At 46.3% G+C, this 144,179-nt stretch overlaps 1 protein-coding gene across 3 annotated transcripts; it reads right to left on the minus strand.

Annotated features, from left to right (window-relative positions):
- Positions 1-2,363: 2,363 nt before the first annotated feature.
- On the minus strand, positions 2,364-117,878 carry LOC119978655 (receptor-type tyrosine-protein phosphatase R-like). 3 transcript variants are annotated; one of them, XM_038820443.1, is made up of 11 exons: positions 117,661-117,878; positions 117,324-117,419; positions 105,541-105,789; positions 45,260-45,437; positions 20,344-20,428; positions 14,006-14,085; positions 13,262-13,399; positions 9,270-9,380; positions 7,824-7,981; positions 6,380-6,488; positions 2,364-2,659 (listed from the first exon to the last, which is right to left on the minus strand). In XM_038820443.1, exons 3-11 carry the CDS (start codon positions 105,684-105,686, stop codon positions 2,636-2,638), a joined length of 1,029 nt encoding a protein of 342 aa, XP_038676371.1. In that variant the 5' UTR covers positions 105,687-105,789; positions 117,324-117,419; positions 117,661-117,878; the 3' UTR covers positions 2,364-2,635. The 3 variants fall into 3 exon arrangements, with proteins under 3 accessions (XP_038676371.1, XP_038676369.1, XP_038676370.1); XM_038820441.1 differs by having other exon boundaries at positions 6,380-6,493; positions 117,661-117,877; XM_038820442.1 differs by lacking the exon at positions 117,661-117,878 and having other exon boundaries at positions 6,380-6,493; positions 117,324-117,528.
- Positions 117,879-144,179: the final 26,301 nt, after the last annotated feature.

Raw genomic sequence — 144,179 nt, forward strand, 5'->3', positions numbered from 1 at the left:
TTCAACCCATCAGGAAATGCATGTCAACAATAGGAGGAAGAATTCTGCCACAGCTAATATTCAGCCAAACTGTTGGCAGAGTTTGGCACTTTTATCCACTAGTGGAATAAGAATGCGAATGACGAATGGTGGCATGACAACTTGGTCCTCTTTATTTATTTTATTTATTATTTCATGGGATATGGCCGTCGCTGCCAAGGTCAACATTTGCTACTCATCCCTAATTGCCCATGAACTGAGTTGCTTGCTCGTCCACTTCAGAGGGCATCTAAGAGTCAACCACATTGCTGTGGGTCTGGAGTCACTTGTGGGCCAGATTGGTAAGGGCCGAGACTTCCTTCCCTAAAGGGCATTCGTAAACTAGATGGGTTTTTACAACAATTGCCAAGGTTGTCATGGTCACCATTACTGAGACTAGTTTTTTTAAATTCCAGATATATTAATTGAACTTAAACACCCCGCACTGCTGTGGTGGACATTGAACCTATGTCCCCAGAGTTTTAACCTCAGCCTCTGGATTACTAGTCCAATAACATTACTCTGCTACTGTCACCAGTTATGCTTTAATTGATGCTCCACAATGCCTTTTGGAATTGAAATGCTCCAGAAAATATAGAATGTCTAAGATCCTCACGATCCTTGAATTTCCCAAATTGTTCAACCTTCCAACATGCCCAGTTCTATCCTTTACAAAGTAACAACACACTACAAATACACTGAAATACATTTCTGGATACTTTGATATTTTTGTCTGGGGAATATTTAAATTCTATTCAAATAAGCATGACTATGAGAGCATGTGCATGAATCATTGAAATATGCATAAAATGTGGGATGTTAATGTGCTCTAAATCACTGAAATTGCAAATGAATGTCGTTCAGGCAGTTTTATCTGGCGTAGTCTCGTCCCAATGTACAAAATTTTTTTTAAAACACAGTTCTACAACACAAGTTTTTGCACTGCTGTAAAGGGTATTATTTGAAGCTGGGCTGAGGCACTTGGCTGTTGCAGTGATGTGGCTTGTCCAAAGAAGACTTATCTTTGTAAATTTACAATAGATGAATACTTCAGTCTCCACCACAATAATCTTTCGAGATCAGTAAACTTTTTGCAATCCAAGAAAATCAAATCATTTGAAAATTTGATGGAACTTTAACAGGCTTAGCCTTTGGGCCAGAATTCTCTGGGCCATCCTGCCAGAGGGAGTGGAAAACCCCAATGAATGTGAACCCCAATAGCGGCGTGGCTACCGAAGATCACAAATGGCCATTAACCTCTGCTTGACTGGAAGATCCCGCCGATGACCAATAGTAAGATAGCAAGCCACCTCTGCCCCCAGAAAACCCGCTGAGGAGGTGGGGCTGGGGCGGGGAGGAAGGGGGGGGGTGGGATCCCCGCTTTAAACTTTAAGAGCAGAATCCTGGATAAAATACACCTCCATCAATTTTGTGTTTACGTTGAAATCTCTGGAATGTTAAATAGCAAATACGCTGTAAAACAATTTGGATATGGTAAAGAAATATTGGCCGGGACTGTCCGAGCCCGCGGCGAATCAGAGAATCGTCGGGGGGGGGGGGGGGGGCGAGAATCCCGCCACGCCGCTCCTTCGCCGGGCCGCTGATTATCCGACGACCGGAGAATTGGCAGCAATCGCCTCCGCGCGGTCGCCGCGGCACTGGTTGGGGGCCATTTAAAGCAGCCCCCGCGGCGATTCTCCACACTTGACGGGCCAAGCGCCCACCGAGTTCTGTCGGTGTGGTTTACATATTGTCCCACCCGGCGGGACCTCAGCGTTCTGGCTGCGGGGGCCGTCCTGGTGGGGGGCAGGGGTATCCAACTCTGGGGGGCGGCCTCCACAGTGGCCAGGCCCGCGATCAGCGGCTACCGATCGACGGGCGCATTCATTCCGGGGGAGGGCCAATGTTCCTCTGCGCTGGGCCCCTGTAGGGCTCCACCATGTTGCATGGGGGCTGTCACAGAGACGGCAGACATGCGCATGCACCAGCGCAGAGACAGCAATCACGCGCATGCGCCAGCACGGAGACGCCCGTGGCGCACATGTGCGGACCCGTGCCGGCCATTTAGAGCTGGCTTTCGGCGCCGGAGCAGCACACAGCACACCGACGCCGTTCTAGCCCCAGAAGAAGAGGAGAATTACTGGGCCTGTAGACCCATTGACGCCGGCGTATCTCGCGCCTGTTTTGACGCCGGCGTCAACGCTTGACCGCGATATCGGTGAATCCCGGCCATTACCCTTATATGAAGGTTTCGGAAGACGTGATCATTTTAACCACAAAGAGTGGAGAAATTGGCAGAATCATAATCCAAAAAGTTGCTAAATTTGCCACTGAGCCATCAGATGTGCACCAACACATGTTCAAGGACTTTACTTTCCAGATAAATGGAAGTCTAACATAAACATTACATAATGCAATTATGGAAGCATTTTTTTTCTACAGTCTCATTCATGATATTACACTCTTTAGTTACCGAGAAAAAAACTATTTTAAACATTCAACATTGCTTTGTTAAATACAGAGAGGTACTCTTCATTTTAAAGTTGAAGACGAATCAGAGTTCTTGGACTGGTTGCTTTGATAAAGACATAGCGTTTGATGCAAGAATTGATATTGCTCACTCGTCTGGATCATTCCACCCCTGAAAGATAGAAGTCAGGTAGGCCATATAATATTTATAAGACACATTGATAATTGCTTCACACAGGAAATACATTTTGATCAGAGTAGAGGAATTGAAAGTGATTAACAAATTAATTAAGTTGCCAATTTCCGAGGGCTGGATTTCAGCACATCAAACCAATGATTGAACAGACCAATTTTCTTCTGGTGTTGCTATTTCTCTTCTTGCACCTGGTGGTATACAGCGGAGACTTTCATCTGTTCCCTGTAGTTTTTACCTGGAACAGGTCGCCAGCCATCATCAGAGGTTTATAGCTTGAGGGGCAGCATTCTATATCAAGTATTACTGACCAGTTGTGTCATACGCTCTTGTTGTCTGTCATTGCTGCGCGTTGGAAGGATTTTTCAATCTGATACTCAACATGTTTGGCCATGTTACAAAAACATCTTTCTTTGCTATTAAGTCCTGGCATGTCACTCAAACCCGAAGCTTCTAGCTCAGAGGTAGGGACATGTGGTGATATGATTTGCATAGCTGTCTGCCATTGGTGCAGAACACCGGCTTACCATTGGCCCTGGTCGGTCATGTGCCTCTCGACCGATTGGTTGAGACCAGTCATGTGACAGCTCTCCGATTGGTCGAGAGGCTGAGTTAACCAAGCCTCCGTACCGAGGTATAAATAGTCGGAACGCCCGGTGGTCGTCCATTTTATTGTAGTCAACCGCAGTTCTAGCTTATTAAAGCCTAACTTTTGTGTAGCAACTCATCTCTCGTGCAATTGATGGCTCATCAGGACACTAACATCAACTCCGCTCATCTGGTCCTCTGGGAACTGTTTTAATGCAGTAGTGTAACCCAAAGTAACACTCAATAAAAGATTTGCAAATGTTCAAGTAAAATATTAGGCTGAATTTCTGTGGAGTGGCAATCAGAGTTGGATTGCCACGCTGCTCCTGCTTTCCTACCCCGAAATGCATTCGAACCTTTCGAGTCAGTTCCAGTGAGAACTGTGTAAGGCAGCTTGAGAATCATCTGAAAATACGATTTAAATCCCAAACTTCAGATGGTTTCAACTGTCTAACATGAATAATTACCCAATGCAAGGCAATTGCCCCTCAGAAGTTTGGAGCTGCCAGGTAATTGGCACACTCCTCCCAGTAGATATTGGGAGAGACATCGTCATGGGGTCTCGCCCACTTGGCCGTGCTGCCGCCAGATCTAATGGCCACCTGGCAACTATCGCCGAGGAGACCCCAGCTCGACATTGTTCAGCACTGGTCACCACAAACAGTAGAATGGTAGATGGGAGTGGGGTTTGCCAGGCAATCGGAGGCCCCCGGGTGGTCGGCCTCCAGACAGGGTGACACCCTGGCACTGCTGATGCCAACCTGGCACCAAGGCACTGCCACCCTAGCACCTTGACAGCCACCATGGTACCAGTCAGGGTGCCCAGGTGGCACTGCCAGGGTGCCCAGGTGGCATTAATCTCGGGTTGAAATTTCTGGTCTTGGGGCGGGAGCGACTGAAAGATCCTGCGCCCATCAGTGAAACTAAGCAATGTAACAGAATGTGATTGCTTAAGCGTTGTCCGTCTGCTAAGTATTTTTGTTATCTTTAAGAGCTATAGCGTGGTGCAATTTTATTAATACAGCTGAGAGTCAATATATTACCAAAATTAGGCTTTTCTAATTGTGTTCTCCAGCTGTGAACAACCTGATATAAAATATTTGAAAATGCCTTAAATATACTCAACCATATAACATTGTAATTGGTATAGTTGTTCAGTTTGTAGTTAATTAAGTTTTGATACAAAAAAGTTTCTGAATTGTACCTATGAGGACCAGTGTGCTGAAGAAAATGAGCATAATTTAAAGAGTCTTCTTGAACAGCATAATTGGCAGAACTTTGTAATTTTAACTTGGGTTCAGGATCAATTTTGAGGATGGGACCTGATCCAGCAAACAGAATCTTAAACCAGAGAAAATATGCTGGAAAATAGGAACATTATTTTTTTTTGGTACAACATTGAAGTTTCCCTACCTTGATTAGGAATGGGACAGGATGTGGATCTCATGGTCAAGAATAGCTCAGAGAGAGGGTGATGGAATATACAATGGACACCAGAAATAATCTGGTACTGGGTCATGGTCGGGAATTGGCATGGCAAGCAAGTGGAAGAAGGATAGTCTCAGTCATGGTAACAGTAAGTTCCATGGGTTCTTGCTCTTGTTTGAAATTAGGAAACAGGAGCCGGGAGAGGAATTTAAGGCAACACCGGCTCTGGGTAATGGATTCTGGGACAGTGTCTTATTTTGAAACAGAAGTGTAAGGCCCAATCATGCTTGATGTGCTCCAATTAGAATGACTGATGAATAACTAACCACTCATGTGTCAAAAACGCTTTAGCCTGTATCCTTTGGGGTTGAGAGAATGAAGATGAAGACAGCCGTGAAAATGGCGAGGGCAGGAGAAAGTAAACATCTTTCTGAGTGGATCAATGACTGCAAGATGTGAGGAAGGGAAAAGCTGGAAGGTTAGGAGATTGAAAGAGCTTTAGGTTGAGAGTAAGGCATCTTATTGCATGTTTGTAGCCTGTGGGCATGATCTACCAGCCGGGTCTCGTTGGAATCGGAGTGGGATGCAGCTGGTAGATCCCACGAGGCACCTCTCCAGGGATTCCCGACACCCATTATGTGTCGCGAGATCCAACAATGGGCAGGACCCAGTCTCACACGGCTAAGTGAGTTAAAGAACCCACTTAGCCATGCTCGCGCAGGATCTAATGGCCACCCGGCATCTACTGGCCTTGCCGAGGAGACCCCAGCCGGTGCCGTTCAGTACAGATCACCACAAATGTGGACCCCTTGGGGACGGTCACTCAGGTGATCGGAGGCCCCCGGTGGTTGGCTTACGGGCAGTGAGGCACCCTATCACTTCTGATGACACATAGGTACCTTGACATTGCCATCCTGGCACCCTGATGCCACCCAGGTACCAGCCTGGAACTTCCAGGGTGCCTCGGTGACATTACGAGAGTGCCAGGCTGGCAGTGCCTAGGTGTCAGGCTGACATTTGGCCTGCACCTGGATCGGGCCAGGTGGTGCCCTGCTTATGTGAGGTGGGGTGCAGAGGGCTCAATGACCCCCCTTATAAGTGAGTTGGGGAATTGTGGGGGTCCGAGGCTTGCATGTGGGGATTGACAGATCGGGACGCCACCTAAAAATGATCTCTTCTTGTACAGAGAAGCGGAGCGCAGTGCCGGAAATGATGCTGAGTGCGGCCCTCGGTGGAATCTTTCCCCGCCATGGCACTAAAGAAATCAGAGTGCCATTAGACGCAGGGTCCTTCCCAGAAGGTACAAGCGTCGGGAACCGACCCCATTAACCCTGCCCAGAATGGACTCTATATTTTTTAGCTAGATCAAACCCAATATATAACGGGATCAGGGTTTATGGGAAGAGGGCAGAAGACTGGGGATGAGAAATCTAACAGCCATGATTGAATGGCAGAGCAGACGCGATGGGCCTAACAGCCTAATTCTGCTTCTATATCTTATGGCCTTATGGTCTTATAATATATAAATGTGCTTTGGCGTACCTAAAAGTACATGACATTTACATCCGATGTTAAAAATTGAAATGCTGTAGTCTAAAATGTTTCTATCCCTCTTGTAAAGCACAAAAACAAATTAAATATGGATGCTAGAAATCTTACAAACTTAGAAGTATCAACACTGACCTGTCTGTCCGCATTTGACATACAATTCCAAGAATATCCACTTCGCTGGTCTCTTTTATCTGTTGGCAGCCGATGCTTGTAGCAATGAAACAGCCTGTTCTCCCGATCCCTGCACTAAATGTAATGAATGCTTTCATTATCAAAGGCTTCACAAGACGGCAATTAAGGCGGAATTGTATCCCATTATTGGGGGCAAGAACGGAAGCAGGCAGGTGTGTACATTTTCACTTTCCATTGATACAGAGACATTATTGGGCAGGGAAAAGGCTATGGAAGGCTTAGGGAAGGCAAACAGTGGATAGCCACTTAAGATGGGTTAAAGGCCAATTAAGGTCAGTTATCAGAGACCAACTGGAATTTGCAATCTGGCTGCAGGCCACCTTTGGCATAGGGTATAGGTCAGCTGCATGAAGATAGTTCCCTGTTGACATACAGGGAATATCCACTCCAGGGTGGCCTAGGACCCTCCTTACCAGCCTGGCCACAGCTACAGTCACAGGCACTGCCACCCCTCCCCCCCCAGCAGACCCCAGCCCCACCTCCGCAATGGTGGTCTGACAAATATGGCCATTTTCTTTCAATTCCTTTAAATTTGCTGAGATTGCTTCAAGGTGGGAGATGCCCAATTAATCCTGGTGTTGGGTTCCTGAACCAAAAACTAAAACTCAAGCCATTAATTACAGTGAGTAACAGAATGATGAGTAAGTGCAAACAAAATTCAGTCACTGCTGCCATTATGATGAAGATGCAGTGACCTTAACAAGCAACATTTGTCAAGGCATTTTAGGTTGAAATTTTACTTCACTGGCAGTATGAGCGTCTGGTGATATCATGGAAATATATACTGAGCTATTTTCCTTTTGATTCTTCACACCTCTGGGCAATATTGCATTGCCAGGAAATGCGTCAGTATTTCTGTAATCAACTGTAAGCTTGGGCAAAAATAACACATTATAGTCAAATCCACATCTTCAGCAACCCACCAAGTACTAGAAACAGTTTATTATCCTCTCTGTAATAACCTTCATGAAAGCTACGGGGTCGACCCAATTGATCCCCCCTTGGGGTTCGTGGGCTACGAGCTCTGCGACCGATGGGTGAAGGCCCAACAGCTGGGGCTCGTGAAATCAATCCTTCAGAGCCGGCCCAGATTGAGACTGTCCCGATCCTGGTTGAGACCTATGCGATGAACTCCGCGTTGTGGCCGTTCCTTTTGACTAGAAAATAAACCTATGTTTAGGCCACCTACACGGGTCTCCTGAATATTTTATAACATCAATGAAACAGCCTGTTCTCCCGATCCCTGCACTAAATGTAATGGACACTTTCATTAGCAAAGGCTTCACAAGATGGCAATTAGCACCCCCCCCCCACCCCACCAACCCCACCCTGCATTTTGAAAAGAATGACTACAGTTAGAAATTACTTCAAATGTTTTTCTCACCTGCAATGAACTATAATGGGCCCCCTGTTCCCTGCTGCCTCTCTGCTTTCTTCGACCTCATGAATGAGGTCCAAGAGTGATTGTGCTGTATCTGGAGTCTTGTGATCTGGCCAGGATGAGTACCAGTAGTGCTTTACGCTTCGAGACTGTTTTCCATCCTAGAAAGAAATAGGTCATATTACTTTTTGTCTTCAAGACTCCCTGCTGAAATCTAAGGAGATAATTACTGGTTGAAACAACTGCCTTTCTCAATTCTCCCCCTCCCACCAATTTTCTCTTTCTGCCATATACTGGTCCTCACTTTCCAATCTCAACTTTTAGCCAACGATTCGGCTGATCCTGTTATTTGACAGTACTTGAGACTGGCCTGGAGATCTCTCTCTGCTTGTTTCTCTCTCCCTGTTTGTGGATAGCTGCTGCATGGCATCTCCCATATATGTTCAGGACAACACCAAAACAAATAACATCCTTGACTGTGAGAACGATAAACCATCCCCCCTTGTACTTCGTGACCTGTCTGTAGCCTTTGGCACAGTTGAACCCAGACTTCTTTTCAAACAACTCTCCACTGTCATCCAGCTGGGAATCAAAGTTGTTCAATATTCTGTTGCCTGTATCCTAACTCACAACAAGTCTTATCCGCCCATTGTCCCTGTGCTCACTTACTTATATTGGCTCACGGTGAAATGCCTCAATTTTAAAATTCTCATTCTGGTTTTCAAGTCTCTCTATGACCTTATCTCTGTAATCTCCTCCAGCCCTACAACCCTCCAAATTATCTGTGCTCTTCTGCCCTCTAGAGCATCCCCGATTCCTCCACCATAGGTGGCCATGCCTTCAGCTGCTAAAGCTCGAGGCTCTGGAATTCCCTCCCTAAACCTCTCTGCCTTTGCTTCTTCCCTTTCCTCTTTTAAGATGCTCCTTATAACCTACCTTTTCGGCCATGCAATTGGTTATTTGGCCTAACATCTGTTTATGTAGCTGGGCTTTCAGCTGTTTCTTGGAATTCCTTCTTTGAACTTACCGCCTCTCCCCCTCCTTTAGAATACACCTTTAAATCTGCCTCCGTGTCTTGGCTTTTGGCCTCTGCCCTAATAATTCCTTCTGTGATTCGGTGTCACATTTTGTTTTATGATGCCCCCGTGAAAGCCTTGGGATGTTTTATTACTTTAAAGCTATTTTTATAAATACACGTCATTGCTGTTGTGTTCAAAGAAGAGCACATTTTCCTCTGTTGACCCACTCAACAATCCCACATTCCTTCCTGCAATTCCGCCCCTAAAAGGCAGACTCATTGGTCATTAATCTTGTGTCAGTTTGTGCAATATTGCGCGTAACTGTTATTTTGACAGCAAACTCTGTCCCATCTCAAAATTACTGGCATTGAATTCCACTTTCTAGATTTTGGTTCTGTTAACTGTGCTAATCTGATTATTGTTCCAGTACCTTAATACTCAGATCCAGAATAGTGTATCCATCACATTCCTTTCGACTGTTTACAACAATTTGAAACCTGCCAAAGGTGTCCTGATTTTCTGGCCAATAGACAACACATTTCTGAAAATACAAGAAGCCTAGTTTAAGTGGAAAGGAAAGGTCTTGTATTTTGATAATATCATGCGCACATGAGATTCGGTGTTCTCAGCAGTTTCCATAAGATTTATTAAATTATAATTGTGCACTTAAATTAGATAAACAGGCCACTTTAAAATCACATCTGTGTTTTAGTTAATATCTCACTACTTCTTTATGACTATGGCCTTATTCCAACTTGTTTAATGAATATACTGAGACAGAAAAATCCCCCAATGAGGCATGATGGTAAAATAAGCTAACAGACTTGTGTTTGTGGAAACTGCAACTCAGCAAAATATGTTTTGTGGGAATTTGGAGAACAGCAACTTGTACAACTGCACTCTTCACTGATAATACTTTTTAAAAATAATCTTTATTGTCACAAATCGGCTTTCATTAACAATGCAATGAAGTTACTGGAAAAGCTCCTAGTCCCCACATTCCGGCATCTATTTGGGTCCACGGAGGCAGAATTCAGAATGTCCAAATTACCAAACAGCATGGGCGCGATTCTCCGCAACCACGATGGGTGATATTCTCCCCCCCCCCCCACCCCCCCCAAAATGGCGTGTCCGGTTTTGTGACACGCCACTTGGAGAAACGTGGGCTGCCGTTTTTCACGGCGGCCCGCGATTCTCCGGCCCGGATGGGCCAAGCGGCCTGCCGTACCCGAACTGTTCACGACGGCGGCAACCACACCTGATCGCTGCCGTCATGAACATGGCGCGCCAGGTAAGTGTGGGCCTGTGGGGGGCGGATCGGGGATCGAGCACCACGACCGTGCTCAGGAGGGGACGGGCCCGTGATCGGTGCCCACCGATCGTTGGGCCGGCGTCTCAAGGGGATGCACTCTTTCCCCTCCGCCGCCCCGCAAGATCAAGCCGCCACGTCTTGCGGGGCGGCTGAGGGGAAAGACGGCAACCGTGCATGCGTGGGTTTGAGCTGCCTGCGCGGCTGACGTCATTAGGTGCCGCCACGGCGTCATTCTTGGCGCGCCGGGCCTTGAAGCCAGGGAGAAGGCCCGGCGGCCGAGTTTCCCGGTACGGCCCTCCTATCCCCCCGGGGAGGGGAGAATAGGGGGCCAGGAGAGGCTTACGATGCCGTCGTGAACCTCTCCGGGTTTCATGACGATGTCGGGCCTTGCGGAGAATTCCGCCCCATGTCTTTCGGGACTTGTGGGAGGAAACCGAAACACCCAGAGGAAATCCACGCAGACGTGGTGAAAATGTGCCGATACTGCACAGACAGTGACCCAAGCTGGGAATCGAAACTGGGACCCTGGTGCTGTGAAGCAACAGTGCTAACCACTGTGCTACTATGCTGCCCAACACTTTATATTGAAACAACGAAAACAAGACTCTCAAAGGGCAACTGATACCCACGTTGTAAAGGATTGTTTATAACTATGAACAGAACCTTAGAAAAAGAAGTAGCTTCTAAGATTTCAACAGCGATAACCCTGTGACCAACATCCGCAAGAAGAGACTCTGAGTTTGAAAACTCAGAAGAGCGCATCCCCCAGAGCAGGCTTAGCCAGTTCTCTCTATTGGGTCGTATTTTGAGTTCATGTTGTGTATCTTGAAACTTATGTGACTGTTGAAACACATGCATAATTAAAGCCTCAGTGAGTTAATCGAAGTTGTATTAAATAAAGTTTGCATTGAGTATAATCCACATTATGGGCGAAATTGCACTTGGTGTGGGGGCGGAAAATTACCCAAAGTAGGCTCCCACGCCGGCACGCGATTCTCTGGTGACCGGAGAATCACCGCCAATCATGCGCACGCGATCGACGTGGTGCCGGTCGGGGGCTGTTGAAAGCGGCACCCGCGGCGCTCGACGGGCTGAGTGCCCACTGGGTTCCGCCGAGTCCCTCTGGCATGGTTCACATGTGGTCCCATCCGGCGGGATCTCGCCATTCTGGCCGTGGGGGCCACCTGGCGGGGGCAGGGGTATCCGACTCCGCGGGTGAGATGGGGGGCCTCCATAGTGGAGTGGCCCGCAATCCGGGGAGGGGGCCGATGTTCCTCCGTGCTGGGTCACTGTAGGGCTCCGCCATGTTGCGCGAGGGCCGGCGCGAAGATGGCCACCGCGGCCGGCCCCCGTGCGCATGCGCGGCTGCACGGGTGTAAATGCAGGGTCCCGCTGGCAGCCGGAGTTGTGGGACACATGCCGGGACCCTGCTAGACCCCTAGAAAATGGAGAATCACCCCGGACATCCTAGGAAAATGTTCGGGGTTATTCTCTCCCGTTTCCCGGTGGGCGTGGGGGCTTAGTCCCCAGAAGGGAGAATCCCGCATGTGCCCAATGTGTCTGTGTGTGTCTGTTTCATCAGTTGAAACCAGTAGAGGGCAACAACAAACGTCTCCTGCACAAAGATGGAGATTACCTTCTTCAAGGCAGGCTCTAACCCTTCATATCCACTCCAATTGAGCCATTTCCATTGTCAGGTCTCATTAAATACGCATAATGCACAGATGCAGCAGGCGGGATTCTGCTGGAACCGTACAAGATCCAGGAAAAGGTCTCTGCAGTGGAAACACCCGAGGTCTCAAACCAGGACACTAAATCCTCAACAAAGATGAGGGACTGAACGGAGGGAGGAAGAGACTGCCAAAAAAAACCCTTCTTTCATAGCCACTCTGCTCCTTGAAAATGCTGGTAACAAAAAGGTTAGAAATCCACCAGATCCATGATCTCATTCCACCCACATCATCATCATTTGAAGATGATGGTTTGGCTGAGAGAAAGCCCAATAGGAATGGTAAGCAGGTGGTAGATCTTGCCAACCTGGGCGGGATTCTCTCAGCCCGGGGCCGGGCCGGAGAATCCCTGCGACCGGCGCGAATCGCGCCACACCACCCTGACGCCAGCACGCAATTCTCCACAGAATGGAGAATCGGTGCCATTAGCGCCAGTATGGTTGGCGCGGCGCCAGTCAGGGACCGCTCTATGCGGCTGGCCTGCCGATTCTCGGCTCGGGATGATCAAAGCAGCCGTTGTAAAAATGCCAAGTCCTACCCGCGCCGTCCACACTTGATCTCAGCAGGCGGGAGCTCGGCGTGGAAGGGTCGGGGAGAGGCCTGTGGGGGGGGAGGGGGGTCCGACCCGGGGGGGAGAGCCTCCAATGTGGCCTGGCCCGCGATCAGGGCCCATCAATTGGCGGGCTGGATTCTCTGGCTGGGGGCCTCGTTTCTCCTGCGCCGGCCCCTGTAGTCCTGCGCCATGTTGCGTCAGGGCTGCCGCGTTGAAGGGAGGCACTGTGCATGCAGCATGGACACTCTGCTGCGGGATTAGAGAATCCCGCCCCCTATTTTCCCACTATTTCTGACACAACCCCATGTGATTTTGAGTTTAATTAATGGGATGGAGCATTTCCCCCACTCGAGTTGGTTGGACTTTTCGTTAGCACAAAAAAGATGGTTGTGCTTATTGGAGGCCATTAATCTCAACTCCATGCCATCATTGCAAATGTTCCTCAGTCTAGGGCCCAAACATCTTCAGCTGCTTCATTAATGCCTACCCCTCCAACACATCGTCACAAGTGAGGATACTCACTGATAATTGCACAATGTTCAGTACCATTCACAACTCCTCAGACACTGAGGTATTTGCACAACTTGGACTGCAGTGGTACAAGTCGGCAATTCATCACCACCTTTGAAGGGCAATTAGGGATGGGCAACATATGCTGGCCTAGTCAGTGATGCTTAAATCCAAGAGTGAATAAAAAGTGTAATGCTTCTCCACAACATTAAAATCAGTGTTCCACACGGAAACAATTTTACCACAGACATAAATCTCCTAACTTTTTTATTGCTTTAAATGTGGAAAGGAGTAAAGGGGCTTTAATATTCATATACCTCATTCTTCTCTTTTAACTTTGTAATCATCACAATTATTGGACAATCCTCTTGCCAAACCATCTCCCAGAAGTCATTTACTGTATTAATCATGGGGCCCTGGGTAGCAATGTATTCTTTCTCCTTTCCTCCATACCCCTGCATGGAACAGATAAACAAAGGTGATCATATCCAGATGCTATATAACATTCGGTTTACATGTATGAAACACTACCCAGTTTGCTGAGGAGGTTAAAACCCTACTGGAAAAGACAGGACTTCAACCCTCACAATTACACAATAAACCAGTCAAACAAACAACAGGCCTGTACTGGAATGCATTGAAATGCTAGTACAAATCATTATGCGTAAAAACAATTTCTCATACATCCAGGTTAGAAAGCAAATCGATTGAAAGATAACTTTCAAGTCAAATTAAAACAGTGACTATTTGCCTTTATATTGAGGAAGGTATCTGGGATATTGGAAATAGGAAGTTATACTGTAGCCTTAGAACGGTCCGAGACAGATCGTAGAATGGACAGGAGAAAAGATCAAGGCCATGAATAAATGGTAACATTGAATTGGTTGAGGTAATTAAAAATAGATAACAAAGTCTAACAAGATTGCGAAGAATTTAGAATTTGCTGATTATGTGTTTAAAGGCAAAACTAATGCTCAGTGCAGTGAAAGTGAGCCAAAATCTGAGCACAGACAGAAGCAATTTTCTATATTGCTGTTACCATGAAAAGTAAGTAATCTTACCCTAATGTAGTTTGCATTAATATAGGAGCTCAGACGATTAGTAGGCTTCCCTGATGTGAGGCAGACTCGGGTCTGTGTGTCTAAACAGAGGCAAAACAATTTTTAAAACATCCTAAGAATTGCCCAACTTTGCAGTAGCCGTTCGGCCAAAACCTAAACAAATTGTCCAAAGTGAAACCATACTGAAATCTGAATGGGCGCAGTGGGGAAGAACACCATTAACCTCTGCGACCAGTGATGCCGTGGATCTGCATTGGATCCCTGGTTGAGTGAGCATATTGTGTGGTTTTGTTGATGCAAATCTGGAGAGCAAATATGGACAGTAACAAATAACCCACACACTGAGGGTATAGTTAACAAAACAGCCTAACTGAATCCTGCCTGGAATATATTTCACCAGTTCTGAATGGATAGAAAAACCTTTGAAAATTATCTAATTTGGAAGCCATTGGGTAAACTGGTGGAAATATACTTTTTGCTTTCTGATCCTCCTCGGAGTAACATGGGAAGGGGAGGGGGTGGGGGTGATGTTGAGGGGTGTCTAGTACCTTATGATAAACCTGGAAGTGATGGTTTCCTCCCCATTCTGTGGAGTCACTGATAGCTTCCCTGCCTGGATGTCAACCACTTGGCATCCGGTGGACAGGGTTCGCTGGAGAAGAGTTTGCAGGATGAGGTCGGACTGAGTCCCAAATTGGGGTGAAAGGACAAACCTTTGGCCCTGGGTGGGGTTGGATTCAAACCTGGTGCTTGTGGGAAGATAAACGGTCTGTGGAATCGGAGGCCGGTGTTGTGGGGAGTGGTCGGATTTTGGAGGCCTGTGAGATTGGAAGCTGGGCGAAGTCAGAGATTTGAGGCCTATGGAATTGGAGGTCAGGTGGTGATCAGAAGGGTCAGAGGTGTGTTCGATCATAGGCGAGGCAGGTATGTTGAATCCAGCAAGTGAGTGGAAAAGCACTTGCGTCCTGGTCCAATAGTTCTCACCTCCTTTTAGCCAGTGAATTTCTGCAAAATCCAGTTAGCCAGAATTAAATTTGAAATAGTGGAGAAAGGTGAACTATGCAGTCTTGATAACATTCAAATAGCCAAACTGCCTCAAGGGTATGGGCTGATGGCCAACCCCAATTCTCCCTCTGGAGGCAGGCCAGGTGTCAGGATACAAAATTTCAAAACTTTAAACACCCACCTGACCCAAGCCCACCCATTTTTAGTGGTTAAAACATCCCCGCTGGTGTGGGTGGTGTGATCTGTGTATGGTTCTCTAACTTTGCAGTTTAATCATAATGACAGAATATCTCAACACCCTGCACTGATACAAATGAGTGGAAACTCTGCCCAATCGAGCAGGAACCCTGAACTGAGTTGTGTTGGGCGTGCTTGATGACTGCAATGGCAATGACAAATAAACAAATACAAATTATTAGTGAGTAGTGGCGAAAAGGAAATCTTTAAATACGTATCTGTGGCTGTGTCAAAAAGACACATAAATAATATGCAAAATGACAAGAATAACAGGACAAATGCTGGAAGATGATTCTTTCAGGATGACTCTCTATATTTTTGTTAACAATGGTGCCGTTCACTGTGGTTAGAAATACACAGGGGATTGCTTATTGACCCATTACCATGCACCATCTTTCATCATCCATCCAACAACTTCACCTGATAAAATACAAGTGTTCAACAAAAAAACTATCCACAACACTTTCATTGTAAAACAGTGCTTTGTGTGAGTGGTGCAATCTGTAACTGAAGTTCTAATCATAGAGAATAAATACAATGCCAAAACATGGAATCTTCTTAGGTTTCACATGAAGCATAATGTTGAAACTCAGCCCTTAAACATGAAAGTCAGAAACATTTTAGACATGGTTTTAGATGTTAAACTGTGTTGTCCCACATGTGGAATCTGGCTATGGATCAAAAACTTTTAATTAGGCATTCCTCAAGCCTAACGGGAACCCGCGTTTTACTTCAATAAGAATTTGCATTTGAATAGTTGTAATTGCATTAAAAATTGCATGATTACATGATTTGTTATATTAGAACAGACTTACTCCTAGATGGCACATCTTTATCTGAAATTTTAATTCTGAATCATTTTATCAAGTTATATATAGTTGTCTTTTTTTTTATTGCTGGACCTGCTGTTTTTAGTTAATGTGTTTGGATATGCATGACGAGGATATATTTATTTTTCTTCATGTGTTCCCTGGTCTGATAATTTGTGAATTTGATTTGTAGGAACAATGCTGGTTTTGAGTGTGTGATTATGATCAGCCTTCATGCATTTACTGTAACTACTGTACTCAGGACTGATTTTGTATGTGTATGATCATGTATATAATTATGCTGCAGGTATTAATTTGGCTTATGCAAATAGTTTCCAGATTCCATTTTACCTATGTACTTGCTGACCTAAATCTACTATATTTAATTTGTTTGCTTTGTGTAGTTACTTCTTTGCATGGCTCAGTGTTGAAGAAAATGAACATAAGTTTTTGTGAAAGCAGTCACTCTTTAGAATGAAAATTTCAGTATGCAGAAGCAAAATCAAGAAAAGGTTGAATACACAGTTAATAAAAGTGACATACAAAGCAAAGTGAATACGAAAATCTGGAAAGCAGTGTATGTGCGACTTTAACTACGACAAAGCAGAAACTATTCAATTCTCTGCACCTATAAGAAATAGTACATCACCTGAAGATTATGTTTGTGGGTGACATAAATTTCAGTTCAATTATATAATGGGCACGATCCACCGGCCATGTTGCGCAGGAACAGCGGTGCGGTCGGTAGACGTCAGGAGATTCTCTTCCGGGATTTACCCGGCTCGCCCATTGAGGGCTGATTAATATTTGGCAAATCTGCATATTAGAATTAGACCATCTGCCTCACTCTAAAATGCAGTTCGCCTGATCTACCGAGATGTTAGGATCTAACTCCTGCCTCGGAGACCTCAGGCGAGCGCCATTCAGTGTTGGTCCCCACAAATGGAGACTAGACTGATTGGCACTTGGGGGGTCTCCCAGGGCATCGGTGGCCCCTAGGTGGTTGCACACTGGGTTGGGTGTCATCCTGGCACAGCTGGTGCTTCCTTGGCACTGTCATCCTGGCACTGTCAAGGTGCCCAGGTGGAACTGCCAGTTGGCAGAGACAGACTGGCATTTTTCTCAGGCTTGGATGTGTCCTGCCCATGTGGGGTACGGGGGAGCCCCGAAGGACCCCTTATAGATGAGTTAGGGCTTTGGGGAGGTTGTGTTGAGGTGGGGGGGGGGGAGTTCAATCTCGTCCTGCACTGAGGAGTTCTGGCAAGCAGAAAGTTTCTTGCTGAAGCCTCGGGTTGCAACAAAGTCCCGTTTGATAGCGTGGTGCTTCTTAGTGCTGCAAGGTTTACAAGAATGTTGCCAAGGCTAGAAAAGTGTGGCTGTGAAGTGAGATTAGTTAGGTTGGAGTTATTTTCCTTGAAACAAATAAGACGGAGGGGTGACTTAATGAGGTGTACAAAGTTATGAGGGGAAGGATAGGGTGAAAAGAAGAAAATTGTTTCCCCTGGTGGTGAATTCTAGAACCAGGAGACATAGATTCAAGATAGGTGGCAGAAGGTGTAGAGGAGACATGAGGAAGAATTTTTCAATGCAGAGGCTAGTTGAAGTCTAGAATTTGTTGCCTGAGTTGGTGGTGGAGGCACCACCACCTAAACTCTTTCTAAAAGGTACCTGGATTTTCACCATAAGTGCTCTAAGCTGCAGGGTTATAGGCCAGGTGCAGAAATAATAATAATCTTTCTTAGTGTCACAAGTAGGCTTACATTAACACTGCAATGAAGTTACCGTGAAAAGCCTCTAGTTGCCACACTCCGGTGCCTGTTCGGGTACACAGAGGGAGAATTCAGAATGTCCAATTCATCTAACAAGCACATATTTCGGGACTTGTGGGAGGAAACCGGACCACCCGCAGGAAACCCACGCAGACATAGGGTGAATGTGCAGACTCCACACAAATAGTGACCCAAGCCGGGAATCGAACCTTGGTCCCTGGCGCTGTGAAGCAACAGTGCTAACCACAATGGTACCATGGCAGAAAGTGGGATTAGAAAGGGCATCTGGGTGTCCTCGGGCTGTCGTGGACAGGATGGTCTGAATGGACCCCTTCTGTGCTGCACCCTTTCTATTTTTCCATGATTCTATGATAAACACACTCGACATGCGACTCTGTGCACTTGGGTAAATTGTGCTTTTTTAATTGACTGTTCTATAACCTTTTAGCTTTTAGTTTAAATTTAATATAGATATGTGTTATTCTGGATAATGTTTGAGTTTTGGGATAATTGAACAGTAAATTAAGTTTTATTTTTCAATTAATTCTTGGGACTTGAGCAAAAATGGCAAGGTGGGCACGTATTGCCCACCTCCAGTTACTCATGAGAAGGGGTTGGTGAGCCGACTGAGCTGCTGCAGCCCAAGAGGTGGAAGTATCTCCACAATGTTGTTAAGGAAGGAGTTCCATGGTCCAAGCAACAAGGAAGGATGACAATATGTTCAAATCAAGGATGGTCTGTGACTTTGGAGTGGAGCTCAGGAGTGACTGTGTTTCCATCCACTTGTTGCCCCTTAAAATTCTCCATGCTAGACATCCTGGGTTTGGCAGGTTCTGTCATAAAAGCTTTGGAAGCTTGCTGCAGTCCATCCTGTAGATCGTAATAATGTCGCCACAGTATGCTGGTGTTGAGGGAGTTGATGTGTGCAAAGATATTGCAGCTAAGTGAGTAATATTAATCAAATTGTTTTGCCCGTCTAATACTCACTGCATAAAACAAGAAATGGGTCTGAAACATTTGAATGAAATATTCCAACCAGTGAGAATGAATAGTAAAATTAGGGATGTTGATTATCATATTTATTTCATGGAAAAGTCATACATTGGCTGTAAAGCACATTGGGACTCCCAAGGTTATATACATATTAATCCTTTGTCCTTTCCTACCTTTCTTCCTTTCCTTTATTTTGGCCTTCCTCTTTATTCCTCACTCTCTCAATTTGACTCTCCCTTTCTTTTTTTGTCTCTCTATTTTGCTCTTCCCTTTTTTCCCTTTTTCTCTATTTCTCTGGCCCTTCCTTTCGTTCTCTATTTCTTTGTCTCTTCCTATCTTTCTTATTTAACACAGTTATTAACTACTAATCAATATTAGTTTTTAATAAAGAAATTCTATCTCTTCAATAGGAAACATAGCAGTCAATGTGCTAAATCCAACTTAAATTGTTCAGTTCAATAGCAGCAAGGTAACCTGGTAGCTTTGGTGTAACTATTTTCCGAAAGACATGGGGCGAAATTCTCCCAAAGGGAGACAAACAGCCGATGCCGGAGTGAAACCCGGAGTGTTTCACTCCGGTGTCGGAGTCTGCTCCTCGCCCCCTATTCTCCTCCCCCCCCCCCCCCCAGGGGGCTAGGAGTGGCGGCACGTGAATTCCGTGCACCGGGCCTTGACGCTTGCATCAAAGCAGCGCGGCCGGAATGAAGCGGCCGGCGGCGCCTAAGTGATGCCACCCGCACATGCGCAGGTTGGCCGGCGCCAGCCCGCGCATGCACGGTTGCCGTCTTGCCCTCTGCTGCCCCGCAAAACATGGCGGCATGATCTTGCGGGGCGGAGGAGGGAAAAGAGTGCATCTTTTAGAGACGCCGGCCCGATGATTGGTGGCCACCGATTGGGGGCCAGACACCTCCTGAGCACGCCCCTGGTGCTTGATCCTCCCTCCGCCCCCCACAGGCCCCACATGCAGCGGTCGCGCGATGTTCACACCGGCAACAACCAGGTGTGGTTGGCGCCGGCGTGAACCGGTTGGGTTTGGCAGGCCGCTCGGCCCATCCGGGCCGGAGAATCGCCGGTCGCCGTTAGAAACGGCAAGCGGCGATTCTCCGAGCGGCCTGTCGCAAAATGCGACACGCCATTTTGGGGGGGGGGGGGAGAATCGCGTGGGGGTGCCAGGGCGGCGTGGCCGATTCACCCTGCACTCCCGCGATTCTCCCAACCGGTGTGGGGGTCGGAGAATCGCGCCCATGGTTCTGAGTTCAATAGTTCTGACTGCCACGGCCTGGTATATACACAGTTAATACAAGGAACAAAGTACAGAATTATGTCACATTAATGCATATATTATATTTTCCTTACAGTGTTAGTATTAAAATAAACGTGGTAAGTGCCCTTCACAGTCAGTCAATAAAGGTTCTCATTCTAATTCACTTTTTCATAATTTTACAAAAAAGAGACTTTGATAATTTGACGAATTTTCTATTAAGATTGTTAATGTTACATATTTAACCATCAGACTTAGACTTACTTGGTAAAATTGTTTTATATCTGTTTTTAGAGGCATGCCCTGGGATATTCAATTCATCAGAGTCAATAAAATTGGGTGGAATTTTCTAAAGGGAGAGAAAAATACATGTCAGGATGAGGTCTGGATTATCGTACAGGTTAGAGGCTGAGTGAAGTGCAAACATTTTAGTACAGTACAGAATTCTTGGAAATGTTATTTTTAAAACTGAGCTGATTAAAGAAGTGTGAAAGTATAGTAAATATACATCTGTGACCAACACAAACATTATTACCTGGTATTAATTGGGAATTGGAGTTCTTTTACCCAGGCCCCAGCAACCTCAGACCACAAGCTACACGGTGTCTATTATGTCTAGATATTGTTACAATGCCCTGTGATAGTGCAGGGTCAATTCCAGCCGCACCTGATCCGGAATCACAGCACAATTGAATAAACCAATAATTCTTAGAAAAATACCTGAAGTCTTTGGCCTTTGCTGCCCAATAATTATAGTCACTAGGTTTTTAAATTTAAACACAATTACTTTTTATTTATAATAGAATTCTAATGGAATATGCAGCAGATACAACTGGTTAATAATTATCTAATTCTTAATCCCCTACTTTAACTTCCCACCACCCGCTACACACACAGACACACACACACACACACAAGACAGACAAACATAGAGGGGAGGAGAAGGGTGAAAATAATAAGTAAAAGGCTGAAGAGTCTTTGTTTCAGGTGGTTGTCTTTCATCAGACCTCCCTTCAAAGTAAGCTTTCAGATCCAGGTCTCTGTTTACAGCCTGTAATGGTTTTCACTGCAGACTCATTCAGGTCTCTGCAGCTTCAGAAATACAGCAACTCACAGCTTTCTCGTGAGAGACGGAGAAGAAGGGCAGGTCCTTCCCTCCTTGAGTGTCCAGGATTTAAACTGAGCTCCTTGGATCTCTGAAAATCATTCCACTTGAGTAAAACCCATCACCACCTGTTTCCAGGCAGAACATGGCATTTTGGCCAATTCATTGGCCACCAGTCAATCAATTCGACCAAGTGCCACCCCATCTCTCAGGTGCCAAGAAGTCTGGATCTGGCTGTCCAGTGCAACTTCTTGAATTTCTCCTTCTCTCTGATGCTTGACTTAAGCACATTAAGCATCTATGGGTTTTGCCCCTACAACCCAGAGATCTGCAGGGTAGGTGGATTGGTCATGCTAAAATCGCCCGTTAATTGGAAAAAAACGAATTGGGTACTTTAAATTTATTTTAAAAAACATTGTTTATTAATACAATTCAAAACAGGTTATGGAGTAGCTTTGACAAAGAGTTATCCAGACTTGAAAGGTTAGCTCCCTTCTCTCTCCAGAGATACTGTCAGACCTCTTGAGATTGTCAAGTATTTTCTGTTTTTATTATGAAGTAGCATGTTGCTCCTGGGCCTGGTATTCCAACATCTCTCAGAGAGAGAGAGAGAGTCAAACGAATAACTGACTGATGTGAGTGATACATCATCATCTACGTTGTGCCTTAGCGTATCCTATTTTTTAACCCTTTATACTTCTCCTGAGATTTATTCTCTTAATTATGCTATCATAAAAAGTTCAGGAAAGCACCATGTGATGTGGTACAGAGCTGTAGATGTTCGGAAGGTCCAATGTTTTATCCCTGGCTCAGCAAGACCAGCACTGGGCATGCCACCCTGGTGATATACCCCAACAGGATTTAGCATCTTTGCAATAGGAGGCTATAAAATTATGTGTGGAGGGAGAATAATAAAACATTCTTTCTGGCACCTTCTTTTCTGTGCTGTATGACTCTATGATGAGATTTTATTATTTCAGGGTACATTTACTGACATAAAGGCAGACAATCAACACTTTAACATCAGTAGTGATGTACGCCACATACAAAATTGAATTAAAAGTTGTTTCTGGTAATGAGCAGTCACTCCACAGTGCCCGTTCAGTGACAATATTTTCCCTCAGATAATGGTGTAAATAAATAGGTAACTAATAACATTCTGATTTATGATGCTCCAATCATTTGCTTGTGACTTTGGAACATATTCATCTCCATTGAAATGCAATTTTCCCTTTTAATGCTGCAATTACACAATATTTATATGCTTCTGTGTGCATGTCGTTTGTTATCCTATTTTAATTCATATAACTTGTGATTCTTCAAGGTACTAGTCAACAGCAAATGACTAATGGGCCACATTGCATACCAAAATCCTGGTCGGGTGTGCAGAGATGGGAGAATCCCTGCTCTGCAAAGCTGATCATTAAAAATGGCCGCCTGCAGTTCTGATTTTCATTCTTGGGGTGCGGGCTGCATTGAAAGTCAGATCCCACCATCCCAGCAGTGAGTGCAGAGGTTGCCAGGTGCAAAGGCTTCTGGGCGGAAGGCCGAACTCTGCACTCTGGCATTGGTGAATTTAATTGAAAAAATATTTAAAACAAAAATTTCAAATAATTCCAACACATGTCAATGGAAGGCTGGAGGAGCAGGAGTCATTCCTAGTCAACAAGATGATGGGGAGAATGTTGGTGCCTTCATCATGATCCATAGCCCCAGAATATAACATGCATGCCAAGGTTTATGTTGCCACAGTGACTTTCCTGACTGAACTGTAACACAGCACCCACCACACATGCACTGTTATGCAATAGTGACAAGTCACAATGCTGGGTGTGACTCGATATAAGGAATGAATGATTAGTTATCTGAAAACAGAGTGTGGCAGTGGAGAAATTGTCAGGCTAATAATCACCCACCGCACCTCCCACACACTCCCCATACTCCAGCCTTGCCAACCTATGCCTTCTCATGCCCCCATACACCACCCCATGGTCACTAATATGCCCATGCCACTTTGCCCACATGTCCCTTAAACCTTATATGCCAACTCATGCCCCTCTGTGCATCCCCATGAGCCCCATGTACCCATGCCACCCTTGACCTGACTCATCCCATGGCCCTTTATAGTAGCTATGCCAACTTGTGCCACCCCATTGCCCTTACCCACAAACCTTTGCTCTTATCCCCTTCAGGTCAACTCAATGAGTATCCACCATAGGCAAACCTCAGAAGCCATGCTGACATGAAAAAAAGTTATGTGTTCATTGATAATGTCACTATTTAAAACAAAACACTCTTATTGATTTAAAAAAAACATTTAATACAGTGAAAAGCCTTCAACTAATTTCTTATGAAAGCAAATCATTCTATTCTATGACCATAGGAAGCTGCGAATCAAACTAATTATGTAGCAGGCACCCCACTGTGATAACATTAGGTTGTAAAATCAGAAATGTAGCTCAAATCCTATAATGAAACCCACAGGCTTACCTCAGAAGTGAAATATCAAGCACTGATTTTTTTTTAAAATTCCGCTTTAAAAAAGAATTGAAGTCCACCAGAGTTAAATCTCTTAGTAGTTTTGTCAGTTCCAATGGGTTTTGACAGTTTCAATTGGTTTTCAAAGTTCCAATTAGTTTTGACAGTTCCTTGTGACCGTTGACAGCTGTTTAACAGATTTTACAATTCCTTGACAGCTCTTTGGCAGCTTTGACAGTTCCAATGTGTTTATGTGCTTTTTATGCACAATCATGTCTGTTTTAACAATCCCAAAGGGTGCCTTACCTCTTCCTAAGGGTACCTTATCTATCCCAAAGGATGGTATACCTCCCCTAAAGCGTGCCTTGCCTCTCTGAGAAGTGTTCCAGGGCCATAAGTGAATGGGTATTTTACTATTCCATAGCTATATCCTGGCTACCTAAATGAATTCCCCAAGTTTGGAACAGTTCTTATTTGGTCTAATCTGCACACATAGGGTTTCACAATCTTGGTCTACCAAATCCCACTTCAGCGAAGGCAGCTGCTGATTTAAATGGTTGACTACCTCCAGAAACTGTGCAAGTGTGCACCCTGGCCTAGCCCCTGTCCCACCCCAACAGAAATAATAACTTTGTGGGCATAATTTAGAATTTCTGGGCTCATCTGCCATTTTTGGCACAGTGGTCTTAATCTACCATTACACTTAGTTTCTCCACTGCCACACTCTGTTTTCATTTAACTAATTATCCATTCCTTATACTGAGTCACACCCAACATTGTGACTTGTCCCTATTGCATAACAGGGCATGTGTGGTGGGTGCTGTGTTAAAGTTCACTCAGGGAAGTCACTGTGGCAACATAAACCTTTACATGCATGTTATATTCTGGGGCTATGGATTATGATGAAGGCACCAACACTCTTCCCATCACCCTGCTGACCAGCAATCACTCCTGCTCCTCCGGCCTTCCATTGACATGTGTTGGAATGATTTGCAGGGTAATAATCAGCCTGTTTGATTGAGTTATAAATTAACTTTCCTTGGCCATCAAGTGCTGGCGTGGGACTTGAACCCAGAGCTTCAAGCTTAGAAGCAGGAATGTTAGCCACTGCACCACAAGACCGTCCCCAGTGCATTTGTGCATTCTAGCACACCTCAGTTTCTTTCAATTTCTATTATGAAATGGTGGTCAAGATTCATTGGAAGTAAACAGAAGAACCAAGTTTAGCCAATAGATGGAGCTAATGTTTGGTCAAAGAATGATTCAGCACTCCAGGCAAATGTGCATGTATAACAGTGCTGTAAAAGGGATCATCCAGGCTTATTTTCAAAGAGGGTCATTCCTATGGGTTGCTATATTAAATATATTTTGTTCTATTTGACTATTAAAACTCAACAAAATCCTTCTGTTTAAATGAGTTGTAATCTGTCACTTTCCTTCGGATCATAAATCTTGCTGCTGGTGCTGACAGTTCTGATCATACTTGTCAAATACATGACAAATTATTAACTGTTAGACTTGAATTCATCAGTTCCAGATACTCATATGTTTCTGCTTTTTGTTCAAATTCCCTTTCTCGTGAGTGTCTCTACACTGATCAGACTCTATGGCCGGGTGTGGCGTCGGAGAATCCCCGAGAATTACGCCACGCCGCCCCGACGCCAGCTCGCCGATTCTCTGGCACCGATTTTCGGGTGGCCGTGGGATCGCCGTATTGCCAGTCAGGGGCTGTTGAAAGTCCCCCCCCCCCCCCCCCCCCCCCACCCATGGCGATTCTCCGGGCCTCGATGGGCCGAGTGCCCGCCGAGTTCGGCCGAGTCCCGCCGGTGTAGTTTACATATGGTCCCACACGGCGGGACCTCGGAGTTCTGTCTGTGGGGGCCGTCCTGGTAGGGGGGCGGGCGTATCCAACCCCAGGGGGCCACTACGGTGGCCTGGCCCATGATCAGGGCCTATCGATCGGCGGGTGGGCTATTTATGTGGGGGCCTATATTCCTCTGCGCCGGGCCCTTGTAGAGTTCCGTCATATTGCCCGGGGGCCGACATGGAGACGGGAACCCACGCGCATGCGCAAACTCACGCCGACTGCATCGCGCATGCGTGAACTTGTGCCGGCCATAGCGAGCATGCGTGGACTCATGTCGGCCGTGCCGCACCAGATGGAGCAGCAGAGTCTACTTCAGCGCCGACCTAGCCTCCTAGGAAGGGGTGAATACCTGACAATCGAGGACCGTTGACGCTGGAGTGGTTCTCGCTGCTGTTCACGCCGGCGTCAGAAAATGGCCGCGCGATTGGAGAATCTCGGCCTATGGCTATGTTGCTGGAAACGAGGGAATACCTTAGTCTAAGAACAGTATTACGGTGGCAGAAAGGACATTGGATGAGGACTCGTCTTCTGAGGTAGTATGGGCTGAGGTTAGAAACAGGAAAGGAGAGGTCACCCTGTTGGGAGTTTTCTATAGGCCTCCAAAAAGTTCCAGAGATGTAGGGGAAAGGATTGCAAAGATGATTCTGGATAGGAGCGAAAGTAACAGGGTAGTTGTTATGGGGGACTTTAACTTTCCGAATATTGACTGTAAACGCTATAGTTCGAGTACTTTAGATGGGTCAGTTTTTGTCCAATGTGTGCAGGAGGGTTTCCTGACACAGTATGTAGATAGGCCAACAAGAGGCGAGGCCGCATTGGATTTGGTATTGGGTAATGAACCAGGCCAGGTTTTAGATTTGGAGGTAGGTGAGCACTTTGGTGATAGTGACCATAAATCGGTTATGTTTACTGCAGCGATGGAAAAGGATAGGTATACACCGCAGGGCAAGAGTAATAGCTGGGGGAAAGGCAATTATGATGCGATTAGGCAAAATTTAGGATGCATAGGATGGGGAAGGAAACTGCAGGGGATAAGCATAATTAAATGTGGAGCTTGTTCAAGGAACAGCTACTGCGTGTCCTAGATAAGTATGTACCTGCCAGGCAGGGAGGAAGTGGTCGAGCGAGGAAACCGTGGTTTACTAAAGTAGTTGAATCACTTGTCAAGAGGAAGAAGGAGGCTTATGTAAAGATGAGACATGAAGCTTCAGTTAGGGCGCTTGAGAGTTACAAGTTAGCCAGGAAGGACCTAAAGAGAGCTAAGAAGAGCCAGGAGGGGACATGAGAAGTCTTTGGCAGGTAGGATCAAGGAAAACCCTAAAGCTTTCTATAGGTATGTCAGGAATAAAAGAATGACTAGGATAGGACCAGTCAAGGACAGTAGTGGGAAGTTGTGCGTGGAGTCCGAGGAGATAGGAGAGGCGCTAAATTAATATTTTTTTGTCATTATTCACATGGGAAAAAGACGATGTTGTTGAGGAGAATACTGCGGTACAGGCTACTAGACTAGATAGGATTGAGGTTCATGAGGAGGAGGTGTTAGCAATTCTGGAAAGTGTGAAAATGGAGAAGTCCCCTGGGCCGGATGAGATTTATCCTAGGCTTCTTTGGGAAGCTAGGGAGGAGATTGCAGAGCCTTTGGCTTTGATCTTTATGTCATCATTGTCTACAGGAATAGTGCCAGGAGACTGGAGGATAGCAAATGTTGTCCCCTTGTACAAAAAGGGTAGTAGAGACAACCCTGGTAACTATAGACCAGTGAGCCTTACTTCTGTTGTGGGCAAAGTCTTGGAAAGGATTATAAGAGATAGGATTTATAATCATCTAGAAAGGAATAATTTGATTAAGGATAGTCAACACGGTTTTGTGAAGGGTAGGTCGTGCCTCACAAACATTATTGAGTTCTTTGAGAAGGTGACCAAACAGGTGGATGAGGGTAAAGCAGTTGATGTGGTGTATATGGATTTCAGTAAAGCGTTTGATAAGGTTCCCCATGGTAGGCTATTGCAGAAAATACGAAGGCATGGAATTGAGGGTGATTTAGCGGTTTGGATCAGAAATTGGCTAGCTGTAAGAAGACAGAGGGTGGTGGTTGATGGGAAATGTTCAGCCTGGAGTTCAATTACTACTGGTGTACCTCAAGGATCTGTTTTGGGGCCACTGCCATTTTTATAAATGACCTGGAGGAGGGCATAGAAGAATGGGTGAGAAAATTTGCGGTGGAGTTGGGACAGTCGGTGGAGTTGGGACAGTGCGGAAGGATGTTGCAAGTTACAGAGGGACATTGATAAGCTGCAGAGATGGGCTGAGAGGTGGCAAATGGAGTTTAATGCAGAAAAGTGTGAGGTGGTTTATTTTGGAAGGAGTAACAGGAATACAGAGTACTGGGCTAATGGTAAGATTCTTGGTAGTGTGGATGAACAGAGAGATTCCGGTGTCCATGTACATAGGTCCCTGAAAGTTGCCACCCAGGTTGAGAGGGTTGTTAAGAAGGCGTACGGTGTGTTAGCTTTTATTGGTAGAGGGATTGAGTTTCGGAGCCATGAGGTCATGTTGTAGTTGTACAAATTCTGGTGTGGCCGCATTTGGAGTATTGCATGCAATTCTGGTCGCCGCATTATAGGAAGGATGTGGAAGCATTGGAAAGGGTGCAGAGGAAATTTACAAGAATGTTGCCTGGTATGGAGGGAAGATCTTATGAGGAAAGGCTGAGAGACTTGAGGCTGTTTTCGTTAGAGAGAAGGTTAAGAGGTGACTTAATTGAGGCATACAAGATGATCAGAGGATTAGATAGGGTGGACAGTGAGAGCCTTTTTCCTTGGATGATGATGGCTAGCATGAGGGGACATAGCTTTAAATTGAGGAGAGATAGATATAGGACAGATGTCAGAGTTAGGTTCTTTACTCAGAGAGTAGTACGGGCGTGGAATGCCCTGCCTGCAACAGTAGTGGACTCGCCAACATTAAGGGCATTTAAATGGTCATTGGATAAACATATGGATGATTATGGAATAGTGTAGTGTAGATAGTGTAATAGCTTTAGATTGGTTTCACACGTCGGCTCAACATCGAGGGCCAAAGGGCCTGTACTGCGCTGTAATGTTCTATAATGTACTGACCTGTGATTCCCCATATAGATTTAATTAGTTTGAGGACTTAAATTGTTATTATAAAATAGTCCCTACGATTTTTTGTCTTCATTTCTTTATTTTACGCATATTTCTTTTGGTGAATTCATGAACAAGGTGGGAGATTATAGCGTTCAGGAATCGAAACATTTCTCCCCCACTTTTTTAATAACATGAAGCACCATACAGATTTACAGGGCAAAGTGCAAGGCTGCTCCACCGTAGTAGGATATAACCTCGAGCCATGCACCTTGCCGGAACTGGTGGTTCAGGTTTAGGTTTAAGAAATGGAGCACAGCAAGAAACCAAAACGAGGAGAGATAATCACAGCAATGAGACCATGACAACCATATAATCAGAACACGCAGCAGGATCCCCTTTAACAATATAATGAGAACACTATAATGACTGATGTTCTAACACATCTATGACATTGCTCATTTGTTTTGTCAAGACCATTTGTATGTTGTAGGGTCCCAGTGTGTGTATTTTAATTATATCCATGTGCTGAAAAGGAGAATATGAAATAGCATTGGAACAGGGTAGCATCCACTTGGTTTAACTTGCTCGAGGAAGCTCATTTAAAAAGTTTATAAGAATATGAATTTGTGTTGTTAGTCACTGCAACTGCTTTGTATGTCTTTCATGTTTGTGATTTAGTTTTAAAGAGTTTACATGATGGATATCCTAATTAACAGGTTTTGGCCACAAACCACAGTAATTATCCATTTTGTGAGAATGATGCACTTGGATGATGTGGGACAAAAAGCATGTTAATTTGGATATGTTGAATCTGTGCTGTACTTAAGGGCTATTTACAAATGGGTTTTCAGTGCTTTTGTTTTTCCTTAATACCTGCTCATTATGTTAGCCCTTTGCTCACGTTCAAGATTAACTAAAATTGTTCTATTACTAATTAATGTTTGGCAAAACGCAGATGTAGCCATGGTTAACAAACCTCACCTTGAAAATGAAATGAAATGAAAATTGCTTATTGTCACGAGTAGGCTTCAAATGCAGTTACTGTGAAAAGCCCCTAGTCGCCACATTCCGGGGAGGCTGTTACGGGAATCGAACCGTGCTGCTGGCCTGCTTGGTCTGCTTTCAAAGCCAGTGATTTAGCCCTGTGCTAAACAGCCCCTTAATGTGACAGTTCAATGAGGGTGGGTTTGTAGAGCTCTGAACATCTGGGTCTTCTTGTGCAGAAATGTACAATTACTTCCCTATTCCCAAAGATCCAAATTGCAACAATTTTACCCGAGAGAAATGTTCGGCTGCAAATTTTAGATTGAATCCCGATTGGAATTATTTCATGCCATTTCTTCAGGATTTTAACTGACCTCCAAGGTTATTGTAGAAGTTTGAAAATGCCTTGAAAAACAAATTCAGGTCTTTGTACGTGAAATGGTTACAGCTCCTCAAGACAATGGGTGTAATTTAACCACCACATTGCGCCCGCCGTAGATCTGGGCATGCCGGTTAAATAGCGGGTAAAGCCAAAATCGAGATTTGCGCCGTACGCAAATCAGTTTGCCATCCAACTCCAGATGGCAAGTTCCGGATCACGCCCAAATATGGTGAACGTATCATTAACTCTAATTTTCATTAATTTCCATTTCATTAGCGAGATTGAAGCTGAATACAACAGCCTCATGGAAATTAACCGGCTTCCCAGAGAAACATCAGGTGGGCGTCATGTATTACTCCTTTTTAAAAACCGTGTAGCTGGGGCAATGGTTACTGAGGGGAACTGAGGAGGTGAGTAGCCATTTCCATTTTCCAGCATACAGCTCAATGACATAAGAGCTGCCGCTCCAGTGTTCAGTTGAGGACATCTCAGGGGTTGGGCTTGGTTAGGGGGGGTTGAAACATTCCAGGACAGGGGTCACCACTGGACAGAGGAGATAAGAGTGGTCTTCATCTGTGAGGCCTTCAAGCCCCCCATCTTAAAATATTTTGGATACGCATAACAGGGGCAACTACAACTGCTGTCTGTCCTACAAAACACTTCCAGGACAGAGCCTTACTCTTGTTCCTATGCTGAAGGTCACTTTAACTCTCATTGACTGTGAGCGGCCTTTAGTTTCACAGCTGAAGGCTATTGCTAATGAGGAAATGGCCTTGTTAGTTTTGAGAGCACTTCACAGCTGGAGGTTGCATTGCTGCTTGCTGAGCTGAAAATGCCTGGAGGCTGCAGATGAGAGTTTGTTTGCTGCTTGCTGCGGCATTTCCTGCTTGTCTTTTGGACTCTTTTACCTGGAGTGTGGCAAGGGGAGGACTTTGGCGGGCCTACTATCAGACTGAGGATGCAGGAGGAGTTGCTCGAGCTGTCTGTGGATGTTTTGTGCGTTGACTGTGTATTCTGTTCTGGACCTGTGGATCACTTGTTAATGCCCCCTGTGTTCCTGTGGCCTGGTCCTTGGACAGGGTGGTGATGGAAGATCGGATGCTGATACTGCAGGAGAGGAGGGGCGGTGGTCCGGCTCAACTGCACAGTTGGTGGTTGCATCAGGACACTTTAATCTGCTGTTCCCATTATGGGATCCATGCAGGTCACTGGTGTTCTTCGTTTTCTTTTTGTTCTGCGTTTGGTCTATGTTTGTTGGGGTGGGATTGTATGATGGATACCATGTAACTGCGGCTTATTTTTTTTGCCGGTTGCAGCCCCCCGGGCCTGTGGCCTGGGAGTCAGGGGGGTGGGGGGGAGGGGGTGGTACTTTAGTTTTTGTCCTTGGTTTACGCTGATGTCTTTGTTGTCTTCCTGCCTGTTTTGTGTTCTCCTTCGGTGGTTGCTCTGTGTTTGGTTTTGTTTATAATGTGCTGGACCTGCTCTGGGCTGAACTTAATGGGTGTTTCTCTGGTTGGCAATCAGTAGCTAGTGGTGTCCCTCAGGGATCAGTGTTGGACCCACAATTGTTCACAATTTCCACAGATGATTTGGAGTTGGGGACCAAGTGCAATGTGTCCAAGTTTGCATTCGACACTAAGATGAGTGGTAAAGCGAAAAGTGCAGAGGATACCGGAAATCCGCAGATGGATTTGGATAGGTTAAGTGAATGGGCTAGGGTCTGGCAGATGGAATAAAATGTTGACAAATGTGAGGTTATCCATTTTGATAGGAATAACAGCAAAAGGGATTATTATTTAAATGCTAAAATATTAAAACATGCCGCTGTGCAGAGAGACCTCGGTGTGCTTGTGCATGAGTCGCCAAAAAATTGGTTTACAGGTGCAACAGGTGATTAAGAAGGCAAATGGAATTTTGTCCTTCATTGCTAGAGGGATGCAGTTTTCGTCTCCTTACCTGAGAAAGGACATACTGGCACTGGAGAGTGTGCAAAGGAGATTCACTAGGTTAATCCCAGAGTTGAAGGGGTTGGATTACGACAAGAGGTTGAATAGACTAGGACTGTACTCGTTGGAATTTAGAAGGATGTGGAGGGATCTTATAGAAACGTATAAAATGATGAAGGGAATAGATAGGATAGATGCGGGCAAGTTGTTTCCACTGTCGGGTGAAAGCAGAACTAGGGGGCATAGCCTCAAAATAAGGGGAAGTAGATTTAGGACTGAGTTTAGGAGGAACTTCTTCATTCAAAGGGTTGTGAATCTACGGAATTCCTTGCCCAGTGAAGCAGTTGAGGCTCCTTCATTAAATGTTTTTAAGATGAAGATGAACAGTTTTTTGAAGAATAAAGGGATTAAGGGTTATGGTGATCAGACCGGAAAGTAGAGCTGAGTCCACAAAAGATCAGCATGATCTCATTGAATGGCGGAGCAGGCCCAAGGGGCCAGATGGCCTACACCTGCTCCTAGTTCTTATGTTCTTATGAACTGCACCCCTCGTGGTTGGGTTTGAATGTTTTTTTCTCTCTCTCCTCCACTGTTGGAGTGGCCTTTTCCAGTGGGCTGGGCTGGGCTGGTGTGCCTTTACACTGGTGTAGATTGGGGGAGTGTGCCCTGGGTGCCAAGTGATTGGTGTCCTCATTATATTGACTTCTGTATTTTTCATACAGTTAAAACACTAAACAATTTGCAGGTTGTGTTTGCTGCTTGCTCCTTGTGGTAGTATGACTAGGGAGATTACAGTACCTTAGAACCATGCTGCCACTGATGCAGAAGACTCGCTGCCCATTGGCTCAAGCAAGTCATGTGCCTCTCTGCCAATTGGCTGAGGCTAGTCATGTGACTACCCACCGATTGGCTGAGGTTGGTAGCTCCACCTACGAGGCGGGGTATAAGAACCCGTACCGGCTGGCAGTCGGCCTTTGTCTGTACATCTACTGCCGGGCACACATCTAGTGTATTAAAGCCTGTTGTTTGGAACTACTTCACGACTCGAGTCCAACTGATGGTGCATCAATTTAATACACTAGAATTTTGAAATGGAGCTATGGATCAAGCCAGACTGCCTCCGCATCAGCCCACATGCTGCAAACGCGTCAGCAACGTTTAAACACTGGCTGGCGTGTTTTAACAGCTACCTCGCCACAGCGGATAACCGCCCGACAAGGGAACAGAAACTCCACATTCTCCACTCATGCGTGGGCACCGCCGTCTACTCCCTGATAGAGGATGAACTGGACTATGACGCCGCTATGGATCTGCTGAAGGGACATTTCATCAGGCCAGTGAATCAGGTCTACGCGCGGCACCTCCTGGCTACGAGGCAACAATTCCCTGGTGAGTCCCTCGACGAATTCTATCGGGCCCTCATTGTCCTGGGGGAAAATTGCGCCTGCCGGCAAGTCACTATGGTGGAGCACACCGAACTCTTGATCAGGGACGCCTTCGTCGCGGGCATGCAATCATCCAAGATACGCCAGAGGCTTCTGGAAAAGGACACCTTAAGCCTCACTGAGGAATGGACCCTCGCATCCTCCTTGGAGGTCACTGACCGCAATGCCCGCGCGTATGCCCACGGCCGCGTGGCACGCGACTCCCCCCATCCCGCCAAATCTGACCCCCCCCCAGACCTGCGCTGCAGGGCGCCCCAATAAGCCTACGGGCCCCCGCTGCTACTTTTGTAATCAGGCCAAGCACCCCCGCCCGCGCTGCCCGGCCCGCACCGCAGCATTTCAAGAAGGGCCACTATGCGGCTGTCTGCCAATCTAAATTGGTCGCTGCCATCCCGAACAGCGACCGCAGGTCCCCCCCCTGCGCTCCTCTAGGGCCCCGTGTGGCCCGCGGACCCTGCTGCCTCCACCCCCCACCACCACGAGTGATCCACGGCCGCTGCCATTTTGGGCCCCCGACACTACGTATGAGTCCCGGGCGCTGCCATTTTGGGCCCCCGACTCCACGTGCGAGCCCCGGGCACCGCCATCTTGGACCGGCCTGGAGGACCCCGCAAATGAATACTCCATGATGGATGAAGACTCTGAGTTCCTGCTGGATCAATCACGGCCCCGCACGCTTTCCACGGCGACCACACAGATCCTCCTCAATGGTCATGAGACAAGCTGCCTACTGGACTCCGGGAGCATAGAGAGTTTTGTCCACCCCGACACGGTAAGACGCTGCGCACTCCCCGTTCACCCAGTAAAACACAAAATCGCTCTGGCCTCTGGTTCGCGCTCAGTTCAAATCACCGGGTGCTGCGTAGCGGACCTCATGGTTCAGGGGAGGGTTTTTTAAAACTATAAACTCCTCGTCCTTCCCCGCCTCTGCGCACTGGCACTCCTAGGACTGGATTTTCAGTGCAACCTGCAGAGCTTAACCTTCAAATTCGGCGGCCCTATTCCCCCCCTTACTGTCTGCAGCCTCGCGTCCCTCAAGGTCAACCCCCGTTCCTTGTTTGCAAACCTCACCCCGGATTGCAAACCTGTCGCCACCAGGAGCAGACGGTACAGTGCCCAGGACCGGACCTTCATCAGGTCCGAGGTCCAAAGGCTTCTGAAGGAAGGGGTCATCGAGGCCAGCAACAGTCCCTGGTGAGCACAAGTGCTGGTGGTTAGGACTGGGGAGAAAAACCGGATGGTCATTGACTACAGTCAGACCATCAACAGGTTTACGCAGCTGGACGCATATCCTCTCCCCCGTATCTCCGACCTGGTTAACAGGATCGCGCAGTACAAAGTCTTTTCCACGGTGGACCTTAAGTCCGCCTATCACCAGCTACCCATCCGCGCGAGTGACCGAAAGTACACTGCGTTCGAAGCGGACGGGCGCCTCTACCACTTTCTAAGGATTCCATTTGGTGTCACAAATAGGGTCTCGGTCTTCCAAAGGGAGATGGACCGAATGGTTGACCAATACGGTTTACGGGCAACCTTCCCGTATCTCGACAATGTCACCATCTGCGGCCATGACCAACAGGACCACGACATCAACCTCCACAAATTCCTTCGTACCGCAAAACTCCTTAACCTCACTTATAATAATGATAAGTGCGTGTTCAGCACCGACCGTCTAGCCATCCTTGGCTACATAGTGCGTAACGGAGTGATAGGCCCCGACGCTGAACGCATGCGCCCCCTAATGGAACTTCCCCTCCCCAACTCCCTCAAAGCCCTCAAACGCTGCTTGGCCTTCTTTTCCTATAATGCCGAGTGGATCCCTAACTACGCCGACAAAGCCTGCCCTCACATCCAGTCCAACACGTTCCCCCTGTCGATGGAGGCCCGCCAGGCCTTTAGCCGCATCAAAGCAGATATCGCAAAGGCCACGATGTGTGCTATCGATGAGTCCCTCCCATTCCAGGTCGAGAGCAACGCGTCTGACGTAGTTCTGGCGGCCACCCTCAACCAAGTGGGCAGACCCGTGGCCTTCTTCTCCTGGACCCTCCACGCTTCCGAAATCCGCCATTCCTCGGTGGAAAAGGAGGCACAGGCCATAGTAGAAGCTGTGTGACATTGGAGGCACTATCTGGCCGGCAGGCGGTTCACCCTCCTCACCGACCAACAGTCAGTGGCCTTTATGTTTGATAATGCAAGGGGCAGCACGGTGATGCAGTGGGTTAGCCCTGCTGCCTCACGGCACCGAGGTCCCAGGTTTGATCCCGGCTCTGGGTCACTGTCCGTGTGGAGTTTGCACATTCTCCCCGTGTCTGCATGGATTTCACCCCCACAACCCAAAGATGTGCAGGGTAGGTGGATTGGCCATGCTAAATTGCCCCTTAATTGGAAAAAAAATGAATTGGGTACTCTAAAATTTTAAAAAAAGAAAAAAAGAAAAAAAATGTTTGATAATGCACAGAGGTGCAAGATTAAGAACGACAAGATCTTGCCGTGGCGGATCAAGTTGTCCATGTATAACTACGATATCTTGTATCGTCCTGGGAAGCTCAACGAGCCTCCCGATGCCCTGTCCCGCGGTACCTGCGCCAACGCACAGGTGGACTGCCTCTGCACCCTCCACGCGGATCTCTGCCATCCAGGGGTAACCCGCTTCTTTCATTTCATTAAGACCCGCAACCTACCCTACTCCATCGAGGAGGTCAGGACTGTGACTAGGGAATGCCACATTTGCGCAGAGTGCAAGCCGCACTTTAACCGCCCCGAGCAGGCGCATCTGATAAAGGCTTCCCGCCCTTTTGAACGTCTCAGCATGGACTTCAAAGGTCCCCTCCCCTCCAACAACCACAACACGTATTTTTAAAATGTGATTGACGAGTACTCCCGCTTCCCATTCGCCATCCCCTGCCCCGAAATGACCACGACAACCATCATCAAAGCCCTCCACTCCATTTTCTCCCTGTTTGGTTACCCCGCGTACATCCACAGCGACCGGGGGTCCTCCTTTATGAGCGACGAGCTGCGTCAATTCCTGTTTAGCAGGGGCATCGTCTCTAGCAGGACGACCAGTTATAACCCCCGGGGTAACGGTCAGGTCGAGAGGAAGAATGGTACGGTCTGGAAGACCGGCCTGCTGGCCCTGCGGTCCAGGTGTCTCTCGGTCTCCCACTGGCAAGAGGTCCTCCCAGACGCCTTCCACTCTATTCGGTCTCTCCTCTGTACTGCCACGAATCAAACACCTCACTAACGTCTTCTTGTTTTCCCCAGGAAGTCGTCCTCAGGAACCCCTCTCCCAACCTGGCTGGCCAACCCCGGGCCCATCCTGTGGGTGCACAAGTCCGACCCGTTGGTTGAACGAGCCCAGTTACTCCACACGAACCCGCAGTACGTGTACGTGGAGTATCCCGACGGACGGCAGGACACGTTCTCCCTTCGGGACCTGGCACCCACCGGAGTGCGGCCACAACCCCCAGCACCAGCACCCACCCTCCAGTCCCAACCGCCCCCAGCGCCCCCACAACCCAGCGCACAGGAACCCCCTCCCCTGGCCCAGCCACCACTAGCACTAACCAGGGATACGGACACAGGACCATGACAGCCGCTCCCAGAGTCACGGACGACCACCGCTCCAACATCACCGGCACCACTGCGCAGGTCCAGCAGGACATCGAAGGCACCCATCCGGCTGATCGAGTCAATTTGATGTTCTGATGGACTTTATGGACTCCTTGTGTTCGTGCACATGTCCCTTGCATGTTTTCTTTCGTTTTTTTTACTTGTTGTTCGCTTGTACACTGTGTGCGGTGATATTGTTTTCTTGCACGATCGTTGCGGGCCAGTGGGCAGCCACAGATACCTCGGTACATCTTGAAATATCTCTAGTCATACTACCAGTCTTACAGGGCACACCCCCCCTCCTCTCTCTCTTCCGCCTCTCCCCCCCACCCCCCAGCTTCTTTCTCCACAAGGGGTGAATGTGGTAGTATGACTAGGGAGATTACGGTACCTTAGAACCATGCTGCCATTGGTGCAGAAGACTCACTACCCATTGGCTCAGGCAAGTCATGTGCCTCTCTGCCAATTGGCTGAGGCTAGTCATGTGATTACCTGCCGATTGGCTGAGAGGTTGTTAGCTCCGCCTACGAGGTGGGGTATAAGACACCGTACCGGCTGGCAGTCGGCCTTTCTCTGTACGTCTACTGCCGGGCACACATCTAGTGTATTAAAGCCTGTTGTTTGGAACTACTTCACGACTCTAGTCCAATTGATGGTGCATCACTCCTGCTGGTGACTGCAAAGGCTGGAGGCTGTTGCTGCTGCTGTTTCCTTCCTTTCCTGTAGCCAGAAAGGAGGGCAATTTTTTTAAGAAACATGTGTCCCAGAATGGCGGTCTCAGGGGGACGTATGAGTCTAGAAGGCAATCTGGTTTCAAGCAGGTAGACGCTGCGGGACCTGATGCGTGACATTGATCCAAATGGGCCACCTGATGATGCCACTGAAGAATTGCTTTTGTTTTTTTTGCTGGTGTGGTGAGTGCTGCATGTAACTAGCAAGTCACCATGGTTTAAACATGCTGGAAGTCACGGATGTTCAACTTGAGCGCCAGTGGAATATGTGGATACAAGGATTTGGTTCCGGTGAGATTCGGCCTTAATAGCTGCGACTCCTGGATGGAGAATGGCACTGATACGTGGAACACATAACCCATTGGTGGACAGATCATTTCTTCAACAATGTTCTGGACATGATGACATATTCTGAGGCATATCCTCCGTTTCTATTGAGGAACCTGTGAGGAGTGATACTGTGTGTTTGGTTTTTTGTGAAAGTGAGCTGGCTGTGTACTTAGCCCTACTATACTCCCTGTACACACACGACTGGTTCCAACTCCATCTACAAGTTTGCTGATGATATGACCGTAGTGTGCTGGATCTCGAATTTAGACGAGTCAGAATACAGGAGGGAGATTGAGAACCTAGTGGCGTGGTGCAGCAACAACAATCTATCCCTCAATGCCAGCAAAACTAAAGAGCTGGTCATTGACTTCAGGAAGCAAAGTACTGTTCACACCCCTGTCAGCATCAACGGGGCCGAAGTGGAAATAGTTAGCAGCTTTAAATTCCGAGGGTACACATCACCAAAAATCTGTCCTGGTCCACCCACGTTGACGCTACCACCAAGAAAGCACAACAGCGCCTATACTTCCTCAGGAAACTAAGGAAATTCAGAATGTCCACATTAACTCTTAGCAACTTTTACAGATGCACCATAGAAAGCATCCTATCTGGCTGAATCACAGCCTGGTCTGGCAACTGCTCAGCCCAAGATCGCAAGAAACTTCAGAGAGTCGTGAACACCGCCCAATCCATCACACAAACCTGCCTCCCATCCATTGACTCCGTCTGCACCTCTCGCTGCCTGGGGAAAGCGGGCAGCATAATCAAGGACCCCTCCCACCCGGCTTACTCACTCTTCCAACTTCTTCCATCGGGCAGGAGATACAAAAGTCTGAGAACACGCACGAACAGACTCAAAAACAGCTTTTTCCCCGCTGTTACCAGACTCCTAAACAACCCTCTTACGGACTGACCCGATTAACACTACACCGCTGTATGCTTCACCCGATGCCGGTGTTTATGTAGTTACATTGTGCACCTTGTGTTGCCCTATTATGTATTTTCTTTTCATTTTATTTTCATGTACTTAATGATCTGTTGAGCTGCTCGCTGAAAAATACTTTTCACTGTATCTCAGTACGTATGACAATAAACAAAATCCAATCCAATATAGCTTTGTATTGGTACCAATGTGGAACGGTGACTTTCCTTGTTGTTTAATGATTGGGGGGGGGGGGGAGGTGTTGAATGTCATGTTGTTGATTTTAAAATCTTTGTTACTGTTGTATCTGAGGAAGGATGTTCTTGCTAGGGAGGGAGTGCAGCGAAGGTTTACTAGGCTGATTCCTCGGATGGCGGGACTGTCATATGAGGAGCGACTAAATTGGTTAGGAATATATTCATTGGAGTTAAGAAGAGTGAGACGGGATCTCATAGAAACTTACAAAATTCTAACAGGATTAGACAGGGTAGATTCAGAAAGAATGTTTCCAATGGTGGGGAAGTCCAGAACGAAGGCTCATAGTTTGAGAATAAAAGGTAAACATTTTAGGACTAAGGTGAGAAGAAATTTCTTCACCTAGAGAGTGGTGAATCTGTGGAATTCACTACCACAGAACGTAGCTGAGGCCAAAAAATTGATCATTTCAAGAAGGAATTAGATATAGCTCTTGGGGCTAAAGGGATATCGGGGGAAGGCGGGATCAGGGTATTGAACTTGATGATCAGCCTTGATCATAATGAATGGCGGAGCAGGCTTGAAGGGCCGAATGGCCTTCTCCTGCTTCTATTTTCTATTTTTCTATGAGCGTTTAATAAACAAAATGTTCTCAAGTGGCTTCTCAGGGTACACATGCCATGCCTCAGATGATGGTTATTGCATCGCATTTCAATCAAACGTTGAAGCGTGAACAATTTACCTGAACTCGAGAAACATCAGCAGCATAGAGGCAGCAGTCAACAATCAGACACGGGGCTTCGGCATGGGGATAATCTCACTTAAGGTGACTGTGTGGATCAGGGGAGGGCATCTGAGCATGGTCTCCCTAATGTACCCTGCAGAGGTCCAAGGTCTGGGGTCTAGTGCAAGGTCTCCTGCTGTGGCCATGGTTGAGTGTGCAGAGCGAGGTTTTCCAGCAAAATTGGCTTGGTGGACGGCACTTTCAGAGAAGGTGGGATACTTAAGGGTCGGGGAGTCTGGGGATTTGAGGATCCTGGGGTGGAATCCCTAACTGATTGTTGGTCTCTCTCCTTCGCCAATTCCTACAGATATAACAATATGGCTGTTTATGGTGATCCCGCAAAGGCTGCCCTCGCGGTGCTGGTGGCAGTCCAGGCAGCCAGTTGCCAGAGAAGGTGGTAGTAGCATTGATGCAGGCTGGAGGCGGCATCCCATGTGCAGGGAGCCGCAGCCACCTTGAAGATCCGGACACCCATCAGGTCGAGCAGGAAGCCAGAGGGAGACGCCAGCGATGGCCTAATGTGTACAGGTGTCGGTGATCTGTCGAGATGATGGACAGCATGTCCCGCAGGAGACTTCATCTCAACAAAGAGACAGTGGCTCACCTGTACCATGTCCTTGTAGACTTGGCACCCCGTAGTTGAGGACTCCCCCCCACTCGGGTTGCAGTGTGGTGCAGTGGTTAGCACTGCTGCCTCACAGAGCCAGGGATCAAGATTCGATTGCAACCTCGGGTGACTGTCTATGAGGAGTTTGTACATTCTTCCTGTGTCTGTGGGTTTTCTTGGGTGCTCAACTTTCCTCCCACAGTCCAACAATGTGCAGATTAGGTGGATTGTTCATCCTAAAAAGGCCCAAAGTGTCCAAATGTTGGGTGGGGTAACAGGGATAGGGTGAGAGATTGAGCCAAGGTAAGGTGGACTTTTAAAGTGTCAATGCAGACTGGAGGGGATGAATGGCCTCTTTCTGCACTGTAGGGATACTATGATATACTAATATTCACTCACGGTGGCTGTGAAGGTCACCGTAGTCCTACACTCTTATGCAACGGTTTATTGCAGGGCTCCGGTGGGGACTTGTGTGGCATTATCCAAGCTACAGCCCATAAGTGCATCCGTGAGGTCAGGTCATGCCCTGTATGCCCAGGCATTAGCCTTTGCCAACTTTTGAACTGGATCAGGCCCACCAAGATGCTCGGGCTGCAGGGTTCTCTGCCACCACCGGGTCCAGGGTGTAATTGATGGGACGTATGTCATCTTGCTCGCACCGGATCATCTGGAAGTGACATTCATTAACACAAAGGGGTTCCATTCACTGGATGTTCAACTCGTATGCGACCACAATGTCTGGATCATGCATGTGTGTGTGTGCACGCTTCCCAGGGTGCGTAAATGACAACTGCACCCTGGACACTCAAAGATCCCCGGTATTTGCGAGGACCACCCCAGGATGACGGGTTGGCTCTTCAGGTATACGGGGTACCCGCTGAGGTCCTGGCTGGTGATGCGAGTGCTGAGGCTGGAGACTGAGGCGGAGACCCGAGATAATGAGGTCCAGGTTGCCACTTGTGCTGTCATTAAGCAGTGCATCCGACTGCTCAAAATGTGGTTCTGATGCCTGGACTGCTCTGATGCACTGCATAAATCCACCCCCAATAGGGCTTCCTGCTTTATGGTGGTCTGCTGTGCCCTCCACAACCTGGCAGAGCAGGTTGACATACTGGAGGAGTAGGAGGCGGACCAGGAGGGGATGGAGGGTAAGCCTGGGCAGGACCTGCAGGAAAAACCAAAGGATGGAGGACAGCTGGCGGCAAGAGTCTGGCATGATAGAGGACCATGGAGGCCCTCAATGTCACCCGATTCTCATAGGACGAGGCTTTGTATGCCAGTTCACCCCCTTCCCCGCAATCCCTCCTTCCCACCAATCCCCTTCGCCCCAGTCCCCCAATTCCTCCTCTCCCCCCCAATCTCTCCTCCCCCGCCCCTACCCACAACTACCGTGTTCCACCCTTCAAGGTTTCGTGTCGCCTTATGGTGATAGGCCTGTGCCGGCACTGTCAGCGGGTCAATATTCAAGGCAGGAGAGTTATATTAACTCGCTGTGAGGTTTTCTCCGGTGCTCCTCAGTTTATGCCAAAGTCTGACTTCTGTCTTTCTGCTGACCATGTGCTTACAGCATCCTCTGAATGGGGTCTGCATCAAGTTTGATCTTGGACAACTGTGCCCGGTGGTGTGGGGGTTGCAGGCAGGCCTGCTGTGAAGATTAATGTAACAGAGGCTTCACATATAGCAAGTGTAACATGTTTTAATTGTGAACATTTGATGGTTCCATACCCCCTCACGTCGGCCCCCTCAGCGATGCTCCTCAGTGACTGGGCCATGCTCTGCCGTGCCTTGGCAATGTCCACAAGAATCTGGCACATATCCCTCAGCGACTGGGATATGATTTTGACTCCCTCAGCCATTGTTGTCATGGACTGAGACATACCTTGGGCACCACCACTCAAGACGCTGACCCTAGCATTGTGTCCTGTCGTACACCTCTAATTGGCTATGCAGTTGCTGAAATGTCACTGGTATCCCCTCATGAATCTCACGGCTGTGTCCTATCATCTGCATGAGCTCTGGGAAAACCTTGTCCAGAGACTTGGCATCTGACTGGGACTCAACTGAGTACTGGGATCCAGCAGACCACCAACTGCTAGCTACCTTTGATGTTCCTGCTTCCACTTGATGCACATCAGCAACTGTGTGGTGCTCACCAGATTGTGCCTTAGAATCCTGTCCATTAATGTCGCCCACCAAGGTGTATGGTAATACGTTGTTGGAAGGTGGGGTGACAGCCGTTACGTGATGATGCAGGTCTCTTTGGAGTTCTCTTCCAAGATAGTCCCTTAGGTGGTAGGGGGGTACAACGACCCCATCAGATGGAGATCCTGCCTGACTGAAATAAACAACTAATTTGAGACAGGTCATCTGGCTGAAGGGGCAGTGGATCCTCGCTTCTGAGATCCTGCAACAGCAGGCCAACCTTGCTGTTGGTGATTGCTCTCTCCTCGGTCAACCCTCTGATATCCAGCGGCCATTCCTCATAGGAGGTGAGGACACGAATCTCTGGTACTCTTCCAGCTCCCCCCATCTTGGCCCTTTCTCGCTCATTATGGGCTATCTTCTCCTGTGGATACAAAGAGAGGGCCTTGTGAGCCGCATGCTTGAGGGGTCAGTAGGGGCCTAATAGCAGATGGCTTGTGTGGGAACTGCGCCTGGATATGAAGGGGTTGTGCTCATGGGTGTCAGTGGCTTCTGAGGAGCAGGCATGAAGATCGAATGTGGGGAGGGTGCAAGGTGTCAGCCAGTGATTTGTAGGGCGGGGGACTTAGGCATTTGATGCTGGGAGAGAGGTGGTAACTTACCCTTGCAGCTCAGTGGAGGTTGTCGGTCTTCTTCCAACATTGTACACCAGTCCTTCTTGCCATGTTGCACACACTGACAGCCGCTGCCACTCCCTCACTGGCAGTATTGATGACCCTGCTGCTGGTCCTCAAACCCCCTTGGGGGAACAGGATGTTTTGTGTCACATTAAGAGCATCGAGAAGGCTGGTCAGGTCGGCAACTCCAAAGCTAGGAGCAAGTCTGTGTGTTGCCATGTTTGTGTTTTGTCTGGGAGTCAGTGTTGATGGAGTGTTTAAAAGCAGCTCCCCATTGTTAGCGGTGAGATGCTGAGGCACGAGTCAAGAGAATCAGATGGCGAGACAGCCAATAATGGCGAGAAGCTCGTGGGAGCTCGTTTCCAGAACTAAGTGCTGTTAAATAATGGCCGCGATCACGCCAACGTGGCTGTCGAGAAACAGCCCACCAGTCATGCCCAAAGTGACACTTAAACCTCGATGTTTGTAATGTATAGGCGATAGGCACTGATTGCGACAAAAACTGTCAAAGCCAGTGATTGGATTAAAGAAGTTTAGTAATAAAGTTTGATACATGTTATAACTTTGGCCACGAAAATGAAAAATGAAGGACGCGATTCTCCGCAAATCCGGCGTGCCGTGAAGGCTGGCGTGAAACTGGCCGTGTTTCACGCCAGCCTCGGAGCTCCGTCCCGGGACCCGATTCTCCCCCCCAGGCGGAGCTAGTATCGGGGCCCGGGGAATCACGGTGATGCGGAGTTAGCGAACGTCGCTAACTCCGCCCGCCAAGAGTCACGGCGGCTGACGCGCACGATGATGTCAGCCGTGCATGCGCGGTTTGGACGGCTCCAACCCGCGCATGCGCGGATGACGTCATCACGCAGACGTGTCAAACCCGCGCATGCGCAGGCCGTCATGCCCCTCAGCCGCCCCGCGGACTGATCCTGCGGGGCGGCGGAAGAACAAATAGTGCGCGGGTATCGGACCCGATGCCCATGCCACCCTTGGCCGTGGTGCGGCCGTGCCAATCGGTGCCATGGTTGTCCGGGACGGGCACTTTGCGGCCGTTTTCACGAACGCTGAAAGCAGGTGTGATCGCGGCCGTGAAAACGGCCGTAAACTCCGCAGTATTCGGCCCATCGGCCTGCGGAGAATCGCTGTTCGCTGTAATAAACGGCGAGCAGCGATTCGTGTCGGGGGGCGGCCAGAGGCTGGGGAGAATAGTGGGAGGCCGTGAAAATTGTCGGGAAGGCCGTCCCGCTATTCTCCGACGCGTCGTGGGCAGCGGAGAATCGCGCCTGACGTGTTGCATTTGGCCCATTTTTTATAATAATCTTTATTGTCACAAGAAGGCTCACATTAACACTGTAATGAAGTTACTGTGAAAAGCCCCAAGTTGCCACATCCCGGCGCCTGTTCGGGTACATTGAGGGAGAATTTAAAATGTCCAAATTACCTAACAGCATGTCTTTCAGGACTTGTGGGAGGAAACCAGAGCACCCGGAGGAAACCCACGCAAGCGGGAATTGAACCTGGGACCCTGGAGCTGTGAAGCAACAGTGCTACCCACTGAGCTACCGTGCTGCCAATTGATGAAGGTTACATTCAAAATGTTATTCCTTTTTGCTTGAGTTATTTCTTGGCGTCTCATTTTTTTACAATCCAATTATCATTTAAGTTTTCATTTCCATGGAAACAAAATTATGCTCCATACAAAGCAGTAATGAGAAATAATAGATGTTATTAACAGAGTATATTGCTGAGCTCTCAAATGCCTGACAAGGCATCCAATCAGATGAGTACTCCAACAACAATTATTGTACAAAAAATGAAATAATGTGGGGTGCGATCTGCTTAACAAAGAAAAACGTGAAAATATGTTACCGAAAATTCAGCTTCCAGTGCTTGTATGCTTTTTGTTGCTTCTTTTAGTTGCTCCTTATTTAACAGACTACTGGTGGTTTTGAGATACAGTAGAGTTATTTCTCGAGGGGTAGATTTGATGGGTTCGATATTTCCTAAAGCACTCACATCCAGTGTAAGGGATACATTCGAGCCTCTCCTAAATATCATCAAAAAGAAGAGAAAAGTGTTAAGTTTCCTTGAAGATCACATCAGGAAATTGTTTGTTGGTTTCTCCTGTTCCACTACCGTAACTTTGGCAGACTCATTGTTTATGTGCATATTTCTGCTGACTCTTCGCCGAAGGTAAGTTGACACAGCAGGAAAAATTCCAAGGGAGTTCTGCTGTGCTATGTTGGACTGCAACGTATATTTAAAAAATGTCGGAAATACAAAGCAGGGCAAGCAGCATTTGTGGACCGAGTAAAAGAGGGCGGGATTTACCGTCTGTCACACCAGCGGGCTATTCCGGTCCCACAACGGCACACAGGTTTCCCGGTGATGTGGGGTGCAATCAACGGGAAATCCCGTTGACAACGGTGGAGCCACTTCCACCGCTGAAAAACACATGGCGGGTTGGTGATAAATCGTGCCCAGAATGAACATTTTAGGTTCATGACAGTTCACCTGAGAGGTGGAAATAAGCGGTCTTAGTGATGGTGTTAATATTCAGGCTTGGGCTGATAAGTGGCAAGTTTCATTCATATCACGCAAAGTGCCAGTCAACAACCGTCACCAACAAGGGAGAACCTACCCATCTCTCCTTAACATTTAATGGCATTGTCATTGTCAAATCCCTGACTATCAACATCCTGGGAGTTGCTGTTGACCAGAAACTGAACTGATCTAGCCATATAAATATTGTGGTTACAAGAGCAGGTCAGAGGCTGGGAATTTTGCAGTGAGTAACTTACCTCCTGACTCCCCAAAGCTTGTCTATCATTTACAAGGCACAAGTCAGGAGTGTGATTGAATACGCTCCACTTGCCAGGATGAGTGCAGCTTCAACAATACTCAAGAAGTTCAACAACATCAAGGAAAAAGCAGCCTGCTTGATTGGCACCACTTCCACAAATTTTCATCCCCTCCACTACCAATGCACAGTAGCAGCTGTGTGTCCCATCTCAAAAATGCACTGCAAGAACACACCAAGTCTCCTTTGATAGCACCTTTCTAACCCGCAAACCTCTACTACCTAGAAGGAAAAGGGTAGCTGATGCATGAGAGCACCGCCGGCTGCAAGCTCCTCTTCAAGTCACACACCATCCTGACATGGAACTGAGCCACCTTGGCTTCAGTGTCACTGGGTCAAAATCATGGAATTCTTGCTAACACCACTGTGGATGTACCTACATGGGCTGCAATGGTTGAAGAATGCAGCACCTCACCACCTTCTCAAAGACAATTGGAGATGGGCAATAAATGCTGCGAGCGATGCCCACAGCCCATGAAAGAATATTTTAAAAAAGTTGGAAGCTCATCTTACAGTCAAATAGGATCACAATGGGGATAGCTAGTAACCCGGGGTAAGACATGGGTTCGAAAGCCACCATGGCAGATGGTGAAATTTGAATTCAATAAAAAATCTGGAATTAAAGTCTAATGATGACCACAAAGCCATTGGTGCAAGAATAATCCATCTGGTTTAGTAATGCCCCTTGGGGAAGGAAATCTTCCGCCCCTACCTGGTCTGGTCTACATCTGACTCTCAATCCACAGAAATGTAGTTGACTTTAAATGTCCTTGGGGATGGGCAATAAATGCTGACCCAGCCAACATGTGGAGATGCCGGCGTTGGACTGGGGTGAGCACAGTAAGAAGTCTTACAACACTAGGTTAAAGCCCAACAGGTTTGTTTCAAACACGAGCTTTCGGAGCCTGAGGAAGGAGCTGCGCTCCGAAAGCTCGTGTTTGAAACAAACCTGTTGGACTTTAACCTGGCGTTGTAAGACTTCTTACTGTACCCAGCCAACGATACCCATATCCCATGAATGAATCAAAAAAATATATTTTGGTTAAATATCGGACCATTTCAGAGAGAGGAAGGGAGTACATGGACAGGGATTGGATTCTGTGCCCGGACTGAAGACATTGACTTTGATCTTCCCAATAACAAGTTTATTCCTTTTGTATTGCGCAATCCGGATGAAGGATGTAATTCTTCTTTCTACCAGGTTACACTCTGGTCATTTTATTAGATGAAGATTACATAGATGATTTGGAGTTGGGGACCAAGGGCAATGTGTCTAAGCTTGCAGACAACACTAAGATGAGTGGTAAAGCAAAAAGTGCAAAGGATACCGAAAGTCTGCAGAGGGATTTGGATAGGTTAAGTGAATGGGCCAGGGTCTGGCAGATGGAATGCAATGTTGACAAATGTGAGGTCATCCATTTTGGTGGGAATAACAGCAAAATGGATTATTATTTAAATGGTAAAATATTAAAACATGCTGCTGTGCAGAGAGACCTGGGTGTGCTAGAGCATGAGTCGCAAAAAGTTGATTTACAGGTGCAACAGGTGATTTAAGAAGGCAAATGGAGTTTTGTCCTTCATTGCTAGAGGGATGGAGTTTCAGACTAGGGAGGTTATGCTGCAATTGTATAAGGTGTTAGTGAGGCCACACCTGGGGTATTGTGTTCAGTTTTGGTCTCCTTACCTGAGAAAGGATGTACTGGCACTGGAGGGTGTGCAGAGGAGATTCACTAGGTTAATCCCAGAAATAAAGGGGTTGGATTACGAGGAGCGGTTGAGTAGACTGGGACTGTACTGGTTCAAATTTAAAAGGATGCGGGGGAATCTTATACAAACATATAAAATTATGAAGGGAATAGATAGGATAGTTGCAGGCAGGTTGTTTCCACTGGTGGGTGATAGCCGAACTAGGGGGCATAGCCTCAAAATAAGGGGAAGTAGATTTAGGACTGAGTTTAGGAAGAGCGTCTTCACCCAAAGGGTTGTGAATCTATGGAATTCCTTGCCCAATGAAGCAGTTGAGGCTAATTAATTGTTTTTAAGATAAAGATGATAGTTTTTTGAAGAATAAAGGGATTAAGGGTTATAGTGTTCGTGCCGGAAAGTGGAGCTGAGTCCACAAAAGATCAGCCATGATCTCATTGAATGGTGGAGTAGGCTCGAGGGGCCAGATGGCCTACTCCTGCTCCTCGTTCTTATGTTCTTAAATAAACCTCTGTTCTTCTGTTCTGAAGGATAGTCCATATTCAAACTATATACTTGTTAATTCCTTCTACCATTAGTGATTTATCAACAATGGATTCAGCACTTTGTTTTTCCTCCTGATTTCCAGATCTGCAATATTTTGCTTTTTACCCTATCTTTATTCAACCAAGACAATTACTTCCGCACTGTGCTGGTAGTAATTTTAAATCCTCAATGCAGTCTTTCTCCCTACTTTTTTAAAGTTTACTTTGTCACGGAGCGCTGTGAAGATCCCGGGAACATGTTTATAAACAATGTCCGAACATGTGAACCTCATTCTGTCTGTTGATCAAAACTCTTAATAGAAAGAACATGACATTTTAAAAGTGATAGATAGAACTATAGGCAAGTAGGAACAGTTTACCACCAAAAAAGAAACCAGCTAGTGGCAGATTCAATAACATGAATCATTTCTCATCAGCTGTGCCATTCTTTAAAGTTGAATAATCATTATAACTGGATGAGCTCAGAACGCATGCAATAGAACTTCAGTTCCTTTTTTGGGTGGAAAAGGTGCTCTGCAAATGGAGGATATGGGAGCTGGACCAGAATCAGTTTCTGCCAGGGATTCATCCCTCAATTGCCGTCATATTAAATTCCAGCAGGAGGAGTATGGACTCGTCCTCCATCCAGCATCCAAACACAACTTAGACAAATCACTCCTGTGAGGAAAATGGTGAGGGCATACCAGGGTGTTGGGGGGCAGTGCCAGGGTGCTCTCTGGGCAGGCTGCACACCACTCCCCATCCGGAGGCTATACTTTCCTGTGCTCCCCTGTTGTGGTCGTCAGGGCTGTTTTTCATTGTTTTTTTTAAAATTTAGATTACCCAATTATTTTTTCCAATTAAGGGGCAATTTAGCGTTGCCAATCCACCTACTCTGCACATTTTTGGGTTGTGGGGGCGAAACCCACGCAGACACGGGGAGAATGTGCAAACTCCACACGGACAGTGACCCAGAGCCGGGATTCGAACCTGGGACCTCAGCGCCGTGAGGCAGCTGTGCTAACCACTAGGCCACCGTGCTGCCCTGTGTTTTTCATTGTTTATGACCAGTAGTGATTCGTGTCAACGTGACGTCACGCCAGCTGGATGGGACAATAAGCTGAAGGCAGAAGGCGCAGCATTAAGTCCGACAATTAGAATGCATGCAAATCAGACTCATGCCTGTCCTTGGTGTGAACGTGATCACATCATCGGAAGGGATGGGTGGGAAAGATCACAGACCAAAACCTTGCCAGCGCAAATCCCGTTTTTGGCTGCTCGCGAGATTTGACTTGACGGCCGTTATGGGATTTGCACGGCTATCATGAGTGCTACATCATGCCTGGTGTGTTAGTTCCCAAGATTGGCCCAAAGTTCCTGGCAAACATCTTTATCTACACCTGCTAAGACACCATGCACATGCCACATTGGACTGCATGCGCGTCATTCAGAAAAGAAATTGCATGGCAATAGAACCAAGAGGGGTTGCCTATATTTTTAGTATGGATGCTGTTGTCAGATCTTGCTGAATGGATTTCCTTGCAGCACGGCAAATAGCCCCTGTGATACAGCAAGATTCTGGGTTCAAGTCCCACTCAGAGCTTGAGCACAAAAATCATGTTTGCACTCCAGTGCGGTACTGAGGATGTGCTGCTCTGTTGGAGGTGCGGCCTTAAGGGGAGGACGCTAAACTAAAGCCTCATCTACCTCTTCGAGTGATGTAAAAGCTCCCATGACACTATATCAAAGAAGAGGAATGAAGTTATCTTCAGTGTCCTGACCAATATTTATCCCTCAATTAATATTGCAAAAAAAGAGATTGCCTGCTCATGATCACATTACTGATTGCGGGATCTTGCTGTGCATATATTGACTGGAGCATTTCCTACAAGAGTGGCTACACTTCAAACAGTACTTTAGTAAAAGCCACTGGATTTGTGCGACCAGGTTGAGCTATTTACCCCGAATTGTGGAAAATTATTTACTGCAGATTGTATGGTATACCCACCATTATCTCCCATTATTTTTGAAAGTAGAAAATATCCCACCATCTGATCATTGCAGGCAGGCTACATTTATTTGTTCAATTTTATTTATGGGAAAACAATATATTGAAGCAAAAAATCGACCGCAAATTATCAAAACGGTGAAGTGGGTAAAATCAACAGCCTTAAATCTTGGGGTTGATAGCCCACCAAAGAAGCTCTGCTACTGACCACACCAAAATTCCCAGGGTTAGGAGAAGGGAATGCTTCACAGGATAAGGGTACATCTGAGGCAAACTCCAACTTCCTTGCACAAAAAGTGGAGACTTTGACAGATGGGTCAAAGCCCAAGTTTAGATACCAGGTGGTGCCTCAAAAAGCAGGGGCTGGTTTAGCACACTGGGCTAAATCGCTGGCTTTTAAAGCAGACCAAGGCAGGCCAGCAGCACGGTTCAATTCCCGTACCAGCCTCCCCGAACAGGCGCCGGAATGTGGCAACTAGGGGCTTTTCACAGTAACTTCATTGAAGCCTACTCGTGACAATAAGCGATTTTCATTTTCATTTTCATTTCATTTCATGTGCAGAGTGAGGTGCTTTTAAACATGGAGGCTGCACAAGTCTTTGGCGTACTGGGTTATGATTCCAGGCTCTTCCACCAGATGAGTCTGACATAAACCCTTTGTTTAGTATGTACATCTGATTGTATTAGGACTGAGAGGTAGTCCAGGATATGGGCACTCAAGCATTTAAGTTCCCTCGTCACCCTTCCATCGATAGTCTTGGAAGATACAGATTAAGTGTAAGCTTCCTTCCCAAAACTTCAGTGCTGGATTGTAACCCAACATGATCAGGCCCTGGCTTAGTCACCAGATATGCTGGAAACATTTTATTTTTGGCTCTCCCTCGCTAGTGGGGCTGATTGTTTTCCATGAGTCCAAAGATGGCTGATGCAACACTTTTGGGATACTCAGAATTTCCAATGAGTTGCCAATGTATTTACTGAGACATAGAAGGAGATGGGACTTAAACGCAATATTCAGAAGACCAAAATCCTCCATCAGCAAGCTCACACATTCCTGACAACCATTTGTGCTGATCAGAAAGGTTTAATATCCTGTTCTCTACTGACAGCCAACAAGTTCAAGATGAGATGTATAATGGTGATGCAGGTTCCAGTTTGCTATGAAATCCACTCCTCTTACACTTGAACACAAACAGTAATTAAAGCTGCAGTTTTGTGCTGTGGGGCTTCTTGCATGTTGGAACCATTGTGTTCTGAAGTAAGTGTATATCTGTTTGTTTTATATCTTTACAGCTTGGGAGATGAGGTGTTAACAGCTGGAAATAGTAGCCTCTGTCCTGTAGCCCCTCCTCATGCCATTGGACTGAGCTCACTCTTCTGAATAGATTTGTCTAATAGCTCAGTAACCAGTGAGAACAGGACTGTGCATCCTTGTCTGGCAAACTGTACACATTAACACCTGCGACCTGTTCCCCTGTCATCATATTTACGTGCAGACTGAACATCTGCTCACAATTTGGAAGAACTTTCATTTTAGAAGATGTTTCTGTGACAGTGCAATCCCCACACAAAGAGAAGGGAACAGTCACAAGGGACATTTGCCTCTGTTATTGATGTACAGTAAAGCAGACTGCTAAAATGGCTCCGTCACGACCACAGTCAGGGGATGTGGTCAGCACATGTTTGCCTCCCTGTAGGCTGCCTGTGGTTGACTTTTATTACTCTGGATGTTTATTGGAGGGAAGGCAGATTATAAGAGCCTGAGCACGGTTTGGCATTTTTTGCTTGTACTCAAGGCCTGGTTTATTATGCTACCACTTTACATTCTATATGCTGTACTATAATTGGAGTACTGAAATTAATTGAGTTGCTGGAAAAATTGCTCTCAAAAGTTTGCAAAAACTTCAAATCTTCAGCTGAGGAAACTGCAAAACCCCTGTTGTTCCCATTTGAGACAGTCAGCGATATATTAAAAGAATATTGCAATTGGCACAAAAGACTTGAGAATTTACCAAATGTATCGTGATTGTTATAAACCTGCATGGGACCCATCCAGCTGGGGATGATTGTTCCCAAGTGCTGATTGGGCTGTGAGTTAACCAGCACTGGTATAACAGGTCAGCTGAGAGAAAGGAGTGGGGACCCTGAGATGTGTAACTGAGTCCTGTGTAAATATTGCTGTTACGCTGAATAAACGTCTGTCTTATGAACTCTTCGGACACCCCCTTTGCCGATTACTTCATTGATATTTAAATTTGTTTTTAAATCACACCAATGTGCTATTTGTTATGATTCTCACTGCAACTATTCAACTTTATTCTAGCGAAATGCATGCATAAAGATTAACTTAGCCGCCTGGCGGGGCAGCACAGTGGCGCAGTGGTAGCACTGCAGCCTCACGGCGCTGAGGTCCCAGGTTTGATCCCGGCTCTGGGTTGATGCACTATCAATTACGATGAGACGAGAATAGAGAGTAATCAAGGCTTTATTACGCAGAGAAGTGTAGCCTCCCACAGCTGCTCTGAAATGGCTGCAGCTCGTAGAGGCCACACATTTATACTCCGGAGGCAGGGATCTACCCCCGTACCTGTAGTACAGGGGCCTTACCGTAATACACCTCATATGCGGTACATACAATACAACAGTGGTGACTACCACATGGGTCACTGTCCGTGTGGAGTTTGCACATTACGGCAGGCTTTTGCTCATGGACCGGGATATCACCGGGTGCTGTGCCTGACACACATCCCATGAAATGATCTGGGATCAAGGAGATAGGGAAGTGCCAGCCTGACCCTCTAGGGTGGGCGACGGAAAGTCCAGAGCATTTCATCTGCAAGTATAGTGAATTATAAATGAAGGAAAAAAGAAAATCCAGTTGGCACATATACGTAGAGGGAGAAATCTAAACACTAAATGTGGGTTGAAGCTGGGTGGTTGGTGTCATAATATCCACTCATGTATATAATGAGATGCAGACAGGGAGTGATTGACACACAGGATGACCAGTGAACACACAACACAGAACAACCAATCACCAGACAGGACACCACCACTATAAAGTCCACAGGGCATTAAGACTCCCGCTCTTTTTCGGGACCCAGATACTGAGACAGTCAGAGTGCACAAGTTAGTGGGCACTATTGCCATGTGGTAGCTAGTAAGTCTAGTCAATCCAGTAAGAGGTCATCAGTAGGATTAGTAGAGTGTCAACGCACAGCTGAGTATGTACAGCAGTTCATAGTTAAATAAAACAGTGTTGGATTAACTCCGGTGTCAGAAGTTTGTTTCTAGCTTCCCTGCATCCCGTTGCAGTCAACGTCGAACCAACCTGCCTCACACATCATGGTACCAGAGTGCTATTAATCCTGCCAAACCAACCTCGCATGAATCTGCAACGACCAGCAAGCGGCCATCCAACGACATGGAAAACATCCAGCCTCCTCTGCAGCTCCGCATCTCCGGCAAACTCGCCGCCAATTGGAATATCTTCAAGCAAAAGTTCCCCCTGTATATTGAGGCCTCCAAACTTGAGGCAGCATTGGATACAAGGAAGATCGCGTTATTTCTTTCGACCGCGGGGATCACGCCATCCATATCTACAACTCGCTTACGTTTGCCGATGGCGAAGACAAGACAAAGTTCAAAACAGTTCTGCTAAAATTCGACACCCACTGCGACATTGAAGTGAATGAGAGATTTGAATGGTACATCTTCCAACAGAGGCTTCAGGGTAGGTGTGAACCTTTTCAGTCCTTCCTGACCCATCTCCGCATCCTGGTGCAGTCATGTAATTATGGCTCGACGGCTGATTCCATGATCCGGGTTCAGATCGTTTTCGGGGTCCACACTGCCCCCTGCGGCAGCAGCTCCTCAAAATCAAACAGCTAACCCTCTCCGTCGCTATCGAGACGTGCGTAGTCCATGAGCATGCCAAGAATCGTTACTTCCACATCAGGGCGGCAGAAACTGCAAAACTGGCTTCCCACGAGGCAGAACGGGTGCAGGCCATTGCAAAAATGCAAGGCCTGAATATCGAGGAGAGTGGCCGTTTTGCGAGCTTTTCACGGGTCCCTTCGCATGCGCGCCATGGCCGGGTGGACGACGAGGCCGAAAACCCTAATGCACAGGTGCGTACGTCGGCTGACCGCACTGCGCATGCGTGCTGGCGCACGGAATGCGCTGGCGTCAGCGTTATGACGTGTCCGAATTGTGGCTCCGCCCATTTAAAGCGGCAATGTCAAGCCAAAGGACGGCGTGCCTACAGTGTGGGAAGCCTGGTCATTATGCGGCCTGCTGCAGGTCTGCTCCACCGATTATCAGCCAGCAATCCCAGACACGGCGCAGAAGTATCCACTCGGTACAACAAGACATGCAGGATGCTGATCCCGACAGCCCAACAGACCCTGGTGCTGACTGCCTCGAATCTCCATATCGGTGGGCATCATAACCATACGCGACCTGGTCTCCACCGCACCTGCAACCCGCCTTTCGATCCTCAGTGTGGATCCTGACGACGAGTGGTGTGTTATCCTAACAGTCAACCAGGCTCGTATCCGATTTAAACTGGACACCGTCGCATCTGCGAACCTCATATTGCAGTCAGATCTTGTCAGCATCCCTGACCAACCAAGCATTCTTCCACCAGCATGCCAACTCCTTGACAATACCATAGCTGCCAGTGGATCGTGTCGGCTAGGGGTATCTCACAAGGCAATCAAGGCAAATTTACGATTCAAGGTCGTTATGCCTGACAGGGCGTCCCTGCTCGGTGCTCGCGCCTGCAAGCTCCTGAATCTGGTCCAGCGAGTCCACATTATATCCTCGACACCGGCGACTGCCTCGCCCGATGTGAATCTCCAGGCCGAGATAGACGACATTCTCACACAATGCCACAACGTGTTTGATAGAATGGGCACGCTCTCATATCGCTACAAAATTCACCACCCCGGTGATCCATGCACCACGCCGGGTGCCGACTCCTCTCAAGGATCATCTGAAAAAGCAGCTGCAAGACCTCCAAGACCAGGGCATAATCTCAAAGGTCACGGAACCAACAGACTGGGTCAGCTCTATGGTCTGCGTAAAAAAACCCTCTGATGAACTCTGCATTTGCATTAACCCCAAAGACCTGAACCGCACCATCATGCGAGAGCACTACCCGATCCCAAAGCGCAAAGAGTTAACCAGTGAGATGGCTCATGCCAAATTCTTCACCAAGCTGGATACCTCCCGTGGCATCTGGCAAATACAGTTGGATGCGTCCAGTCGGAAGCTGTGCACGTTTAACACTCCATTCGGCTGCTATTGCTACAACTGCATGCCCTTCGGTATCATATCAGCTTCCGAAGTATTTCATCGCATCATGAAGCAAATGATGGAGGGCATCGAGGGGGTGCAAGTCTATGTGGATGACGTGATCATCTGGTCCACAACGCCCGAGGATCACATTGCCAGCCTCAGACAGTTCTTCCAGCGGATTCATGAAAATGGCCTCCAGCTCAACAGGGCCAAATGCTGATTTGGTCAATCCGCTATCAAGTTTCTGGGTGACCACATTTCACAGCAGAGTGTGCAACCTGACGCCGACAAGGTGCTGGCGATCAACGGCATGAAGACCCTGGAGGACAAGAAGGCGGTCCTCCACTTCCTCGGGATGGCAAATTTTGTCGGGAAATTCCGCCGATATGACTTCGAACTCGTCTACACACCGGGTAAGGAGCTGATCATCACGGATGCCCTATCCCGGTCCATCACCATGCCGTGTGAACAGGGCATCTTCATCTGCCACATAGAGGCACAGGTGCAGTTGTGTGCCAGCAACCTACCAGCCACTGATGAACGTGTGGTCCAAATACGTGAAGCAACTGCCAAGGATCCTCTACTGCAGCACGTGATGCAACACCTCGCACATGGCTGGCAAAAGGGGCAATGTCCACAGTTCTTTAACGTAAAGGATGAGTTAACGGTCATTGAGGGAATCTTACTTAAACTGGATAGGATTGTCATTCCTCAAAGCATGCGAGCTATGGTGCTCGGACGGATCCATGAGGGTCACCTGGGGTCGGAAAATGTCGACGCAGAGCTCGGGAGGTGGTTTATTGGCCGGGCATCAACCAGGACATTGCTGACACTGTCCTCAACTGCCCAACCTGCCAGAAGTTTCAACCGCCTCAGCCCAAAGAAACACTGTAACAGCACGAGATTGTGACCTCTCCGTGGTCTAAAGTGGGGGTAAACCTCTGTCACGCCAATTGGCGTGATTACGTGCTCTTGGTCGACTACTTCTCCAGTTACCCGGAAGTGGTGAAATTGTCAGATCTCACGTCTAGTTCCATCATCAAAGCCTGCAAAGAGACGTTTGCCAGGCACGGGATACCACTCACAGTAATGAGTGACAACGGTCCATGTTTTTACAGCCAGGAGTGGTCCGACTTTGCACGATCCTACAACTTCAGACACATCACCTCCAGTCCCCATTACCCGCAATCAAACGGGAAGGCCGCAAAAGGGGTCCATATTGTCAAGCGGTTGTTGTGCAAGGCTGCAGACTCAGCCTCCGATTTCAACTTGGCGCTGCTGGCCTGCAGTGCAGCCCCTCTGTCGACTGGTTTGTCTCCGGCACAGATGCTCATGTACCGCAACCTGAGGACGACTGTTCCAGCCATCCATATTCCAGACCTTGACCACCTCACGGTGCTGCAAAAGGTGCAGCGATCCAGGGACCAGCAGAAGATCACGTATGATGCTCATGCCACGGATCTGCCTGCGCTGGCTCCAGCAGATGTGGTTCACGTCCAGTTGCCTGAGGGGGGTTGGTCAACCCCAGCTGTTGTTGTCAGGAAGGCCACCCCAAGGTCTTTCATTGTTCAAATGGCTGACGGCTCCATTCTCCGGCGCAACAGGAGGACGCTGCGGAGAGTTCCACGCCCACCGCCTAACCGCATTGCTCCGCCGGCTATCATGCCTCCTCCGGATGTCTCCTGCCATGAGGCCACCGATCTGCCAGCGATTCCGCTTGTCAACGACACTGCCGCAATGCCAGCAATCCCGTCTGTCAAAGTGCCGGCGCCTCCTGCTCCACCTCTGCGGCAATCAACCAGAATTCGTCGCCCGCCTCAAAAACTGAATCTATAGGCTTTACCTTTGTAAATTATGTTCAGTTTGCTCTGTATCTGCACGATAGACACCTTCCCATGTATATATGTTCGTTAACTCACCACTTGTACATAGTCAGGCATGTATATACCTTCACGTTCCATAACTTATTTTTAAAAAAGGGGAGATGTCATAATATCCACTCATGTATATAATGAGATGCAGACAGACAGTGATTGACACACAGGATGACCAATGAACACACAGCACAGAACAACCAATCACCAGACAACACCACCACTATAAAGCCCACAGGGCATGAAGACTCCCGCTCTTTTTCGGGACCCAGACACTGAGACAGTCAGAGTGCACAGGTTAGTGGGCACTATTGCCATGTGGTAGCTAGTAAGTCTGGTCGAAGCAGTAAGAGGTCATCAGTAGGATTAGTAGAGTGTCAACGCACAGCTGAACATGTACAGCAGTTCATAGTTAAATAAAACAGTGTTGGATCATCTCCAGTGTCCGACGTTTGTTTCTAGCTTCCCTGCATCCAGTTGCAGTCAATGTCAAACCAACCTGCCTAACACATCAGTTGGTGAACGGTTACTCATTGGAAAGGAACATATATCCCACCGACATTCATTTTTAGACCAGATTCTGCATCTCTAAGTCCCTTCCCCAAAGCCAGTAGGGTTCTTCTTTTAATGTAGTGAACGGGGGAAGGAGTGGTAAATTTTCCAGTCCCACCCACCACAGGAATCATCGCGGACCGGATGGAAAATTTGATGGACCGTTGAAAGGTTCGTTGACTTTGGATGGGAATTTCTGGTCTTGGAACGGGTGCAAACTGAAATTCCCACCCAGAGTCTGACAATTTCATAAAATAGGACCTCAACTGCGATTTTAAATTAAGAGTGATCATCACATCAGTGCTCTTCTGTTTATCACAAATTGGCAATGATTCAACAAGGAGCATTGATGGTTAGACTATATATAAAGTGTCAACTGGGAGGCGAAGTATACATATCTGACCTCTCGGAGTGCTGCTATATTCCGTCTGCAGAGCCCTGCAGTTGTACATCACATTCTGTCTTTGTGATGACAACAGTTTAAGATATTCATCCTTAAAGGAACATCACGTCACAAAAGCTGCAGTTCCACTTATTTGAATAGTCAAATTCTCCTGGGAGGATGAAATGGACCGAATAGGCAGGTTTCTTACTTCACTTCATGGGAGGACAAGGAGCAGAAATGTCCTTCCAGGCCCCACAAGGAATGCCGCAGGATCCCTTCCCTAGAATTCCTCCCCCCACACATTCTGTCCATCAAAATTCTCCTGGAACCGCCTTATCAATTTACCTATGCCGAAGGCTATCTGATTTTCTGAAAGCCGGTCGCCACCAAGTGTGAAATGGATCAAAGCATTTTAATGAGACTAAAAGTTAAAATTGTTTCCGTCTTAACTGTTCTCCAGCGACTAGTTTTTGCATGTGCCATGAGCCGTACCTTCCACACCTCCTGCCGAGAGACCACCCACCGTTCAAATTGATTCCTGAGGCCTTTAAACAAATTCAGTTGGTTTAAAGCAATATTTCTACACAAGTATTTAAATTCTTTCATTGCAAAGTCACTGGCTTGAAAGGTGCAGTTTTCCTTATGCCTGCATCTCCAAACCTCGTCAGGACTTCCTCCAGACTTTCCAGATGTTCTTACTGTGAAGTCCCCGTCATGAAGGTGTCAGCATGATTGAACGAAAAAAAAATGTATGCGCGGTTTTGGGCATGTTTAGTTCCTCGGTGGCTGCAGCGCTGAGAAACACCCGCTATTTATTTTGGCTGCAGGGAGTTTCTCTCCACTGAGGCCACACTTGGGTCATTTCCTGCTGGCGTGCCCAGCAGGAATGGCTTCTGCAAGAGCAGGTGGCTGCCCCGATATTCCACGCCTCCACCTTCGGGAGGCCTCCGGGAACACCCCCTCCACTTGGTAAGGCCCCTGATCCAATCCCTGGATTTGCCAACCTAGCATTCAGGCACCTGGCACTGCTAGCCTAGTACCCTGACAGTGTCCCTACCAGACTGGTAGTTCCACCCTGGCACCGGCAGTGTGGCACTGCAAGGATGCCCAGGTGGCACGAACAGAGTGCCAGACTGGCAGTGCCAAAGCGTATGGGTGTCAGAGTGCATTCGTGGGATTCTCCCAGCACCAGGACCTAGCAGCCAAGCCTGGGAGACCTCATCAGGGTACAGTTTAATACTGGTTTCCACAAATGTGGACCAGTTTTAGTGACACTGGGGGTCTGTCCCAGACCATTAGAGACTCTTGGATGGTCATGGACAGGGCAGGGTGACACCTAATGGCTCATTTAAATATGCTGATCTGGATCATGCCCAGTATGGGCGAGATCCAGATTGTGACGCCTCATAAGATTTCGTTAAACCTCCTGAGGTATTTTGAGCGCCGCAAATCTCGCGCGAGGTCAACGGTCTCGTCCCAACACCAGGTCGGGCATGACAAGGTCGCTAAATCGCACCCGTAGTCCAAGTAAACCACAACTTTCGAATTCCTTGCGGCAAGTTCTCCATTGCTCCAGTGGGCAGCACGGTAGCATTGTGGATAGAACAATGGCTTCACAGCTCCAAGGTCCCAGGTTCGATTCCGGCTTGGGTCACTGTCTGTGTGGAGTCTGCACATCCTCCCCGTGTGTGCGTGGGCTTCCTCCGGGTGCTCAGGTTTCCTCCCACAGTCCAAAGATGTGCAGGTTAGGTGGATTGGCCATGATAAATTTCCCTTAGTGTCCAAAATTGCCCTTAGTGTTGGGTGGGGTTACTGGGTTATTGGGATAGGGTGGAGGTGTTGAACGTGGTTACGGTGCTCTTTCCAAGAGCCGGTGCAGACTCGATGGGCCGAATGGCCTCCTTCTGCACTATAAATTCTATGATTCTATGATTGCCCGTTGAAAAATTGCACATGCAGCCGAAAAGCCAAAAGACCACCTTGCATATTTTCTGGGGCCTTCATCGCATTCAAGTTTCAGGCATGACTTAAGTTGAGCTTTGTATATGAGAGGTCACCCACCACTCTTGTGTAAAGATTTTCTATCCAAAGGATAGGATACTTGTCAGCTTGGGCCGTTTGGTTTATGGTGAGTTTGTAATCTCCACAGATCCTGACGGTGAAATGAAAATGAAATGAAAATCGCTTATTGACACGAGTAGGCTTCAATGGAGTTACTGTGAAAAGCTCCTAGTCGCCACATTCCAGCGCCTGTTTGGGGAGGCTGTTATGGGAATCGAACCGTGCTGCTGGCCTGCTTGGTCTGCTTTAAAAGCCAGCGATTTAGCCGAGTGAGCTAAACCAGCCCCCTAAATTTAGCCCAGTGTGCTGGTGCAGTCTGGATTTAGAAAATGAACACTAGGAGCCACCCAATCAAGAGAATGATACTGGTCTTATGACTCCTTATTCACCAAACCTACCAATTCAACCTTGACTTCCTGATGTAGAGCGTATCTAAAAGATTTTCATGTGGAATCAGGCTTCACGGAAAGTTTTGCCTTGACCACTTGTATCTGACCCAGATTTTGAAAAACATCTTTGTACTTGCACAGGATCACTTGAAAAGCACCATCCGTTATTTTTTTAAATTTTTTGCCAATTAAGCTCCATCTGTCATAGCCAGTCCTGCCCCATAATGTTTGGCCCCTGACCTTCCACAAAGATTGGTGTCGATATGATACCGGTGCACTCATGGTACTTAATATCTACAGGGTTTTCCCGTGTAAATTACTAACCTAAAGACGGGCTGCTTAATCCCAGAGGTTGGCTCCTCCTCACAGATACTTGTAGGTTTGTTCACTTACCATCCTGGCTGAAAGGCCTGTGTCAACTTTCATACTCAATGGTTGCCCATTAACCATAAGTACTATCTCAATGGGAACTGTCTTGCTCTCTTTAACCATATTTAACTTAAATCTATGATTCTTTCTCAGAATTCTTCTCTACATTATGCACTGGAGTCAAAGTGTGTTTTTTAAAAACTGCGTGGCATGACACCGTGCTTGAATGTGGCCCTTCCTGTTACAATTGAAGCAAAAAAAATCTTTGCAATGGCACATATCTTGAGGGTGGTCTCTCCCACATCTGTTGACCTCCTAGAGGTTCAGCCTCTTCTGTGGCTGCCGCTTGGGGACCTCTTCTAGCAGCTGCTCCGCTCCAAAGTTGATTTACCTCACCTTCCTGGAGGCGCTGTAGCTCAGAAGCACCCTTTTTGGCACATTCAGTTCCTTGAGCTAACTCTTTATCCAGGAATATCTTTGTTTCAGCTAATAATTTCCTTCATGCATTGAAATTGTCACAAACAAGGTGATTGCGCAACATGTCACTTAATGAAGAGCCAAATTTGCAGTGTTCAGCTATTTGACAATGTCTGGCTACAAATGCAGAAATTAGCTCCCCTGGGTCTCTGATGGCTGAATTAAATTGATTCTGTTGCAGTATGATAGAGGGTGTAGGGTTGTAAATGCTCTTTCACTAACACCACTAACTGATCAAATGACTTGGTCTAGGGTCTCTAGGGATGTTAAATTTCTAATGAGGTTATAGTCTGGGTTCCGCATGCCATAAGCAAGGTGACCTTTTATTTTTCTTCCCCAGTAATCTCATTAGCAGTGAAAAACTACCAAAGCCTCTCAATGTTTAGCCATGGTCTTCAGACCACTGGTGAAAAGAATTGAGTTTTCCTTTTAATGTTTCTCACTCACTGTTACTGTAGCGACCCAACTTCTCTTTCCCTCCCTGGAAATTTCCGAAGACAACCCCTTCCCCCTTGAATTTTAAAGCTCAGGGCCGTTGTCTAATTTACTCTTGTCACCAAAGTATAGCATGAGATATCAGTGAGGAGGCTGCTTAATTCACAAAGTGATTTATTCAAACAAATAACGAGGTTAAACAATGAACAGGAACAGCAGTTGAAATACTCGCCTTCACTCCCGCGGCAGAGTGTCCACGCCGTTGTAAACGCCGTCGCGTTTTACGACGGCGTGAATGGGCGACTCCCACGTCTATTTCTGGTCCCGACAGGGGGCCAGCACAGCACTGGAGCGGTTCAGCCGTTCCAGCTGCAGATCCCGGCATGAACTGTGCGGCGCGGGATTCGCGCATGCTCAGTTGTGCCAATGAGGACATGCGCAGTGGCGCCGGTGCCAATGCACGCATGCGCAGTGGCCTCCTTCAATGCACCGGCCCTGACATAACATGGCGCAGGGCTACAGGGGCCAGCGCGTAGGAAAGGAGGCCCCCATCCACAGAGGCCAGCCCGCCGATCGGTGGGACCCGATTGCGGGCCAGCCCACATCGGAGCCCCCTCCCCAGGGTCGGACCCCCCTCCTCCCCCCACAGGCCATCACCCGACCCTTACATGCCGAGGTCCCGCCGGCCCATAGCAGGTTACAACGGCGCCAGTGGGAGTCGGCTCTTTTCCTACGGCCGCTTAGCCCATTCGGGCCGGAGAGAGCGGTCCGCGACCGGTGCTGCGCCAACCATGCTGGCGCCACTGGCGTGCCGCTGTCGGGGCGGCGTGGCCCGTTTGCGGGTATTCTCCAGCCCGGCGTAGGGCTGGGAGAATGCCGTCCAGTTATTTTTAAATGCTTATCTTATTGATAAACCTATTTTCAGCCATATTAATCAAGTATTTACCAAGTTACTATTTTTAATTGTATCAAGGAATATTTTAGCAAAGCAATTTGAAATAAAAGCATAACTTTTAACATGCTGCCTTACTGTGCTGATTCTGAGCAAATATTTTTGTCCATTGATATGTAACTAAGTTTGAGCGGTGACGGGGGGAGGGGGGGTGGGGGTGGGGACACACGGAAAATACACTTTTTGGCACAATTTGTGTGGAATCTGTCATTTTTTCCAAAAGATCTGTAATTGTGCCTGTTTATTAGCTGATAGTATCTGATACGAACATTTGTGATGAAAATTGGGTCAAGTTAGATACTCTTCACTTTTATGGAGGACAGCAGTGGGAGGTTGGTTAGCTCAGTTGGCTGGACGGCTAGTTTGTGACGGCAACAGGACAGGCTTTATTCCTGGACCGGCTGAGGTTACCATGAACCTTCTCAACCTTGTCCCTCACCTGAGGTGTGGTGACCCTCAATCAACACCAGTCAGTTCTTCCCCTCAAAGGAGACAGCAGCCTATGGTCCCTTTCGGTACTATGATGACTTTCACTCTTATTAATGGAGTTGTCACTACTGTACTATAATGCCCCACAATTGTATCAGAATTAGCCCCAATTCCCAATGGTGACTAATTCATCCGGGAGAGGACGTGAGGCCATTTTGTTGGCAGGCCCTGATTCCTATCCAATCATAGAAACATAGAATCATGGAATTTACAGTGCAGAAGGAGGCTATTCAGCCCATCGAGTCTGCACCAGCCCTTACAAAGAGCACCCTACTGAAACCCACATATGTACCATATCCCCGTAACCCAGCAACAGCCACTTAACATTTTTTGGACACTAAGTGCAATGTAGCATGGCCAATCCACCTAGCCTGCACATCTTTGGACTGTGGGAGGAAACGGGAGCACCCGGATGAAACCCACGCAGACACAGGGAGAACGTGCAGACTCCGCACAGACAGTGACCCAGCCGGGAATCGAACCTAGGATCCTGGAGCTGTGAAGCAACTGTGCTAACCACTACACTACTGTGCTGCCCACAAATTTTTAAAACTTATGTAAAAGATCACAGAAACTCTATTTAGGCTGAATGTAATTTGCAATTAAAATAATGTGATCCTTTGGCTCCTTTGTGCCAATTACACCACAAATAGGTGACTCCAGCACCAAATGAAGTGCAATTAAACTTTCTAAATTAATTTCTTAGACCCTATTTTAATTAAGTTGTGCACAGATAATCATCTGCTGCAACTTGTTCATCCATTGGTATTCATGTCTTTAGCCAGTGTCCTGAATATCTTGATACTATTGGTTGTATCACTAATTATCAAGAACGGAATATGCAACATCACATTCCAAAAGATTATCATTAGCCTCATCTCTCAAAATTGTTAGCAACACTCGACAGTAAACTGGAAATATAATGTTGGAAAGTCAAAAAAAAATATTCACTAAATATTGTTTGTAGAACAAGTCAAATTCATTTAATTGTAGAACTAAAATAATTACATTTCAACATAATTGGACGAGATTTTCCCAAAATATTTTTAATATTTAGGAACAACACTAAAACCGATCCAATGAGTGGGAAAAGAAAGTTATTAGAGAATGATATAGGACGGCATGGTGGCACAGCGGTTAGCACTGCTGCCTCACAGCGCCAGAGACCCGGGTTCGATTCCGGCCTTGAGTGACTGACTGTATGGAGTTTGCACTTTCTCCCCCGTTTCTGTGTGGGTTTTCTCCAGGTGCTCGAGTTACCTTGCACAGTCCAAAGAGATGTGCAGGTTAGGCAGATTGGCCATGATCAATGCAGGGATAGGACAGGGGAGTGGACCTAGGTAGAGTCCACTCTTTTGCAAGGTCAGTGCAGACTCGATGGGCTGAAAGGCCTCCTTCTGCACTGCAGGGACTCTACGGAATGGTTTATGCCAGGGAATATAGATTATGGTCTTTTAAGTCGTTCATAGAAATCTTTGAATTTCAAATTTCCGTTGTGACAATGTATCAATTACTAATCGCTTTCTTTCCAACTAGGTGGCAGTTATGTCTATTCTGATAAACTGCTAAAGCACCAAAACCCATTTCCACTGAAAAGAAAAATCGCTGTACCTGATAAGTCTGCAAAATAGTAACATCTGCAGATTTGCAAGAGCACAAAAGCAAACTGATATCTGACTCTTTTTTTCTCAATGAATGTCAGTGTTTCTTTTTGTATGCCAAACTCAACGAACACAAGATGTTGGGTGTGATGAATATGTTTAAAGGGATGGTATCTTCACCTTGCTGCTTCCCCCTCTTTACTTCTCAAGTAATGTTCATTTACCAATGCTATCTTCTGTATTGCTGCCCAATCTGCCTACTGGACGCCCACACATGCATTACACCAGTCTCAAGACCTGGCACACACAGGAAGTCTGGTGCCTCTGTGCATAGCTGCTGCCGTTTCACTTATCCAGCAAATTAATAATTTCTCCAAACCTAGCTGGGACAACTGAAGTTTTGATTGCTACAGTTTTGATTTCAGCTGCCATTTTGATATGGGTCAGTACAGCAAAATAGCTTCTTGCTTGTGCTAAACAGTGCTGGGTATACACCCCCCCCCAGATTGCATCACTGTCAGCAATCACAACACAGTTATCCAGAGGTTGATTTTCCAGGTTTATGGTATAATAGAGTTGAACTGAACGATTGAGAAATACTACAAAGAAATAATCTGAAAAAAGAAAATTGTTCTGTGTTCTGAATAAGAACCAAAGGGAGGGACCAAGAAAAATAATTGTTTGAATTTAGATTTTCCCACAAACAACAACACAGAATGGTTGCTTCGACTAACTAAAAAAAAACACCACAAATTCATTGCAATATTTAAAATACACCTTTCTCTATTGGTATACTTTCACAAGATTGCAAGATAGAACCAGATAAGGAAACCCACTTAGCACAACTTACCTCATCCACCTAGACAAAAAAAACTTAAGTATTCTCTATCATAGAATCCATTAGACTTTGGAATGATTAATATGCTTTTGTCTCCTCTTTTTCCTGGAAATATATTTTTTGTTAATTATTTTGCACAAGTTCTTCTTTACATCAGTCCTAAACTAGCCTTTTACCACTTTGGATCTGTTTCTGTGTCACCTGTTATCTTAATCTTTCTATATATTCTCCCCTCTGTAGCCTTCTTTTGATTCAAAACACATCCAATGGAGGTTGCACGATCCAGGCCTCGAGATGGATTCTGAATGTACTGAGCATGTGGTAACTGCTGGCATAGGACTTTCCTTGCAACCAATTCCACCCCCAATCTTGTAAGTGTTGGGCAGTCCTTACAAAGAAACTTGTAAAATCTTAGGAATAGCAGAGTTTCTTTGCAACCAGGTTTTTAGCATTTCCTCATGTGTTCCACTCGTCTCCTGCCAAAGTTACAGCAAGGGTCTTGTGGAATTCCTGAGGAAATTTTAATCCATATGAACAGAGTGAGGTCACCTTAGCCTTATTGTGCAGTAAAATAACGGTCCGGTGTCTGTCATGGACATTATTGCCTAAGTTTCCGCTACCGCGTTTGAAGTCAGGACAATTCTTAGTTCTGCATACCAGCACAGTAGTACAGTGGTTAGCGCAGTTGCTTCACAGCTCCAGGGTCCCTGGTTTGATTCCTGGCTTGGGTCACTGTCTGTGCAGAGTCCGTACGTTCTCCCCATGTCTGTGTGCGTTACCTCCGGGTGCTCCGGTTTCCTTCCACAGTCCAAAGATGTGCAGGTTAGGTGGATTGGCCATGGTTAATTACCCTTAGTCTTCAAAAAAGGTTAGCTCAGGTTACTGGGTTATGGGGATAGTGCGGAGGTGTGGACTTAAGTAGGGTGCTCTTTCCAAGAACTGGTGCAGACTCAATGGGCCGAATGGCCTCCTTCTGCACTCTAAATTCTATGATTCGATACCCAACTTGGGGAAAAAATGCCCTGGAACTCTTTAGCTTCATACTGGTAGTGGGGATGGAGAGGGGATAGGAGGGATGGTGGTCATGGTGGGCGACTCATAAAAAATGCGACGGCTGCTGGCTGTGGTGATTGGCTGGGTGGAAGGCCTATTTTGTGGCTCTGGCACTTTGTTGAAGCAATGAGAAAAAACAAAGCAGAAAATAGTCCTCACTCCTCAAATCAGCTCTCTTCTTCACACTCCCCTTGTCTCATCCATGCTAACCCATGCCACCTTATGCCACTCCCCAAGCCCCTCATACCTAATGCCTGTCCTATGCTCTTGTACCCACCCTCATTGTCCTTCATACCCTCCATATCAACCTATGTCCCTCTACCCACCCCCGTGGAACGTACAGTCCCTATGTCAACTTAGTGCCAACTTATTGTCAACTCATGCCACCCACCACCCTTAGCCCTTATGCCAACTTATCCAGCATCCGCCATGGGCAGATTTCCATGGAGAGACCTCATGACCAATGTTGAGATTAAATAAAGTTCTTGAGTCTCTATTGATGGATTAACCATTTTATAAAAAGAACACTTATTGATTAAAATAAACCATTTGCTGCATTTAACTTTCTGTAATCCCTTCTAAAAATCAAGCATTGAAATTCATAGTCCCACTTCAAAGATTTTATAAGGACATGGAGCTGTGAATAAAATTATGAATGGTCAGGAACCTAACTTTGATAATGAAAAGTTTGAATCAGTCATGCAGCATTAATACTGTAATTATAATCCTCAAGTTTATGCTAATAGGCAAAGTGAAACAGCAAGCAATCATTTTTTTAACACTGCAGACAGCTATCTTTTAGAAATATTTAAAGGTATGTGGCGGGATTCTCTGCTGGCGGGATGCTCCATTTTACCGGCAGCCCACGGGTTTCCCGACTATGTGGGGCTGTCCCACAATGGGAAACCCCATTGACCGCCGGCGTAATGGAGCATCCCAGCGGCGGGGTGAAGCAGAAATGTGGTGGGCAGGACTGAGCATCCCGCCGAATGAGTTTTAACTGCCTTGGCAGCCCACTTTGAAAGTTCTTTTTCACAGATTCTTATAGCACCTCTCATGAATTTTCCTTTTTACAGCTTTCCTGACAGTTCCAATGAATGACAGTTACAATGAGTTGATGGACTTTTTCACACATTCGTGTCTACTTGTGACAATCCCAAAGGGCACTTCTCCTCTCCCAAAGGGCAGCTTATCTCTTCCAAAAGGTATCCGATCTCTCCCAAAGCTGCCCCAGGGCTATTCCCAAAGGGTACTCCACCTCTCCAAAGAGCTCAGCAATTTCAGACCTTCTATCAAGTTCAATGTGCACAATTCATGTCCGGGATTCTCCCCTACTCGGTGGGGCGGGGGGTCCCGGCGTGATGGAGTGGCGTGAACCACTTCGGCGTCGGGCCGCCCCAAAGGTGCGGAAGTCTCCACACCTTTAGGGGCCAAGCCCTCACCTTGAGGGGCTAGGCCCGCGCCGGAGTGGCTGGTGCTCTGCCGACTGGCGTGGACGGCCTTTGGTGCCACGCCAACCAGGACCGAAAGGACTTCACCAGCCGGCGTAAGTCCGCGCATGCCAATAAAATTGAGGTCAGCCTGAGGTGGCTGAAGCTTAACAGAAGCAGTTGCCTCTGTGAACTGCGGATCTGCAACTTAGAAATCGTCCCTATTCCCTACCCCCCCCCCCCCCCCCCCCCCCCCATCCATCCACCCCATGCAATAATGGTAGTTGGGATGTTTGGGCCGATACTTCTATTTGGGCCTCCACTGCCATTTTTGTTATGAATGAGAAGATCTCCATCTGTATAGAATTTCAGGCCTATGCCATTATAGATTATATTTATTTCCTGATTGATATTTTTTAAAGGGCATCTCTGTTGCTATGTAAGTTATGTGGTCGACGTTTTACTCACATTTTGTGGTTATTACACTAGATAATTGTTAATTAAGGCCGATTGAAGAACTTAAATTTGACCTATCCCAATCAATCTGTTGGCCCTGAATATCAATTTAACATGTTCAAAGCATTTTTCTAAATTTGTCTCAGGTTACCTGATGTAGCGATTATGAATTTCAACAATTATCTGTCATACAGTGAGGATATTCTCAAAAGTACGTGACGGGTGTAGTGGCTGAATGCTATAGCATTCATTTTCATATCCTTCATTAACTTGTTAAGCTGACTACTTGGCACGACATTAATACTTCAATCCTATGTTGTGCACATATTAATAAACAATGTGATGAAAAAAACTGAGGTAATAGGCGGTGCTTAGATTATCACTACCTCTTAGCAAATGGATAGCACAATTGCTTCACAGCTCCAGGGTCCCAGGTTCGATTCCAGCTTGGGTCACTGTCTGTGCGGAGTCTGCACATCCTCCTCGTGTGTGCGTGGGTTTCCTCCGGGTGCTCCGGTTTCCTCCCACAGTCCAAAGATGTGCAGGTTGGGTGGATTGGCCATGATAAATTGCCCTTAGTGCCCAAAATTGCCCTTAGTGTTGGGTGGGATTACTGGGTTATTGGGAAAGGGTGGAGGTGTTGACCTTGGGTAGGGTGCTCTTTGCAAGAGCCGGTGCAGACTCGATGGGCCGAATGGCCTTCTTCTGCACTGTAAATTCTATGATAATCTATGATAAGTGACAATTTTATTGCAATATCATGCTAGTTGCATCTAACAAATTTTATTCATGTTCAGCTTTTTATTTTTTCTCTTTCTGAATAAGAAATGAAATAATGAAAGTAGAAAACTGCTGCTTCACAGGGACCCGGGGTCGATTCCAGCCTTGGATGACTGTGTGTAGTTCTCCCTGTGTCTGCTTGGGTTCCCTCCAGGTGCTCCAGTTTCCTCTCACAGTCCAAACAATGTGCAGGTTAGGTGCATTGGCCATGATCAATGCCCGAGGTTACAGGGATAGGATGGAGGTGTGGGTCCAGTGCTCTTTCGGAGGGTGGTGCAGACCCGATAGGCCAAATAGCCTCCTTCTGCACTGTAGGGATTCTATGGATCCTATGAACAGTTTCCATATAGCCACCATAAATTCAGTGCATTTAACTCATTGCAGTTTCAGCCTGGCCTGCTTCAGGCTGCTCTATGGAATGCGTGCCCATAGAAAGTCAGTGAGATGATTACGTGGGAACATTGAAAGTGCATTTTTCATTCATCTTTTCTCTTAAACTGAAACTAACACTATTTCTAAAATCTGTTGTGGTACTTTATCAGATTATACACTTGTTGCATGTAGGTATACTTCCTGTGGAAAAACAAAACCTTTTCAAAGTAATGTAAACTCTTGAATTTGGGGAAACAGCAGCCCGTCCTCTCACAACCCTCCTTCCACATTGCCTACCTTCTCCTCGTCAGGCCCCTTTCCCCCCTCCGCCCGGTGTCACCTCGCATTCCACCGCTTGTCAAACTTCGGATCTTTGTTGCAGTGGCTGTATGCGTTCTGCAGCTCCGGGGTAGAACAAAGAACATTACAGAACAGGAACAGGCCCTTTGGCCCTCCAAGCCTGTACTGATCATGATACCAACCTTTACCAAAACCCTCAGCACTTCCTTGTGCCGTATCCTTCTATACCCATCTTATCCATGTGTTTGTCAAGATGCGTTTTGAATGCCGTTAATGCTTCTGCTTCCACAACCTCCCCTGGCAACGCGTTACAGGCACTCACCTACCATCTGCAGAAAAAACCTGCCTCACACATCTCCTCTAAACTTTGCCCCATGGACCTTAAACATATGCGCCCTTGTGACTGACGCCCTCCATCCCAGGAAAGAATGCCTGCCTATCCACTCTATCCATGCCCCTCATAATCTTGTAGGCCTCTATCAGGTCACCCCCTCAACCTCCGTCTATCTACTGAAAACAGTCCAAGTCTATTCAGCCTCCCCACATAGCTAACACCTTTCAGACCAGACAATATACTGGTAAACCTCCTTTGCACTCTCTCCAAAGCCTCCACATCCTACTGGTAATGTGGCGACCAGAGAGGGTGTGCTCTCCAGATAAACACTGGTGTGTAGCATGAGAGGAAAGGAGATGCCTGTATTCCCCAAGCTCCGGTGCTGCACTGATCTGACATGGTGACACAGGAGGGCCCATGGCTCCAGGGGCACGGTGGAGATTGGCCCGGCATGGAGATGGAGGGCAGGGTCCAGTCTGTCCTGTAAGAGTGCTGAACAGCACATCAGTTGCAGCACAGAACTATGGCAGAAAAGCCTCATATCAAAGTCTCTTGTGAATTGAGAACTGCCTTGTGTACGCCACTCTTAGTCAGTTGGGTTTTTGACAGATGTAATTTCACTCTGACTTGACGCAAGATTGGAAGGTCTGATGGGACACCGGCAGCCAGCTGTTTTAATGAGTATGTATAAGATGCAAATGAATACAAATGGAATTTGCCTCACCAGCCAGTGGGATGAATGACTCACCATTAACCTACCATTGGGAGAATTGCAATATAATTTTACGCCAGCAGGTTTCCCGACTAACTAGCACCAAAGTGGTGCGGGCGGAATGGGAGAATTCCATCCTTTGTGCTTATGTGTTTGAGTAGAACTAAAGAAAAAAACAAACTCCTTTCAAAAGGGACTCAATTGTAGATGCGATTATCAGCCATTGTTTCCAAACTCTAATCTGCTATTCTATTCATTGTGTGCAAGCCCGATGTAGGTGTCCACTTGTTCTACCTGACAGTGGCTCATAAAAATGTCCATCCTTGTAATCCTTGCTGATGTTTGAAAGTGTCTCACAACAAACACCAGTTTGCTTTCTGAGGTTTCTTAAGTGTTGCCTCGAAAACGATGAGGATGCGGCCTGTTGTCAGACACACGAGAGGCATGCCAGCTCGGAATTAACAAGAGGAACGCATGCATGGTAAACATACGCATGCACACACACACACACCCACCCCTGGCAAATAACCTTGGATCATTACAGCAGGAACATTAACATTGAGAGGAACATGATGCCGATCAAGATGACATTGCTTACAACATACTACATTTTCCAGAGTCATTATCTGTATTTGCGTGTCTGCGATATTTCAAAGATTCAACAGCAGGTTTTGCGATCAGAGATAACAAATGAGAATTAGCATTACTTTTACACTCTGGAGCTGAAGAATTAGTTGGAACATATTTTTGAGACACATACGCTTGCACAAAGTGAAAACTGACCAAAACCCAGCAGAAATGCTCTCACCATTCCCAAGGAAAACAGGACATGTGAAACAATTGTCTTCCAATGTACTGAGCACGAAATACATGAGACAGCTGACCACTATCACACATGATTGAGCCATCTAGTAGACAAATGTGTTGTAGAAAATGTCAATTAGGAAACCAAATTACAAATTATCAAATGTTGCCTCTCTGGTCAGCAAAGCTGAAAGGTACGCAGGGAAGACTGAAAACTGTCAGGGCTGCTGGTGTTACAAAAATTGTTATTGCTTTCAGAGTCCTGGGCCGGGATTCTCCCTTACCCGGCGGGGCGGTGGGTCCCGGCTAAAGAAGTCTCCGCACCTTTAGGAGCCAAGCCCTAACATTGAGGGGCTAGGCCCGTGCCGGAATGGTTGGCGCTACGCCGGCTGACGTGGAAGGCCTTTGGCGCCACGCCAGCCGGGACCGAAGGGACTTTCGCCGGCTGGCGGAAGTCCGCGCATGCGCCGGAGCGTCAGCGGCTGCTGACGTCATCCCCACGCATGCGCAGGGGAGGGAGTCACTTCCGCCTCCGCCATGATGAAGACTATGGCGAAGGCGGGAGGAAAAGAGTGCCCCCACGGCACAGGCCCGCCCGCCGATCGGTGGGCCCTGATCACGGGCCAGGCCACTGTGGGGGCACCCCCTGGGGCCAGATCGCCCCCCCCCCCCCCCCCCAGGACCCCGGAGCCCGCCCGCACCGCCTGTTCCCACCGGTAAGGTACGTGGTTTGATCCACGCCGGCGGGAGAAGCATGACAGGACTTCGGCCCATCACGGGCTGGAGAATCGCCGGGGAGGTGGGTGCACGCCGACTCGCGCGGCGCGATTCCCGCCCCCCGCTGAATCTCTGGTGCCGGAGAATTTGAGACATGGCGGGGGCAGGATTGACGCCGGTCCCCGGCGATTCTCCAACCTGACGGGGGGTCGGAGAGTCCCGCTCCTGAACCACAAAGTTGAGGCATTAAATAGTAACTGTCGCACTCCAAATCCAACGTCTGTGTACACGGTTTAGCACTCACGTAGAAAGCAACAAGAGCAGTCTCACAAACAGATTTGCGACTTGTCCAAAGTTTCTACTGTGCTAATGCTTATCCACATGGGCAGAATGACCTCTCACTCTAATATCTCTGATGATCTACTGGAGGCGATGGGCTCTAACCTCTTTGCCTCAGAGACCTTGGGCAAGCGATGTTCAGTGCTGGTCTTTTCAAACGGGGATCAGACACAATGGCACTCGTGGCGGTCTTCCAAGGGATCAGAGGCCCCCAGATGCTTGCCCGCTGGACAGGGTGACACCCTGGCACTGCTGGTGCCACCTGGTCACCTTGACGCTGCCACCCTGCACCCTGGCAATGCCCCCTATGTGCCAGCTCGGCACTTCCAAGGTATCCAGGTAGCACTGCCAGCTGGTGGGCTGCCTGGCTGGCATTTTCCCCACTACGGGGATCGGGCCCTGCGCAGGTGTGGAGGAGTCCGTTGACCTCCTTATAGATGAGTTGGGGCATTGGAAGGTTCGGAGGGTCGCGTCGGATGAGTTGAGAGATCAGGGGCACCATTTAAAACTGGCGTCCTGATCTCTTCCTGCACTGAGGAGTTTGGGCGAGAGGAACCCCCCAGTTCAGGAAACAGGACTAAGGTGTAGCCTAGGCGGGGCATTCCCTGCTGAGGCCCCAAATAGAACCAGAGTCCCAAGATAGCGTGATGCAAACACGGGGAAACACCTGGCTGAACACACTCATTAGGGGCCTCTGTTCCCATTCGGTTAGATCGCACCCGAAATGTTCAACAAACATCAAAATTGTCCCTTTTCCCCGCAAACCAGGGAATATGATAATTTTCCTTTACAAAAGTGCCAAACCATTGGACGTTCCCGGGACTTTTCAATTGTCAGTTCTGTTCAAAGAATACAGCATTTGTTCAGGTGTCAATGTTATATCCATAGAATGTGACACACTTAACTGTTTCAACACAGCAGCAGATCTGCACATGATCACACTTGCCATGCATGCCAACAACATTCTCAAAATGTACGCTAACTGCTTCACTGGTATCGCCAAACTGAAAGGTATTGCGTGAAAGCCGCCATATAGTCTTTCATGTGTCCCCAGTCTCGCAACAATGGTGATGAATACCTTTTTGTTTCCGAAACTGAGATGGAACTCAATGTCTACTTGACGTTGATATTATTGAGAGTTGGGAATGGGCCTACCACTTAGGTTTCACCCATACAAGTCATCAAGAAAGCTGACTCTGAGAGCCAAATTAAACTCTGTATTGATATATGATCATCAAACCAAGCCATACAACAAGAAAGACACTTGTCCGTGACAATCAATCAATCATGTGTCCAGTGGTGAAGCAGTACCAGTTGATCCATGAAAAGTTTCAACTGTTGCTCATGCTGCAGTTCCTGCAGATATGCAAGAAATCTACAGACAGCTTCATCACGTACTGAAGTTACTTGGACTCCTGATCTGGCAACGTAATCTGCCTCCCACTACCCCCATCCACGCATTTCAACATGTTCTGAAAAAGAAACAATGGTTGTCAGCAAATTGCACAAATGCCTATTTCAAACCTGAGGAAAGCCAGTTTGTAGTGGATGCAAGTCTGGTTGGCTTAGGTGCAGTTCTCATACAGATGACAAGTCAGGTAACCCATCAATCATTGCTTTGGCAATTAAGCAGGTCGCTATTGTGTTTAGAGCAACATGATTCACAAACAGATAGCAAAGAGCTCTCAATTACATGGGGTAGCTTACACTTTGATCACTACTTGTATGTAAGCAAGTATGAAGTAATTACCGATCATAGGCCACTAATGAGCTTGCTCATATTGTAAACCACCCATTTGAATATCACTTTGAATACTCAAACTACAAGTGTATGAGTTCCATGTTAAGTATCAGCCAGGTAAGCTGAACCCAGCAAGCTATCTTTCATGACATCCGTTGCCATCAGTGAGTCCTATTAGTTGTGAATAAAAGGTTGCCAAACAAAATCTTAATTACATAATACTAAATATGGAGCCAAAGTCCATCAAAGTAGCAACAAAGAAACATTAGGCCTTGCAAGTATATATGACAGCTATGGAATCATAAAACTGGAATGATGTAATTGAGAAAGTGTCTGCAAACAAAATTGCCCAACACGTCAAGGTCTTCACAATGCATGAAATGAGCTCACCATTGATTTTTAAATTATCGTTCTGCTTTCAAAACTTCCGTGGTCTCGCTCATCTCTTATGCTTCGCACCTCCTCAGGACCTACAACCCTCTGAGATATCTGCATTTCTCTCATTCTCGTCTCTTGATCATCGCCAATATTAATCACTCCACCGTTGGACGCTATGCCTTCAGACTGCCAAAGCTCTAAGCTCTGAAAATCCCCCAAGTCTCTTTGTCTCCCTTCCTGTTTTTCCTCTTCAGACACTCCTTAAAATCTACCTCTTTGACCATGTCCTGAATCTTCTGGCCTAAAATCTCCTCATGTGGCGCAGAGTCAAATTTTAATTGATAGCCCTCCTGTTATATCCATTGGGACTGTATTGAAGGTGCTTTGTGAAAGTAATTTGACGTTATTGCAATGTTTCTCTCCCTTCATGCGTCCACGTCCCTTTTTTGTCTTTGTGTATTTGTCTTTCTGGGGACCGATTTAGCTCAGTTGGCTAGACAGCTGGTTCATGATGCAGAGCAAGGCCAACAACGTGGGGTCAATTTCCGTACTGGTTGAGGTTATTCATCAAGGTCCTGCCTTCAACATCATAATCCCAGCCAGGCTCATATCAAAGCTCCAAAACGTAGGACTCTGCAACTGGATACTCGACGTTCTGACCCATAGACCACAATCAGTAAGAATAAACAACAACACCTCCTCCACGACGGTCCTCAATACCGGGGCCCTGCAAGGCTGCACACTTAGCCCTCTAGTATACTCCCTATATACACACGACTGCGTGGCAAAATTTGGCTCCAACTCCATCTACAAGTTTGCCGACGACATGGCCGTAGTGGGCCGGATCTCGAACAACAATGAGTCAGAATACAGGAGGGAGACAGAGAACTTAGTGGAGTAATGTAACAACAACAATTTCTTCCTCAATGTTAGCAAAACTAAAGAGCTGGTCATTGACTTCAGGAAGCAAGGTATTGTACACACCCCTGTCTGCATCAACGGGGCTGAGAAGGAGATGGTTGACAGCTTCAAATTTCTAGGTGTGCACATCACCAATAATGTGTCCTGGTCCACCCACGTCGTGCTGCGACCAAGAAAGCACAACAGCGGAAATTCAGCATGTCCACATTGACTCTTACCAACTTTTACAGATGCACCATAGAAAGCATCCTATCTGGCTGCATCACAGCCTGGTGTGGCAACTGCTTGGCCCAAGAACATAAGAAACTACAGAGAGTTGTGAGTACCGCCCAGTCCATCACACGAACCTGCCTCCCATCCATTGACTCTGTCTACATCTCCCGCTGCCCTGGGATAGTGGGCAGCATAATCAAAGACCCCTCCCACCCGGTTTACTCACTCTTCCAACTTCTTCCATTGGGCCGGAGATACAAAAGTCTGATAATATGCACTAACAGATTCAAAAACAGCTTCTTCCCCACTGTTACCAGACTCCTAAATGACCCTGTTATGGACTGATCTGATCTCTTCACACATCTTCTCTGCAGATGCCTATTTACATTGTATAATTTATGTTTGCTCTGATATGTATTTTCTCTTCATGCACAGAATGATCTGTCTCAGCTGCACATGGAACAATACTTTTCACTGTACCTCAGTATACGTGACAATAAACAAATCCAATCCAATCCTTCTCAAACTTGCCCCTCGCCTGAGGTGTGGTGATCCTCAGGTTAAATCAACACCAGTCAGCTCTCTCCCTCAAAGCGGAAAGCAGCCTATGGTCATCCGGGATAATGGTGACTTTACTTTATTTGTCTTTCCATCTGATGATCTGCTTCTCTTCTATTTGTCTGTGTACCTTCTTTCCTTCCTTTTCCCCCTCCCATCTTTGCTTAGAAATTTAAAACTGCAATATTAATTTTCTTGTACACTGTTAACTTTCCAGTCTGGAATGTTTGGGACCAAGTCATTTTTGGACGTTGGAATTTGCTGGATCTAAATGTACTACGAATTAGTGGGAATGCTGGGTCTTTCCAAAAAGTCCTGACAATTGGTGTTTCCAAGGAATAGATTTATAGATTGAAGAGTATGCAGTGTATTTGCAAACTCAATTATCTGACATTGCTGCTGGAAAGAAAAAGAACCCACACATCTGCAATTAATTGGATCACACGCAGGTAGATGTGCACTCATTTAATTGATTCCATCATTCTAATATTGTCAAAGTCCTTCCTTTGGATTTCTCCTTGTTCCCATTTCTTTTGATGTATTTTACTATTTTGGGTTTGTGGACTCCTAATCGGAATGGTCCGTTAAGCAGTTGACTTAAGTTGAGGCAACCTGATAGTCAGGACAGTGTGTTCCAGGAGAAGAGAATACAGACCAGCCGGCACTGAGGGAATCTTAGGAACCAGTTTTAGAGGAAGTCTGTTCGATTGGCCAACCTCTGGGTTGGCCAGGGACAGTATTTTGGCTGATAACAGTCAATGATTGGTTCCTGCGGGATACTTCTGAGGGAGCTGGGCAGTGATTAAACCTTTAATGAAGAAGGAGCTCTCTCTCTCTCTGTCTGCTGAAGTAAAGGACTGCTTTATTGTTCTAAAGCCGATGAGTGCCGAGCACATCTTTACTATATATTCAAAATTATCTTGAATCTACAAAGAAAGTAGACAAACTTTCCAGAGAAAACCCTCTCCGGTTTAGGAGGAAGAAGCATCAAAGTAAAAAAAATACCTGGTGTTCAATGAAATAGCCAAATCGAGTTTAGTGGAACTTTGAATTCTTCTAGAGAAGTAATTTTCTTTGTTTCAGTTTTTGGATCATAAATCAAACTTCGCTTTGTTTCTTGCCAAAATCGTTTCCACTTGAAAATCTACCACCATTAATTCAATGGAATAAATTGTGACCAGCCATTTCATGTGACCACAAACATCTCATGGCTTGGTTGCTGAAGAATTATGTGGTGAGCCTTAACTGTGGAGGTACTGATTCAATCATGTAGCTGTCTGCATACACTTATTGCAAATAAGGCCATTAAGATGCCATCTACATATTTCTCACCCTGCACCGCCACCCCTGCCCCCCCACCCCCCATAAAAACAAGTCCAATTTTGTAAACATGTGCCAATCAATCCTCGTTGTTTCCAGTTTTGAAAAGAAAATGCTTGTATTTATGAAGCACTGTGTCACTTCTTCAAAGCACTTGATGAAACCAGATGTTTCGGGTGGCAGCAATGATGAGCAGGTTTCTGCTATGCTCAAAAGTTTCTCGGGGATTTTCTCAAATATTCCTCGGGGTACTTCGTCAAAACGGAGTAAAGTTGGAGGAAGTTAGGACATGTTCCCTTTTATGGCACCTAGCTACCACATGGTAAGTTTATAGGTCTAGTTTTTGAATATTATTAAATGGGTAAAATATTGAATGGGTAAGTGCAGGAGCGGGTGGGTGAAGGTGGGTAGGTGGGTTGGGGTTAGCTGGCGGAGATGGGGGCATGGCCAGTTGTGCCTGGAGGGTCAGTTGTGGAGTCATGAAGTTGTTCGACTAGATTTTACTCTTCTAACATTTTCTCTGTAACTATTCAGGCAAGGCCTGCGGAACTGTTCAAAGTCTCCAACTCTAGTTTTGGTCAGAGAGATTGAATGAGGATGCTTGGGTTTAGGAATATTATCCATCAGAAATTTAAACTTGTCAGAAAATTGCCACATAGGTCCACGTGTCAGGACATCTGCAGGGTCCTGACGCCAATCTTCAGTCGCACATCAGGGGCGGGATGCTCCGACCCCCCGCCGGATCGGAGAATCACTGGGGGCCGGCGTCAATTCCACCCCCTCCGAGTGCCGATGACTCCGGCACCAGAGATTCGGCAGGGGCGGGAATCGCGCCGCGCCTGTAGGCGGGCCCCCCCGGCGAATCTCCGGCCCACGATGGTCCGAAGTCCGCCGCTGTCATGCTGGTCCCGCCGGCGTGGATCAAACCACCTGCCTTACCTCCAGGACCAGGCGGCGTGGGCGGGCTCCGGGGTCCTGGGGAGGGGGGGGGGGGGGGGGCGTGGGGCGCGGTGGCCTGGCCCACGATCAGGGCCCACCGATCGGCAGGAGGGCCTGTGCCGTGCGGGCACTCTTTTCCTTCCGCCTTCGCCATAGTCTTCACGATGGTGGAGGTGGAAATGTCCCCTTCCCTGCGCATGCGAGGGGATGGTGTCAGCGGTCGCTGACGCTCCGGCGCATGCGCGGACTACCGCCAGCCGGCGAAGTCCCTTCGGCCCCAGTTGGCAAGGCGCCAAAGGCCGTTCCCATCGGCCGGCGGGGCACCAACCACTCCGGCGCGGGCCTAGCCCTTCAATGTTAGGGCTTGGCCCCTAAAGGTGCAGAGACTTCCGCACCTTTGGGCCGGCCCGACGCCGGAGTGGTTCACACCACTCCATCACGCCTGGACCCCCCACCCCGCCGGGTAGGGGAGAATCCCGCCCCTCGTCTGTGGTGATCCAATAATCACATTTGGCCCAATGAGTTTCTTTTAGAAGGGCAGTTACTGTTACGTTGGCACGTACAGAAATGTTTCTGCATTAACAAGGCCTTGCAAAACTTAATTGACCTGCATGACCAGTTAATCTGATTATTGATGTATTGTTTGCATGAGAACATTAGCAGGACTGTTTTCTTTTAAGTAATGCCCTGGGATCTTCAGTGGGTGATTTTAAGGGTGTAATGTTACCAGGAACAAAAATCAGCAAATTGTGAGCAGCATACTCCTGAATTTTCATTGTGCTGTGCCAGTGGCTCGACTTCCGCCTGGCAGAACAAGTCAATTAAAATATCTTTTTAAAGTCCATCTGAATGGGCAGCAAGATGGTGCGATATTTCAGGTCCTATCCAGAATATGGCATCCTCGACAATACAATGTATGATTGTGTTGTGTCAGCTTAGACTATAAGCCAATTTTGTCATCTCGATCTTTCGGCCTGGGTCCGAAGATTGTGAGTTTAAGTGCTGCTAATTGAGTCAACGTGACATACTTTTTGCTTCTTCTCACACGCTTTGGCAATAAAGATACCAATTCATCCTATGAGTGTGGATTGTATATTTTATCAACATCTGAAGCCCATCCTTGTGTAGACTGAACCAACTGAGTCACTTCTTAGCTAAATCAGATAGCATGATGTGCAAGTGTTTGCTGAACTTCGTACCAGGAAATGCAAGATCTGTTTTATAGCAGTTGAACTTTATTCTGCTGCAATGACACATCTTTGTGCTTTTTCTGGCAAATATTGATTTTGTTCAGAAGCAAATAGTCTCCTCGTCTCCCAAATTATCAATATCGCCTGTTATTCTCCGTGTCTTTTTCTTACTACTCATCATTTGCAAAAACGTAAAGACAAGTGATCTATTGATTTACATATTTTATTTAAATCATTTTTCTCTGCCCTTTCATCGATAGAATAGCAATTGGGATCTCTGTATATCACATCAGTGCTTCTGCATGGGAGTACAATTGAGAAGTACAGTCTAACCACCGCCTCTCCCCACTCACCTCCACTCATCCAGACCCCCTTGCTTGCTTTTCTGAAAGGTTAGACCCAAGTTTGTCAATGCTGTCCTGATTGACAATATGAATAATAGAGATGCTAGAACTGCAGGTTCTAATTATTCCAGTATGTTACCTGATAACTCAGTCAAGAAAGCAATTGGCCAAATATCTAATTATTTGGACAATTACTAAAAATGTTGAAGGTCATTAAGGAAGTGCAAACTTCCATTATTTGTGAATACCATTTACAGCGAAAGTAAATCCTTCCTGTATTTATTTTCACCAGCTCCATTAACTGTCAGATCCCCCCAGTTTGAACAGCATCTCACTGAAAATGCTTGTTTGCATTTTATTGGTGCCTGCACTGTAGTAGAACATTTTGTAACATGAGGGGGAAATGTTGCCATAAAATATTGTGCAATAACAAGATTAGCCCGGATGTGTTGAGACATGTGCTCATTAACCACATACCCAAACCTGACTTTGTGATGATTAAGTTTGTGCCATGTCCTGACATGTGTGGGTGGCCTAACCGATTTCTGCTATTGATTCTCAAGGTTGTGGTGGGTTGGAGGTGAGGTGTTTGAATATAAAAACTATGTTTAATGATATGTCTTAAGTATCCATCTTTTCCTTTCATGTGTATTATCTGGTGTGTTTGGCAGGTAAATGACACTAACACCATGAGAGTGCACTGCAGATTCAAGATCTCCACACAAGATTTGCTTTAGCAAGCAAATGCCGGGCATTCTGGTTGCATGATGGGCGACACGGTAGCACAATGGTTAGCACCGTTGCTTCACAGCTTCAGGGTCCCAGGTTCGATTCCCGGCTTGGGTCACTGTCTGTGTGGAGTCAGCACGTACTCCCTGTGTCTGCGTGGGTTTCCTCCAGATGCTCCGGTGTCCTCCCACAGTCCAAAGATGTGCGGGTTAGGTGGTTTGGCCGTGATAAATTGCCCTTAGTGTCCAAAAGGTTAAGGGGCATAACTGTGTTACAGGGATAGGGTGGAGGCGTGGATTTAAGTAGGGTGCTCTTTCCAACGGCCGTTTCAGACCCGATGGGCCGAATGACCTCCTTCTGTACTGTGAATTCTATGATGACCATTTGTGACTGTCTCAATATGGAGTTTGGCTTTCCAGCTCGTGAATATTTATGTGTTTGGTATTTTGTCCTCCCATCTGATCCTCCGAAGATTCAAAAGGCAGCTCAAGTGGATGCGGTTGAGCTTCTATGTATGATTCTGGTACACAGTCCATCAGCAGAACTCTCCCAAGCCCCATAGGTGATAGTGAGGGGTGGTGGTTGGGGGAGGGGGGGGGGGATAGAATTCGAAGCGAGGCGCAAAACTAAATTTTACTATTACGTGAATGTTCAGCAGGATCTTCCGTTTGCGCCCGCCATGGCGGATCAGGAAACCCGCTGGAAGCTGGCGTGAAACTGATCTACGTCCCACTGTTGGAATGCAGAAGAAATCCCCTACCAACCATGACCAATTCTCAGGGGAACCAAAGGGAAGACTCGGAAGTGCGAAACGCATTTAGAAATTGTGACCTGCAAATGTCAGAATTCAACTGAACAATACCTGAGGCTGCCTCTGGAAGGGAGGATGGAGGATGGAGCCACAGAATGTTCCTGGAGATCCACCTTCTTTCTCAGGAGATTCATCCTCGTCCTTCAATAATGAGTCAGTGATGTTGGGCACCTTTTTAATATGCCACCAAGATAGAATGCTGGACGATGTGCCATCAGGCCTGCCTTGCATTGGAAAACAGCACAAACCCTCGGATGCATAATTATTGAGGTTCAGCCCGGGAGATTTGACATGTTTTCCTGCCAACCTCCACAGTGGGAAGCACTTTGTGGCACTTGGTCCCACAATGGAAGAATTCAGTGACATGTCTTCTATATATAGGCCAAACAGGACAGGACTACTGCTCTGTAGCCTTTCAGTTTGGGAGCCAGAATTAATACTCTTTGTCCCCAGATCCATGTTCAAATTTTGTCGAAGGCTACACTTCTTGTCAATTATCAATTTATAATTTCTTGAGTCTATCTTGTCATCAATATTGACAGCTTGAGGAAATATGCTGCTGCCGAGATAAGTGAAAATATCCAGCTGACAGGTTCTGGTCTTGGTTTACGACCTTGGGCTTGAGATAGGGCATTCCTGGAGTAGGTCGGTGTATTACTTCAGTTTTGTTTGTGCTAGTTATGCGGCTGACATTGTTGCATGCATTGAAAAACGAGACCATACTACTGCAGTCATGTCTGGTTCTAAACTGGCTGCTCGTGCACAGTCATCAGCAAACAGAAAATTGTGAAATGTGTCCTTGGAGACCTTGATCTTTGCCGAGAGCCATTTGAGATTGAGTAGCTTCTTGTCCATGCAATACCTGGGCCGGGATTCCCCCCCTACCCACCGGGGCGGGGGGTCACGGCGGGATGGAGAGGCGTAAACCACTCCGGTGTCGGGCCGTCCCAAAGGTGCGGATTTCTCCGCACCTTTAGGGGCCAAGCCCTAACCTTGAGGGGCTAGGCCCGCGCCGGAGTAGTTGGCCCCCGCCAGCCGGCGGGAAAGGCCTTTGGCGCTACGCCAACTGGGGCCGAAGGGACTTCGCTGGCCGGCGGAAGTCCGCGCATGCGCCAGAGCGTCAGCAGCTGTTGACGTCATCCCCGCGCATTCGCAGGGGAGGGGGTCGCTTCCACGTCCGCCATCGTGAAGACTATGGCGAACGCGGAAGGAAAAGAGTGCCCCCACGGCACAGGCCCACCCGCCGATTGGTGGGTCCGGGTCACGGGTCAGGCGACCATGAGGCCAGATCGCCCCGTGCCCCCCCCCCCCCCCCCCAGGACCCCGGTGCCCGTTCGCGCTGCCTGGTCCCGCCGATAAGGATGCCGGAGACTTCGGGAGACGGCGGGGGCGGGATTCACGCCGGCCCCCGGCGATTCTCCAACCCGGCGAGGGGTTTAGATGCCAGATCAACATCTTGGAAGGCAGCAGAGAGCTTGCCTGAGATAAAACAAGCTGAAGAACGTTGGTGTGAGTACCTAGTCTTATGTAGCCTTTTAACGTAACGGTTGAAATGAGGAAGAATTCTCAACACTGGAGATAGCTCTGCTGAAATATACACATTCATTTTGGGACTGAGAAAGGTCAAAAATTAAAAGATTGCCAGTTTTTATTTCAAGTCAGTGCATTTGAATGCATTTTGGAGAATTTGTTTTCAATGTTGTCTGAGGAGTTGTGATAAAGTAGTATTACGTATTAGTTAGTGTGCATAATAATAAATTTACTATTTTTGTTACTGTGCCAATAGGGGTGGCACAGGCCTCACAGCTCCAGGGTTCCAAGTTCAATGCCGGCCTCGGGTGACTGTCTGTGTGGAGTCTGCACTTTCTCCCCCTGTCTGCATGGATTTCCTCCGGTTTCCTCCCACTATCCAAAGAAGTGTGGATTAGGTGGATTGGCCATGTTAAATTGCCCCTTCGTGTCCAAAAGGTTAGGTGGTGTTACTGGGTAATGGGGATAGGGTGAAGGCATGTGCTTGCGTAGGGTGCTCTTTCCAAGGGCCGATGCAGACTCGATGGGCCGAATGGCCTCCTTCTGCACTGTAAATTCTATGGTTCAATCTATGATTCAGCCAAACAATCAAAACAACACCCAAGTGATTTTTAGAATCATGCATGTGGGTACATAATATTTCCATTATTCTACAAGCTGCCATTTAGAACCTGACCTACTGAGCAAATACTCGTGACCCCCTTGTCAGCCAAACCTACCAACCAGACAACAGATGAACCAATGGTCAATACAATGAACCTCAACTGCTTCACTTAATGTGTAAACCAGCTGAAGCAGTTAGGTTCTGAGTTTATGGGTGGAAAAATTAAAACGTATAACTTCAAGCAGCTTTTGGGTAAGTATTCATTGGAGGAATGGATGTACTATTTACTCTCTACACGCACACATTCTTCATAGTCTAAAATGAGTGAATTTGAATAATAGAAAATAAAAATGGATTGATAAAGGGGCCAGGGTGTCATATCTTGAACCCATGCTCTCGTGTTACCATTTCTTGCTTCAGTGCTGCCGCTTCACCCCTTGCAGCCAGTACTACTTCCCACATGCATCAAAGTCACTTTTCTCATTAAAACTGATGGCTTTTAAGGGCAGCACGGTGGCCTAGTGGTTAGCACAACCGCCTCACAGCGCTGAGATCCCAGGTTCGATCCCTGCTCTGGGTCACTGTCCGTGTGGAGTTTGCACGTTCTCCCCGTGTCTGCGTGGGTTTCGCCCCCACAACCCAAAAATGTGCAGAGTAGGTGGATTGGCCACGCTAAATTGCCCCTTAATTGGAAAAAATAATTGGGTAATCTAAATTTAAAAAAAAAATAAAAATAAAAACTGATGGCTTTTTTCAATAAACTTCCTCCTAGCAGTGGTGAATACAGATTATCCTGATAATCTCAAACCTCATTGATAGATAGTGAGCGGACTATAGCTTTTTGAACTCATAGGTGTTAACATAAAATGGCATAGTGGTTAGCACTGTTGCCTCACAGCTCCCGGAGCCTGGCTTGAATTCGGCCCTTGGGTGGCTGTGTGGAGTTTGGATGTTCTCCCCATGTCAGTTTGGGTTTTTCTCCGTGTACTCGAGTTTCCTCCCACAGTCCAAAGATGTGCATGTTAGGTGGATTGGCCATGTTAAAATTGCCCCTTAGTGTCCAAAGATGTGCAGGTTAGGTTAAGGGGTATGGGGTGACAGGGATAGGGTGGGGGAGTGGGCCTTGGTGGAGTGCACTTTCAGAGAGTCAGTGCAGACCCATTGGACTAAATAGTCTCCTTCACAGTAGGAATTCTATGATTCTATGAATCTTGGCTCAGTGGTTGTACTCCTGCTTCTGAGATAGATAATCAGCTCAAATTACACTATTGAAATTTGAGCACATAATCCAAGCTCACACTCCAGTGCAGTACTGAAGGAGTGCTGCACTGCCAGTAATGCCATCTTTTAAATGATACATTAAACCAATAACTCCGTCTACCCTTCAGGTAGGCGCTATTACATGGCACTAAAGATCCCATTGCATGGTGGCACAGTGATTAGCGTTGCTGCCTCATGGTGCTGAGGACCCGGGTTCGATCCCGGCCCCGGGTCACTGTCCGCGTGGATTTTGCATATTCTCCCCGTGTCCGCATGGGTCTCACCCCCACAACCCAAAGATGTGCCGTGTAGGTGGATTGGCCACACTAAATTGCCCCTCAATTGGATAAAAAAGAATTGGGTACATTAAATTTATTTAAAAAAAGATCCCATTGCACTATTTTGAAGACAAGCAGGGAACTTTTTCCCGGACTGATATTTAACACTCAGTCAAAGTGGGCGATCTTGTCACTATCACATTGTTGCTTGTAGAACCTTACTGCGTACAAATTGGTGGCTGCATTTTTAACATCCCAACAGTTCCAAAACCTTAAAACTATTTCACTGGCTCAAATGCATTTGGAGACATCTTGATGTTGTGAATGGCACTGTAAAAAGACAAGCTCATTTTTTCATTATTCTGGTACATTACATTTTGAATGGTTTTTGAAAATTGCTTTTAACTTGAATACTCCTTGTGCAAAATTGCCTCCTCTATCTTCTCCATATGTTAGATGTCACGGTGTTGCACAGTAGACAGCAACTACTTGCTGGAGTTCCAGATTTCACCTTGGCAACATTCATAACGGAATCAAATCCGTGCCTCAAGGATAGAGAGCTGCCTTTTATTCACCAGGAGGCTGGTGCACTTAATGTTTAATATCTGCAGCGATAGGGCAGCACGGTGGCCTAGTGGTTAGCACAGCTGCCTCACGGCGCTGAGGTCCCAGGTTCGATCCCGGCTCTGGGTCACTGTCCGTGTGGAGTTTGCACATTCTCCCCGTGTCTGCGTGGGTTTCGCCCCCAAAACCCAAAAATGTGAAGAGTAGGCGGATTTGCCACACTAAATTGCCCCCTTAATTGGAAAAAATTATTGGATAATCTAAATTTATTTTTTTTTAAAATCTGCAGCGATATTAATATGGAATCCGAGTAGGGGAAAAGATGAAAAAGAGTTGATTACTCATGTCGTTCAAATAAGGATAATGATCAGATTAGGCGAGGCACAGAAGAAAATTTAGTGCATAAATCATTAATATTCAGAATAATTAAGTTTAGTGGTAGGTTTAAGAACAGAGCATTCTGGAACTGGATAGCTTAATTCATCATCCGAACAAGAAAAGCAAGTTAAAGTTTCAGATGTATTTCTGGTCATTTCTGGTTAATTTGAGATTTGCAATAATTTTCAACTTTATCTCTCATACGCTAGAGAGTCATAGCACAATTTTTTGAAATTGGTGTTCAAATCACAATCTTAAATTTTTCATCCCCAATCAGGGGCAGAATTCTCCGACCCCCGCAGGGTCGGCAAATCGCCCGGGGCCGGCGTAAATCCTGCACCCGCCGTGGACAGAATTCTCCGCCACCTGGGAATTCGCGGGAGCGGGAAAAACGCCCCACCGATCGGCGTGCCCCCTGCGCCGATCGGCGGGCCCCCCGCGGCGATTCTCCGGCCCGCGATGGGCTAATTATTTGCGACAAAATAGTGCAGAGCACAACTTGAATTTATTCAATGATTCGGGAAATTTTCAGATCGATGTATTTTCACGGCTTAAGTTTTTTTAACACACAAGAACCTTCTAGAAATGCACAGTGACACATTTGTCATTGGTCTCAATTGATCTCCAGCCTAACAAATATAACGTTAAAATAACTTGTCTTCACCTTTTATGCTCTTTCAGGTTCAAGCTACACAGGACAAGAACAAACACCTTTTAATCTTTGCCCCTTATCTAATTCAATATTAATGTCACTGCAGATGTTAAATATTAAATGCACAAGCCTCCTGGTTGATGAAAGGCACCACTCTATCTCTGAGACTTGGGTTTGATTCCAGTCCATGGATCAAAGACCCTATTCACTCCCTTGTCTGTGAAAGAATGTTGCACCATTGCTCTGTCATTGCAAAGCACACAAAAAAGATTGCCAATAAGTCGTGTCAATTTTAAAAGAGTTACTGGTTAGCATAAATGCTTCACAGCTCCAGGGTCCCAGGTTCGATTCCCGGCTGGGTCACTGTCTGTGCGGAGTCTGCACGTCCTCCCTGTGTGTGCGTGCATTTCCTCCGGGTGCTCCGGTTTCCTCCCACAGTCCAAAGATGTGCAGGTTAGGTGGATTGGCTATGCTAAATTGCCCTTAGTGTCCTAAAAAATATAAGGTTAATGGGGTTGGGGTTGTTGGGTTACTGGTATAGGGTGGATACGTTGACTTGAGTAGGGTGATAATTGCTTGGCACAACATCGAGGGCCGAAGGGCCTGTTCTGTGCTGTACTGTTCTATGTTCTATGTTCTATAACTGCAATATTACTTTGATTTATGCATACCAGTAAAGATTTAGGCTTTATTCCCAGTGTGCGCGAATTAGGCTGACCTTCACGAGTTAACCGTCACATTTTTATAGTAATCAATAGTAACTTGAATGTAAATGTCATCTCATTGCTGCTTGTGGCCTTGCTGTATGCAAATTGGCTACTGCATTTTTAACACTACATCAATGTCCACACTTCAAATGTGTTTAATTGGGTATAAAACAATTTGAGATATGCTGATGCCACGAAAGGCACTTTAAAAATGCAAGTTAATCTTATTATTTTGATTCATTATAATTTTCTCTGGCGTGTGAAAATGCTTTTAACTTGAACACTTCTTGTAGAAAATTCCTTCTCTTTAAGCATTTGTCTTTCTTGTGCATATGCTAGTTGGTGCTTTTATTTGTCTAAATACATCAGATCTAAGAGATTCCAATAGAAAAATAAACTGGTAATTGCCATAACTGCTTAAATACACTTTCTGACCAATTACTATTTCATAATGTCTCTCAAAGACCAGCCTTAGAAGGGAGTTGGAGTAGATGTCCACATTTCTGTAGTGTGGGCCTAAGGAGCTGGCAGCAGTGCCATAAAAGCTCTAATGACCTTGCATGAGTGATCAAGGTCAGTGACTCTATCTTCATGTGAGGCGAGCTCAGTCAGAGAGCTAAATATACTGGGACACCGCATGGCTGGCACTCATTGATGGTTACAGGGGGGTTAGAACCATAGAACCAGTGCAGAGGGTCAGTGCAGAAGGAGGCCATTTGGCCCATCGATTCTGCACTGACCCTCTGATAGAGCACCTTAACCAGGCTCACTGCCCTGCCCTATCCATGTAACTTCACCCAGTCTTTGGACTCTAAGGGGCAATTTAGCATAGCCAATCCACCTAACCTGCACATCTTTGGACCTGCACATCTTGGGAGGAAACCTCAGCACCCAGAGGAAACCCACGCAGACACAGGGAGAACATGCAAACTTTGGCCAGATAGTCGCCCAAGATCGGAACTAAACTGGATCCCTCGCGCTGTGAGGCATAGTGCCAACTACTGTGCCACAGTGTCGCCAGTTAGGGACATTTTGTTTATTGTGGAAAGAACAATGTTGCGCTTTTTGTCATTCTTAATCGAATATTCATGTTACTGCCCAGTATTGTACTAAGCTCTTTGTGGGACATGGCTGAACTTGCAGGATCAGCTGGCCCTCCCTTCTCTTTTTTAATAATCTTTATTGACACGAATAGGCTAACATTAACACTGCAATGAAGTTACTGTGAAAAGCCCCTAGTCGCCATTCTGGCGCCTATTCAGGTACACAGAGGGAGAATTCAGAATGTCCAAACTAACTAACAGCACTTCTTTCGGGACTTGTGGGAGGAAACCGGAGCACCCAGAGGAAACCCACGCACACGTGGGGAGAACGTGCAGACTTCGCACAGACAGTGACCCAAGCTGGGAATCGAACCTGGGGCCCTGGAGCTGTGAAGCAACAGTGCTAATCACTGTGCTACCGTGCCATCTATGCATTACAAAGGACATTGTCTGAGATCACTCTCAGCAGGGCAATTGTAGGCGAACTCAAAGCTCCGCAAGGACTCGACCAGCCTACAACCTGAGATGGATACACATTTGTATAATTTCCATATATTGACTGACAGTTGCCACCACCCCTCCACCCACTGTAGCCTGGATGCCAGGTTCTTCCAACTTTACTCCTCTATGCCACTGACCCCACACTATGTGACCTCCCTAGATCCCCTTCCTCACCTACAAGCTCCTGACCCTATTCTTTGTCTTCTCAAAGATCCCTCTTCCACTTTTCAATGCCCCTGACCCCACTCCACTCCTCCTCTGCCCACTAGGGGCTGGTTTAGCACAGTGGGCTAAATTTCTGGCTTGTAATGCAGAACAAGGCCAACAGCGTGGGTTCAATTCCCGTACTGGCATCCCTAAACAGGCGCCGGAATGTGGCGACTAGGGGCTTTTTACAGTAACATCATTGAAGCCTACTTATGGCAATAAGCGATTATTATTATGACTGACTCTCACCTGCCAATCCGGAGTCTCCATGAAAGTTGTCATTATCCTGGTCCTCTCCCTTGTGTCCTAAACAAGGAAAAACTACTGACCTTACACACAACTGCACAAAGCTAACTGGTGAAAGCCACCTTTCAGCAGACATGATCTGAATACCACAAGATTCTTGTGCACAGTTGACTTCATCTTGAAGGTATGATGTAACTTTAAATAAAGTTTTACCTAAATATGTGCTGGAGGCATGAAAATGCATTACAAGTGTGAACGTGCCACAAGCCAGCTTACGACTTGACAGGCCCCAAGCGTGGCACTAACTTTACTTCTGCTTCTCAGCCCAGTGTCGGGATTTTGTATCCTGCCTAATTCAGTCATCCCACGAGCCACATTTCCCGCTGTTGTGGCCTCCACAAAATCTACGGCATCAGTCATTTTGAATCTATTTATGAATCACAAGAAATAAGCAAACAGGAAGCCTTCTCACCAAGTTTTACAATGTTGCTAACATATAGGGGCAAGATTAATTCTAACAAGTTGAGGGACTTGGTGGAAGTGGTGTTCTAATGACAGATTAGTATGACCAGACTTTATCAATCTAATTTTGACAGGGTCTTCTGGTGCCGACCTCCAGCAGAATTTACCAGTGCCGCCACAGTCAATGGACTTTTGGATGGCTCAGCAGAACTATCACAATGGGTCCCAGCATGGCAGTGCCAGAAAATCCCAGCCTTAGGCATCTTTTTCAGCAGCAGAGGCAGCCCCGCATTGGGGGTCTTCTGGTTCCACTGATGTCTACCGGGTTTTGGGTGCCTGTACCCTCCACCGCCAGCGAACACACCACAAGAGGTCACCAATGGTGGAATGAGAAGATCTGCTGATGGATAAGGCCAGAAAATCCCAGCACTGCACAGCATGGTGGCACGATGGTTAGCACTACTGCCTCACAGCGCCAGGGACACAGGTACGATACCACCCTCGGGTGGAGTTTGCACGTTCATAGAACCATAGAATTTACAGCGCAGAAGGAGGCCATTTGGCCCACCGAGTCTTCACCAGCCTCTGGAAAGAGGGCCCCACCCAAGCCCACACCTCCACCTCATCCCCACAACCCAGCAACCCCACCCAACCTTTTCGGACACCATGAGCAATTTAGCATGGACACTCCACCTAACCTGCACACATTTCGACTGTGGGAGGAAACCGGAGCACCCGGAGGAAACCAACGCAGACACGGGGAGAATGTGCAGACTCCGCACAGGCAGTGACCCAAGCCGGGAATCGAACCAGGAACCCTGGAGCTGTGAAGTAACAGTGCTAACCATTGTGCTACAGTGTCACCCATGTCTGCATGGGTTTCCTCTGGGTGTTCTGGTTTCCTTCCAGAGTCCAAAGATGTGTAGGTTAGGTGGATAGGCCATACTTAATTGCCCCCCTTAGTATGCAGGTTACATCAGGTTACTGGGATAGGGTGGTTGATTGGGCCTAGGTATGGTGTTCTTTTGAAGTGTCGGTGCAGAATCGATGGGCCAAATGGCCTCCTTCTGCATTGTAGGGATTCTACGATACTGTGATTAAATAAAAGATGTCAGCTGTGGCTTAGTAGTAGCAGTCTCTACTCTTGTTCAGAAGCTTGAGAGTTCAAGAGCCACACGAGGGACTATTGCACAGAATTTCAACTGACACTCCAGTACCATTATGCTACCATACTGAGGTGAGGGAACACAGCCACATTGGAAGTGTCATTTTTCAGATGAACCAAGGCCTAGGCTTACCTCTTAGATAAACTTGCAAATCCCAAGGCGCTCTTCAAAGAGAACAGCGGAGTTCTCCTATGTCTACTGGCCAATATTTAATCCTGAACCAAATCACCAAAACAGATTATCTGGTCATTATCACATTGCTTTTTGTGAGAGCTTGCTGTGTATAAATTGGCTGCAATGTTTTCAATGTTATAACAGTAACTACATTTAAATGTACTTTATCACATGCTTTGGGATAATGTGAGGTCATATAAATGTCAATCTTTCTTTCCAAATCTTTTCTTATTGAATCATAGAAATTTCAGTTCACAACAAGGTCACTTATTTCAATGTGTTCTGCCAATGCATGCTCCATGTCACAACTATTTATCTGCTTTAATGATTCCTTTTATATTTTTCTTTAGTCTTTCATTTATTTAACTCAAGAAGGACTTACCTTTACTGGAGCTGTGTGATCATGCAATTCTTTTTTTAATCAACCCAACATGTGCAAAACTAACCCTTCTAATCTACTCCTTTATGTTTCTTAACACCTGTACTGCAATGCATTTATTATCCCAGTCTTTGCTACCTCTTGGTTCGATTATTCCAATGTTCTCTTCACCAGCCTCCCGCCTTACACCATGCATAAACTTGAGCTTATCCAACATTCTGCTCCCTATATTCCAAATCCAATCAACCATCACCAGTGTACTCACTCACCTGTGTTGTCTCCTGGTGAAGCCATGCCTTAATTTCAAAATTGTTTTCAAATCCCTCCATGACCTTACCCGTCCTTATTTTTGCAACCTCTTCCAATCCTGCCACCCTGCAAGATCTCTGTGCTCCTTTGATTCTGACCTCCAGAGCATCCCTGATTTTTAACCATTGGTGGTCGTACTTTCAGTTGTCTAAGCACTAAACTCTAGGATTCCTTTCTGAAACTTCATTGCCATTCTACCTCCCCTGTACTTCTTTAAGGCACACCTTAAAACTTACCTCATATGCCATAACATTTCCTCTGTGGCTCGATGTCAAATTTTGTGGAGGCCCATTGGCACAGTGGTTAACACTGCTGCCTCACAGCACCAGGGACCTGGGTTTAATTCCAGCCTTTGGTGACTGCCTCTGTGGAGTTTGCACTTTCTCCCCATGTCCGTGTGAGTTTCCTTTGGCTGCCCTGGTTTCCTCCCACAGTCCAAAAATGTGCAGGTTAGGTGGATTGGCCATGCTATATTGCCCTTTAGTGTCCAACCGTTAGGTCAGGTTACAGGATTGTGGGGGAGTGGGCCTAGGTAAAATGCTCTTTCAGAGGACTGGTGCAGACTTGATGGGTTGAATGGCCTCGTTCTGCACTGTAGTAATTGTATAGTGATTCTATAATGTCCATTTGAAGCACTTTGAGATGGTTTACCACATTAAAGATTCCATAGAAGTGCAAGTTGTTGCTGTAGTGCAGATAAGTATGTACAGAGCTTTTGAACACTCTCATTATAGCTGACTGTGAGATATATTTAGAATGAATTGTGTAGGATTTTCTGATGGAAATGAGATAAATCATAAGAAGGCAAAACAACAAAGCCTTTCTATAGTTCATGTGCAGAAGTCAAAGATCACGGCACATCTGGAACAGTGTTTGCCTGTTTGTCATAGAAGCCAGAGGCCCAATGTGCACAGCACCAGCAAATTAACCACATTTTGTTTGAGAAATCTGCACCACCCACGCTTGAATATGGTCAAATCTATGTAGCAGACCACAGTCAAGATGTAACTGTTACAGGAACTAAAAAAATAAATATATCACATGTTAATCTGGAATGACACTAAACAAAACTGGAGTCTACTTCTTGGTTGACAAAAGAGGTGAGTAAAATAATTTTGTGGGGGTGGGGAGTGGGATAAGTGAGTGATTTTAAACGAAATGTGAGAGATTAAATAAAAAGTGTATGCAATGAATAAAACAGGTCAATATTCAGGGGGTATCATGAACTACTGTGAGTGTCTTTATTAATTCACTTTATGTTATATGATTTAAATGATTATTTATGTACACCTACAAGGAACTTGGCTTATACAATAATGTACGCTTTAAGATTACATTTCATAGAATCATAGACTCCCTACAGTGTAGAAGGAGATCAATCGGCATTGGGTCTGCACCAACCGTATCTAGGCCCATTCCCCTACCCTGTTCATGCAATTTCACCCGAAAGAGCAAGTTAGCATAGCCAATCCACCTAACCTGCACATCTTTGGACTGTGGAAAGAAACCGGAGCACCCGGAGGAAACCCACGCAGACGACACGGAGAGAACGTATAAACTCCACACAGACAGTTACCTGAGATCGAAATTGAACCCGCGTCCCTAGAGCTGTGAGGCAGCAATGCTAACCACTGTGCCACTGTACCAAATTTGGGGGAAGGTACAATATCAAATAAAATAAAGTAATTTGAAAAGCAATATTTTAAGACAGAGAAACATTGTCACAAAACACAGATTCAAGTTTGCTTATGTGGTGATTCAAGCAATGAACAATGGCAAAAATAAATTGGGAACACACTGGCATACTTCGGAGACCCAGGATTAGAGGAACTAGTGAAGTATAATGGTATCTAACACAGCCAGAACAAAATTATTTTAGCATATTGCTAAACATAAACCTGTTTTCATTTTGATAAAGAGAATAAATATTTGCTCTGAATATACCAAGAAGAAAAATGAAAACAAAACCATTCCAGTTGAGTATGGTTCTTCAGAAAACGTTGAACAGTATGAAGTTTGTTAAATGTATTAAAGTCAGAAAACAAAATATACTTTGACAATCCAAATACTGTTTTAATTAAACTTTTCTTTACTTTCATTTGTTGTTATAGTTCCATTTGATGATTATAATAGACTCATTCTGGTGTTGGAATGTAAAGCACAGTTGGCTTAAATGAATTATATGATCACCTCACCTTACTCGTCAAAAAAGAACGCTAGACATGCATAGTTGGTCACATGCTCAATGCCTTGGTCAGAGCCTTGCACTAAGCATGTGACAAATTTTTCATGTCATGAGAAAGTGGACTGCAGAATAGATTTTTTCTTGATGGCATAAATGGCCGAAGGTGAGTTTCTCAAGTTCCTAGGGCATGCTGCAACCCCTTATACGCTATTAAAATGTGGCTTCCCAGGGATAGACTTACTTTAACCGAGCGCAAAACTCATAGAATTCCAACATGGTTCTCACAGGTGTCGGCGAAAATTGCGCACTGATCCAAAAACAATAATAGGAGGAGCCCTTTTATGAAGGGCGTTTAAGATGGTTTGAAGGGGAGGGATTTAGGGATGAATTTGAAAGTGTCCTGGATGGCTGAAGATAGATTTAATAGTAGGGTGAAAGGAGCAAGGTGATGCACAAGAGATTACTCCTCAGGGACGACAGTGGCTCGAGAAGGCAGCTCCCCACCACCTTCTCATGGGTAACTAGGGACAGGCAGTAAATGCTGGCCTAGCCAGCAATTCCCAAATCCTGCAAATGAATAAAGAAAAGATATGGAAAGTTTGGTGTGGAGGGACCGTAGTGTTGGAGGTAGTTACATATGTTGGGAGTGTTGAGGCCATGGAGGGATTTAAATATGAAGATGAAAACTTTGGAGTACTGGGAATCAATTTAATTGAGTGACGATCGGGGAGCTGGGCCAATATGAGTTCTATTTGGTAATGCAGCTGAGTTCTGGATGAGTTGAAGTTTACAAAGAGGATAGATATTACAAATCAGCCCGAGAAGCATTGGAAGAATTGAGTCTGAAGGTAAATTATACAAAAAATATAGGTTTCAATGATAGAGGAGTTGGAAATAGAGTGCGATGTATATGGATTTGTGCAAGTTCAGCTCAAGGTTGGTTTAGAACATAGAACATAGAACAGTACAGCACAGAACAGGCCCTTCGGCCTTCGATGTTGTGCCGAGCAATGATCACCCTACTCAAACCCATGTATCCACACTATACCCGTAACCCAACAACTCCCCCCTTAACCTTACTATTAGGACACTACGGGCAATTTAGCATGGCCAATCCACCTAACCCGCACATCTTTGGACTGTGGGAGGAAACCGGAGCACCCGGAGGAAACCCACGCACACACGGGGAGGACGTGCAGACTCCGCACAGACAGTGATCCAGCCGGGAATCGAACCTGGGACCCTGGAGCTGTGAAGCATTTATGCTAACCACCATGCTACCCTGCTGCCCCGTTTGGACATGGAAATTCGGACACAGACAGTTAGATTCAGTCTGAGATGTTCACCAAGGATTAAAATGGAATCCGTGTCAGTGGAATAGAATTTCTGGTGGGATTCGAACAATGATTTCTGCCTGCCTAAAATTTATCGACTGGAAATTGTGTCTCTCCTGAGTCTTGATGCCAAGCAAACAATTTGACAGCATAAAAGTAGTGGAGGGCTCTAAAGAGTTTGGGAAGAGAAATGATGGATGGCATGGGTGTATAAGTGGAATCTAGCCCCATAGGGCTGAATTATTAAAAGAGTTCGGGGTCTGGATCAGAGGCCAGTGGGCATCCAATTCGGTACCGCCAGTATCCATGGTACTCCTCTACCACGATTCCAGCCTGAAGCGATTTTGAAAGGGGCCAACTTAGGGACAGATTGGCAAGGGGCAGGTAGTCAATTGCCATTTAATGAAATGTTATCTCGGGCCTGTTCCCATTCTGACTAGACATTCCAATCGGCAATGTAAGCAGAAGCCCCCAGAATCAAGTGACAGTTTTCTTAAGGCATTCTTTGTTTGGTTCCAATTTAATCACTTCACTATTTGACATCAATGATGCCCACACTATGCTTCTATCATTGTCACTCTCACAGCAGCCCATTACAATAGATTGAATTGTAATCTAGTGTCTATATAAATAAAACTAGTGTCAAAATTGACTCTTAAATTGCAAATGATTTCAGAATTATTACTTTGGGATCACTGGACCATTTTTCGAATATTTTTAATATCCTTATTTGCTCCAGATAAATGATTTTCCCAGTTCACTCTATTACTCCTAGAAAGATATTGAATAATAATATTTTATTGTCACAAGTATGAAGTTACTGTGAAAAGCCCCTATTCACCACATTCCCTCGCCTGTTTGGGGAGGCCGGTATGGGAATTGAATCCACGCTGCTGTCCTTGTTCTGCATTACAAACCAGCTGTCTAGCCCACTGAGCTAAACCAGCCCTTGTTGTATGCCTCATCATGGCATTGTTGCATTGGAAGGTAACAAACAATAACATGCTTTTGTCAGTTGAACATAACATGAAGTTAGATTAAGCTGATACTGGAATAGTCTGACCCCTATCTATGCCATTATATAGCTTCCCAACACCTCTTACTGATGGAGAAACTACTTTGATCTGCTGAATGGTCAATGATAGCCACTAGAAACAACATTCAACTACATTCTCTTGGGTTTTATTTGCATGAGTTTTTCGATGTTTTCTATTTGAAGATTATAATTTTGTTGTCTCAAAATCATTTAACTTTTTCTTTCACTGTGTCTAATTATTTATCAAATTAAATCTGTAGTGTATTTACAAAATATGCAAGTAAGTAATGGAACATGGCCTGTGGTTTATGCAATGAGCTCCTTCAGATGGCATATTGGACTTCCATCAATCTCACTCATTGTCTGCAGGCGAATTATCCTGGCCAACACACCCAAAACAACAATGCCAGCTGAAAACATGCTTCTCACCATTCAGCCCTGACCATTTCTGTTCTATTGGTGATTTTTCCACAGTCCCAATAAAATAGAGTCACAGGAGTTCCTTTTGATCTGTGCTAACAGAAAAACGCATTGCTTAATAGAGTTTATGTCACATCCATCGCATAATGGCAGTCTAAGTGTACATTTCAAAAAACTATTTTATAATAGAAAATCGAGCCATCCTTTTTAATTGAGCTGCACATCATGTAATTTCTCTTAAGTGGTGATCTGACTTATTTTGCTGTCTGTCTGACTAGTTAATAACTATGATTGATCAAATGCTGCATTATTATTTTATAGCTTTTGAAAAACAATACTTTTAAAGTGAATACATCCTATCTGAAGTTCCTATTACATTATTTAGTAATGGTTTACCCAAAGGAGCCATAGATGTAGGCGCAAGAGAGAGAGCGGGTCACACCTGAGGGTTCCTCAGATAGGCCTGGACTGCACAGAAACTGTCCACCAACTTTCAACTTACTTTGGAAAATCACCCTGCATCTGAAACCCTTGCAAAATCAGTGGGAGGGGGGATTTTTCCACTCCTGTTTTTGATAGGATGGATCGACGGCACAAAGAGAAAATGCCTCCGGGGTCTGAAAACATGGTTTACCCCAGCAGGACATTCTGTAGCGATTGGCCCGCCTCCTCTGCCAATTATGCAACGGGAATCCCTTTCAACCCTTTCAGTGAAGTAAGTTCTCCTCCTCTCAGTCCTAAATGATCAGTCCCTTATCCTAAGACTGTACCCCCATGCCAATTAGATGCCCTCACCAGTGGAAATAATCTTTCCGTGTTAACCCTATGAAGCCCTTTCAGAATTGTGTATGATTGATTGAGATCACCGTGCAGTCTACTGAACTCCAGAGGAAATAGACACAATTTGCTCAGTCTCTCATTATTAAACAACCTCTCATCCTAGGAAACAATTTAGTGAACCTTAACTGCACTACTTCCAATGCAGGTATATCTTTCCCTGAATGTGGGGGACAAAAACTGCCCAGTGTTCCAACTGTGGTCTCACAAAACCCCACACAACTCTAGCAAGTCGAGAAACACATGGCCATTGTGTTGAATAAAGACGCCTGAACGTGAAATGCGTGGCCGAGGCCGCACATAGCCCTCTTGTTTTACAATGGGTAGCTTTGCTCGCTGGTACTCCCCATTGTACCCCCCAACACCTAGACCAGGCAATCCCGGCTCGATCGAGTGTATGCAAGAAATGCCATCTTGGCACCTTGGCAGTGCAACCCGCCACCATAGTTGTGCCATCAGAGCATCTTGGCAGTGGCAGGCTGGCACACATATGGCACTGCCATGGTGCCAGCCTGGCACTGCCAGGTTACCCAGGTGGCACCAGCAGTGCCAGGGCACCACTCTGCCACAAGGGCATGCTCCTAGTGGCCTCCGATACCCTTGGAGACCCCCATGAATTCCATTCTGTTTGATCTTCATTTCTGGGGGCCAGTACTAAATGGCACTCACCTGAGGTCCGCAAAGCAAAGGGATTGAATCCCAATGCCTCAGGTACCTTGGGAATCTGCACATTAGAGTAAGACTTACTGCCTCTCTCTAATACGCAAGTTTGCTAAACGGTGATCCCGTCCATTGTGGTCTCGCCAGATTGCATTAAATCACACAAGGCATTGCAAGCCAGGTAGATCATGTGAGCGGGGTCTCCCAGCTTTCAATGGCCACGCAGCTCCGCGGCGAGTTGCTTTTCTGGCGTAGCATGGCCGGAGGATCGCGCCCTTTGTGTCCTCTTTCTGTTGGCATTTTTCTTCACATTGACGGGAGCCGCCCTACTAGCCGAAGAGTTAGCTAACGGGAGCGGTGGGTGCGGTCAGGTGACTGCAGCTCATTGTATTAGTCTTGTTTTAGATAATGGGCTTAGTGTTTTTGTTCAGTTTAGGGTTAGGTTTGTTAGAAGTAGGTTTTGGGGTTTATTTGTCGCCTTAGTGTTGTATGTGGGTGTGGTATTGTTTGAGGTTGGGGGGCAGGAATGATTTGTTGAAGGTGACTGCAGACTTTTATTTCTTTCGTCTTGCTAGTGGGTTTGGTGGTCATCTTGGGTGGGCTGCACTTTCTATGGAACTGTTGGATAATCCCTCTTGGTGCAAATGCCTGACTTCGGATCGAGGGAGGTGGGAGGCCCCCAATCCGTTTGGTCACCAGGAATGTCTGTGGGTTGAATGGACCATTGGAAAAGTGAAGGGTATTTGCTCACCTTAAACGTTTGAATGCTGATGTGGGTTTCTACAGGAGACTCATTTGCAGGTAAGGGACCAGGCAAGGTTGCGGAAGGAGTGGGTCGGGTATGTTTTTAATTCGGGTTTTGATGGTAGGGCCCGTGCACTGCAATTTTAATTAACAAAAGGGTTAAATTTTCTGCTGCTAAGATCTTGGCAGACTCCAATGGTAGAAATGGTATTCGTTGTGGGTCTTTGGCGGGCGCCTCGGTGGTCCTGGTTAATGTTTACCCCACAAACTGGGATGATACAGGTTTTATTATCAAGCTGCTAGACTCCATCGATTCATATCAGCTAATCTTGGGAGTGATGTAAACTGTGTTATGGATTCCGGGCTGGATCAATCCAAGCCCAAGCCAAATCTCTGACTCCATCGGGGTGGCAAATGTTCTATTAGTTTACATGGAGCAGAAGGTTGGGGGGGGGGGGGGGGGGGGGGGGGGGAGCGTGGAAACAGATACGTGGCATTTTTTCCACCCACGTAATATTTTTTTTTTGCCCATGTCCACCAGATGTACTCACATACTAGCCGAGATTCTCTGAAATCCCGGCGTCAACGGGCCTCCACGCCCAGGCATTCACCCCTTCTTCGGGGCTAGTACGGCGCCGGAGCGCTGTGCGCTCAAAAGCCGGCGCGACACGACCGGCGCGGGTCCGCGCATGTGAGCCACGGCCAGCGCGGGTCCGTGCATGCACGTGGGTTGCCGTCTCTGCACCGGCCCCCGGGCAATATGGCGGAGACCAACAGTGGCCCCACGCGGAGGAACATAGCCCCCCCCCGAAATTAGCCTGCCCGCCGATCGGTAGACACTATGGAGGCCCACCCCCCCCCCCCCCCCCCGCCCAGAGTCGGATCCCCCTGCCCCCCCCCCACCAGAATGGCCCCCGCAGCCAGGACTCCGTGGTCGCGCAGGGTGGGACCATACGTAACCCATGCCACCTGGACTCAGTGGAACTCAGCGGGCACTCGGCCCATCGAGCATGGAGAATCACCGCGGGGGCCACTTTCAACAGCCCCCGACTGGCGCGGGGATGACCGCAGGGCGCAATTGGTGCCAATTCTCTGGTTGCCGGAGAATCGGCGGCCCTGGCCTCGGAGCGGCGTGGCGCAATTTTCGACCCCCTACCCGGCGATTCTCCAACCCGCCGCGGGATCAGAGAATCCCGGCCACCGATCTTTTTGTGGCAGGTAGGTCTCTCCTCCGTTTGGTGGAGAGGGTGGGTTACTCAGCAATTGTGATTTCAGAGCATGCCCCACATTTTGTGGATTTGCTCCTAAAGTCTTGTCTCTCCCAACTTCCGTCATGGAGATTGGATACAGCATTGTCAGCAGACAAAGAAATTGCGAACGCATGTCCACTGCCATTGGGGAATATATTAAATTTAATAAAAGTGAGCCTTTCTCATCTTCTACATTGTGGGAAGACTTTAAGGTGGTTATCAGGGGGGAAGATAATTTCCTACAAAGTACACATGATAAGGACTGTGAGGGTGAAGTGGCAGAGGCTGCTGGACTCCATCTTTGAGGTGGACCATCATTACTCACTTGCCCCAACCCCAGAGTTGATGGCAAGCAGCAAAAAGCTGCAGACACAATTTTAATTGCTATCAATGGGTAATGCGATGGGTTCAAGGGGTGTATTTTATGAACACTGTGAGTAGGTCAGTTGCCTTTTAGCTCATCAGCTGAGGTGGCAGGCAGCTTCCCAGGAGATGGTACAGATAAGAGCCTTGAGTGACAGTTTAGTTTCTGTCCCGCTTAAGGGCAATCCGGCTTTTGAAACATTTTATCGGGACCTCTATAGATCGGATCCCCAGCGGAGGGTTCGGCCATGTCAGATTTTTTGGATGGGTTATCCAACCCAGTGGTGGAGAGGGAGAGCCAGGAAGATTTTGAATCCCCTTTGGGCCCAGAGGAAATTAGGAATGTATTGGGTTGATGCAGACGAGTAAAACTTCTGACCTGGATGGTTTTCCAATTGAGTTTTATAAGAGGTTTATGGAACAATTGATCGGCCTGATTTTACATATGTTTAATGACTCCTTGACTTGGGGCTCGTTGCCTGTTACACGTGCGCAGGCCTCTATTTCCCTAATCCTTTAGAAAGCCAAGGACCCAACGGAATATGGATTGTATCGACCTATTTCACTGTTAAATGGGGATGCTAAGTTACTTGCAAAGGGGCTGGTACTCTGGTTGGAGTCCACCTCCCAGAAGTGATCTTGGAAGACCAGCCAGGTTTCATCAGTGGAGCGGCAATTGTCGGCCAATATACGTCGGCTATTAAATGTTGTCTTCTCCCCCTCTTCAGGGGTAGTGGAAGAGAAACTGAAGCACGTTAATGTGAAGTTTTGAGGGAATTGAAAGTAAGGCCAATGTTCTTAAAGTCATATTACGAAATGGGCAGATGATGGATAGAAGTGATTGGAGAGTGGGACCTTGGGTGGATGGGAGCAGGGACTATAGCATTCTTAGTGACGGTGGAGACTGGATAGAAGACTATTTGAGAATAAAATACTGAGGATGTTGAAAGTCTAAAATAAACACAGAAAATGCTGGAAATAGGCAGCAGGTCTGACTGCACCACTGGAGATACAGATGGAGTTAACATTTCATGTCAATAACCTATCGTCAGACTGGCCAGATCAACAAGCTGAAACATGAACTCTATTGCTTTATCCATAGGAGCTGCCTGATCTGTTAAATATTCCCGATGATATGAGGATAACTTCTCTGTGATATTTTTGTGGATTCGATTCTGGCCTGGGAAGGGAGATGGCGATGGAAGCATTTGGCCTGAGGAATGTGGAAAAACTGTCTCAGTAACTGAACTGATGTGGGGGAAGAAAATTATCAAGCATTACATCAAAGTTCCACACCTCCTTATTCAGCCTGAAGCGCTGGCAATGAAGGAGATTGATGAAGTTAAGGCCAAAGGATTGCAGGTGCCAGTGATGTCAAAGAAAAGGTTTTGATTTTGATGATTTTAAGATGTAGGAATGTTTGACTCATTCACGCCTTAAATCTCAACCAGGAAATTGAAGATTGTAGAAGCAGCCTTTGGGATCAATGTAGGAGGCTGACAGATAAAGCTGTGCATCATCAGTAGACATGCAGAAGCTGGCATCATACTTCTGGATGATATTGCTGAGCAGCAGTGTGAAAAAGAACGAGCCAAGGTTTCAGTGCAAAGCCACTTTCTCACAAGCAATGTTTCAGTAATGCCTTTGACTTATCGATTGCAAAATTGTTAATTTTCCACGAGCTCATTTGGTTAAGAAAAGCACTCCTCTGGGCTGCTTTGTGGAATGAACACCCAATTGGGTTCAACTGAAAGACAATGATTTCAGTGAGGTATTTGGGGGTAATTCTAATCAAACCTGCCGGGCAGGAAACCCCCAAAGATAAGATTGAGCACCAGTTTCATATCTCATCGGATTTGAACAAAGGGTAAGACATCAGCTTCATGAGATAGGGGGTAAGGCTGAATGTGCCGCTTTCACATCTGAACCATAAGAAAGCAAAAGTTTGTTGCCAAAGGTAAATTAAAATGTAATAAGTACATGTAGCTGAGACTCTCGTAACTGATTCAATAATTGTACAGACTGCACAGTCTTCGTTTTCTTTTGACGTCACGTTTCTGCTGTAATGTTCGCAAAAATCTTGGTCAATCGAAATTGCAGGTATATGTGTCCTCCATGATCCCCATCCCATTTCCCCTTTGTGACAAATTAATTAAATATGCAGAATGGGGGAGGGTCTCATTGCAAATAGTGTTCCTCAGGGAGCAAGGGAAATTAAGTGTTGTTGCAACATATTATTTACTGCAGCTTATTAATGGGGCAAGGCAACAACGGGGAATAAACAAACAGCATTCTCTTATGTTGAAAGAAAAATTGGTTTGATGAGGTGGCGGTGCAGAAAGAAGGGGACTGGGTGACATTTTGGGGGAAGGTGCCCCCTCCCCATGCCTGACTGAGGTACCCATGCCTTCTTTTCTGCCTTTTTTTTCTGCAGGCCCTATAAAATAAAATGGCCTGCCTCTCTTGCCAGTCTGATTACGCCAATCATATTATGGTGTGGCGGTGTATTATTCAAGTCAATAGGCTTGCTTGCCCTTTCATTATTCACTTAAACATGGTGGGCAAGTTGCAGATTTCAGTGCCGCCGAGCTCACACATTACGGGGGTTGACTAAGGGGTGGGCATGACCACCTCCCCCCCACACCCACTGAAAATAAATCCAGTGAGGGCATGTAAAATCCAGCCTATTGTGATGGCCACCAAACCTTTTTGTGTGGAACCTACTGCAATTAGTCACAAGCCTCCATGCATCCCTGCCCTCCATTTTGGCAAGAAAGTGACAATTGACAGGATAGCTTTGTAGTCATTGCAGCAAACAATGTCATTGTTTTGCAATGCATGTAAGCTGTTCGTAAGTTAATAAATGAAGAAGCCTGTCGGACCTCTGAGGGGCCTTCTAGGTTCTGGGGATAACCTGACTCATTTTGTTTTTATCACACTATCCCTTAGCTCATAGGGATCAACTGAGCTGCAGAGTCAGCAGCATGAGAATGGAGCAGGTTACGTTGCCACGAAGAGAATCACAGACAAGATGGATCTTTCCCTGGCTTGATATCCACATATCTGCCTACAGCTGTAATCAGCAGCAGGGACCAGGCTAATTGTTCTCCACTGTGACATAGAAACTAACTTGCAGGGGATGAAATTCATTTAAGCATCTCTACTCAGACTCATTTTGATTCCCCGGACAGTGCCATGGGCAGCTACCTGCGTGGGTCGCAAAACATTCTTCAATGATATTTAGAGGTGGCGATACGCAAATGAATTTCTCCTCATCATAGCTCTGTGGATGACATTTTCCAAATGAGCCGAGAGTGGGGATCTACCGTGGCTTACCTATTCAAGGGGAAAATTCTCGGTGCTTTCAGAGGACCAACAAAATTAATTTTGAGCTCAATGATTTATTATTTGGAGAATCAGATTATTGGTGTTATCAACAAAAGACTTGCCACAGAGGACCACGATTAGTAGATTATTGATATACAAAGGTTCCTTTCATCTACTTTAATGTACAAAACAATCTATTTTAAAGCTATGAGTTTGACTGAAATTGTACTCTGCAGGAGTGAATCTTTCATTTACTGAATCATTCCATTCTTACCGTTCCTGAAGACGGCTTTGCTTTACTGATTTGAATGGTGTGGATATGGTTGATGAGGGGTCCATGCTCTCTTTTGCAGGTTGACCTTGACAGCTCACAGTATGTACCGGAATAGAAGTTAGCCCAGATTGTACCATGCTGTGCATTGAATATACCTCAGAACAAGTCAGGCCTGGGCTGAGACTACCTGCTGGCTCCACGATATCCTGGCTGGTTCGGATAGAAAGGCACCCTTAAATGGCAATTCATCTGTAAACGATCAGGAAAGAAAACTTTGTTGTGTTGAAAAGCATAAAATTCAAAGTCACCTCAGCCTGCAGAATATCGCATTTTGTTTATAACTTTGCAGATGTCTACATATGTGCAATTCTAATCTTTTTTGAAACATTAACTTCACAATGCAAATAATAAGACCTAAAATATGAGGCAACAAAAATTTTTCTTGCATGCAGATCACTGAATATAAATAGCGAAACAAACAATGTTAAAGTTCATATAACCGTGACATGTTTAAGGTCACTTTTGGATTAGAATAATACCTGGAATTTCTACTAAACAAAAAATATGCTGAAAAGCAATGAGCGTAGGGATGTGTATGCTGCCTCCTTCTTTAACTAAAGCCCAGAGCGGAAAAAGAACCTCTCGGCCAATTCAAGATTTCAGTACTTTATTGATCCTGTACATATAGGTCAAAGAGTAAGTTGCTGATGTTCTTTGTTAAGCTTGTTTTAAGTTAAACCAAACTTTTCATGGTTAGATTTATATTGACTCAATTTTATAGAATATCACTTTGATCTTCATAATCATTTAATAGTGGATTGACTAGAAATTGTATTGGTGCAGTTAATTAAATACTAAAACTATTTATGAGCATAATACATCCAACTGCAGTTCTTTCTATGTTGATCTAAGAGTTAGCACAGCTGGAGAGTTTAAAAGATATTTATTCATTTTATACTGAGGTGGATCGAGATGGAGAATACAGCTACTGCTTATTTAGTAATATAGTTGAAAGCAACACAATTTCCATATCCTTTCTATTTCCTGGTTATGAATGGCTTTGTAGTGCACTAAGTATAGCTTGTGTTTGATTCATATTGAACTAGCATTGCATTAAAATGAGAAGAATAAAACCTTTCATTTCTACAGTTGTGCCTTTTTTTTGCAAATTGGTGACTTATTTTAAGATCAAAAATATCAGCAGTCAAGATGGTTAAGTGTCCACTTCCATAGAATCCTTAGAGTGCAGAAGGAGGCCATTTGGCCCATCGAGTCTGCACTGACCCTCCGAAAGAGCACTCTATCAAGGTCCACTTCCCCACCCTATCCCCATAACCCCAGTCAACCTGCACATCTTTGCAGACTAAGGGGAATTTAGTACAGCCAATCCATCTTACCTGCACGTCTTTGGAGTGTGGGAGGAAACTGGAGCACCTGGAGACATGGAGAGAATGTACAAACTCGATACAGACAGTCACCCAAGGCAGGAATCGAACCTGGGTCCATGCTCTGTGTGCACATGTACAATAGGGAGCTCAAAAGGGATGATAGAAAATGTGAGACACCTTCTGACAGGTAATATTGAGGGCAGCATGCTGAGTTGCATCGCAATGTGGTTTCAACAGTAGAAATAATGTCGCCTGACTGGAGAGCTGGAAGAGAATTTCTTCCTTCTTACATAAGAGTCCAGAGGTCAAAGGCTCAGCCATTAAGATGCTCCTTGTATCCTACAGTTTCCATTATGAGTGACATTAAGGGAGGCTAAATGTTCCAACTCAATAGCCAGGTACTGAATCCTGGGTGCTTGACACTCATCTGCACTGCAGTGTTGGCGTGGGCCATTCAGCTCAGTGGCCCATGAATCATCCAGTTAATATAGTCATCTACTGTCGCCACTACTGTGGCCTCATTGTTATTTCCAATGTCACAGGATGTGGTTAGCTCAGTTTTCAAAGGTAGATTTAAGCCAGAACTGATGCATGTGCCGCCCAGTTCTTAACCCAAAACATTTGTTGGAATGCATGAATAAGTTCTTCCGATTAGCAGTCTTGGTACAGTTGTCTAATCATCATTCACGAGATGCCATATTTGCATGAATGATGCAACATATACTTGTGTCAATGTGTATCGGGTTTAACACCTTCATTCCTGTCATTATCTGCATTGCAGTCATGGTTTGATGGTGGTACACTTGGTACCATGGGTGCCTCATTCACGGTCAACGGCATATTTGGGGCCAGGATGAAAGGGATTTATTTCTATGTGCATTTGAAAATGCTGATGACCATGTTTATAGTGGTGAGGGTATTTGCAGTTTGAAAGTAATAGAATCCAACTTATTTGCTCCCTTGTGAGGAATGGGCAGCCTCACGAGAGACGCTGACATCAAGGTAGAAGGATTTTCCTGTGGAGGTTTGTCACCAGTGACTGTCCTGTGGCATTTGTAATTTTGGAAAAGCTTACAATATCTGTTTTGGACAAGGACCCATCTGGCAAGGACACCCTCTTGCATGGTATCAGCCATGAATACATGCCCAGTCTTCCTGCTGCTCTGCCATTGATGGACTCATCTTCCTCCTGTATATCGGAATGGCCTAAATGCACCTGGGTCTCCTTTCTTTTTATTCATTTACAGAATGTGGGCATCATTGGCTGGGACTGCATTTATTATCCACCCTTAATTGCCCTTGTGAAGGTGGTGGTAAGGTGCCTTCTTTAACCGCTGCAGTCCCTGATGTCCTCCTCCGTCACTACTTCTTCCTCCTCAGATATTGATCTCTACCCATACGCTCATCATCAAGTTGGAGTTCCTTCCACTGTGTAATGGTGTGCATCCAACAACTATTCTCGAAACCTTTTTTGGGACCTGTTGTTGAGCTCGCCCTAAGCAATCGAGGCATCGGAATCTCAGTTTTAACATGCCAATTGCCTGTATGATGGTCCTCCTTGTGACAACATGGCTGCCAATTGTAATTTTGCTCGGCCTCCAACTGTGGGTGCCTCAGGCGGTCATTAACCCCGAATGTCCGTTCCCTAGTATGAAGGAGTAATGGCAGCTGCTCAGGAACATTTGAGTACACTTGAAGAAACACATTGGGTGGGATTTACCACCCTCATCGCGCCCTAGTTAATGATGCAATGAGGTTGTTGTCTCTCGCAAGATTCGCGACGCTTGAGACATCTCTCAAGATTTAACAGACCCTCCCAGGACATCGTGATTCCAATCTTTCCCTTACTGGCCATGATCCAGATCAGCATATTTAAATGATCCATCAGCCTCATTTAAATATGTGCTCGCCGTATTGTCCCGGCGCCCGGGAACTAACAACACCCCAGCAAGGCCTCAACAAGGTGGCATATAGTACTGATCCATACAAACATGGACCAGTCATTACGGCACCTGGGGACTCTCCCAGGCCATTGGAGACCCCAGGGTGGTTAGGCTCTGGGCAGGGTGGTACCCTGACACTCCTGCTGCCATCCAGACACCTTGGCACTGCCAGCCTGGCACGTTGGCACTGCCACCCAGGCACCACGGCAGTACCAATGTGCCCAGGTCCCAGGTTGCCCATGTCAGGTGTTGAGCCTGGGGTGCCTTGCCCTTAAGACGTTGGGTGAAGTAGGGCTCTTGGATCCTGAACGAGGTAAGTTGGGTGAAGTGGAGGGGTCTGGAGGCCACGGTGAGGTTGCTGAGGGGGGGTCACAAAATGACTAGCGGCCTCGAACAGCCAAAGTGCCATTGAATAGCGGGTGTTTCTCAGCGCCACAACCATCGAGAAACACCCCGCTAAACTTGCCCAAAAACGGACGCTGTTATTTTCCTGCTGAATCGCACCCGTTACCATGGCCACAAACCACTGGCACATTGATAGTGTTCACCAAGGTGTTCACAAGCTGAGTTGGGCCTTTGATTACAATATGAATGCAGTCAATAACGCCCTGCGCCTGAGAGCAGCCTACAATTTGGATAAAGGTTGTGGCTCTCTGAGCCTGAGACTCGAGATTCATATTTAAAGTAAGGTACCCAATGTGAGCAAATGGGCATTAATTACTCCCGGAATACATCTGTGTACTACTGACTGCAATATATCAACCGGCCCCCTGCTGAGGCCTGCAAAGAGCCTGGGGCATAGAATTTCAATGTGATGGTTATCTTTCTAGTCACTGACAGGGCATGGATTGATGCTCCAGTTGCTGCTGCCCCATGAGACAAATGTCTGTCACAACATTGTAATTCAACCTGAGTAATTTAATTTGCTATGCGCAAATTGTTTTCTTGCATCTGGGGTGGAAGACCTGGTTGGGGCAATGGGAATTACAGCAGCCCTATCCCACTCTACTGGGTCACAAGAGGATAGAGGATAGTGGATAGAAGATAAGGTCCTGGCATTTCTGGGGAGCTGAGTTAAAACTTCAGTATAAATTCACAGGGGCATCTCACCTTTCCAATGAGAACCTTTGCCAAGGAGAATCTCTTCAAAGGAAATGCACAGAAATGGGCCTTCTCTGCACTTCATGCTGCAGTGCTCAAAAAATACCAAGTAAGTGGAGGCAGCTGGTGATTTAAATGGCCAGCTACCTCTGCAATTTGTGCACGCACAAACCCTGGGCCATATCTAGTCTTGCCCCTTGTGAAGATGGGAAATATTGGGTTTGGCATCAGCGGGACTTCTAATTTCATCCATCTGGGATTTTCGGCACTTTGAGGTGGCTCTCCATTGTGGTGAAAATCCAGAAGGCAAGAGCAAGGATGTTATGTGAAACCTTTGTAAAACACTGCGTTGGCTTCACCTGGGGTATTGTGGCACACTTTGGGAATGATACTTTCCAGAATGAAGGGCTTCAGTTGTATGACGCAAATTCAATGTTCTCATTAAAGGAGCGAAAAGAAGATTTGATGGATGCGTTCAAAATCATGAGCAGACAGACTTCACAACAGGCTTGAGAATAAGAGGAAATGGGTGGGTGATTGGCCAAAGAACTAGAGGGAATGTGAGGAAACATTTATTTATGCAGTGAGTTGTTGTAATCTGGAATATACCGTCTGAGGTGGTGATGGAAGACATTTTTAATAGTAGCTTTCAACAGGGAATTGGATAAGTACTTGAAAGATAAAAATGCAGGGCTATGGGAGAAAGATAAGGGTGTAGAACTAATTGGTTAGTTGTATCACAGAGCTGCCAAAGGCATGATGGGCCAATTGCCTCCTCCTGTGCTCCTGTGTAAATCATCGGTAACAAGTCTTTTTAATTACTTTGCATCATGATGCACAACAAATTCAGCTTGCACATAAAGCTGTGCAAATTGGTTTAGTGAAAAAAGGTTGGAACATCACTGTATTACAGGACTTGTACTTTAATAGGCATCTTGCATGTAAATATTTTCACGCTATATTGCAGTTTAGGAATGCTGATGTGAGTGAGAACAAGTATTGTGCATAGAAATGTTTGTGTTTTTGCATGTCTGTCTATAGATGTCACCATGCAAAACGGATGCCTGTTAAACCATATATTTTTCAAGGTGGATGTTACTTGTTAAGTAAACACGATTTTGCAGTACAGAACGAGTATGGTTGAAAAAATACATTTAGTCGAAGCTTTTCATCTTGAGCTCATCAGGACAATCTTGAGAATACAATGCCAGGGGATGCAACAAATTTATACTGTATGAGAAGAGAGTGCTGATTGGATGACAAGTGGACTCTGATTGATAGAAGTGCTGCCATGGAAAATGCACCAGTTAATGGTGACTGACAGTTAACTATCAAGCATTGTTTGAAATTTAAGCCAGGCAGCTTGACTCATTGGCCTGGGGAATAAACCAGCGAATATCTATCATTTATTTTGTTTAGCTGAAACAGGTGCAATGTGTGTACATGTTCTTTCTTTCTGCAAAGAACACATACTAATATATGTAGTTTCCATTATTAATATACGTAGCTTCCAACTCACTGCATAAAGAAATGTTTCCTCACATTACCTCTGATTCTTTTGTCAATTCTGAATTTATGTCCTCTGATTATCAACTGTGTCACGCCTCAAGCCCAAGTGACGATTGTAAATTGGTTGCCAGCATAATGTTCAGCACACTGAGGATTATTTAGCAAATGTTGTCCAATTGAGGAATAACATCCAAATTTGGACACTGTGGTTGGAGTTTTGCAAACATGGGCTGGCTGGGTACAGTTGTAACGTGCCCGTTGTGAACAAAAGGGATGTACAGTTTGATATGATCCACTGGAACTGAAATTCAAATACCACATTACTCATTTGTGTGAGAGGCAGAATGTCTTTTTGACTTGACTGGAGCATCCTGTTAGTAGAAAATTCCACTTGTCTTGCCACTGCCTAGTAGCAGTGTGAAACAGCTAGCTTCCCTTGTTGCTCAGTTTCTGAGATAACTTGCCCTTCCAGGGTAATCTGAGGTAGGCTGGGCACTTTCCAGCATAAAAGTTAATGGCCTTAGGCCTGTTCATGAATTTGCATGATATACAGCAAGAAATTATCTGATCAGGGATCAAGGCAACCATTATCCCTCAGGTTGTCTCTTTTAAATTCATTTTTACAGGATGTGCGCATCGCTGGCTTGGCCAGAATGTGTTGCCATCCCTGATTGCCTTTGAGAAGGTGATGGTGAGCTGCCTCCTTGAACTGCTACCTACAGCATATCTGGTAGGTAGATTCACTGTGCTATTAAGGAGGGAGTTCCAGGATTTTGACCTAGCGACAGTGAAGGAACAGCGATATATTTCCAAGTCAGGATGGTGAGTGACTTGGAGGGGAACTTCCAGGCAATGGTATTCCCATGTAACTGCTGCCCTTGTCTTTCTAAATGGTAGTGGTTATGGGTTTGGAAGGTGCTGCCTCAGGAGCCTTGGTGAGTTCCTGCAGTGCATCTTATAGAGGGTACACACTGCTGCTACTGTGCATTAGTGGTATAGGGAGTGAATACAAAGAACAACACAGCAGAGGAACAGGCCCTTCTGCTCTCCAAGCCTGCGCCAACCATGGTACCTGCCTAAACTGAAACTGTATGGACTTAAGGAGTCCATATCCTTCCATTCCCACCCTATTCATATATTTGTCTCGATGCTCCTTAAATGCTACTATTGTACCTGCTTCCACCACCTCCCCAGGCAGCGCGTTCCACATATTTAGCACCCTCTGTGTAAAAAACCTGCCTCGCACATCTGTTCTGAACTTTTCCCCACGCACTTTAAACCTGTGTCCCCTAGTACTTGACTCTCCTACCCTAGGAAAGAGCATTTGACTATCCACTGTGTCCATGCCACTCATAATCTTGTTGACCTCTATCAGGTCGCCTCTCAACCTCCATTGTTCCAGTGAGAACAGACCGAGTTTCATAGAATTTACAGTGCAGAAGGAGGCCATTCGGCCCATCAAGTCTGCACCGGCTCTTGGAAAGAGCACCCTACACAAGATCAACACCTCCACCCTATTCCCATAACCCAGTAACCCCACCCAACACTAAGGGCAATTTTGGACACTAAGGGCAATTTATCATGGCCAATCTGCCTAACCTGCACATCTTTGGACTGTGGGAGGAAACCGGAGCACCCGGAGGAAACCCACGCACACACGGGGAGGATGTGCAGACTCCGCACAGACACTGACCCAAGCCGGAATCGAACCTGGGACCCTGGAGCTGTGAAGCATTTGTGCTATCCACAATGCTACTGTGCTGCCCTTATCTAACTTCTCCTCACAGCTAATGCCCTCTGTACCAGGCAACATCCTAGTAAACTCCTTTTGTACCTTGTCCAATGCATCCACATCCTTCTGGTAGTGTGGCGACCAGAATTGTACACAATATTCCAAATGAGGCCTAACTATGGTCCTGTACAGCTGCAACATGACTTGCCAATTTTTATATTCAATGCCACGACCAATGAAGACCAGCATGCCGCATGCCTTCTTGACCACCTTATCCACATGTTTTGCCACTTTCAGTGATCGGTGGACATGCACTCCCAGATCTCTTTGCCTGAAATTACTCACAAGAGTTCTACCATTTACTACGTAATTCCTACATGCATTGGCCCTTCCACTTGTCCTCACACTTGTCCAGATTAAATTCCATCTGCCATTTCTCTGCCCAAGACTCCAACCAGTTTATATCTTGCTGTACCCTCTGAATGTTTGTTTAAGGGGTGCCAATCAAGGATGCTTTGTCCTGGACGGTCTTGTGTTTCTTAAGTGATGTTGGAGCTTCACTCATCCAGGCAAGTGGGGAGTGTTCCAGCACACTCCTGACTTGTTCATTATTGTTGGTGGACTGGATTTGGAGAGTCAGGAGGTGAGGTACCCGCCGCAGGATTCCTAGCCTATAACCTGTTCTTGTAGCAACAGTATGTGTATGACTAATCCAATTCAGTTTCTGATCAATGTTAACCTGCAGGGTGTTGATAGTGGGGGTTTCAGTGACGGTAATGCCATTGACTGTCAAGGGCCAATGGTTTGATTCTTTCTTACTGGAGATGGTCATTGACTAGGACTTGTGTGGAGCAAATGTTACTTGCCATTTATCAGTCCAAGCCTGGATATTGCTCAGGTCTTGTTGCATTTGCACGTGGATTGCTTCAGTGTGTGAGGAGTCGCGAATGATGCTGAATAGTGTGCAATCATCAGAGAACGTCCCCACATCTGATGTTATATTGGAAGGAAGGTAATTGATGAAGTGGCTGAAGATTGTTGGGCCTTGGAATTGCCCTGAGGAACTCCTGGAGTGATGACCTGGGATTGAGATGACTGACCTACAACAAGCACAACCATCTTCCTTTGTGCCAGATATGACTCCAATCAGTGGAGTGCTTTCCCCCCTTCTCATTGACTCCAGTTTTGCTAGGGTTCTTTGATGCCATACTCGATCAAATGCTGCCTTGGTGCCAAGGGTAGTCACTCTTCCCTCACCTCTGGCATTTAACTCTTTTGTCCATGTTTGAATCAAGGTTGTAATGAAGTCAGGAGTTGAGTGACCCTGGCAGAACACAAACTGAGTATCAATGAGCAGATTATTGCTGAGTAAGAGCTGCTTGATAACATTGTGGCTGACCCCTTCCATTACTTTATTGATGATTGAGAGTAGACTGATAGGGTGTTAATTGTCCGGGTTGGATTTGTCCTGCTTTTTGTGTACAGGACATACCGGGCAATTTTCCACATTGTTGGATAGATGCCAGTGTTGTAGCTCTACTGGAACAGCTTGGCTAGGGGCACACTATTTCAGCATCAAGCCTGCATGGTCAGAAAATTGTCAATGGCCCGATATATACTGTTGTCAATAAGACCAATTGTATAGCACGTGGAACTGTAAGAATCCCAATGTTTTTATTGACTAGGAAAAGTAGGCTCGTGGTAGGCCACGGTAGAGAACCCCCTGGCAGATTTGTCAACTAGTAGGTCAGTTAACTGTCAGTCACCATTAACTGGTGCATTTTCTATGACAACACCTCTACCAATTAGATTCCACTTGCCAACTAATAATCACTCACTTCTCATACAGTATAAAGTAGTTACTCCCCTGACATTAGTATTTTTGCAACTAAATGTATTTTTCAGCAATACTAAAGAAAATTTACATGGAGAAAAGGCAACAAAATAATAGTTTATTAAGGCACTTGGTGTAAAGAATTATACCAACATAACAGCTACTGCCATACTGGTAATAAGATGTTCCTTCAAAATGCAAGGCTTTAGACTATATCCGGTTTCTGGTATCTTTAGTTATTTCGGCACGTAGAAGATAATAATGGATGCAAAGGGTTTCTTCATCTAATAGAGGTAGCAAATAAAACCATTGCACAGGATTTTCAGCTTTGTTAATAATTGTGATCGAGAGTCAGGCCAGGTGTATAATGGCCGACTGATCAACTGTTGCCTGTCTCACAGCTTCGCCAAATTTGAACATTCCACCCAATACCATTTAAAAACTGTCACTGCTGCGTCCATCACATGTATGATTCAAGTCATATACTGTGGGTCACTTTAAAAGGCATATGGCTGCTGTATCTTTGAACCAAATAAACTGATTCCTTCATTAGCGTCCCTCTGCATTACTTACAAATAAGAAAATAATAACCGAACAAAAGTCAAGTGCATCAAAATTCAACGTTCCAACAGTTCTAACTCTCCTTTTATTACAGTCAGTTGTGTAATGACCCTCTTTTATTATGTTTGGCAATTTAGTCTGGCAAATTATTCTAAATCCTTATTACCCTTCTTCCTTTTGCATTTGCTTTAAAGTGATATTCAATTTATTGAATTGATTCATGCTGTTCTACCTTCCTGGCCTGATTTGAGGTCACTTATAGGAACATCAATGCTGCTTAATATGTATGAGTGATGTTCCCCTGAATGTCCAATCTATACTGGAAAGCACAGTTTTCTTGAATATTTTCTCATTGCTTATCTCCATTTACACTTAGGATTGATCTGTTTGCTCTTTCTTGAGTATACAGAGCATAGGAATTAATAACTGACAATTATAAAATAATGAGAAGTGCAAGCAGAAGTTCTTCAGTTAACGGGAACACACAACTGAATGAGTTTGATCTCAAATGGATAATATAATGAAAGTAAAACGATTTTGGATTTAACATGTCTGATTCCCTCATAAAATATTCTGCACTTACTTAAAAGGAGTTGATCCTACTCGAAATAAATATGTGCTTGCAAGATTATAATTCATCGGGATAATTGGAAAGGATGTTTGGAAGCTCTCTGAGCTGGACCTTCTCCTGTGGGATGAATCCTGGTAACCAGACACATTGATTATCAATGGCATGTTTTAATTCCCCTGTGCTTACGGCAATTTATTTTGTGAACAACTGCTTGTGTTGTGCGTAAGCATAAAGCTGCAGCAACATAAAGCAAAAACTGACATCCAAAAGCATCTATTCTTTATTAACAGCAAGTTTGTTCTCCGTTGAATAGCCATGTTGGCTGGGACGTAACCCAAAGTCATTGGCATATTGTAGAAAATCATATCTTAATAATGGATAAATTGTCCATACTGATCACTAATTTAATAGACGTTACTCACACTTAAACTTTCTCTTTCTTTATAATAATAGATCCAATTTAATTTTCAATAAATGTAACTTTAAATACATTTTTGAAAGTTTCTATCTAACATGGGCCTTAGGTATTTCAGATATAAATGCAATATTAGTCAAAAGCTGCATTGCAAATACTAGCTTCTCAAGATTGCATGCTATTAAATTGCACCAAAAATGAAAACAGAAAGAACAACCCATAACTGATCCATGTGGCACTCCTTCGCTGGTTGGTGTTTGGTATAAAGACCACACAAGTGCTTCACCTATTTTCAGAACAAACTCATGCTATCAGTCAGCAAAATAGTTCAATGACAACCCAGTAAGCGGATCTACTTTTCTCAATAGGCACATATTTTAAAAGAACTGTACTATTAAGCTCATTCTTAAATGCTGTTTCATTCATTTTATTTATCTTAACTATTTGTGAATCCATTTCAGTGCACTGTACTTTGGCTGAATGATAGCAGAGATGAAATATTTGAATAAACATCTTTTTCATGACACTAACAAAAATACAATGCAGCATTTGATCTGTTTTTTAAAATGTATGTTGGATCGATGTTATTTCATCTGGTTAAAATATGCACATAACCATTTTTTTCTGTCACATGTACAAAGTAGAATGCGGAAACAGGTATAAAACTGGCATTTATGCTACATTATTTTAAACGCAGAGCAAGAAAAGATATCTCAAAAAGTAACTTACCAACAACAGGAATACATTTAAAATGTATGCAGGGCAGTACTACACCAGCATGGCAGTAGCTGACTGTTGCTCAGGCTGTATCCATGAAGTTTGTTTCTAAAAGTGCAGAGAGCACATAGTAGAATGAAGTGGGAAAAGGGCAGGAACAGGCATGTATTTTAAAGTTTCATAATTCCGTCGACATACATCACACTGCAAGGCTGACAGGAACAGCCAAATTGGACTTTGAAAACCAGTTCAACCGCACAACTTCTCAAGTTTAAACCCTTTCAAGGCAAAGCCAAATTTCTGACCCCTTGTGTTTGTTTTCTCTTTGCTTCTCTGCTTTTTTACTCACCTAAAAGTAAAAGCTAAAATAGTCAACTGAAGATCGGTGCTTCTTCCCTTTCTCTTCGCTTTCTCTCTCTCTCTCTCTGTGGTAATCCCTGCCTATAATGTACACTGCTGCACTTTCCTGAATGCTCAGGAAGCTGCTTATCAGCAGAGAGGTTCTTCTCACTGTTCACTGCTGCTTCCTCCCACACCACCTACACACGGGCCTACGCACTTTCATCATCCTACTTCACTTGCAAGCTGAAAAGGTGAAACAAAAGGTCGCATTAAATGTACATGGAAAAAAAATAGAAAATTGGTAAAACAGCCTAATAAGTCTATTTTAAAACCTTAGAACATTTTGAATGCCTGTGTAAACCAATTGTATTAGCTTTACCGATGTATTAGTCGAGTTAAAAGTACACATGCACACACACATACTCCAAAGCCCCAGGTCATTTGATTGAGAAACATTTAGTTGAAAAGGCAAGTTTCCTCTTTCATTTGTGCAAATATCTAACTTTATTTATAACTAAATTGCACTTAATTGCAATACTTGAGAATATTTCTGACATGTCTCTGTACTAATCTAACCCTTATGTAATGTATAGTTAAAGAAGGATGAATAATTGTTTAACTCATAATTCTTCTTATTTTTGAGGAAAAATATATGAACTTGGCATTGAAGTCTGCACCGCAGTAAAAATATTTAGATTGCCAATCTTCCTTAATATTTAACTTATTTTGTTATGTCAATATATAGTTCAGACTGGGAATGAGGAAGTGAGTTTCAGTTTTATTTTGAAAGTAAAAAGTAACATGGCTTTTTGTTTGACCAGAATGGCCAAAATCACATTTGTAGTCTCAGTCCCATGCCTTTATTCAGAGTGTGTACATTTTATCTTCCATTTCATTAATAGAATGAAAGCCATTTTTAGCTATATTATTTTATTTCTCATCTAGATCTTCTGTAGCCTGTAATGGTTTAATTGGGTTTTCAAACATCAACTGCATTTGAGATTTTAATTTAATAGTGGATCATATCTGCATGTTATTTCGGGCAGTGTGGGCACATGAAACTGGACATTTTTTAAGAGTCTGAATCAGCATAAGCCTTACTAAGTTTTGTTGTTCCTACTCGATAAACATGTTTGATCTCAAATGGAACAAAGGTCCAGGGGTTCTGAGACTTCAAAGCATATCAGAATGTAATTGCTACACTTAACCTGATATGATCATGCGGCAATACATTTTATTGATTTGGAATTGTCACAGATAAGTCCAGTAAATTCAGCATTACTGGTGAGGCGGTTAAATTGGCTCTCTGCCAATAAAGAGCACATTTTACTTTTTCACATTTTAATTGCTGCCATGAGGTGATTAACTGCTTCCAACCGTGTTGACATTGCTACCTGGCTCCTCTGATTCATCTATCAGGAATGCGCTTTATCAGTTTTTAGCTGGATCCCTAGGTGCAGCTTCTTCTGAAAGTGAAAAGATTTCTCCTGAGGTCAAAGAAGACGAGGGAAAAGGGAGATTTGAAGTGGGAAGTAAAGGAAAGAAAAGCAATTTTTCCTAAACTTCAACCGACATTCTGTTGGACAATCATCGAATGATTTACAACTGGGTCACAAAAATGATTGGTCTTCCAGATTAATCTTTGTGCGAAAAAAATAAGTATGACAAGTCATTTCATTTAGTTAACCATAAATCAACTTCACTGCATATTAACATTATTCTGGGTCATTATAGTGCTCAAATTCAGGGCAGCACGGTAGAACAGTGGTTAGCACTGTGGCTTCAAAGCACCAGGGTCCCAGGTTCGATTCCCTGCGGGGTTGCTGTCTATGCGGAGTCTGGACACTCTCCCATGTCTGCGTCACACGCAATTGCAATGCTGTGGCCACCTCATCGTCTGCACAATTCACGATGCTCTGCCCCCGATGGGCTGAGTTCCCAACGCCGCAGGACACGTATCCTCATAGAAATTGGGAACCTGGTATGGCGGCTGTGGACTGTGTTCAGCACCACCACATTCGTCTGGGATCCATGCCGCTGGCCGGGGTGGGGGCTTCAGCGAGGGCTGGGGAGACTGGTGGGAGGTTTTGGCCAGGGGGTGGGCTGTGTGGTCACAGTTTGTGGGTCGGGTCGGTGCACAGTTGGCGCCATGTTGCACGGTGCGCACGCTGAAGGTCATCAGCCGTGTGCATGCGTGGCCCAGGACCCTGCCATTTACCGGTCATTTTTGGTGCAGGAGGCGAGAGCTTTGGTTGGCGCCGGTGCTAGTCCCTCACCGGTACCGAAATCGGTGAGGTGTTTGCGCCGATTGTTTACGTGTAGACCTTCCACGGATTCTCTGTTTCAGCTGGCTCTTAGCCGCAGGAACGGGGCATCCCGTCCGTTAGTTACTCAGTGTTGAAAGTTTGCACCAAATGCTTGATTCTAATTTGATGCCGAATATTCCTGCTTTTTTTTAACCAAATCACTTTACCAACAGAATGTGTTGCCTTTCAAAGCTAACTGTTGCCTCTGTGTGTTTCTTGCTGCTACTCAGTTGGTAGCCAGGCCAAATGAATCAGCTCATTAAGGAGTCCTGGAGATGTGGGGGGGGGGGGGGGGGCAGGGGGGGGGGGGGGGGGAGGGGGTTACAGCAGAAAAATTCATTCACTTATCTTTAACTTTAATGTTTTATTTTTACAAATATTCCGACCTATTGTATTTCATATGCATTACGGAGTTAAGATGATCTTAATCTTGATTAAGCCACGATCATAAAATTATGAATAATTCGGATCTCCTCTCCACTTGCTTACAGTGAGTCAGAGGATATGGTGGAAGTTTGCAAGAGATGTAATGAATAAAGCAAGTAAATTGAGGTAAAGTGTTATTCGATTGCTTGAAATATGTTAGGAAATGATCTGAAATCTAAAGATTATTTGTGCTGCAGGTATTTTTGAAGTGTGACGCAATTAAGAAAGACTTCATATATTACACAATACTTAGAACTAATGATTAAAATGAAATCCAATTTGATGACTTATGTGGATATACTGACTTAGAATCAAATCTTTAAATGCTGCCACATCCAATCATGAAGAGTGGTGGACAATTAAACAATTAAATGCAGGTGGTGACTTCATAAATATCCCCATCCTCAATGATAGGGGAGCCAAGTTGCATCAATGCAACAGACAAGACTGAAGCACTTGTAATCATCTTCAGCTTGAAAGAATTATTCAACGTGGCCTTCTCCAACACCATAAGTGTCACTTTCAGATAATTCCAAGAGGTTGTTAAGAGATTAGTTGTCTTTCATGTGGAGTAATGAACACAAAGTTTGTTTTATATAGGATTAATAACTTTTTTATCTTTTTAAAAATGTTTTAAATTTTTTATAATTTTAGAGTACACAATTATTTTTTCTAATTAAGGGGTAATTTGTAACGTGGCCAATTCACCTATCCTGCATGTCATTGGGTTATGGGAGTGAAACCCACGCAGACAAGGGGAGAATGTGCAAACTCCACAGGGACAGTGACCCAGGGCTGGGATTCGAACCCGGGTCCTCAGCGGCGTAGGCAGCAATGCTAACCACTGTGCCACCATACTGCCCTAGGATTAATAACTTAAGAGGATATTAATCAACAAGAGTATTTTCATACAGTGAAGGCTGTAACAGATACTTAGAACTTTATTTTATTTCATCTCGGTATGGCACCTGAGGTCTGCCCATGGTGGATATTGGGTGAGTTCACATGGAGGGTTGGCACTAGAGATGCCATGGGTCCACACAAGTTGTGACTAGGTTGCCACAAGGACCATGGGGGTGGTTAGGAGGTCATGTCTGGCATGGTTGGCACTAAGTTGACATAGGGGCTAAAAGGTTCAATGAAGAGTGCAGAAGAGCATGCCAGGATTAGCATACCTAAAAATGAAGTGCCAACCTGCTGAAACCAAAACACAGGTCTACTTGCATGTCAAATATCAGAAGTAGCATGAGATAGACATAGTCAAGAGATCCCACAATCAACTGAGCAGATCGAAGCTCTGCTTGCCATGCTGCATACAGTGATAAATAGTGGTGGATTAATAAATAACTAACTTGAGGAGGAGGTTCCATAATTATCCTCATTCTCACTAATGTGGAGAGCCAGCACATTTGTTCAAAAGACAAAACTGAAGCATTTGCAACTATCTTCAATCAAAAGTGCAAAATGAATGATCCATCTCTGCCTCCCCTTGAGATCTCCACTTTACAGATGCCAGTCTTTAGCCAATTCAATTCACTCCATGTGACATCAAGAAACAGTTGAAGGTGCTGGATACTGCAAAGGCTATGGGCCCTGACAAAAATCTGACAATTGTTCTTGGCTCCAGGAATACCTGGGCCCTGAGCCAAGCTGTTCCAGTACAGCTACAACATTAACATTTATCCAGAAATGTGGAAAATTGCCCAGGTATGTCCGGTCCATAAAAAGCAGGAAAATCCAACCTGGCCAATTGCTGCTCCATCAGTCTGCTCTTGATTATTAGCAAATATTGGGAGGTCTGTAAACAGTACTATCAAATGGCACTTACTCAGCAATAACCTGCTCGCTGACGCTCAGCATGGTTCCACCATAGCAACTCAGCTCCTGAATTAATTGCAGCCTTGGTCCAAACATGGGCAAAAGAACTGAATTCAAGAAGTGTGACAAGAGTGATTGCTTTTGACATCAAGGCAGTATTTGACAATGTGGCAGCAAGGAACCTTATCAATACTGAATACAATGAGAAGCAGGGGGGAAATCTCTATTGACTGGAATCATGCCTGCACCATGGAAGATTTCTGCGGTTGATGGAGGTCACCCATCTCAGTCCCAGGACATCTGTGCAGGTTTTCCTCAGGGTAATATCATGGGCCCAACAATCTTTAGATGCTTCCAATGATCTTCCTTCGTCATAAAGTCAGAAGTGAAATCATGTTAATTGATTATTGCACAATTTTCGGTCCTATTGGCAATGTCTCAGATTCTGAAGCAGTCCCATTTCCATTTGCAGCAAGAGAATATTCAGGATTGGGTTGGTAAGTGCCAAGTAACATTTGTATCACACAACTACCAGTCAATGACCATCTCCAATAAGAGTGAATCTAACCATCTCCCCATAACATTTTGTTGCAGTCATATCACTGAATCTTTAACAATAAAAGTCATGGAAGTTACTATTGACCATAAACCGACTGCATCAGCCATTAAAATACTGTGGCTACTAGGTCAGAAGAATTCCATAGCAAATAACTCAACTCCTGCCTCCATTAAACCTGCAAATAGTCTACAAGGCACAAGTCAAGAATGTGATGGAATGCTCTCCACATGGCTTGTATGAGTGCATTTCCAATAACTCTCAAGAACCTAATATCCTGGACAAAGCAGCCCACTATCCATCAACTTCAACATTCCCTCCTTCCACCACTGATGCACAGTGGCACCAGTGTGTACTATATGCAAGATACACTGCAACAACTCACCAAGTCTCCTTCTACAACACGTTCAAACCCACAACCTTCAAACCCGCAACCTCTACCATCCAGAGAAGGATAAGGGCAGAAGATGCAAAGGAAGAGTGCTACCTGCAAATTCCCCTCAAAGCCACACACACCTGATTTCAGGCTCTAATAATAATATTAATCTTTATTGTCACAAGTAGGCCTACATTAACACTGCAATGAAGTTACTGTGAAAAGCCCCCAGTTGCCCCTAGCTCCATTGTCATTCCTTCACTTTCACTGGGTAAAAATCCTGGAACTCCCTTCCAAACCACAACTTTGACAAAGAGTCATCGGACTCAAAACGGTAGCTCTTTTCCCTCTCTACAGATGCTGCCAGACCTGCTGAGATTTTGCAGCATTTTCTCTTTTGTGTTAGATTCCAGCATCCGCAGTAATTTACTTTATTCTAACAGTACTGGTCCTGTGTTGCAGCTTTGCCAGATTGACATCTTATTTTTTATGATGCTATGCGTTGCTCCTGGCATGCCCTTCTGCTCTCTTCATGGAATGAAGGTTGATCCCCTGGCTTGGTGGTAATGGTAGAGTGAGAAATATGCCAGGCCATGAGGTTACATATTAGTTGAATACAATTAGAACATAGAACATAGAAGAGTACAGCATAGAACAGGCCCTTCGGCCCTCGATGTTGTGCCGAGCCATGATCACCCTACTCAAACCCACGTATCCACCCTATACCCGTAACCCAACAACCCCCCCCCCCTTAACCTTACTTTGTGCTGCTGCTGATGGCCCAAAGCACCTCATGGATGCCCAGTCTTGAGTTGTTACAACTGTTTGAAGTCTATCCCATTTAGCATAGTGGTAGTGTCACACTACACAATAGGGGTATCCGCATTGCCATTGTTAAGATAAGGACTGTGCAGTGGTCATCCCTACCAAGGGTAGTATGGTAGCCCGTGGTCAGCACAGTTACTTCACAGTTCCAGGGTACCAGGTTCAATTCCCGGCTTTGGTCACTATCTCTGCGGAGTCTGCACGTTCTCCCTGTGTCTGCATGGGTTTCCTCCGGATGCTCCGGTTTCCTCCCACAGTCCAATGATGTGAGGGTTAGGTGGATTAGCCATGATGAATTGCCCTTAGTGTCCAAAAATGTTGTGTGGGGTTACTGGGTTATGGGGATAGGGTGGAGGTGTCGGCTTGGGAGGGTGCTCTTTCCAAGGGCCGGTGCAGACTCGATGGGCCAAATGGCCTCCTTCTGCACTGTAAATTCTATGATTCTATGATTCCATGATACTGTTACGGACATGCATTTGCGGCAGGCAAGTTGATGAGGATGAGGTCAAGTATGTTTTTTCCCTTTTGTTGGTTCCCTCACCACCTGCAACAGTCCCAGTCTGACACTTATTCTTTTTGGATCTGATCAGCTTTGTCTGCAGTGGTACTATCAAACGCTCTTGGTAATTGACATTGAGGTCTCCCATTCAGAGTACATTCAATGCCCTTGCCATCCTGATGCCATGAGACTTCATGGGGTCCAGAGTCAATGTTGACCACACTCAGGGTAATTCCCTCCTGACTGTACACTACTGTGCCGCCACCTTTGCTGTCTGCCCTGCCAGTGAGATAGGACATGCCCAAGAGTAGTGATGGTGTTTGGGACATTATCTGTAAGGTACGATTATGTGAGTGTGACTATGTCAGGCTGTTGCTCAACGAGTCTGTGAGACAGCTCTCTAAATTTTGGCATAAGCCCCCAGATGTTAGTAAGTTGGACTTTGCAGGGTCGACATGGCTGGGTTTTTCATTGTTGTTTCCGGTGCGTGGGTTGATACCAGATGGTTAGTCCGGTTTCATTCCTTTGTATTTTCTGTGTAGCAGTTGAATACAACTGAGTGGTTTGGCGAGACCACATCAGAGGGCATTTAAGAGTCAACCATATTGTTGTGGGCCTGGACTCACATGAAGACAGGTTTCCTTTCAGTGAACCAGTTGGGGTTTTATGAGAATTGACTATGGTTTCATAGTAATCATTGGACTTTTCATTCCACATGTTTTACTGAGTTTTAAACTTCCACCATCTGCCTTGGTGGGATTTGAATCCAGGTGCCCAGAGAATTAGCTTTGGTCTCTGAATTATTAGTCCAGCAACAATACCACTATGCCACCACCTCCCCAGGTTACTTGCTTGAGTTCAGCTAATGATCGGAATGGACTGATACTTCTCCACATGAAAAAAGGACAAATCAGAGGGCTAGAACTTACAAATATTGGGCGCAATTCAACCATTGCATTTGTTCAACCGGCGCTAATCTGGGCACACTGGTTAAATAGCAGGAAAGGGCAAAATTGAGATGTGTGGCAGGCGCAAACCACTTTGCATTTCACCCGGCCCACTCCCGAAGGCGAGTTCCGGATCACGGCCAATAATGGCGAGCAGATCATTAACGGGCGGTACAGTGGCACGATGGTTAGCACTGCTGCCTCGCAACACCAGGGACCCAGTTTCAATTCCAACCTTGGGTGGTCGCCTGTGTGGAGTTTGCACTTTCTCCTGTGCCTGCATGGGTTTCCTCCGGGTACTCTGGTTTCCTACCATAGTCCAAAGATATGCAGGTTAGATGGATTGGCCATGCAAAATTGCTCCTTAGTTTCCAGGGATGTGCGGGTTAAGTGGGATCATGGGGCTGTTGAGATAGAATGGGAGCCTGTTAGGGTGCTCTTTCAGAGGGCCGGTGCAGACTCGATAGGCCAACTGGCCTCCATCTGCACTGTAGGGGTTCTAAGATTCTTCACCTTTATTTGCATTCATTTCAATCTTATTAACAAGATTGAAGTTGAACACAGTGGCCTCCCGGGAATTAATTGACTCCCCTAAGAGAAATCATGCAGGTGTCATTTATCACTCCTTTTTAAAAATATGAAACTGGCGCAGTGGCAATTGAGTGGAAGTGAGGACGTGAGTACCTATTACCATTTTCCAGCATGCAATTCAAGGACACTGGAGCTGCTGCCACAGTGCTCGGGAGGAGTGGAGGACCCTCAGGGGGGTTAGGCTTGGTTGGGGCCTGAAGTATTGCAGGTCGTGGGTTGCTGCTGGGCTGTTGAGTGAGGCCTTCAAGCCATTTTTAAATATTGTGGAGACCCATAACAGGAGCAAGTTGGCGCTTCAGCCTGTCTGTCCCACCAAATACTTCCAGGACAGAGCCTTGCTGTGCCTTCAATGCTGAAATTCAGTTTCACTCCCTTTCACTGTGACCAGCCTCCAACTGTGCAGTTGGAGGCTATTGCAAATGAGGTAGTGCCTTGTTTTAAAAAAAATAAATTTAGAGTACCCAATTCAGTTTTTCCAATTAAGGGACAATTTAACTTGGCCAATCCATCTAGCCTGCACATCTTTGGGTTGTGGGGGCGAAACCCACGTGGACACTGGGAGAATGTGCAAATACCATACAGACAGTGACCCATAGCTGGGATCGAACCTGGGACCTTGGCACCATGAGGCAGCAGTGCTAGCCACCATGCTGTCCTGGGTAGTGACCTTGTTAGCTGTCAGAGTGCTTCACAACTGCATGTTGTGTTTTCTGCTTGTTCCGGCTGGTGGCTGCAAATGCCTGAAAGTTCCTGTTGTTATTTCCTTCCTTTTTTTGTAGCTGGAAAGAAGGACATTTTCTAAGATATCTGGTTCCTGGAACACCAGGCTCAGGGAGTCCAGAAAACAATCCGGTTTGAAGCAAGACGACGCTGCTCAACCTGACGCGTGACATTGTTCCAAATGGGCCACCTGCTAACGCCATTGGAGAAATGCTTTCGTAAATTGTTGAAACTTTTTTTTTGCTTGTGTCGTAAATGCTGCATGTAACTGGCATGCCAACATGGGTTAAACACACAAGAAGTCACGGATGTTCAACTGCACCTTGACTGTCAGTGGAATATGTGGATGCCAGGATTTGGGTCCGGTGTGATTGGGTCGTGTGGGAGGGCCTGCACAACTGTGACTCCTGGGGCAGCATTCTCCCCTACCCGGCGTGACGGAGGGTCCCGGAGTAGGGGAGTGGCGCCAACCACTCAGGGGTCGCGCCTCCCCAAAGGTGGGGAATTCTCCACTGACGTCACTGCCGGCGCATGCGCGACGTGGGGTTCTCTTCCGCCTCCGCCATGGAGGAGGCCGTGGCGGCCGCGGAAGAACATAGTGCAGCCAGGGCACTGGCCCGGAGTCTGAGCGGGTGGCCCCGACCGTGGGCCAGGCCACCGTGGGGGCACCCCCCGGGGTTCGATCGCCCCCCCAGGACCCCGGGGGCCTGCTCGCGCCGCTGAGCCCGCCGTTCCAGAGGTGGTTTCAACCTCGGCGGCGGGAGAGGCCTCCCAGCGGTGGGACTTCGGCCCATCCGGGCCGGAGAATCACCGCCGGGGTCTTTCCGATCGGAGTGGCGAAATTCCTGCCCCCGCCACTTCCCAGGTGGCGGAGAATCTCTGCCATGGCGGGGGCGGGATTTTAGGCACCCCCCAGGCGATTACCCGACCCTGCTGGGGGTCGGAGAATTTCGCCCCTGAACAGAGAATGGCACTGATAGGTGGAACTAGTCACACAATAATGGACAGATAATTTCTACGACAAATTCCAGACATGAAAACATATTCTCAAACTTATCGTCCGTTTCTGTTGAGGAACCTGTGAGGGGTGATACCGTGTGTTTGCTTTTTTTTAATGAAAATGAGCTGTCATAGCTTTGTATTGGTACCAATGTGGAAACGGTGATGTTTCCTTGTTGTTTAATGGTAAGTATGATAGGACGAATGTTACGGAGTTGATTTTCAAATCTTTGTTACTGTTGACTGCTTAATAAACAAAATATTCTCAACTCTCAAGTGCTTACTCCAGGCCATGTCTCAGAGGATGATTAATGCATAGCATCTCAAGGAAACTTTGAAACCTGAACACTGTCCCTGAACTCCAGGCGCGTCAGCACCATAGAGGCAGCTGCCAACAATCAAACACTAAAGAGCTGGACTTCACAACTGTGGATCCGCTCGTGGCCAAACGGTAAGTGTGTGAATCTGGCGAGGCCACGGGAGCACGGGTCCTCCCAAATGGTTCCAACTGGGGTCTAGTGGCTCTTGATGTGGCCGGGCTGAGTGTGCAGATTAAGGTTTGCCAGCACAATTGGCTCACTGGACGGGGAGATAAGGTGGGAGAGTCATGGTAAAGGGTGGGGGGGAGGGGGTGTGGGGGGGTGCTTGTGTGATTTGAGGGTCACATTATGGAGGCCCTAACGGATTGTTGGTCTCTTTCCTTCAATTCCTTCCACATTACAAAATGTTTGCTGGTGTGGATCCCACAGAGGTAACCCTAGCGTTACTGGTGGCAACCGGGTCAGGCAGACGCCAGACAAAGCAGTAGCAGGGATGTTGTGGGCTGAAGGCAGCACCCCATGTGCAGGGGGCCACCGCACACCCTGCAGACCAGAACACCCATCAGGAACCCGGGGGGGTATGGGTGGCAGCAAGAGTCCGGCAGGCCCGGAAGACCAGGGAGGCCCTGCTCCACACCAGATTCATATAGGGTGAGGCTATGTACATCAGCTCAACCGCTCCGCCACATTAGCCTCCTTCCGCCAATCCCCCCAATTTTCCTCCATTCCCCTCAATCCTGCCTCACCCCCAATTTCCACCGTCCCTCCAAATTCCCCCCTGCCCCAATCCCCCCACCCCAAATCCCCTCCCTCCCCATCACAACACCCCCGTTGGGGGTGACGGATTAGGGAGAACAGCAGACCTCCATCGCTTCCTTGGTGGAAGGACCCAAGTTGGCCTCCAGTGCTTACTCCTTCCTGATGGTGCCTGTAGGGTCCTGGGGGTCTCAATGGGATGGAAGGGCAGCTGGAGTGAGCACCAGAGGCCTCTGAGGCATCTGGCTTTGCCATCCCTGGCAGCTCCCCATTGCCTGCACCATGGTGTCGACACCCTCAGTAATGCTCCTCTGTAACTGGACCATGCTCTGGAGTGCCTCGGCAAGGTCCATCTGCTTCTGGGATACATCCCTCTGTGACTAGAATGTCGCTGGCATCCCCTCATGAATCTCACGGCTGTGTCCTATCATTTGCATCAGCTCAGGGAGAACCTTGTCCAGAAACGTGGCATCTGACTAGGACCCAGCTGTGTCCTGGGATCCAGCAGACCTTCAACTGCTGTCTCCTTGGATGTTCCTGCCTCCATCTGATATGCATCAGAAACTATATGTTGCTCACCAGACTGTGCTCCAGCCGCCTGTCCACTAATGTGTCCGCCGAGGGGTACGCTGGTGGATGGTGGGCATGATAGCTGTGACGCATTGCCAGTGTTCTCCTCGGAGCTCTCCTCTGAGGTGGCCTCTTGGGTTGTAGGGAGGGAAATGACTCCAGCCTCATCAGATGGAGATCCTTGTGAGAAAATGGACATGTGGTCAGTGATAGGGAAGGATAATTTTGTCTGACATGAACTACTCACTTTCACCAAGTCATCTGGGTGAGGGGGCAGGGCCGGCTCAAGGTACCGGCAACTCGGGCAGTCGCCCGGGGCGCCATGTGCTGGGGGCGCCATCAAGGAGTGCGTGACCGGCATCAGAGACCCGGCTCATGTGCAGTTGGGCCGGTGCCAACCAGCGCATGCGCGGTGGCCGCCCCGCACAAACATGGCGGATGGATCCAGGCTCGCCGGTGGAAGAAAGGAGGCCTGCCGCCAGAGAGACCGGCCCGCCGATCGGTGGGTCCCGATCATGTACCAGGTCACTCCCCCCCCCCCCCCCCCCCCCCCCCGGGCGAACGGAGCCCCCCCCCCCCCGGTGAACGGAGCCCCCCCCCCCCCCGAAGGGCACCGAAGTTCAGCTTGCCCGGGGCGCCAGCAACCCTAGGGCCGTTTCTGTGAGGTGGCAGTGGATCCTCACCTCTGTGGCACAGTCCAACCTCACTGTCAGTGACCTCTCTCTCCTTGATAAACCCCATGATGTCCAGGCCTGTTCCTTAAAGAGGGTAAGAACTCAGGTCTCTGGCAATCCCCCCCCCCCCCCCCCCCCCCCCCGTCTTGGCCCCTTCCTATTTATTTTGGGCTAACCTCTCCTGTGGGGACAAAGAAAGAACATTGTGAGCCATACGCTTGATAGGTCTAAAGCACATTGCATGTGTGGGCACCGCACCTGGACATGAAGGGGCCGTGCTGTTGGGTGCCAGAATGCACTGAGGAACAAGCATTAAGATCGGTGTCAGAGGGTGCAAGGTGTCAGCCAGTGATATGTGGGGGTGGAGCTTTGGGATTTGAGGGGTTGCAGGTGGAACTGATGTCAAGAGAGGGTTGGTAACTTACCCTTGCAGCTCAGTGGAGGTCGCTGGACTTTTTCTGACATTGGATAGTCGTTCTCCTGGTCATGTTTTCAGGCGTTGCCATTACCTCCTTGGCTACATTGCTGAACCCCTCGGGCTAACAGGATATCCCATCTCACATCCACCATCTGGAAGCCTGAACTGGTCGGCATCGCCACAGTGAGGAGCAGGTCTGTTGCCCTGCATTGCTTGTGTTTTGACTGGGAATAAGTGCTGCGGGAGTCTTTATAAGCAGCTCCCCTTTTTTAGTGGTGAGACACTGAGGCACCTCAATGTCCAAGTGCGTCTGGGACACATCCCTCAGTGACTGGGACATGATGGCAAGGCCCTCAGCAATGGTCGTCACAAACTGAGCCATGCTTTGGACACCACCACTCCTGAAGCGGATGTTGTGCTCCAGCAGTGTTGACCTCGGTGCCACGCATGGTGAAAACTGAGGTGAAACAGATAGTGAGACAACCAGTAATAGCGAGACTCATGTGGGGGTTCTTTATCAGCACTAAGTGCCGTTGAATATGGGCTGTGAGCTCGCCAACGCGGCCGTCGAGGAACACCTCGCCAAACCCGTCCAAAACGATACTTAGAAATGTTTCCGTTGAATTGCGCCATAGTGTTTATATATCTCATGGAGAAACTCATTTTTCAGGGGGAGTGGTGGTGGTGGTATTGGATTTGTGTTGGTGGATCATACAGTAGATTCCCATGACCTTGTTGGTTTTCTAAGTAACATGTGATATTGGGCGATAATTCATCAACCATCCCACCACTAAGAGAGCACAGCTAGAGTTTATGATAGTCCATTCGTGTTGCGCCAAAGTATTCTGTCAAAGATTTATGGTGACGTTAAAGTTCTGTTCCCATCCTTAATTTTCCAACGATGCTTCCCCAATTTACACTTAAACAGAAATGATTCTGGTCAGTATTGTTTGAACTACTTGTGTTAATCATTTACTGACAAATATTCTAATTATTTTAAGCATTGCTTTTTAGTGCAGTTACTTGCTATCTTGGCTTCATTTCGAAGAAATAAAAGAATGGAACATAATCTCACGCTGTCTGCCAGGTTGCATTAATTCCAATTCTGTTTAATGTCGAGGCTACGACTGTTACATAAAACACACTCGGAGGAGAAACAACTTCAAAAAGTAGTGAAGCGCTGAAATCAATCCAAATAAACGCAGACAAGCTTGTAGTGAATTGGTGAGAAAGTCACTTGTGATTGCTTATTTTGGATGTAAAACTGAATTCCTGCTCCACTGGGACATTCCTTTTCATTGTATTTTATTTAAACAGCTCTTTTTATTAAAAAAGAAAACTATTGCTTGAGATGACTTTTCCTATCAATGACAGTTCAAGTGACCCAGAGAGTAAACTTGGGTATGAAAGTGGTGAGATTCTGAAGTGACAGTGACCACAAAATAGCCTGACTTGGCATAAACTAGTAACGGGTTTGCGGATTTAAAAGGGTCAAAGTTAAGGCAACCAGGGAAGTGTTTAAACAAATTGAGTTACTTAAAAAGAACTGTAGCAGAGGACAGCCAGAATTCCTTTCAGGATATCTGAGCATATGATATATACATATATACAAGTGACAAATAAACACAAATTAAATAAATATGATCCTAATTAATTGATTGGATGTATGAACAGAAATAAGCAAGAACAAAAATACTACAAAGCCTATTTAAGGGGGAAAAGGTTAGAGAAGGCAATAGAAAAAGTGCAAAGAAAATTGATAAACAACGCTATTTTGTAGAATATCATATTTGAAGTAAGAAGAAAATTAATTAGTGGGTAATTTAGTGTCACTGTTTTATTGATGACAAATTTGCATTTATTATATCAGTTTCTTGTTCAGTTCAAATTCTTAGGAATGTAGAATGAAGCAGTAGGATGATTTCTGAAAGGAAATTTTCTGTATCCATTGTGCACATTGCAAACAAGAGATGACCTTCAAAATATTGAGGGGAAATAGCCAGCTGGTCTCCCAAAGGAAGTTATCCAATGTTTATTGGATCTGACATTCTTTCCTGCCTGTGAAACGTTGGATGACATTGGATGCATGCGAAGCTTGTCAATGCACACCAATGGTTCGCACCAACAAGCTGTTTGATTTGCAACTTAGATGCCAGAAGATAACAAAATCAATCTTCCAAATATCAGAAGCCAGCAATTCATACTATCTCCTTAGGAGTTAAAAGTTGATTCAAATTTACATGCCTGGTGTGAAAAGACTATCTTGACCTGAGGTGGCAAAAGTCTTCATGGAAAAGTAGAAATCATAGAATCCCAGGCCGGCACTTGGCACAGTGGTTAGCATTACTGCTGACAGCGCTGAGGATCCGGGTTCGAATCCCAGCCCTGGGTCACCGTCCGTGTGCAATTTGCACATCTGCCCTGTGTCTGCATGGGTTTCACCCCCACAACCCAAAGATGTGCAGGTTAGTGGATTGGCTACGCTGAATTGCCCCTTAATTGGAAAATATAATTGGGTATGCTAAGGGCGGAATTCTCCGCTCCCCACGTGGCGTGGGGGAATCGTGGGAGGGCCTCCGACATTTTTTACCCCCCCCCCCCCCCCCCTCCGGCGCCCCCAGCGATTCTCCCCCCATCCTCGGAAAAATCGCCGTTCGCCGTTTTTCACGGCGAACGGCGATTCTCCGAGCCCGATGGGCCGAGCGGCCGGCCCTTCATGCCCGTTTCACCATGGCAGCAACCACACCTGGTCGCTGCTGTCGTGAAACGGGCGCCAGATGCCCGTTTGGGGCATCTAGGGGCCCGATTTGGACGGGAGCACCGCGACTGTGCTCGGGAGGGGACAGGCCCGCGATTGGTGCCCACTGATCGTCGGGTCAGCGTCCAAAGCAGACGCACTCTTTCCCCTCCGCCGCCCGGCAAGATCAAGCCACCACGTCTTGCCGTGCGGCGGTGGAGAAAGACGGCACCGCTCATGCGCGGGTTCGTGCCGTCTGCGCGCTGATGTCATCCACGCATGCACGGGTTGGAACCGGCAACCCTTGCATGTACGGATGACATCAGAAAAGCGCCGTTTCCGGGTCATTTCCGACGCGACGAGTGAGCGGCCGGGAATGACGGGGGCCTGCTCCTAGCCTCCCGGGTGGGGTGAATTAGGTGCGGGGAGCGGGCCCCGAGGCCGTCGTGAAGCTCGGCGATTTTACGACGGCCATCCCGATTTTTATCGGGAGCGGAGAATACCGCCCTAAGTTTATTTAAAAAAAAGAAATCATAGAATCCCAACAGTGCAGTCGGAGGTCATTTTGCCCATCCCCTAACCCTGTAACCCCACCTTACCTTTGGACAGCAAGGGGCAATTTAGCATGGCTAATCCATCTAACCTGCACATCTTTGGAATGTGGGAGGAAATCGGTGCACCCAGAGGAAATCCACACAGACACTGGGAGAATGCTGCCAGCTTTTACAATGGTGCAGTTCCCTACCTTCAACTCACCATGGTATTTGATATATTTGGTCTTAATATTTCAGTGCCTCACTGAAGGGTGGCAAGGTGGTGCAGTGGGTAGCACTGCTGCCTCACAGCGCCAGGGACCCAGGTTCAATTCCTTCCTTGGGTGATTGGCTGAGTGGAGTTTGCACGTTATCCCCGTGTATGCGTGGGTTTCCTCTGGTTGCTGCAATTTCCTCCCACAGACCAAAGATGTGCAGGTTAGGTGGATTAGCCATAATAAAATTGTTCCTTAGTATCCAGGGATGTGTAGGTTAGGTAGAGTTACAGGGATAAGACAGGGGAGTGGGCCTAGGTAGGGTACCCTTTCAGCGGGTTGATGCAGACTCGATCGGCCAAATGGCCTCCTTCTGCACTGCAGGGATTATATGGTTCTATGTTTTCTCCAGCTCTTCGCCGGTAGGGAACCGCGGGGTGAAGGAGGAAAGATGGAGAAAGGGTGGAATGGGGACTGTATTCCACTTCTCCCCCATTGTCCCACTGCTTCTTCTTTCATTGGTGAAGACTCCAGTTTAATATGAAGGTGCATTGATTGCCACACTTGTGTGGTCAATGACTTCCTGGTCCTGCAGGAAACTAGCTAGCTACAGTGGCAAAGCCAATATCTGCTCATTGTGACAGACTTTTGCTGTTGAGAAGTGTTCACAAGTTCTGGTCTTGGCAAACATGGCATAGATCATCTATGTGATGGAATTGTGGGCACCAGATTAAGAGAATCTGTGAACATCATCTGTCGATTCAAGTATGGAGCCAGAGGTAAAAACCTTAAGTATGGTGGCGACTTTGATAGCCACTGACAATATTTGCTCAACTATTCCAGTTGGCAGAATGTCTATTTCCAGGAGGTTGCAAATATCACTGACCACCTAACATAATACCCAAAGCCTTCTGAAGCACTGGTGTTTGGACTTGCCAGGAAATTGACTGTCTGCCAATAAATCATGTGTTAGAGCTAAAATGATCCTAGACCAGATCCCAATAGTAGCTAGGATACTGTACTGAAACCCCAATATTTTAGTTTATTTTTATAAGACTGTGGAGAAAGAATATTTCACTTCAGGAGTGATTGCACGAAGAAATATGGATTTGGTATTTTGAAAGAAACATTTATTATTAACACAATATTAAACTCTTCAACAACATGCCTAAAATAGCTTACAATTACCCCTTAAACAATACTACTCAATACAATAAATACCATACCATTAATTAACATCTCTATTCTCAATTAAACAACCAGAAAGGAAAACATACAGCTCTCCATCCATCCCACATCCCAATGGCAGAGAATAATACTTGCTTTCCAGATCAGATTTGGGGTGGTATTCTCTGGTATCCGGCGGGCAGGCCGTACCAGTGCCAAAGAGTGCCGTGAACCACTCCGGCATCAGGCTGCCCGGATGGTGCGGACTCCTCCGCACCTTCGGGGGTTAGGCCGGCGCTGGAGTTATTGGCGCCATGCCAACTGGCGGCAAAGGCGCTGAGTTGGCGCATGCGCAGGAGCGCCAGCGTGTACCCAGAGCCACTGGCGTATTTCCTGCGCATGCACAGGGGGTTTCTTCTGCGCGCCGGCCATGGCGGAGGTTCACAGTGGCCGGCGCGGAGGGAAAGAGTGCTCCCACGGCACAGGCTCGCTCGCAGATCGGTGGGCCCCAATCGCAGGCCAGGCCACCATGCCCCCCCCCCCCCCCCCGAGGACTCCGCAGGCCACCTGGAGAGCCAGGTCCCGCTGGTACAAACCTTGTGTAATTTACGCCACTGGGACTGGCCGAAAATGGGCGGCCGCTCGGCCCATTGTGGAGCGGCCGCTGCCAACGGCCCCCGATCGGCGCGGCGCGATTTCAGCCCCCGACAAAGAAACGGGTCCGGAGAATTCGGCAGCCAACATCGGGGTGGCGGGGTGGGATTCACCCCCCCCCCCCCCCCCCCCGGTGATTCTCCAACCCCCCCTTTGGTTTCTGTTAGAACCCTTGCAGACTCTGGCTGGATATCTTCGTAAAGCTGCTTCAACAGGTTTATTTCAGCTTTCTCCTTGTCCTCAGCCAAGCCTGCTCTGCTTTAAATATTATTATTCTTTTTTAACTATCCTATAGGGAGCAAAATATTTTACTTATGGTCTAAAAGGATAGCGAGATTGGAACTCAACTCAAAAAGTAAATTAACTCCAGGTTAAAAATACATTCAGCGGGATTCTCCCTTCTGGGGACTAAATCCCCACGCTGGCGGGAGAACCGGCGCCAACCACTCCGGCATCAACAGCCCCTGAAAGTGCAGAATTCTCTGCACTTTCGGGGACTAGGTGGAAGACGGAAGGGTTGGCGCCAAGGTAAAACTGTGTAAGAAGCTCTCAGGATGAACTGAAGGAAGTGAAGAGCAAAGGCACGAACTTCAAAGTATTAGAAATTGCCTGCAAAGTATTAGAAATCACTTTCAAAGCAGTGAAAGCACACTCTCGCAATAAGTGGTCTGAGGAAAATGCTTTCATCTAGTGTTAGGAAAACAAAGGTCGCTTGAAGGGATTTATATTTGTATTGGTAGACTTAAGAAATAAGGTATAATTTTAAGTTGGTTTAATTTAATGTTTCTGTGCCTGGAAGGGTAAAACCTGGAGTTAGTTTCATATTGGACAAAGGTGTTTGTATGAGTGGGGATTGGTTTTCATTTCAACTGTGATTTTATTGTGCTTAGAGAGGATTACAGCTTGAAGAATGAAGAGTAGTAATGGTTGCTGCTCAACAACTGGAGGTCTTGTAATGTGGAAAATCTTTTAAGTCTTAGTTTCAGCTGGACATGTTACAGTTGGGACAAGACACCAGGGAATGAATATCTTGCAACTCAGCCAGAAGACAGGATCAGAGCTGCAAAGGAATTGAGACATGAAAAATGTCTCAAGCCGACTGAAGTTAAGAGAATGTATTATTCAGAGGAATTCAAGGAATAATGAACAAAATGTTTTGAGTTAAAGTGATAATTGCAGTTGTAATTACACCCTAAGCTAGTGAGTGGTCAATTCAGCCCCTCTTGGTCCAAGGTTGCAACACAAATATAATTATATTTTATTTAAAACTCTCGAGGTTGCTGGTTGTGCCCAATAAACTACAGTCACCAAGTTTATAACTTTAAAACATAATAACCTTTTATAATGTACAGTATTATAAATAAACAAACAGAAAGATAACTGACTATCTATTACCCCTTTCCCAACTCCCCCTTCCGAACTGACCATTGTCAGGCAGAATACTGTCCCTGACCAACCCACTGGTTGACAGTGAGCCAATCAAATCGAGTCCCTCCAAAGCTGGTTCCTAAGATCCACTCAGTGCCGAAGGGTCTGGTTTTTCCCATCAAAATGGAAAACCTGGGAACACAGTGTTCTGGAAAGCAGGCAGGGGTGCTAGCAATAATTTTCAATTCTTTCTGGCCACAGGAGAGGTTCTGGAAGAGTCGACGATAACCAATGTGGTACCATTATTCAAGAAGGGAGGAGGTAATTAAACCAGGAAACTACAGGCCAGTCAGTCTAACCTGAGTGGTGGGGAAACTATTGAAAGTTATTCTGAGAGACAGAATGAATCTGCATTTGGAGAGGCAGGGATTATCAAGAACAGTTGGCATGATTTTGTTAAGGGCAGGTCATGTCTGACCCATTTGACTGAATTTTTCGAAGAGATTACCAGGTTTGTAAATGAGGGCAATGTATTTGAGATATTGTACTTGGACTTCAGCAAGGTTTTTGATAAGGTCCCACAGGGGAGACGCTAGTGAAGGTAAGAGCCCACGAGATCCAACGAAATTTGGCAAATCTGATCCAGAAGTGGCTGAGTGGCAGGAATTAGAATGTGATGGTCGAGGGGTGTTTTTCTGACTGGAAGCCTGTGTGCAGTGGGGTCCCCGGGATCAATGTTGGGACCCTTGCTGATGGGGGTTTATCTAAACGATTTAGACTTGAATGTAGGACGGTTGATCAGTAGGTTTGCAGATAATACGAAAATTGGTGGGGTGGTAAACAGTCAGAAGGATAGCCATAGATTGCAGGGGGATTTAGAGAGGCTGGTCAGTTGGGCCAATCAGTGACAAATGTAATTTAGTCTAGATAAGTGTGATGTGATGCACTTAGGCATCACAAACAGGGCACGAATGGCAGGACCCTGGGATGCACAGAGGGTCAGAGTATGGTGTGCATGTACAACAGTCCTTTAAACTAGCAGAGCAGGTGGATAAAGTGGTTAAGATGGCATGCTTGCCTTTATTATCTGAGGCATTAAGTTTAAGAGTAGGGAGGTTATGCTGGAACTGTATAAAATATTGGTCCGGCCACAGCTAGAGTATTGTGTGTAGTTCTAGAATCAAGGGGCGCGATTCTCTGCTGCCCACGACAGGTCGGAAAATAGTGGGAGGGCCTTCCCGACATTTTTCCCGCCCTCCCGCTATTCTCCCCCCCCCCCCCCCCCCCCCCCCCCCCCCCCAGGGCCGCCCCATGACACGAATCGCTGCTCGCAGTTTTTTACGGCGAACAGCGATTCTCCCCAGGCCGATGGGCCACGTTCCCAGGTCTTTACGGCCGTTTTCACGAACGCAAACACACCTGCTCTCACCGTTCGTAAAATGGCCGCAAAGTGCCGTCCCGGACAACCATGGCACCGATTGGCACGGCCGCACCACGGCCGTGCCAAGGGTGGCATGGGCCTGCGATCGGTGGGCACCGGTCGCGGGCAGCGGGTCCGATACCCGCGCACTATTGGTTCCTCCGCCGCCCCGCAGGATCAGTCCGCGGGGTGGCTGAGGGGCATGACAGCCCGCGCATGCGTGGGTTTGACGCATCTGCGTGATGACGTCATCCGCACATGCGCGGGTTGGAGCTGTCCAACCCGCTCATGCGCGGCTGACGTCATTGTGCGCGTCAGCCGCCGTGACGCTTGGCGTGCGGGCTTAGCGACGGTCGCTAAGCCCGCGATGCTGTGCTTCACGGGGCCGCGCTGCTAGCCCCGCCCGGGGGGGAGAATCGGGTCCCGGGAGGGGGCGCGGAGGCTGCCGTGAAACACGGCCAGTTTCACGGCAGCCTTTACGACTCTCCGCATTTGCGGTGAATCACGCCTCACATTTTTGGAGGGACGTGATAGCACTGGAAAGGATGCAGAGGAGGTTTACCAGAATGTTGTCTGGGCTGGAGAGTTTTAGTTATGAAGAGAGATTGAATAGACTGAGGTTATTTTCCTTGGAGGAGAGGAGACTGAGGGGGGATATGATTAAGATGTATAAAATTATAAAGGGCAAAGATATTCAGGAAGAAACTTTTGCCCTTGGTGGAGGGAAACAATGACCAGGGAGCATAGATTTAAAGTAAAAGTCAGGAGGTTTAGAGGGGATGTGAGGAAAGAGTTTTTCATCCAAAGAGTGATGGGTGTCATGAACACACTGCCCGAAAGGATGGTGGAGGCAGAGATTCTCATCACATTTAAGAAGTACTTAGATGTGCACTTGCAATGCCAAGGCATACAAAGCTATGGGCCAAGTTTTGGAAAATGGGATTAGAATACTTGGATGGTTGTTTTTGATTGGCGCAGATGCGATTGGCTGAAGGGGCCGTTTCTGGCCTGCAGACCTCTATGACTCTATGACCACAACCTTATTTGGGTAAGATTCGATTTATTTACTCTATTTACAATGAAATATTGCAGCCTGTACCGTATAAAACATTCTGTCACATATATAGCATACACAAGACATGTGATGTTTATACAGCTGCTTTCCCAATAGCTGGAAAAATGAATAACTCCTATCACTTACACAGCTTGCCTTGCTCTCACATATCAGCTCCTCTGTTGTGATGGGGCAGCTATTTATGCAGATGATGCATAGCATCCCAATACAGAACTCAACACTGGTGACATTTCTCTTCTATGCTTAAGTTGGTTTTGCATTAAAACTATGCATACCTGAAATAATACTCGTTAACAAGTTGATTGATTGATTGATATTTATTATCACATGTACCGAAGTACAGTGAAAAGTATTTTTCTGCGGTGAACGGAACGTACACAGTAGATGCATAGTAGACAAAAGAATAATCAACAGAGTACAGTGATGGTACATCAACAAATAGGGCGGGATTCTCCAACCCCCCGCCGGGTTGAAGAATCGCGCCCGAAGTCTCCGGCACCAGCGATTCGGCAGGGGCGTGAATCGCACCGCACCGGTCGCCCCCCCCCCCCCCCCCCCCCCCCAGCGATTCTCCGGCCCACAATGGGCCGAAGTCCCGCTGCTGTCATGCCGGTCCCGCCAGCGTGAATCAAACCACCTACCTTACCGGCGGGACCAGCAGCGCGGGCGGGCTCCGGGGTCCTGGGGGGGGCGCGGGGCGATCTGGCCCCGGGAGGGTGCCCCCACGATGGCCTGGCCCACCGATCGGCGGGTGGGCCTGTGCCGTGGGGGCACTCTTTTCCTTCCGCCTTTGCCATAGTCTTCACGATGGTGGGCACGGAAGTGACCCCCTCCCCTGCGCATGCGCGGGGATGATGTCAGCAGCCGCTGACACTCTGGCGCATGCGCGGACTTCCGCCGGCCAGCGAAGTCCCTTCGGCTCCGGCTGGCGTGGCGCCAAAGGCTGTTCCCGCCGGCCAGCGGGGCGCCAACCATTCCGGCGCGGGCCCAGCCCCTCAAAGTTAGGGCTTGGCCCCTAAAGGTGCGGAGACTTCCGCACCTTTGGGGCAGCCCGACGCCGGAGTGGTTCACGCCACTCCATCCCGCCGGGACCCCCCACCCCACCGGGTAGGGGAGAATCCCACCCATAGTGTTTGGTTACAGTGCAGAACAAGGCCAAACAAGAACAGTATCGTGTTCTTACACGGAACAGATCACTCCAAGGGAGAGTCTGAGTAGCTTTTGCAATTTGCAATGATGCAAAACATGTTGTTACGGACGCTCAAACTGACTCCAAAGTCAAGACCCTTCACTCTGCTGTCAGTCTTCGAGGCTGCATTCTATATAATTATGTTGTGAATGCATCTCTGAAATTCGTATATAATGAAAATGCTGTAACCTCGTTGATTTGGAGGTTGAGCTGTACAAAAATAAATCAGGCATGAAGTATTTCAACATGTCTGTCACTGTTTTGTGCACAAAGATCCCCGACCTTGAATATGCATTGAGTTGTTATATGATTAGGAGATGAGTGAGATTTAATTTACTTTCAGGTCACACAAATGATAATCAAGAATTGTTTTTTATGTTGCACACTTCATTTCTAATTTAAGTACATTTTACCCTACTAGCTGGATTCAGGAGAACCCAAACCGGCCTATGATGAAACTTTTGTCTCTTTGTTTCAGCTGGAATTAAGGATTCGCCTACGCAGAACGCACAGTATGGCATTGTGAAGCAGGTAAGGCCACTATTGTATAGTAGTACAGTTCCTTGGAAACTGGTTACACAACACTGAATCGGGTGAAAAGTCAGATTTTGCGACATGTAACTCAGACTTGGCTTATTCAGATTCACTGTGGCTAGGCAAGATCAGAGACCACTCAGGCATAGAACAAGTCATCATAAGACTTTGAAATGTTTTTTCACCATTCCTCTCCTTCTAAGTTTCTTATCATACATCCCTATTCCAGTTAAAGAAACAGGTTAGCTGAAACTGCAGTGTCATTGTGTGATCAAGCAGCGGGGTCCAGTGTTCCGTGGAGCAAGTGGCATGCTGTATGTTGAAACATGAAAGATAATACATATTTTACCAATCTCGCCTGTTAAGAGTCTTCCTCTTAATGTATCCATAAAGGCATTTCTCCTCAGATGGTTAGTCACTGCTTCCAAAGTTGAACTGCACCATACTGGACAGATCAAACAACATGCAGTGCCCTCTACAGGTTCTAATTCACTGAACTTCAGTGCATTGAGCACTATAATGAATTTACAGTAAAGTGCATATTGAAATTACAACAGATAGGACAGTTTATTGTGGCAGTCACTGTGTTGTTAACTGCGTGGTAGGTAACATGTGCTACTCAATCCTTGGTTAATGATGAGGTCTTCTGAATCTCGATGAAGAAGACTCAAACTCGTCCAGTAGTAACAAAAGGTTTATTGAGTAACTATAACAATAATTGCATGAATTCTTTACTTTGACTTTGATACTAGTGATAAGGTTAACAAGATCTAACTACAGTAACTTATGTAACTCCACTAGCTATACGTAACTCCACTAGCCATCTGAACTAATCTGATACTGCCCTGGTCACAGTGCACCCAAGAGAGAGGGAGAGTCACAATGTGGTTGCTTTTTATACCCCTGTTGGTCCAGCCCTCCAGTGATCATGTGGTGCTACTGATTACACATAACCCCTTATGTACATGCACAGACAGAGATCACTACATCCCCCTTTTTTTTCTTGTGTTACATATTTTCTGTATGTGGTAAAGAAAATTGAACAAACATAATGGATGCAGTTTGCAATTGCATTATGTAAAATCAATGAGTTAATCAATCAAATGTTAATACATTTAGTCTCTTAGGTTTTTCTTCTTGTTTGCTGGAAACAGGTAGACAAATGATTTTATGTACAAGTTGTGATGATATTGGTGATTATACAAAGCCAATTAATATTTATGAGTCCAATCTTAATAAAAAAATTTGTGAGTCCAAACTTTATGAATTTGTTTGGTTGAGTTGCTTGCTTCTTCTGTTGTCGAAGTGGTGATGTTTATGTCATCATTTCTTTGTGAACGTCGTCAGTGTTCTTGTGTTTGAGTGACCAACAAGTCATCATGAGGTGTACGAATGGTCGAATCACTTTGTTGTCTGATTTAGACTTTGTTTTTTTTCTCTATGCTTGTGGTAGCAATTTTGTGTTACACCGTTGTCTGACCTGGACTTACCCTGTGCTTGCGGTATTGATTCTGTATGTCATCTTTGTTGTCTGACCTGGACTTTTTCCTGTGCTTGTGGTATTGATCTAGTGTGTTATCTGCCTTGAAAGCTGATGTGCTTGCTTGTTCTGGAGCAGATGTGAATTTGTGAGATTTTTTTGTCATGCCATGGCATGTTTGTAGTCCTGTCATTGTTTTGCAATGTGCTGTGGCATTGTCCTTCATGTGCAGAGTTGTACCATGTTGTGCAGGTCATTGTTTCATTGTTGTTGTTTCTGCCTTTGTTGTTTTCATTGTCATTCTTGTTGTTTTTGTCACACTTGTTGTTACTGTTTTTGTTGTTTTCGCTGTTGTTCTTGTCGTTTTTCTTGTCGTACGTGCTGTTTCTGTTTTTGTTGTTTTTGTCGCTGTTCTTGTCGTTTTTTTTATCGTGCTTGTTGTTTCTGTTATGCGTCTTGTTGTCTTTGTTGTTCTTGTTGCGCTCAATGAGTGTTCCGTGTGGATGATTTGAGTCATTGTCACAGTTATTGGTGTCAGTGCCCATTGTGGTATCTGTTACATTGAGCGTTTCTTCTTGAGAATTGTGAGAATAATCTGATGTTGCATTGATGTTGGTGACATCAGTCATTTGTGGTGGATTTGATTCCTCTTCTTTGCTTCCTTCTAGAGTCATTTCTGGTTCATTTGAATCATCATTGATTTCATGGTGCTCCTCTTTTGGAGTCATTTCAGGTTCACTTGAATCATCATTGATTTCTTTGTGCTCCTCTTCTGGAGTTATTTCTGGTTCATTTGAATCACTTGTGGTTTCTTGGTGCTCCTCTTCTGGAGTCAAAATCTTCATGATTTCATTTGACGTGGTCTCTCAGGGCTCATGAGTAGCCCTCCTCTGATTGTTGAGTGCTTCTGTACAGACAAGCTGGGATCTGTCAGTCTCGCTGTGATCCTGCACATCCTGTATGTTGATTGTGATCACATTGTCACTATTCTCACATACAGTGGGTAGACATTCAATGTCTTCTTGTTGGTTAAATGAGCTGGGTAGATTTTCATAGTCTTTTTGTTGTTCATGTGAGCTTGGTAGACTTTCATAGTCTTTTTGTTGTTCATGTGAGCTTGGTAGACTTTCATAGTCTGCTGCTGGTTGCTCAGATCAGGTGGATAGACCTTCATAGTCTTGTTCATGCATGGTGTTCGCTATGGAGTGTTTGCTGCTTCCATTTTGGAGTCTGTCAATGAGCTGTCTGTGGAGGCTTGCTTTGCTCTCTCTGTGGAATCTTTCATTACTCTCTGTGGAGTCGTGCAGTGTTCTCGCTATGGAGTCAATCTGTGCTCTCTCAACTGAGTCGTCT

This window comes from Scyliorhinus canicula, chromosome 15 (assembly GCF_902713615.1).
Source record: "Scyliorhinus canicula chromosome 15, sScyCan1.1, whole genome shotgun sequence".
NCBI lineage: Eukaryota > Metazoa > Chordata > Chondrichthyes > Carcharhiniformes > Scyliorhinidae > Scyliorhinus > Scyliorhinus canicula.

What these genes read in the sequence shown, in the direction of transcription:
- LOC119978655 (XM_038820441.1), bottom strand. Translation starts at nt 105,686, where the DNA reads ATGCACAGCATGGTACAATCTGGGCTAACTTCTATTCCGGTACATACT. An exon ending in AGTTAAAAGAGAAGAATGAG is followed by an intron (nt 9,381 to 13,261) that starts GTATATGAATAT and finishes TTGTATTTTCAG; the next exon opens with AAATGTGTTGTCTATTGGCC. An exon ending in CCCATTATAGTTCATTGCAG is followed by an intron (nt 6,494 to 7,823) that starts GTGAGAAAAACA and finishes CATTACATTTAG; the next exon opens with TGCAGGGATCGGGAGAACAG.